Source organism: Ylistrum balloti, unplaced genomic scaffold (genome assembly GCF_031769215.1).
Source record: "Ylistrum balloti isolate Yb309-2 unplaced genomic scaffold, AGI_CSIRO_Ybal_v1 Utg370092, whole genome shotgun sequence".
In the NCBI taxonomy this organism is placed as follows: Eukaryota; Metazoa; Mollusca; class Bivalvia; order Pectinida; family Pectinidae; genus Ylistrum; species Ylistrum balloti.
The window spans coordinates 447,452-591,630 of record NW_026782123.1 but is presented as its reverse complement, the minus strand read 5'-3'; the positions used below and the strand labels follow the sequence as shown (position 1 = coordinate 591,630).

The 144,179-nt window shown below is 36.9% G+C and overlaps 5 protein-coding genes across 5 annotated transcripts; 3 read left to right on the top strand and 2 right to left on the bottom strand.

The window, feature by feature from the left end:
- The first annotated feature begins 8,065 nt into the window (after positions 1-8,065).
- On the top strand, positions 8,066-8,941 carry LOC132549943 (putative uncharacterized protein DDB_G0271606). Its single transcript, XM_060213928.1, has one exon. It carries the CDS (start codon positions 8,066-8,068, stop codon positions 8,939-8,941), a length of 876 nt encoding a protein of 291 aa, XP_060069911.1.
- A 38,591-nt stretch (positions 8,942-47,532) lies between these two features.
- LOC132549942 (vitamin K-dependent gamma-carboxylase-like) lies at positions 47,533-58,003 on the bottom strand. Its single transcript, XM_060213927.1, has 7 exons — positions 57,920-58,003; positions 52,641-52,804; positions 51,306-51,472; positions 49,957-50,084; positions 49,516-49,645; positions 48,987-49,158; positions 47,533-47,632 (listed from the first exon to the last, which is right to left on the bottom strand). Exons 1-7 carry the CDS (start codon positions 58,001-58,003, stop codon positions 47,533-47,535), a joined length of 945 nt encoding a protein of 314 aa, XP_060069910.1.
- Positions 58,004-60,715: 2,712 nt separating this feature from the next.
- Positions 60,716-113,928, bottom strand: LOC132549941 (putative ferric-chelate reductase 1 homolog). The gene is made up of 14 exons (XM_060213926.1): positions 113,871-113,928; positions 106,654-106,738; positions 106,220-106,399; positions 104,852-104,953; positions 104,328-104,478; positions 103,740-103,856; positions 102,510-102,625; positions 102,114-102,200; positions 100,337-100,411; positions 99,899-99,998; positions 98,785-98,931; positions 86,046-86,116; positions 63,285-63,391; positions 60,716-60,863 (listed from the first exon to the last, which is right to left on the bottom strand). The coding sequence occupies exons 2-14, from the start codon at positions 106,711-106,713 to the stop codon at positions 60,716-60,718; spliced, it is 1,461 nt and encodes a 486-aa protein (XP_060069909.1). The 5' UTR covers positions 106,714-106,738; positions 113,871-113,928.
- Positions 113,929-113,980: 52 nt separating this feature from the next.
- LOC132549940 (mucin-3A-like) lies at positions 113,981-118,219 on the top strand. Its single transcript, XM_060213924.1, has 2 exons — positions 113,981-113,996; positions 115,326-118,219. The coding sequence occupies exons 1-2, from the start codon at positions 113,981-113,983 to the stop codon at positions 118,217-118,219; spliced, it is 2,910 nt and encodes a 969-aa protein (XP_060069907.1).
- Positions 118,220-140,036: 21,817 nt separating this feature from the next.
- On the top strand, positions 140,037-141,577 carry LOC132549939 (neurocalcin-like). The gene is made up of 2 exons (XM_060213923.1): positions 140,037-140,396; positions 141,404-141,577. The coding sequence occupies exons 1-2, from the start codon at positions 140,037-140,039 to the stop codon at positions 141,575-141,577; spliced, it is 534 nt and encodes a 177-aa protein (XP_060069906.1).
- The last annotated feature ends 2,602 nt before the right edge of the window (positions 141,578-144,179 follow it).

The window sequence follows — 144,179 nt, the reverse complement described above, 5'->3', positions numbered from 1 at the left end:
TAACAAAGTTTATTTCAATGAAAATCACAAACGGTCTGCGTTTGTTCTTATAGAAATTATATGCATCGATAGATATAGCTAGATCGCTTTACAAACATTAACTCGACCTTGATTGGGACACCACGAGTGTCACTAGCCGGTATCTTAAGATCGTCGAGAAATAAGTAATATTTCGATACCAGAAAGAAATTGTCAGTGAACCGTGTCCAGACCTGTGTATTTACCCACTACCCTGATATCTCAATCTGCTATAGTCATACGGTCTATGATATCATAATGCCACGGGGTATCTCCATCCATTTTGCCTGCCTAAACTGCCCCTGGGTAATAATTTTCATGTTGTTAATAGTTTGAAAAGTCGTAAGGAAAAGTTCTAAAATGGTACCAAAAAATTGCCAACTTGCAGAATATCCCATAAAAGCCATGTATCTTCATCTCTATAGTGTTTATAACAAGTGTTGATTTGTTATATAAACAAGCATTACTTGGAGTAGGATTTATACACACCTGGATAGTCAATATGAATTAAAGCTGCATCTCCTAACTCGCTAATTGATCGTCGACGAACCCCTCCGTTAGATAATTAGATACCGTATTTGAGTAATCTCCCTTGGACTGCTTTATGAAAATGTTTGTGTCCCAAAGTGTGTGTGAAGTCATTCAATTTCACCGCTTTGTAATATCTTATCGATATCTTGACATTAGTAAGGAACCTTACCGTTAGTGCTCGAATTAGCGCACACACGTAGCGAAAAATCAAACAATATATACAGCGTTTATAGCATGACTTACTCCCTCTGAAACCCCACTCCAATCTCCCCCTGCCCTCTGGCGTTTCCTTACCACCTGTGGGAATCCTTATCCCCCCTCCCCCCAACCCCCATACACATATCTCACCCCGAACACTTATCAGTACTTAAAAGTCACATGACGTCAACTATTTGAGCGCTACGCAGCACTCTTGCCGCACATGAAACATGTATATTGATATGTAACCCAGTGTTTACATAACAGTCTGACCGTGGGTGTACAGACTGGGCAGTCATTGCCTAGCAACTTAAAGGGAAGTGGTCAATGATCGCGTCACCTGGCCTTCAACTCACTGACCAGTACAATAAACAACCGCCCAGTCCGGACAGTACAGAAAGTTGGTACAAGTGTACATCTAATACCTTAATTTACGACAGATAATTAAATTAACGATTTTGATTGTCGCCATGGTAGCCGTGACTAGCTTGTTTGACTTCTGGGTCGAAGTAATCCTTATATGACCCGGATTGTGTTTAGACTCGGTAAGATATTGATGCTTGACCCGCGTGTGCCCAGTGTTATCTTTCATATGAATATAGATAAAGATAAGAGTTAAATTGGAGAGTGACCTAAACGCCACATTCCGATCGACACAAACCTAAAGAACATCGGTGTACAAGTGAAATAACATCAGCCGAATATTAATATCAGCCAATAGTAAATTGAAATTCAATTATGTAAGTAGTATGAGCTGGTGGGGAGTAATGGCAGTCATTTTTCAAACTTTGTAAAATCTCTTGCCTTAAATATTAATACACGTAGTGTAACCTTAGAAACTTGTATTAATCACAAGATTTCCCTCCTCAGACCTTATACTTTGATACAAGTTTCAGATCGTAATTTTCAATTGTACCTTCTTGTTATATAATAATGCTATTTCAGTGTTTACTACGGTTTCTAATGGGTGTCTTTTAATGATATAGTCACCCTGTCATACAGCCATAGTTTGCGGCACTACTTATCATATCACTGGCACCTCGGTATACTTGGAGCCCCAATGTGCTACATATAACACCAAGGGGTTTTAAAGATATGCTAGGTCTAATTCAACATATGTATTAAAAAGTACTACATATAACACCAAGGGGTGTTATAGCTATGCTAGATCTAATTCAACATCTGTATTAAAAGGTGCTACATATAACACCAAGGGGTGCTACAACTATGCTTGATCTAATTTAACATCACAATTAAGAGCTCCAAACAAAAACACCAAGGGGTGCTACAACTATGCTTGATCTAATTTAACATCTGTATTAAAAGGTGCTACATATAACACCGAGGGGTGTTACAACTATGCTTGATCTAATTTAACATCTGTATTAAAAGGTGCTACATATAACACCAAGGGGTGCTACAACTATGCTTGATCTAATTCAACATCTGTATTAAATGGTGCTACATATAACACCGAGGCGTGCTACAACTATGCTTGATCTAATTCAACATCTGTATTAAAAGGTGCTACATATAACACCGAGGGGTGTTACAACTATGCTTGATCTAATTCAACATCTGTATCAAAAGGTGCTACATATAACACCGAGGGGTGTTACAACTATGGCTAATTTAACATCTGTATGGTGCTACATATAACACCAAGATGTTATATCACGGGTGCTACTATAAATATATCTAATTTAACATCTGTATTAAAAGGTGCTACATATAACACCAAGGGGTGCTACAACTATGCTTGATCTAATTTAACATCTGTATTAAAAGGTGCTACATATAACACCGAGGGGTGCTACAACTATGCTTGATCTAATTCAACATCTGATTAAATGGTGCTATCACTATGCTTGATCTAATTAACATCTGTATTAAAAGGTGCTATATAATTCAACATCTGTATTAAAAGGTGCTACATATAACACCGAGGGGTGTTACAACTATGCTTGATCTAATTCAACATCTGTATCAAAAGGTGGTTATATTTAATGTTAAGTTTGTATTAAAAGGTGCTAAAATGGCTTCAAGCTATGCTATAGCTACGGACGTAGTTGTAGTTACAGTTTTTCCGTCTCCGTAATTCCTCCCGTTGTCAGGTAACGTGTCACGACGAACGTCAGTATTCTGGCAACGTGAGGGGGCGACTGAGGGATACAGATCTCCTCTCACGTCGAACGTCAGTATTTTGGCGACGTGAGGGGGCGACTGAGGGATACAGATCCCCTCTCACGTCGCCAGAACACTGATGATCGTCGTGAGAAGACATCCGACACCGGAAGGAGTCACGGAGACGGAAAATCAATCCGATTAATCAATCGTGAGGGGGCGAACTGCACCCCCTCAGAGTAGTAGAACCGTCTGTAGCGGTGGGTGTTTGATTAGACTAGATTTAGAAGACGATTACAAGGCCTGCTAATATGTTATTCTAACTCCAGAAGTGGAAAAGAAGGGATTAGGGGCCCACATAGATTTGGTCTAGGTTAGGGTAGTTTGAAGTCCATCCAGTGCCTTAAGAATTGTACAGCCTAACACTATCCCTAAACTCCTGGTCTATCAAGCCTTCTCTTTTTTCCTAAAGCCACAGAGGTATCTGTAGCATACGAGAGTGGACAGTCCTCACACGGGTGATGTAAACTAGTATTAACATTAACACTGTTGGTTGAACACATGACATTAAATGAATTTACAGTCTTTCCGTGCGACCTTGAATACTAGTCATGGTCATTTCTATATGCATTTTCCCCCCGTTTTTTTTTTATCCTTGGTACATGTACATGCGAGTTAAAATGGTTGACGCCGCGCTAAGGCATATATTTATAAAGGACCCTCGGGCGAGAAAAGCCTGAAAAACGTATTGTATTAGCCATTCAAATGTACACAGCATTAAAATAGAACCAAACGTATTTCATGACTTGTCACAGAATATTAATGGATTCCCTTGAATACTATACAATGGTACTAGTGTTGGTGCTTTTTCTCCCGTGTGTATCACCAGGCCACATGTAATTACCGTGACATTTGGTCATTCCATCAAATGTCACGAGTTAATTGTCATGTTGTGATGATAGTCTCTCATATTCTTCTGGGACAAAATCATCCTAATCATTATATCAATTTTGAGGAAAATGCTGGTTTATAACTGAAATCGGGGAAGATCGAGCGTTCTGTAGACGATGCGATTGCGTGTGATATAGACTTATAATGGTGAGGGAATTTCAATCGTCAAGATGATTCTATTACAAACAGATGAACGTCTGTTCTAGCTAAAACATGTAATCACGAAAACCTATATATATATATCCTGTGGAATATGGAAACATCACGAACGAAACGGGTATTTACTGGGTATTGTAAACCAGTTTGTGTGATCGAAATTACAACAGTGTTACAGAAATCCGATTAGGCGAGTCTATACAACCCTTCACAAAGTCAGCCAGGCTAATACTTCAATACGACAAGGGAAAAATGACTGAATACAATAGTAAGTAATACTAAGTACAAAGAGATTATTGTCACGTACCGTATTACATGTTGTATATAATGAGAATGATCTCTCAATATGTTTCTTACTTTAATTTTCCAAACAATCTTTTGTTTGCTGCCTTCTGATTAAGACACAATTAAGGATTTGTCTGTTTGTTCCGTTGCTGTGTACCTTGTTCTCATTCAGGAACATGGTATTACTTACTAGGATTGACCAATATTTACATGGCGGATGTCGTCGATGAAGTAGGAGTTTCCGTCTTTGTTTTGATCACATTTTGCCCTAGTTTTATCAAATCTGAGTTTTGAGTTATGATTCTGTCATCACGTTGGGATTTTCCTTTTGTTTTTTCCCCACAATACTCTTCAGCTCTCTGCTATTCTCGATGTGCTTATCTATAAGCTGCTACCACCTTGCACGAAAAAGCGAATAAAATCTTGAATACCGAATCAAATACGCCGACACAAGCATTGGACGAGTAAACAAGTATGTAAGTATCTAGGATTAGAACATTCCAGACAGGGAAACCATCACGGTTATCACACCAGACACTAGATATTAGTGTCTAGACAGGGAAACCATCACGGTTATCACACGAGACATCAGATATTAGTGTCCAGACAGGGAAACCGTCACGGGTATCACACCAGACACTAGATATTAGTGTCCAGACAGGGAAACCATCACGGTTATCACACGAGACATCAGATATCAGTGTCTAGACAGGGAAGCCATCACGGGTATCACACGCGACATCAGATATTAGTGTCCAGACAGGGAAACCATCACGGTTATCACACGAGACATCAGATATCAGTGTCTAGACAGGGAAGCCATCACGGGTATCACACGCGACATCAGATATTAGTGTCCAGACAGGGAAACCATCACGGTTATCACACCAGACACTAGATATTAGTGTCTAGACAGGGAAACCATCACGGTTATCACACGAGACATCAGATATCAGTGTCTAGACAGGGAAACCGTCACGGGTATCACACAAGACATTAGATATTAGTGTCTAGACAGGGAAACCATCACGGTTATCACACCTGACATCATATATTAGTGTCTAGACAGGGAAACCATCACGGTTATCACACGAGACACTAGATATTAGTGTCTAGACAGGGAAACCATCACGGTTATCACACCAGACATCAGATATTAGTGTCCAGACAGGGAAACCATTACGGTTATCACACGCGACATCAGATATTAGTGTCTAGACAGGGAAGCCATCACGGTTATCACACGAGACATCAGATATGTGTTTCTAGACAGGGAAACCATCACGGTTATCACACGAGACAGTAGATATTTGTTTCTGTTGTTTATCAGTAAAATCAAAGAAAGTGACTTATGTAGAAAAGTCTCGTTGATAAATTTGGTTTATAAGGCGGAAGTGATCAACACATTCTTGCTTTCATCAATTTATATTTAAAACTAAATGAAGGTCGTTTTGGCTTTTATAGTTGAGTACAGCCGTGTATGAAAACAATCAAGTCTGCCAAGTGAAGAGAACATCTGTTCCCATGGATACGACAACGTGACCTATACGCCATTCATTCCGATATAAGACCTAAATCTGCCTATCCATGGATATATCTTCATTTCTTAAATTGGGTATCAGTTTTTCTTAATGTTCAATATATACACTAGACAATTTATTAAGACGGGAGGATGGAGTGAAAAAAAAAAGTTTTCCTTGAGATTTAAAACGTGCTTCGTTTGAGAGACCGCAAAGACATTGAATAACCAATAAAAAACACCAACAGTAAAACATAATATTACGTCATCAATGTGTCCTTTATCTTGGTAATACTATCATTTAAACAGTGAATTCATTGGCTATATTACTGTACATATCCTTGTACAACCTAGTACTGCCAGTACTACCAGAAACAGCCCGGTACTGTCTAGTACTACCAGACCAGTACTACCAGAAACAGCACGGTACTTTCCAGTACTACCAGAAACAGCCCGGTACTATCCAGTACTACCAGAAACAGCCCGGTACTTTCCACTACTACCAGAAACAGCCCGGTACTGTTCAGTACTACCAGAAACAGCCCAGTACTGTCCAGTACTACCATAAACAACCCAGTACTGTCCAGTACTACCAGAAACAGCCCGGTACTGTCAAGTACTACCAGAAACAGCCCGGTACTATCCAGTACTACCAGAAACAGCTCGGTACTGTCAAGTACTACCAGAAACAGCCCGATACTGGTCAGAACCCACGATTTCTAGATACGTTGCGCGGAATAATTGTTGAATTCACCGCCTCCGTGGTGGATGCGTTTCTACCACTTTTACGAACTCGTCATTTCTGCCTCGAAAATGAGCATAGTCAATGACAAGAGGGCCACGGCCATGAATGGTCATCTAACAATCGACGAACGGATGGACCAAAAAAATCGTTGATGGTGGTCTGACAAATATGATGAATTCAAATTTTGAACATTCCTGGAAAGTATTGGAAACTCATAAAATAAGAAAAAATCAAATTCGACATATTTTTCTCATTGGTGTGATTGAAACATGAGAAGACATTCAAACCATTTTTCTACCCATAGCCAAGGTTTCACATTTTCTTTTTGAAAGCTATCCTAAGGATCTAACAGCCTACCATACTTCTGCGCCATTTGGCTAGTCTATCAATGTTACACAAGCCTCGTGGCTATTCCTGATCCGCGTTTTAAGTCGCTTTCCTTCACACCTGCAGCATATTTACACGTATTTTGTTGATTGTGTGGATCTTAAACAGCTGTAGATAATGGTATATCTCCTTCACGATATAACAAGTTTTTATATACTGACACGTGTGTTTACACATATTTTCTCGGGAGAAAGTATTGTTCTTCATTAATCTTGTCCTCATACATTAGACTGAACTGTATTCTTGTGCCAATAGGAGAAGTAACATCACATTTGTTGTTTACATATTGATAATGCAGATAAATGGGTCAGGTTCAGGCTATACTAGATTGGTATTAGCTTACAGAGCAAGGGTTAATCTATTTTTGGCTCGGACCGGAAGCAGGAAGATACAAACTGTCTAAACACCATCTTCGCCAATAGCCCACCATCATGGTATTTCCAGACCCTCGCAAAATCATCTTTGTTGTCCGATACTATGATGAACAATTTATTTAATATCTAACGAATCATATTTTTAAAATATATAGACAGACAAATCTGAGAAAAAGATACAAGAACACTCCAACAAGATACGAGAAACACCATTAAGAACCGAGAAGCACCATTAAGAACCGAGAATCACCATTAAAAACCGAGAAAACACCATAAGAACCGAGAAACACCATTAAGAACCGAGAATCACCATTAAAAACCGAGAAACGCCATTAAGAACCGAGAATCACCATTAAAAACCGAGAAACACCATTAAGAACCGAGAAAACACCATTAAGACCCGAGAACCGAGAAACACCATTAAGAACCGAGAAACACCATTAAGAACCGAGAAACACCATTAAGAACCGAGAAAACACCATTAAGACCCGAGAACCGAGAAACACCATTAGGAACCGAGAAACACCACTGAGAACCGACAAACACCATTGAGAACCGAGAATCACCATTAAGAACCGAGAAACACCGAGAAATCAAGGAACACCATTAAGAACCGAGAATTACCATTAAGAACCGAGAAACACCGAGAAATCGAGGAACACCATTAAGAACCGAGAATCACCATTAAGAACCGAGAAACACCGAGAAATCGAGGAACACCATTAAGAACCGAGAATTATCATTGAGAACCGAGAATCACCAACAAGTTACCAGAAAATGTCAACAAGAACCAAGAAACTAACAACGTGGATCCAATATATACCAACAAGTACAGAGGAACAACAACATAGAGCGACAATCACCAACAAGTACAGAGGAATAACAACAAAGAGCGACAATCACCAACAAGTACAGAAGAACAACAACAAAGAGCGACAATCACCAACAAGTACAGAGGAACAACAACAAAGAGCGAAAATCACAAAAAAAGTACAGAGGAATAACAACAAAGAGCGACAATCACAAACAAGTACAGAGGAACAACATCAAAGAGCGAAAATCACAAAAAAAGTACAGAGGAATAACAACAAAGAGCGAAAATCACAAACAAGTACAGAGGAACAACAACATAGAGCGACAATCACCAACAAGTACAGAGGAACAACAACAAAGAGCAAAAATCACCAACAAGTACAGAGGAACAACAACAAAGAGCGAAAATCACCAACAAGTACAGAGGAACAACAACAAAGGGCGAAAATCACCAACAAGTACAGAGGAACAACAACAAAGGGCGAAAATCACCAACAAGTACAGAGGAATAACAACATAGAGCGACAATCACCAACAAGTACAGAGGAACAACAACAAAGGGCGAAAATCACCAACAAGTACAGAGGAACAACAACAAAGGGCGACAATCACCAACAAGTACAGTGGAACAACAACAAAGAGCGACAATCACAAACAAGTACAGAGGAACAACAACAAAGAGCAAAAATCACCATCAAGCACAGAGGAACAACAACAAAGGGCGAAAATCACCAACAAGTACAGAGGAACAACAACAAAGAGCAAAAATCACCAACAAGTACAGAGCAACAACAACAAAGGGCGACAATCACCAACAAGTACAGAGGAATAACAACATAGAGCGACAATCACCAACAAGTACAGAGGAACAACAACAAAGAGCGAAAATCACCAACAAGTACAGAGCAACAACAACAAAGAGCGACAATCACCAACAAGTACAGAGGAACTACAACAAAGAACAGAGGAACAACAACAAAGAGCGAAAATCACCAACAAGAACCCCAAATCATCTGTAGAGTTACATTCTAAACAACAGTACCTATCTATTTCGCCACGTCCTAAATATCTTTACAGATCTGTTTAGTTACACTGTGTTGTAACACCACAATTAGAGCAGGTCGTTACCATTAAGCAAACACAATTCTAACAAGGCTAAGATTACTTCCTTATGCAATCCTGGCTCTAGCAAACAACTATAAATGAAGGGCTGTAGGGCTTACCAAACTTCGGACCACGCTGATCACCCAGCTGAGTGCAGTATTGTGTAGAAGGATCAAAATTCAAAACAAGAAGAATTTTCACCTGGATTTGATAAATAATCTCTTCACCTGTTGAAATTGGACATTTGCCAGCGATAGTAGTAAATGACTGACGATATCAAACAGCCAGTCAACTGTGTGACTTTAAATACAGGTCACTGGCCTCTTTCACTCTCCGTCAAAATGTCGTTCGTTCGAAACACACAATAAATTGAGGACAAAATTTAGCTAACTTTACCAAAATCTGCGATTATGCCATGATGAGATGAGAGGAGCTTAACCACATTTCTTCGAAAGCATCATTGGGTGAGCGGAAGTCAATATTATATACGCTTTCGTAAATACCCGAGTGTCTGATCTTTTTGGTGTAGAACACGTGATGGCTTACATACATATATATTGGGAAAGGGAGACGGAGCCCTCTAGGATAAACAGAGGACCAAGAGACATTGACTTCATTACTATGTGATTGGTCCTTATTTTCTGTGATGAGAAAGAGCGCCACTTTGTTTAAATCACATTAAAAAACTACTAACTTTCATATTATTGTGTCTATATTTTCGTTTTATCGGCTACAGGTACTACATGGTAAATATTACGGTCTTATCGGTTACAGGTATAGAACCGGGTGTAATTGATATATATTACCTTAGGAATTATATTGTATTAATACGGAAACGTATTCCGGCCACGTTGTGTTTTATTCTATCTCGAAACTCGAAATTTCGAGTTAGCAATCCGAAATTTTGAGATATTAGCCCGAAATTTTGAGATAGCAACGCGAAATTTTGAGATAACAACTCGAAATTTCGTCCTACTGAAATTTCGACTTACTAACTCAAAATTTCGGATTACTCACTCAAAATTTCGGATTACTTACTCGAAATTTTGAGTTAAAATAAAACACAACGTAGCCGGAATGCTCTTCTACACAACTCGAAATTTCGAGATAGCAACGCGAAATTTTGAGATAAAAACTTTGAGTTAGTCAAAATTTGTTGTTATCTTGAAATTTCGGGTTCGACTCACTAACTCAAAATTTCGGATTACTAACTCGAAATTTCGAGTTGCTATCTCGAAATTTCGGGTTAATGCCTCAAAATTTCGGATTACTCACTCGAAATTTCGAGTTAGAATAAAACACAACGTGGCCGGAATATGCTTCCGTTTATTAACCATGCATGTTTAGAATAAAATCGATGAGTCATTTCACCTAGTACATAATCACATTTCTCGCGACATCTGCTGAGGTTAGGACACTCTCAGATCGGTCCATCTACATCTGTCGTGGTTAGGACTAAATCTGACCTTTACTATGACCTATTAATACGAATTCCGAAGTCTAGGTATAAGCCAATCAGATGTCATTACTCTTTACTTTTACACTTCACATAGTTCAGCGTGTGAATTTTAAAACGCCCACGCCAACACGGCTGAGATAACATGTATCTTGGTGTTTGTCTTTCATGATAATATTGACTTAAGTCTTATATTTCGTATGACTAGAAACATACAGAAATGTTGAGAGTTTAGACGCTCTACTTGTCACCAGACAAACACGATTATCTTGTTCATATCTGTTCACATTACACGACATATAGCGATACAAATTTAAGTCAGACATTGGTATGTGTTAGCCTTAATGACAAAGGTGACATTGGGATATTACCTTGGGATAATTGTCACGTGATTGTTTGATTTTACACACTGTAATCGATTGCAGAAACGGCACGCAGCATAAATCATACGGGCATTATGCTTAAGCAGAATTAAAAAATTAAAACAAAATAGAAAAATAGGAGGTGAAACTTACTTTAGAAATATTTTAATTACAGATAGTTGGTTTACAGTTTGAACTGTTTATAGATCGGATTAGTTATAGGTATAAGACATATGTAGACACCATGTACCATTCATATTCACACACAAGGAGAGAGAGGAAATGTGGAATCGGGTTTTAAACCTGTAAACCCCATGGTATTCATCTCCTTAATCAGCCTTTGGTAAAAATCAACGAATACGTTTAACTTACCCGATCTCTAACAGTGAACATCCTGGGATCTAATGGGTATCTGAACGGTAGGGTTCTGAAGAAAACCAGTAACGTCTTCATCATGAGAGGTAGACATAAAAACCTAGAAACACAGTATCGAGCCCACTGGTGGAAATGATAAAACCACCAAAAAATAACGAAAACATTCTACAAAATACGAAAACTGTCGCTGTAAGTACGTTCCTGTTTCCAGATTTCCCATCGGACACCAGCTTTTTCGGACATTTAATCAATAATTTTATTCCTTCTGTTTTTTGTGGCATAAAGCACCAAAGTCACACAGAATTTAATTATTCCCAATCTGTTTTCAAACTAATTTTCAATATCAGGCGTCGAAGTAAGTAATCATTCCCCATATCATCATACACGCGAGACGATACCGTTGTTATACGTTATCATTGAGACTTTTCAGTTAACATTCCCGATATCACCATAAACGCGAGACGATACCGTTGTTATACGTTATCATTGAGACTTTTCAGTTAACATTCCCGATATCACCATACACGCGAGACGAACTGAAAACGTTTATGAAATGAATCCTAAGGTTTATAAACGACTTTGTTAATTCTCATACAAACAAGCAGATACATGTAAAACGCTGACTAATAAACAATCCGTTATAATAATAATAATAATATCGTGTTTTGAACACACAAATAGAGAAAAGTCACCATTTATTATTGTATGTTGGCCCTAATGACCTTTTATGTGTTGACGGGCCGTTAAAAATGTAATAATAATGATTACGGGTTATTACATTGTAAAAAAGTTGATTACGGGTTATTACATTGTAATACATTGATTACAGGTTATTACATTGTAATACATTGATTACAGGTTATTACATTGTAATACTGTTGATTACGGGTTATTACATTGTAATACTGTTGATAACTGGTTATCACATTGTAATACTGTTGATTACTGGTTATTACATTGTAATACATTGATTACAGGTTATTACATTGTAATACTGTTTATTACTGGTTATTACATTGTAAAATAGTTGATTACGGGTTATTACATTGTAAAATAGTTGATAACTGGTTATCACATTGTAATACTGTTGATTACTGGTTATTACATTGTAATACTGTTGATTACAGGTAATTACATTGTAATACATTGATTACAGGTTATTACATTGTAATACTGTTGATTACAGGTTATTACATTGCAATACTGTTGATTATGGGCTACTGCATTGTAATACTGTTGATTACGGGTTATTACATTGTAATACTGTTGATTACAGGTTATTACATTGTAATACTGTTGATTACAGGTTATTACATTGTAATACATTGAGTACAGGTTATTACATTGTAATACAATGATGACAGGTAATTACATTGCAATACTGTTGATTATGGGCTACTGCATTGTAATACTGTTGATTACGGGTTATTACATTGTAATACTGTTGATTACAGGTTATTACATTGTAATACATTGAGTACAGGTTATTACATTGTAATACTGTTGATTACAGGTTATTACATTGTAATGTACATGTCGTTTACAATGTTATTACGTAGGCTTGGTTTAGGTTACGTCCCGGTTTACGCAGGCTTGATGATTTATGCATAACATGATAAAACATCTAAATATTTAAGCGATTACAAGAATAACACGTAATTATATGTCTAGTATCATCCACTTTCTCACACAATCATGATTGGATAGGAAGAAACCAGGTTAAATCTTGAGTTACCCTCTTTGTATTATCAGGTTAAATCTTGAGTTACCCTCTTTGTATTATCAGGTTAAATCTTGAGTTACCCTCTTTACATAACCAGGTTAAATCTTGAGTTACCCTCTTTGTATTATCAGGTTAAATCTTGAGTTACCCTCTTTGTATAACCAGGTTAAATCTTGAGTTACCCTCTTTGTATAACCAGGTTAAATCTTGAGTTACCCTCTTTGTATAACCAGGTTAAATCTTGAGTTACCCTCTTTGTATAACCAGGTTAAATCTTGAGTTACCCTCTTTGTATTATCAGGTTAAATCTTGAGTTACCCTCTTTGTATTATCAGGTTAAATCTTGAGTTACCCTCTTTGTATAACCAGGTTAAATCTTTGTTTACCACCCGTTCACAAAAAGAATACTTCCTCAGATTTTGTCTGCTCCTTCTTTTTAATAGTGGAAAACTGTGCCCTCTTGTTATCTTGTTATTGTTTTGTGTCAGGAAATCCTCCGCGACAGCCCTATCATATCCTCCATGTGTTAGTTTGTATACTTGAATCATATCTCCTCTCAATCTTCTGTGCCTCGGTGTCGGTGATTTAAGAATCCTTAGCCTGCTTTCATAGCTTAGGCTTTCATTCTCGGTATTTGTTTCCTATTTTTTAATGGAAATGGATTTCAGTTTACCTTAGTATGTCCATCTTAGGAAGGTGTCAGAGTGAGACTATCATTCGGAATATATCAAATGTAACTCATCTGACAACGTTACGTACGTAGTTTGCTGTCTTTTTTCATGTCTTTAGTACAATTGATGAAGCAGGAAAACAGTATTAACCAGTTTCTCACGCAGAGAGGGCATTTAAAACAATCTTTTTTTTTTGTTTTTCTTTTCTTTTTTTTACACTCAGAAAATAGCAAATCAGCAGGTCTCACATAGTTACATAGCGACTCAGTTTATGCTTTTTCATGTTTTGTTAATATCGCTGTACATATTTTCTAAAAAATTGTTTCTTCCTTCTCCTTGCTTCCCCCATCTCTCTCTCACCTCTCTCTCTCTCTCCCTCTCCCCCTCTCCCCCCCCCCCTCTCTCTCTCTCTCTCTCTCTCTCTCTCTCTCTCTCTGTCACTCTTAGTTCTGTCTTTCCCTCTCTCCCCTCCTTCTTTCTCACTCCCTCTTAATCTTTCCTTTCCTGTCTCGCGTCTTTTCTCCTTTCTCTTTCCTCTATCCCATTTCTCTCATCCCCCTCTCTCTTGTTCACTCTCCCTCTCTCACTCTCACTTCTCTCTATCTCCCCCCCCCTCCTTCTCTATCTCTCCCTCCCTCTCTCTCCACTTCTCTCTCCTCTCTCTCTCCCCCTCCCTGTCTTTCCTTTTCCCTCTCTCTCTATCTCTCAATCACCCTCTCTGTTTCTTTCTCTTAACTACACAAATCGAAGATCAAAGATAACACATTTGTTAACATAGTATGGACGTTATAAAAAAGAAATATATAAAAAAAGAAATGAATTATTTTGGTTCACTTTAAGATATATTTTAAATCACCAATTTATTGTTTTTGTGTAGATAACGATGTCGCTGTCACCATGCTTGCTGAAATTCTTTTGGCTTCATTTTCATCACAGTGTGTTCCTTTTTTTTAAATAGCATTGTAACTACGTAAACGATTATTCAAAGTGATTCGTCACGTTTGCTGTAATCATTTTTACAAGCATAATTTCAAGTAAGTCATCTTTTGGTAATACTTTAAACATAATTTTCTGTTCAATTCATACTTAAATAGTTTTACTATGTCCACGTACTTTGTCCTTGAATCACTTTGGTGATACCATTTATATATAACAAACCCAACCAGTGATAACAAACTATTAATCCAGTCATACGCAGAATAGGTTATTTTATATCCAATAACTATATATTTCAAACATTTTATATTTATGGTGTAGCCTATTCTACGAAGAGATTCTTTTACGTGATCCCAGAGTGGAGTTAAACAAATACACTCAATAAAATAGTGAATATAGTCATCTTTAACTTTACATACTTCGCAATTCTCGTGTGACTTAATATTCCATCTTTTTAATAAAACGCCATTGGGGATAATGTTACTGAATAATTTCCAACGAAAAACTTTTTCGTCGTTCTCCCTTACAACCTTAAATACAAATTCAAAAAAGTTGGTAAACACGCCTCTACTATTTTCCTTGTATTTAAGTTTTTCTTTCCAAACTTGGAAGCTATGTGTAGTATGGGATTTTTTACCCCTTAGAATATCATACATTTCATTGTTACACATATTTTGCAATGACATTTAAAACAATCTAACGCCTGTCACGTTTGCGCCCGATGTGAATCCCAGAAATACTAGATGGATTAATCAGTTTTGTTCCAAAAGCATAACAACGCAACTATTACTTTTAGTCAAGGAAACAAATCATTATGTTACACTGGGAAATACTAGCGGCTTCCTTTTAAGTTAACTCTGTAATTACAGAACTGATACTATAACGCGCGGTTTCGTAACTGAGATTCTTAAATCCGTGGTTGCAGAACTGATACTAAAATCCGTGATTACAGAACTGAGATCCTAAAATCTATGGTTACAGAACTGAGATACTAAAATCCGTGATTACAGAACTGATACTAAAATCCGTAATTACAGAACTGATACTAAAATCCGTGGTTACAGAACTGATATACTAAAATCCGTGATTACAGAACTGAGATACTAAAATCCGTGATTACAGAACTGAGATACTAAAATCCGTGGTTACAGAACTGAGATACTAAAATCCGTGATTACAGAACTGAGATACTAAAATCCGTGATTACAGAACTGAGATACTAAAATCCGTGATTACAGAACTGAGATACTAAAATCCGTGATTACAGAACTGAGTGATTACAGAACTGAAAAAATCCGTGATTACAGAACTGATACTAAAATCCGTGATTACAGAACTGAGATACTAAAAGCCGTGATTACAGAACTGAGATACTAAAATCCGTGGTTACAGAACTGATACTAAAATTCGTGGTTACAGAACTGAGATACTAAAATCCGTGATTACAGAACTGAGATACTAAAATCCGTGATTACAGAAAATCCGTGTGTGATTACAGAACTGAGATACTAAAATCCGTGATTACAGAACTGAGATACTAAAATCCGTGATTACAGAACTGAGATACTAAAATCCGTGATTACAGAACTGAGATACTAAAATCCGTGATTACAGAACTGAGAGACTAAAATCCGTGATTACAGAAATGAGATACTAAAATCCGTGATTACAGAACTGATACTAAAATCCGTGATTACAGAACTGAGACAGAACTACTAAAATCCGTGATTACAGAACTGAGATACTAAAATCCGTGATTACAGAACTGAAACTAAAATCCGTGATTACAGAACTGAGTGATACAGAACTAAAAATCCGTGATTACAGAACTGAGATACTAAAATCCGTGATTACAGAACTGAGATACTAAAGTCCGTGATTACAGAACTGAGATACTAAAATCCGTGATTACAGAACTGAGATACTAAAATCCGTGATTACAGAACTGAGATACTAAAATCCGTGATTACAGAACTACTAAAATCCGTGGTTACAGAACTGAGATACTAAAATCCGTGATTACAGAACTGAGATACTAAAATCCGTGATTACAGAACTGAGATACTAAAATCCGTGATTACAGAACTGAGATACTAAAATCCGTGATTACAGAACTGAGATACTAAAATCCGTGATTACAGAACTGAGATACTAAAATCCGTGATTACAGAACTGAGATACTAAAGTCCGTGGTTACAGAACTGATACTAAAATCCGTGATTACAGAACTGAGATACTAAAATCCGTGATTACAGAACTGAGAACTAAAATCCGTGATTACAGAACTGAGATAACTGATACTAAAACTGATACTAAAATCCGTGATTACAGAACTGAGATACTAAAATCCGTGGTTACAGAACTGAGATACTAAAATCCGTGATTACAGAACTGATACTAAAATCCGTGATTACAGAACTGAGATACTAAAATCCGTGATTACAGAACTGAGATTACAGAACTGAGATACTAAAATCCGTGATTACAGAACTGAGATACTAAAATCCGTGATTACAGAACTGAGATACTAAAATCCGTGATTACAGAACTGATACTAAAATCCGTGATTACAGAACTGAGATACTAAAATCCGTGATTACAGGAACTACAGAACTGAGATACTAAAATCCGTGATTACAGAACTGATACTAAAATCCGTGATTACAGAACTGAGATACTAAAATCCGTGATTACAGAACTGAGATACTAAAATCCGTGATTACAGAACTGAGATACTAAAATCCGTGATTACAGAACCGAGATACTAAAATCCGTGATTACAGAACTGAGATACTAAAATCCGTGATTACAGAACTGAGATACTAAAATCCGTGATTACAGAACTGATACTAAAATCCGTGATTACAGAACTGATACTAAAATCCGTGGTTACAGAACTGAGATACTAAAATCCGTGATTACAGAACTGAGATACTAAAATCCGTGATTACAGAACTGAGATACTAAAATCCGTGATTACAGAACTGAGATACTAAAATCCGTGATTACAGAACTGAGATACTAAAATCCGTGATTACAGAACTGAGATACTAAAATCCGTGATTACAGAACTGAGATACTAAAATCCGTGGTTACAGAACTGATACTAAAATCCGTGATTACAGAACTGAGATACTAAAATCCGTGATTACAGAACTGAGATACTAAAGTCCGTGGTTACAGAACTGATACTAAAATCCGTGATTACAGAACTGAGATACTAAAATCCGTGATTACAGAACTGAGATACTAAAATCCGTGATTACAGAACTGATACTAAAATCCGTGATTACAGAACTGATACTAAAATCCGTGATTACAGATTACTGAGATACTAAAGTCCGTGATTACAGAACTGAGATACTAAAATCCGTGATTACAGAACTGAGATACTAAAATCCGTGATTACAGAACTGAGATACTAAAATCCGTGATTACAGAACTGAGGTACTAAAATCCGTAATTACAGAACTGATACTAAAATCCGTGCTGACAGAACTGATACTAAAATCCGTGGTTACAGAACTGATACTAAAATTCGTGATTACAGAACTGATACTAAAATCCGTGGTTACAGAACTGAGATACTAAAATCCGTGATTACAGAACTGAGATACTAAAATCCGTGATTACAGAACTGATACTAAAATCCGTGATTACAGAACTGATACTAAAATCCGTGATTACAGAACTGAGATACTAAAATCCGTGACTACAGAACTGATACTAAAATCCGTGGTTACAGAACTGAGATACTAAAATCCGTGGTTACAGAACTGAGATACTAAAATCCGTGATTATAGAACTGATACTAAAATCCGTGATTACAGAACTGAGATACTAAAATCCGTGGTTACAGAACTGATACTAAAATCCGTGATTACAGAACTGATACTAAAATCCGTGATTACAGAACTGATTACAGAACTGAGTGATTACTAAAATCCGTGATTACAGAACTGATACTAAAGTCCGTGATTACAGAACTGAGATACTAAAATCCGTGATTACAGAACTTGAGATACTAAAATCCGTGATTACAGAACTGATACTAAAATCCGTGATTACAGAACTGAGATACTAAAATCCGTGATTACAGAACTGAGATACTAAAATCCGTGATTACAGAACTGAGATACTAAAATCCGTGATTACAGAACTGAGATACTAAAAGCCGTGATTACAGAACTGAGATACTAAAATCCGTGATTACAGAACTGATAATTACAGATACTAAAATCCGTGATTACAGAACTGAGATACTAAAATCCGTGATTACAGAACTGACTAAAATCCGTGATTACAGAACTGATACTAAAATCCGTGACTTACAGAACTGATACTAAAATCCGTGATTACAGAACTGAGATACTAAAATCCGTGATTACAGATCTGAGATACTAAAATCCGTGATTACAGAACTGAGATACTAAAATCCGTGATTACAGAACTGAGATACTAAAATCCGTGATTACAGAACTGAGATACTAAAATCCGTGATTACAGAACTGAGATACTAAAATCCGTGATTACAGAACTGAGATACTAAAATCCGTGATTACAGAACTGAGATACTAAAATCCGTGATTACAGAACTGAGATACTAAAATCCGTGATTACAGAACTGAGATACTAAAATCCGTGATTACAGAACTGAGATACTAAAATCCGTGATTACAGAACTGAGATACTAAAATCCGTGGTTACAGAACTGAGATACTAAAATCCGTGGTTACAGAACTGAGATTCTAAAATCCGTGATTACAGAAATGATACTAAAATCCGTGATTACAGAACTGAGATACTAAAATCATAATACCCGATTATTTTTTCGTGTGTTGTTATTGATGAAGCAGATATTTACTTTATCAAGTAAAAAACTTATCTACAAGACTTACAGGCATGTCAGAGTTCCAAATCAATCTAAACTCCTGTTCGTTAATCCTATGTTATTCTCAATACAATGTCAGGGTACTATACCTTCTATTCAACCCACGAAACTCCAGGTCCGATTTTTCATATCTATACTATACATGTAATCCTGACATCATGTTTACGTTTACTGTATGTCTCATATCGAAATACCGGAGTTGCATACATTTATTTATGATAAACCAAAATACATCAAACTTCTTGTTTTGAATTATTCCAGATTTGCAAGTTTTCGGTAAAAAAGAATGTTTCGTTAATGTCGTTGAACAGCTATTTTCATACCCAAAGAAAGGTGTCTTACACATTTAGGAATATTGTATGTAAAAAAGTCCTCAGATTGGTACCTGATGTCCTGTGTTATGGCTTTTTAGTTCGCAACACTGGTTTGTGTGTGAGGGTGTGTGTGCTTTTCCCCCTTAGAATAATCAATCAAATCAACAAAGCAAAGAGATATTCATACCCGAAAAGAGCTTTACAACAAATCGAGTAAATCAGCATTATCAATTTACCTATATATACAAGATATAACTAATGAAATGATGGGTACCCACAGAGTAAAGAAATCAATATGTCCCACATCGTTTCTGATGTGTATCAAGTTTTACTTCATATTGGATTAGAAGTATTCATAACAGTATTTCTATATAAGGGAAATCTACTAATAAAGCTAGCTGGTATTAATAAGGATGCAAATTGGTTGTAATCAGTTGGAGGTCGTTTTGGGTAGGACACTAAAATGAACTGATATGAATAAGTGCCGTCAAACTTGTAACCACTGTAGATGTAGCACCATCGATTTCACACGTTACTACAGAAAATCCAAAATTCCGTCCATAAAGGGAAACTTTGGCACCATTTGTCACTCTGTCTGAGAGACTCTCGTTACTGGAGTTTAACAGAAACAGATCTCACTATGTCTGAGGCGATAGAAACATGAGGATAACATACGTCACAAGACTCGAACTGCAGTGATATCCGTTTGAACACTAACAGCAGAATCACACACAGTGTACATGTATGTATGTACAACTAGCCACAGTCAGTTTACTTACCTCACGCTTTATAGTAGATCAACAGCGATTATTAGAGAAGATGTGTATTTCCTCCACAAACACAAATAGTATTATTCATATTTCCTAAATTATCCACCACGGTCACTGTTTCATTCAATCTCTCTACACTTAGTCCATAGTACATACGTACAACGTTTACCTAAACCACTTATCTATAGACCGCCTGTAGCGCATGCGTTTAGTACTTGTTTGCTGAGCTGACCATCCTTTATCGTGTAAATCCAGCACTGACCAGTACTGGGCGCTGAGGTATTACAGCTCGGGCGAGTTGTGCAATCCTCCGCCATTACACTACGCAGTATTACAGGTTGGAAGCGATACAGTATACCAAAGGGTCATTGAGGTGATCAAGGTCTAACAAGGCAGATGATTAACGCTCAACTGACCACTCAAACAGGTACACACGTTGGTCAGTACAAGACCAGTACATCGTAATAAGACGTGTTTACAATACTTATACACCTTTGGAATCGAACAAAGACATTGTTTAAATTCCAAAGCAATGTTCGTATTGACGTCACAGAAGAAACATTATTTCAACGAGATATCTCCTCTAACATTAAAGCACTGTGTTTTATCATCATTCAAATTAAAAATAGCATGCTAATGATGCTGCAGTTCTCGATCAAATTCAACCAAAAAACAAGAAGTAAACGTCATAGAAACCAGTGACAGGAAAAGGGGGAATACCATACCTGATGGCAAGGGATTAGGTATTGAATACTTCACGTGAAAAGGACGGTTCCACAGGAAGACAAGTCAGTGTTGTCATGGCAAACTGTATCAAACAAAGTACAACGAAGGAAAAATAATACTGATGTGATAATGCGGGAAGGGTGAAACCATGGGAAATAGGTATATATACTGATGTGATGGTATGGGAAGGGTGATACCATGAGAAATAGGTATATATACTGATGTGATAGCATGGGAAGGGTGATACCATGAGAAATAGGTATATATACTGATGTTATAGTGCGGGAAGGGTGAAACCATGGGAAATAGGTATAAATACTGATGTGATAGTGTGGGAAGGGTGAAACCATGAGAAATAGGTATATATACTGATGTGATAGTGTGGGAAGGGTGAAACCATGGGAAATAGGTATATATACTGATGTGATAGTATGGTAAGGGTGTTTCTATGAGTTATAGATATATATACTGATGTGATAGTATGGGAAGGGTGATACCATGAGAAATAGGTATACATACTGATGTGATAGTATGGGAAGGGTGATACCATGAGAAATAGGTATATATACTGATGTGATAGTTTGGGAAGGGTGATACCATGATAAATAGGTATATATACTGATGTGATAGTGTGGGAAAGGTGATACCATTGGAAATAGGTATATATACTGATGTGATAGTGTGGGAACGGTGATACCATGAGAAAAGGTACATATACTGATGTGATAGTATGGGAAGGGTGATACCATGAGAAATAGGTATACATACTGATGTGATAGTGCGGGAAGGGTGAAACCATGAGAAATAGGTATATATACTGATGTGATAGTGTGGGAAGGGTGAAACCATGAGAAATAGGTATATATACTGATGTAATAGTGTGGGACGGGCAATGCCTTGATATATAGATATGTAGAGAATATATAACATGTGTCTTAAAATACCAGATGTCTTTTGGAGACGGCGGAGAAAGACAGAAGTTTCTTTCTGACCCGAGCAAAATTCAGCTTATCTTTTAAGACACTGACCACGTATCCTGATTATCCTGCAACATTGATTGAAAATCAGACAATCAAAACTTAACAATTTTGTTGTTCTGTTTTTGTTTATTTGACGTTGACGTCACGCTGAATTTTGTCTGATAACGTACGCCAAAATAATTGCTCCGCGCAGAAATGTAGTTCTAAACATCAACGGATATAAACGCGATTTTATGAATTTTCGTAAAGAAACGTATTATTTATAGAATAACTGATTTCAACAGTTATTTACATCATTAAACGTAATTTCAAAGTAAATAATGTCGAATTACCTCACGTGCAAAAATAGAGATGAGCACTAGACCCATAATTCCATAAAAGGTAATTTAAGAACAACGCCAATTACATAATACTATTCTGAACCTCGCCACTATTCCAATGAATTAGAGTGTGGCATGCAGGTTGTGGCAAACCGCGGGGAATACTTGTCCATCAGCCTACCACGTCACAAATTGTAACCTGGAGGATATTTTGTAAGGGCCTTTTTCCAGTAATGTTAATTCTCCATATAATTTCTTATCTAGCTCAACTACTGTTTTTTTCTTTTCCGCAAAATAATTTTACACCTTTCCGACACCCAGATTTCATTATTTCAGTGAAAATGTATTTTTATAAAGTTGTCAATTTCAGCATCAAAGACATAAGTTCGTAAATAAAAGAAGGTTATCTCGAAATTGTAATTCGCAACATAGGATAAATTTCTTTGATAAATATTTCCAAAACATCGTGTTTATTCATAAAACATAAAAAAAAAAATATTCTCGGATGAAAATGCACTTGCAGAAACACAATTATGAAAAAAAGGCATAAATTTGCAATTTTCTCCCGTTATATAGTTTTGGATGCAAATTTCCATCAGAAAATCGGATAGAGCTTTACTTGTTTCATATGTGTACCAAAAATCAGCTAATTCCATGTGGTGGAACGTTCTCATATCGCCGCCTGAATGTGGTTGTAAATTGAAAGAAAAGGGGAAATGAGTAACAACCTTGTCTGAAACCCTATTATATAGCTTATTATATACAAACTTTTATATTGAATATCAGAGCGGATATTTTTATGATGTGTAAAAAAAAAAAAAAAAAATAGATAAAGTACTGTTTCCCCGTCTCGATCTTGATTACTTGAGAACCATTACGTGTGGAACGTATCAGATATCTCTGGCTCCTGGTTGCATCGCCGAACATTTAAGTGATGACGGCGACTATGAGGTGTGGCTTTACCAGCACTCCCCAGACCTTCTCCGATGTCAAATACATTCTCGACACAAAAGCCAAACGAAATATAACGTTTGGATACGGTTCACCGTTTCACCCGATGTTGAGGCCCCAATAAAGGACTACTACTGCCAGTGCCTAGTTGGAGAGAGAACGATGGGAATGTGTGCGCACATCTCCGTAACTTGTAACTATAATTTCTACCTGTTATTTTTAACTGTAGTTTTTACATGTAATTGTAACTTTCTAATGTAATTTATAACTGTAATTTATTAAATGTAATTTATAACTGTAATTTATTAAATGTAATTTATAACTGTAATTTATTAAATGTAATTTATAACTGTAATTTATTAAATGTAATTTATAACTAAATTCGTGTAATTTATAACTGTAATTAATACGTGTAATTTTTAACTGTAATATCTACGAGTAATTTTAACTAATTTCTGCGTGTAATTTATAACTGTAATTTTAACTGTAATTTATTAAATGTAATTTATAACTGTAACTTATTAAATGTAATTTATAACTGTAATTTATTAAATGTAATTTATAACTGTAAATTCTACGTGTAATTTATAACTGTAATTAATACGTGTAATTTTTAACTGTAATATCTACGAGTAATTTTAACTAATTTCTGCGTGTAATTTATAACTTTTTTAACTGTAATTTATTAAATGTAATTTATAACTGTAATTTTAAAATGTAATTTATAACTGTAATTTATTAAATGTAATTTATAACTGTAATTTATTAAATGTAATTTATAACTGTAATTTATTAAATGTAATTTATAACTGTAAATTCTACGTGTAATTTATAACTGTAATTAATACGTGTAATTTTTAACTGTAATATCTTACGAGTAATTTTAACTAATTTCTGCGTGTAATTTATAACTGTAATTTTAACTGTAATTTATTAAATGTAATTTATAACTGTAATTTATTAAATGTAATTTATAACTGTAATTTATTAAATGTAATATTTATAACTGTAATTTATTAAATGTAATTTATAACTGTAAATTCTACGTGTAATTTATAACTGTAATTTCCACGTGGAATTTTTAACTGTAATATCTACGAGTAATTTTAACTAATTTCTGCGTGTAATTTATAACTGTAATTTTAACTGTAATTCGTTCATCCATTTTGAATGTCAATGGATAACTTGATTACCTACAATTTGTTTCGATAATTATCCATCCTGAGGTTGTACGTTTTGACGAAGAACTAAATAACATTTGATGTTTTTTTTCTAAATTGTATTGTATTTGTTTGTTATTGATTAAATAGATTCATATTGTTGTCATCTTTTTATATTTTGTTTATCTTCTGATTGAAAGACCAGTGAGTAAATATCTTTAATATCAATAATTTATAAAGATATCTAATAGTATCTTCAGTAATTATAAATATATTTCACAAGTGTTTTTAATATCTTGATGTCTTTTACGTAGGCGCAGCACCGTTTCTTTAAAAAACATAAAAATATGTTAACACAAAAATAGAATTCAATGTAAATTTATTTTTATATCCACATTGGAAATATTGTTAATTCTTGTCACTAAGAGACAAAATTTGCTGTAAAACGTTTAAAGAGAGTTTAACTTGTGACAAGTGACTACGCGACAGAAAATAAGGCGGCATCCTACAGTTATCGCTGTTGATGAGGCGAGTCCCCATGTACTGTTTAACATGTTAACTCCACATTTTAAGACATTTGGCTGGGGATTAGATTTGATCCCTGATAAGGTAATTTGCTTTGCATGTTTTGCTGACTTTCATTAAAATGAACGTTTACCTTTGAATTGAAGGTCGTATAACAAATAAACAACCTCTTCAGCTGTCTGTTTTTGTGTTTTTTGTACCGGGCTTTATGATTGGTCAATTTTATGAGATGATTTTTGCTCTGTAATTGGCGTAAGTCTGCAAATGTGTTATTTCAAATAAGTCATGATAACATCCACTGTTCATTCCCCGAATCCTCGCTGCAATTCTATATCAACTTGGAATTCGAAGGCAAGAATGAAGAACTCCTATCGGGTTGGACAATATGAGGGGGATAGAGAATATCTCGCGTTCAATTGTTTTTAGATATTTCGGTTTATTGTATGAATGTTCCCCACAAGCTTCAGATTAGTAATACGCGTACATAAGCGGGACACTTTCCTCGATTTTAGGACCAGTTGGGCTTCATCAAAACAACCTGCCAGTCAAATTGTCAAGATTCCTGGCATAGGCTTAATCAGAACCCCTTGACCTTAAATATGGGTCAAGATAAGTTTTTTCTTTGTTGAACTTCATCCCAGCAACCTACAAGATGTGGTTCGAGACTTCCGGTTTCTCAGGAAACGCTGCTTGAAAATGTCAACAACGTGAACACCTGTGTAGGGCTTCATAACGGGAGCCATGACTATGTATTCTGATTCCCAAGAAGATGATATTTAGTATGGTAATGAAAATTAGCTATCAATCGACAAAAATTATCTCGTGAAAAAATCAATGTCTACTATATTTAATATAATTCTCTAATCCTTAGCTACAAGTTTCCATGTTATGTAAAGAGGTATTATGATTCCTTAGTGTCCGCTTCTCTGTTATACATAAGCATGAACTATTAAGATTTCAACGGAAACAATCCGTAAAAAATCATCACAGGCCATCACAGAGAGAGAGAGAGAGAGAGAGAGAGACAAAGAGACAGTGAGAGAGAGAGAGAGAGAGAGACAGACAGACAGACAGACAGACAGACAGACAGACAGACAGAGATGCCCCAACAGATCAAACCCTGTAGTGGTAACCGGTCACATCGTCCAGGTTGTTTACACTTCGTCTCTTCTGTATGAATTAGGCCTTCATTGGGAAATAACATCACCTTGCTCTGCCATTTGCACATCTGGACATATTTATAAGTTCTATGAACTGAATATACCTCTGGTCAATAAACATGTATTGTCGATTCACTATTTTAAATAGCCACCACCATCTTGTATTACGCATGACCTTGACCGCGAGATGGGTAGCAGACGACGTTTTTAAATTCCTGTGGATAATTTGCAATTGACCGAGAGGAAATATGTTCACAATCATAATGATATCTCCTCTACCACGGCAATCGTAAGCTCCATGCCATATACAGCAGTCTCAAAGATTTCAGGACTGAGGACACCAAGTTTCCTCTTGTATCATTTGATCAACTCATTATCAGCAATTAAACACTATTCAACATAAGTCAAACGCTTACTTTACGTTTGTTTAAGGGAGATAACTCCAGTCAATTTGGATTTGGATTTGAATAGCCCATATTTCAGTAAGTAAATTTTGTACATTATACAAGGGTAGTACCATCATCTAATGTTGTCGTCATGGTTACTTATATGTTATAGAATCACCATTGTTATACAAATACTTATCTAATTATTTTGATATTTGTGGATAATTTCCAATAACATGTGCCAGTGTTCAGCGAATCCAAAAAAAATAAGAATGCATCGATATGTCCCTTCCTGTTTTTGTTGCTTACTGTTGAACAATATTTCGATCACCGTCATATGATTTTCATTTCTCCCAACACTTTATAATGGCATAGACGTGTCACTTATGGATCACGTGATCGATTTCCACATACATTTCACAGACAATTGATGATGCGATGTATACAGTTTACGACAACATCCAATAATTGGTGATCGGATAGAGCGAGATTTTCAAGTCCGTTTTCTTTCGAACAGAAGTTCTGTTAACACGATCTTTCTTTTCCTGCGTCCGAATTGTCCTCTTCTTTTTTAAGCACGACCTTACTGTTTCATTTCCTCTGTCATTCCAGTGCTGACACATTTATATTGATTTCCTTTACAAGACAGTACCTACAAACTCGTGTGGCCAAGCATTATCATGTTGAAATGTCAATCGGCGTTTTGTGAGGGAAGGTACAGCCTGGGGCTCGGGATCTCATCTCGATATCGTACAGCCGTTAAATTTCTAATTCATAAAATTTCTATTGTCTATTTAATGAAAGAAACCCTATGAAAGTAAAATCACAAATCAGTCAATAATGCGTGTGTCCGCTTTGGTCATTGACACAGACTGTGCAACGTCGTCTCATGGAATTGCCGAGAGGCTTGAAGAATGCCCTGGGGTAAATTGTTCCATTCCTGGAGGAGTTCCAGCTGTGCCAACGTCAACAGAGCTCTACCAGCAGAGATTCTTCTCCTAGTTTCATTCCATACACGTTCTATCGGTGCCATATCCGGTGAAAGAGACGGCCAAGGAAGGACATTCACATTATTCTGTGCAAGGAAACCCAGAGATACTCGAGTAGTATGGGGACAGGTGTTGTCCTGCTGGTAAAACTGTAGTTGTGGCTGTGCTGCAAAAAGGGACAGCGTAAGGCCTGCTAATGTCATCCCTACACACCGCTCCTGTTACACGTCGACGGAAGACGTGAAGAGGTGTCTCCGGTGGTGGTAACTGAAGGCTCCCCATACCATCACGCTGCCGCCACCCCATCTGTTAGTCCGCAGGACACATCAATCGGCGTAATGTTCGTTACGTCGACGTCACACACGCAATCAGCCATCAGCATGGGAAAGATGGAATCGAGACTCGTCCGAGAAGCGAACTCGTCACCAGTCAACAAGACGCCATCGTTGATGATGCCTTGCCCTTTGAAGACATGGCTGTCGACGGCGTTGAGTGAGAATAGGCCCTACGTAATGACGTCGGCAGTTAATGCTATGTTCACGTAGGCGATGCCGGAATCATTCCTCTCTGTAATGGTGTTAATTGTGGCATTGTGTTTCATGAGCATTATTCGCGCTACCTTCACTTTGTGAATGTCTTTAGGACGGACCACTCTACAAAGGACACGTCTCGGTGAAAACTCACCTGTGTTGGCAACACCCGTGATTGCACGTGCAGAATTCACGATTTTACGCATTGCGCATGTGTCGGTGTGAACAAAAAGCACGTCATTTGCACTCATATTTTTTTTATATAAAACTTGATACTATTTATATTAACAGTAGTATACAAAATGTCACAACTAAAACATTCCAAGTAAAAATGTACTTGTGCTTTTTAAGGGGTTCAGTTTATCATTAATACAAATCACGTATTAAGACAGTTTCAGTTTTAACATAAGAGAGTGCATGTAGCATATACATGTAATCGTGTAATACAATAACTAATCATCCATTATATGGAGATTTACCGTCGTTTGCCAGTTTCTGGATGGTAGCAAAGTGTTGAGAAATATCATGCTTTCTGTTTTCTTTTTCTTTTTTCTTTTTAGTGATATGAAGTTGGACGATTCCATTAGTATGATAAGTGGTTCAGATTCAAATATACTGTCTGCCTTTTTCAACAGGACACACGTCGTATCACTTAGAAAAAAACCCTTAAAAGCCCGTTCCCTACAGCAAAATATCTGTATATCTTAACAAAATGCAAGATAGCATATGCTATACTACTGATATACCTTTCCTCAATTAATCATGCAACCACATTGACACAGACAGACAGACAGACAGACAGACAGACATATAGCAGACATACAGACATACAGACAGAACGTTTAATTTCTTGTACCAGCATTGGAATGTATTTACATAGGGATAACTACCTGTTTGGTGTATGTAAGCGCACCACGTTATGTAACATATATATTTACCATTAAAGAGTTCAATTGAATCGTCATTGTATACTGAAAGTAAAGAACTAGGCCTCATTGATAACGCGAACCACAACAAAAAGAGCTCCTAAAGAAAATGATTATATTGTTAATTCAATTTACTTTGTACAAATACATTATTTTATAATGAAACATGACATGTTAATGTTTTACATGTTCTTCCTATTTAACCCCCGATTATAAAACAATCTTTGGATTTCAGCATTTACAGTCGTAACATAAGCAATTAAAAATGGTATAATCTGGGGGAAGCTTGGCTACCTTAGACAAATACCTATAGATACAAACATTGTTGGTGAACCTCATCTAGAGACCATGACAAAATGTAGGTGTACATAGATATGAATTTCTGTATAAAAGAATTTAATACTTTCTAAAGAATTAAAACTTAATTTATCGGTTTTCGTATGAAAACAATATTATCATTAAAAGGAAGAGAAAGGAAAATTTCTCTTACTTAATCCACATAACTTCGACATACCCTAAAACTCCACGATCAGTGATATATGTCCTTCAACTAACGTCATCACCACTATAATACACTACAAAGTAAATCAAAGGATAAATAAAACTGCAACATCTATTTCCTTCTTCTAGGATTCGTCAATAACGCTAAGGGAGGACATAGATAATAGAACCGGGAAATGAAAATGAAATATCCAAACCCACATAGAAAGGTGCAATATTCCCATAATTATTTAAATTTTTCAACTCTCGTTTTACTGATAATTTCTCTAAGAAACGTCCAAAAGAATGTCACTATGCACGACTGAGAATTTGTGTAGGTGTTTGTACGTATGTTAGCTCTATAGATATATCCCAGTGCAATCGTCAGTAAACCACATTTAAAAAAAAGTACCATTAAAAGACAATTCACAATTTCATTTTTAAGATTTTGTTGGGATCGCGAAATATGTGTTTGCGCAAAATAGTCCAAAGTATGATCTAATACTATGCTAACATACATTTGTTTCTTATGAATATTTCTATCTCATCTGATCACAAATCGCTGTTCTACACTCACATCTTTGTTGGTCCTCATCATCATCGTTACACTGTTCACAAAAAAGATGGGAAATCCTATACCGAAAATTTATATTTTAGATCTTATTATAATCGGAAAGATTGTTAGCTATCTACTAACAATAAAATTGAACAAATATTCTAGGTCATTTAATGAATAATCTTGTTATAGTATATAGTATTCAGTCCTAGTAACATACATAATAGAAAAACGTACACAATTATAACCCCCGAAACTATAATACACTATAGAGTTTTAAATATTTCTTTTAACCTTCATGGCACTAGGAAGGTTAATTGATTACATCATGTATAGTGCCCACAAGCTCGTTGTGGGATCTTTGTAATCTTTATACTTGGCAGCATTAAATCATCATCTGAATACATCTCATACTCAATCATGACAATCTCTTAAATCGAGAACAGTATATATTGATGATTTGACACAAGACTGACCTCTTTCTGTGTCAGACATGAGAGATCAGTCTGTATTGATGATTTGACACAAGACTGACCTCTTTCTGTGTCAGACATGAGAGATCAGTCTGTATTGATGATTTGACACAAGACTGACCTCTTGCTGTGTCAGACATGAGAGATCAGTCTGTATTGATGATTTGACACAAGACTGACCTCTTGCTGTGTCAGACATGAGAGATCAGTCTGTATTGATGATTTGACACAAGACTGACCTCTTGCTGTGTCAGACATGAAAGATCAGTCTGTATTGATGATTTGACACAAGACTGACCTCTTTCTGTGCCAGACATGAGAGAACACAAGACTGACCTCTTGCTGTGTCAGACATGAGAGATCAGTCTGTATTGATGATTTGACACAAGACTGACCTCTTGCTGTGTCAGACATGAGAGATCAGTCTGTATTGATGATTTGACACAGGTCTGACCTCTTGCTGTGTCAGACATGAGAGATCTGACCTCTTGCTGTGTCAGACATGAGAGATCAGTCTGTATTGATGATTTGACACAGGTCTGACCTCTTGCTGTGTCAGACATGAGAGATCAGTCTGTATTGATGATTTGACACAAGACTGACCTCTTGCTGTGTCAGACATGAGAGATCAGTCTGTATTGATGATTTGACACAAGACTGACCTCTTGCTGTGTCAGACATGAGAGAACACAAGACTGACCTCTTGCTGTGTCAGACATGAGAGATCAGTCTGTATTGATGATTTGACACAAGACTGACCTCTTGCTGTGTCAGACATGAGAGAACACAAGACTGACCTCTTGCTGTGTCAGACATGAGAGATCAGTCTGTATTGATGATTTGACACAAGACTGACCTCTTGCTGTGTCAGACATGAGAGATCAGTCTGTATTGATGATTTGACACAAGACTGACCTCTTGCTGTGTCAGACATGAGAGATCAGTCTGTATTGATGATTTGACACAAGACTGACCTCATGTGAACACAAGACTCAGACATGAGAGATCAGTCTGTATTGATGATTTGACACAAGACTGACCTCTTGCTGTGTCAGACATGAGAGATCAGTCTGTATTGATGATTTGACACAAGACTGACCTCTTGCTGTGTCAGACATGAGAGATCAGTCTGTATTGATGATTTGACACAAGACTGACCTCTTGCTGTGTCAGACATGAGAGATCAGTCTGTATTGATGATTTGACACAAGACTGACCTCTTGCTGTGTCAGACAAGAGATCAGTCTGTATTGATGATTTGACACAAGACTGACCTCTTGCTGTGTCAGACATGAGAGATCAGTCTGTATTGATGATTTGACACAAGACTGACCTCTTGCTGTGTCAGACATGAGAGAACACAAGACTGACCTCTTGCTGTGTCAGACATGAGAGAACACAAGACTGACCTCTTGCTGTGTCAGACATGAGAGAACACAAGACTGACCTCTTGCTGTGTCAGACATGAGAGATCAGTCACAAGACTGACCTCTTGCTGTGTCAGACATGAGAGAGATTGATGATTTGACACAAGACTGACCTCTTGCTGTGTCAGACATGAGAGATCAGTCTGTATTGATGATTTGACACAAGACTGACCTCTTGCTGTGTCAGACATGAGAGATCAGTCTGTATTGATGATTTGACACAAGACTGACCTCTTGCTGTGTCAGACATGAGAGATCAGTCTGTATTGATGATTTGACACAAGACTGACCTCTTGCTGTGCGTCAGACATGAGAGATCAGTCTGTATTGATGATTTGACACAAGACTGACCTCTTGCTGTGTCAGACATGAGAGATCAGTCTGTATTGATGATTTGACACAAGACTGACCTCTTGCTGTGTCAGACATGAGAGATCAGTCTGTATTGATGATTTGACACAAGACTGACCTCTTGCTGTGTCAGACATGAGAGATCAGTCTGTATTGATGATTTGACACAAGACTGACCTCTTGCTGTGTCAGACATGAGAGAACACAAGACTGACCTCTTTCTGTGTCAGACATGAGAGATCAGTCTGTATTGATGATTTGACACAAGACTGACCTCTTGCTGTGTCAGACATGAGAGATCAGTCTGTATTGATGATTTGACACAAGACTGACCTCTTGCTGTGTCAGACATGAGAGATCAGTCTGTATTGATGACACAAGACTGACCTCTTGCTGTGTCAGACATGAGAGAGAATGATTTGACACAAGACTGACCTCTTGCTGTGTTTCAGACATGAGAGATCAGTCTGTATTGATGATTTGACACAAGACTGACCTCTTGCTGTGTCAGACATGAGAGATCAGTCTGTATTGATGATTTGACACAAGACTGACCTCTTGCTGTGTTTCAGACATGAGAGAACAGTCTGTATTGATGATTTGACACAAGACTGACCTCTTGCTGTGTCAGACATGAGATATCAGCCTGTATTGATGATTTGATACACGTCTAACCTCTTGCTGTGCGTCAGACATGAGAGATCAGTCTGTATTGATGATTTGACACAAGACTGACCTCTTGCTGTGTCAGACATGAGAGAACACAAGACTGACCTCTTTCTGTGTCAGACATGAGAGATCAGTCTGTATTGATGATTTGACACAAGACTGACCTCTTGCTGTGTCAGACATGAGAGATCAGACATGAGAGATCAGTCTGTATTGATGATTTGACACAAGACTGACCTCTTGCTGTGTCAGACATGAGAGATCAGTCTGTATTGATGATTTGACACAAGACTGACCTCTTGCTGTGTCAGACATGAGAGATCAGTCTGTATTGATGATTTGACACAAGAGAGATCTGACACAAGACTGACTCTTGCTGTGTCAGACATGAGAGATCAGTCTGTATTGATGATTTGACACAAGACTGACCTCTTGCTGTGTCAGACATGAGAGATCAGTCTGTATTGATGATTTGACACAAGACTGACCTCTTGCTGTGTCAGACATGAGAGATCAGTCTGTATTGATGATTTGACACAAGTCTGACCTCTTGCTGTGTCAAACATGAGAGAACAGCCTGTATTGATGATTTGACACAAGACTGACCTCTTGCTGTGTCAGACATGAGAGATCAGTCTGTATTGATGATTTGACACAAGTCTGACCTCTTGCTGTGCGTCAGAGAGATTAGGCAGTCGGCAGAAATTACAATATTAGAAGATCTTTATTCCATGAACACACAGCACATATTTGCATTATCTTTGTGTTTGAATTGACGAAGATTTACATGGCAGGTGTCATCGACGGAGCAGATGACGCTTACTCTTCCGGAACACCTCGTTTAATTCTCCTTGAACTTTTTTAGGAGTCCCAGTTTAAATCTTTCTTGTTCATACTTATCTTTAGTTTTATAGAATTTGACTTTGGATTATGATTATGTTGACATGTTGGTATTTTCTTTATATTGTTTTATTGGTACGAACCATAGGGTGCAAGTTACACTATAACACAAAGCAGTCGTGGTGTCTACGATCAGTGATGGAGTTCCCTTTTGTTCATCAAAAAAGGGACTCTAAATAACATTGTGCTGCCTTCAACACGAGCGATATCCACTTTGCTGAATTGGTTCACGGGACAGTATATGATCACTAAAACGCTCATTGTGCAGGGATGATAGAAGTTATTCATCTAACAATATGGTGTCATACAGTCACAATTTTTTTTATAATATACAATTTGACTCTAGGGATTTTCATTCCACAAGGTGTGTATGTTTTTACTGTACAACGGACAGAAAATAGTTTTGTTAACAGATCGCGATATGCCTGGGTATGAACTGTACGTTTAAGGAACTTTCACCATAATATTTGACAACGCTAGCAAAAAAATATCACGTTCTCAAAAGAGAACAAGGTTAAAAATAACGGAAGAAGGCTTACGGACGACAATTCAACTTACATCACACAATGACACAGAAGATTTCACCGTTAAAGTATTATAAAACCCATAGAACTTCACCCCTTTATCTCCCTCGATCTGCATTCAAAAAATGTGTCGGTCAACCGTCGACATCTTCCAAGGAAACTGCCAAATTGTATAAAAGACTGTATAACGATCCAACGCGGCATGTTAACATATGTTGGGTAAGCAGCTAGGCCTCATTCCAAGCACGGATGACAAATGAAATCTCCACGCTCACCAATTAGCTTGACGGTAAGCTATGTCGGCATCGTTAAAAGAAAAGAACGGAAATGTTGCAACAGATTATCCAGTGAAATCGGTTTTAGACAGTCCCCCTTTGTATAATGAACTGGTAGTAATCTTAAACTTTATGGCAACTAAGGTATTAAATATATATATTACTGTTAAACTCTGTGAATATAAAAAAAATCAATACAAGTTGACATCGTACCACGTTGTAACATAAGACACTAGCTTTAACAGAAAACCAACAAACTGTAACACGTAATAGTAAAACCTGCATCTATTCTTACAAAAGTTACTAATAACTATTTTTTGTGAACTGCTTTGAATTAGCTCCTGCTAGCTCACCTGTCCGCAAATTCGGTTGAATGAAAATGATATTGATAAAAGAACATAAAGGAAAATGCAGTGAGAGCAGCGACCGTATCTATGAATATATTAATAGACAATAAATCCTTCCGCCGGCGGACAAATGAAGTTCTTTTAGATACCAGTAGAGCACGTGCTAATCTGCATGCGTCCTGTGTTGAAGCTGTAAGGAATCACCTCTGATTAGAGTACGTCTTCTGCCGACGTTTAATGAAAATCTTGTCGATTACTGTGGAACATTTCTTATTTTGTCGAGATTTTGTAGACCTTTTAAAATTACAGCACTTTCCATTTAGTCGTATTTGAACCAATTTCTGACAACTTTTAAAGTGTTATCAAAATCTCTTTTCAACACAGTGCACCCTCCATCGGTGATCTATATAGTTCGTTCACAGAAAAGGGCGTCCTCTTTTTGACGTTCTCAAAACCAGCTCCTGTTACATTACGAATCCTTTCGGAACTCTTTGAAACCCGTTCCTTGTACACCACCTATTTTAGTACAGTAAACTACTTTAGGCAACCATTGTAACAGTGGATAGTGGCTCCACTGTTTATCAGATCAGAAAAAGTGCTTAAATCCAAAAGCCTTTGCAAAGATAATATACAAAGCTCGGGCAATTAATTACCCCGTAGTGAATACGCTTGATGCAGGTTCTTAAATAAATGCTAACGCTTGTATGCATTTGATAATCACTGATTGAAAAAGGTAATCGTCATGACAACTGATTTATTAGTCATATAATACTGGGAACAGTCGGTTGCGTCACACGATCGTTATTGACAACGAACAGCAACAAAATAGCTCCAAGAGCAAATAACAAATCTGATACAAAAGTAAGGGTTAGTAGCGATCCCACCGTGTACCCTTAAGGGATAGTAGCAATCCCATCGTGTACCCTTAAGGGATAGTAGCAATCCCATCGTGTACCCTTAAGGGATAGTAGAGATCCCATCGTGTACCCTTAAGGGATAGTAGCGATCCCATCGTGTACCCTTAAGGGATGGTAGCGATCCCATCGTGTACACTTAAGGGATGGTAGCGATCCCATCGTGTACCCTTTAGGGATGGTAGCGGTCCCATCGTGTACCCTTAAGGGATGGTAGCGATCCCATCGTGTACCCTTAAGGGATAGTAGCGATCCCATCGTGTACCCTTAAGGGATAGTAGAGATCCCATCGTGTACCTTTAAGGGATGGTAGCGATCCAATCGTGTACCCTTAAGGGATAGTAGCGATCCCATCGTGTACCCTTAAGGGATAGTAGCGATCACATCTTGTACCCTTAAGGGATAGTAGCAATCCCATCGTGTACCCTTAAGGGATGGTAGCGATCCCATCGTGTACCCTTAAGGGATGGTAGCGATCCCATCGTGTACCCTTAAGGGATGGTAGCGATCCCATCGTGTACCCTTAAGGGATGATAGCAATCCCATCGTGTACCCTTAAGGGATGGTAGCGATCCCATCGTGTACACTTAAGGGATAGTAGCAATCCCATCGTGTACACTTAAGGGATAGTAGCAATCCCATCATGTACCCTTAAGGAATGGTAGCGATCCCATCGTGTACCCTAAAGGGATGGTAGCGATCCCATCGTGTACCCTTAAGGGATAGTAGCGATCCCATCGTGTACCCTTAAGGGATAGTAGCGATCCCATCGTGTACCCTTAAGGGATAGTAGCGATCCCATCGTGTACCCTTAAGGGATGGTAGCGATCCCATCGTGTACCCTTAAGGGATGGTAGCGATCCCATCGTGTACCCTTTAGGGATGGTAGCGGTCCCATCGTGTACCCTTAAGGGATGGTAGCGGTCCCATCGTGTACCCTTAAGGGATGGTAGCGATCCCATCGTGTACCCTTAAGGGATGGTAGCGATCCCATCGTGTACCCTTAAGGAATGGTAGCGATCCCATCGTGTATCCTTAAGGGATGGTAGCGATCCCATCGTGTACCCTTAAGGGATGGTAGCGATCCCATCGTGTACCCTTAAGGGATAGTAGCGATCACATCATGTACCCTTAAGGGATAGTAGCAATCCCATCGTGTACCCTTAAGGGATAGTAGCAATCACATCTTGTCCTCTTAAGGAAACCTAATTGTTCTGCAATAAATACAATAAATAAAATTGATGCGATTGGTAAGCTTTCTTTATAGACGCAGATGTCAGTGTTCCTGCATGACCAACCTTTTGTTACAAACGTACCTTAAAATATGTGGACTTTGTCATCACGTTTTGGTTAGATAAAGATGCTTATGTGATCATAATGTATTTGGATACCGTTAGTTATTTCTTACTGCGAACAAGATATCAGTGCTAGGTGTGAGGCAACCTATGAGGTGACCGAGAAAATTAAAAATTAGACGAAATAGTTTTTTACCAATTAAGGTGGTCTGACAAAAATCATGGTTTTAGATAAAAACACATCCTAACATAAAAAAGTAATCTCTAAGGTTAATTTGGTATGGCAGAGTCATCATCAATAAGACTAAGAGATATCAGATAGTTGTATCTTATTAATGATTAGATTAGGAAGGAGCAAGTAATTGTGGAATCTTTTTCCAAAGCAAGGAAAAGCAGTCTCGATTTTGTTGTTCTTTTCAAGTAAGTCATATACACTGTCCTTTTTCCTATATTAGGCTGCCTACTTGCTACATTTCAAAGTATCTTTATTCAAAACATGAGTACATGTTAATCTGATAATTGTACAACTTACTGGTGAATAAATGAGTGAATCAATGTCTTCACAGTGTTGAATGAGAGCCCTCTTACATGAGGACATATTTGCACAGATGCTGAATCCAAGGTCCCAACCCTGGTAGTAGTCTTTATGTTTAAATATTCTGGGGCAATAAAATATTGACTAAAACATCTTATTTACTTTCATTGTAAGACACGCGTCAATTTAATTTCAACGTGATTAGCCTATTATTATTGTGTCACGACGTACAATGGACTTTTCCCGACACGTTTCCTTGGTCCGTTCTGATCTCTGCCAATAGAGCATGTGTGGGACGAGTTAGATCGACGCGTTCCAACGTGCTCAAATCCATCAGAGAGTACGACCAATGACAGATGCTAACAAAGACATTTTAGTTATTTAAATCTGAAAATTGCTTCCACCTCGTCATTTTGGACATTCCTTACTGATCGTTAATGATAATAGACAACTTTATCATCCAATATAACTGTCGCCTATCTTCAGTTAGCTTTATACATTGAAAGATAAATTGAAATGAAATAATGGAAATATTATCAAAATTGGAAGTTACGTTTCTGTTGCGTGTCAGATTATTCTTGGATATATGCTATCTCTGTATAACTTTATTTCTATTTTGATTGTTTGTCGATGTGAAGGTGATTGTTAGCGTGTTGGTTCAACAACATATATATCTAACGTTGATGTCGAATTTGGATCTATCACGCTTGTGTAGTACCCATTGTCTAGAGAGAAACATGAATTGACTCTTAGATAAACATCTAAACACGTGAGGTTATATAACCAGTTTAAAACGAACAAAGGTTGTAATTATGTTACAGAAAGTGAATCATCATTTTTATAATGATAAAACAACCGTGAATGTTACCGTATAGAAATAAAACCCACAACTATAAACTGTATATAACTGTAACAGGAAGGACATTCATTATTACATTCCTCTGTTAGTTTTGATAGTATTTATATAAATCCTGATAATTATGTGTTTAAGCGAGTCACTGAGGTGACCGTCTGGACTTTACCATATCTACATCCGATAATATCCAATCAGAGACACATCGACAATTCATCTGACCTTACTGTCGTCATTACTTCATTGATCATATATCTATTCCAGTAATACGTCTCCAACGAACACTTGTTTGTTAGGATCCAGTACCAATATTGGACCATACCGTCGATATTACTTACTAGATTCTATATATATATTCATATTTCATTTAAGAGCTAAAATAAAATGTTTTTTCCAGTTAATATAAAGACGGTTTTTTTTTTATTTTACTGTCAAAATCGCCCCTCGTCCCTCGTCTGTCTTAAAACAATTGTTGTTGTAGCAATTTCTTGAGCGTTACAGACGTAATATAAAAGATATTCCAATCACCGGTGAATTTTGAAATAAGGTATTCTGACTTTTACGTAATTGATATCTTATAATTAAGTGTTTCTCAATTTCTACTGTTACACTGACACTTCCATTTCTATAAACGTCAAACGGTTTTGTGTGGCAGAGCCCAATTTTTTATCATTAAAAAAGTAACATTGACAACAATACAAAATTTATTGAGTGAACGTCATTTTTTCACATCAAATTTGGATTTTAATACTGAATACAGACCCGGACTTAAATGCATTAAAAGTTGTGTATTTTGAACTTACCGAGGAAAAGGCTAGACGATTTTACCACCAGGACCAGACCAAATTTCTCTACAGAGACAACTAATAGTCCCATTTCGAAGTCTGCACATGCTGTAATGGCGTCTGTGTTGTTGTACATTCGGATGATGTCCTTGTAAATCTGTCCGGTTGTCGGGTCATTTGTCATGTACAGGTTTACGTGAGCTGCAACATTCAGGAACACTTTTCTTTTAATTCTTTTTCTTGTCAAAATCAAAAGTCATCATTTGATGAAAAGTGTTATTGACTTTCTGAATTCTTATTTCTACAATTTGTACTCAGACAACGGAAACACTTATCTTATATTGAATTTTTTTTTCAATTATTCTACCACGATTTGTTTCTATGGAAACAGTCCTATATCATTGGGATGTACTAACAAAATGTGTAATCACCAACTTTGGTTATTATTAAGCACTTACTCATATCGAACTAGTAGAGATTACTCTTGTTTGGTATCGGTTGTTTGCTGTCTCCTTACTTCGGTTTGACGTATTCATACAAGTTGTACAATTTGCACTGTTTGGAGGTGTTGCTGTAGAACCAGCGACAAATGACATTACGGTGAGCGACAAGTGACATCACGGTAGCGTCACGTGACATCACGGTGAGCGACAAATGACATCACGGTGAGCGTCACGTGACATCACAGTGAGCGACATTTGACATTACGGTGAGCAACAAGTGACATCACGGTGAGCGTCACGTGACATCACGGTGAGCAACATTTGACGTCACGGTGAGTGACATGTGACATCACGGTTAGCAACATTTGACATCACGGTGAGCGACACATTACATCACGGTGAGCGACACATGACATCATGGTGAGCGACAAATGACATCACGGTGAGCGACACATGACATCATGGTGAGCGACATGTGACATCACGGTGAGCACAAGACAAAGAAGACAAACCTTTAATGTATTACACTAATACCCTTTCATCTTTTTAATAATGGTAGATCATACAATAAAACGAGATTACAAAGGGATCTTAGTGTCCACATTTGTGTCGATTAATGTTCGTTGTTATTTAGTGTAAATTTCCCCCTGTATTCTTCTCTTTTCCCGTTTGGTTGACGATTTGGTTTGATCCGCCGGTCCCAAAAATGACCATGTAAAAGGAAGGAACAGTGGTAGCCTACATATAAATTGTATGACCAGTCAATCCAGCCTCAATTTGAATTGTAAAAATTCAGGAATTACACAATTTGGTCATTTTATGTTTCCGATCATAAAAATGAGATTAAGGGAAACCATCATTTGGGATTTGAGAAAAGCTCACACATTAATATCGGCCGTCTTGATTTTTTCTATTAAAGCCTGAAGAATGTCTACATGTGAAAAATGAGAAAAACAAACGTTTAACTGTCTATATGAAAGATCACCTCCAGAATCTAAACAATCTAATCATAAGTAAGGAGAACATACATATATATCTAAAATGATCTATTCAGTACTTTTCCACAAACACTGATAACAATTTTCAGTTGTCAAATGCTAACATGTCTTACATTCTCCAACTTATTGCTGTCTGATCAGCTTCAGAATTTAAAAGCACTACTAGTTACGAAGGGAAATATACATATTGTTTTGAGAAAGATCCATCCAGTGCTCAGCCAGAAATAGCGATAGCATACTTCAATTGTGAAAATCCAATATTGTCTCTTTTAAAGATTTTCTGGGAGTCTCAACATGTAAAGGTCATGTCTAGGGACAAGCGACAAGTAACGACGACATGGTGTTTTGGTGGCAGCCACCATCATCATGGTGTTCTAAAAATAACAGGAAAATATCAAGTTGGATTTGGTATTGCAAAAAAGCAAGTAACATAGAAGTGTTAAATGATGACGAATTACATCATTCAGCTTTTTAGATTTCATAATTCCAGATATTTCTACATTTTCTAGAATGGTTTAGAACATGGTTTAGAATTGTTTCTATATAAAACCATTCAAAGCTACTTTTTAACAGAAGGAGACTATTAATAATGGTGTGGAAATGATTTAAACAGGTTTGCATTCAAATGTAATTTCAATCATTGATTGACTTGGTAGAGTATTTGATAGATACACTGGGGTAAGCTGCCTATGCAGTAAATAAACGTCAGCTGTGTAACCACCCCCTACCCCCCCTCCCCCACTCCCCCCCCTACACCCCCTCCCCCCCCACCCCCCCACCCCCACGCCCCGTTCTATCCAATACTATCCAATACTGAAAAAGCATGCAAATACCACTATTTAGAATGCATCACATCCTTCCAAACTCCTCTGTTTTATCATACGTATGTAACACAAATGTCACAACAACAATGGCAGACAGACTGCACTTCCCGAAACCTCATAAGTATCATTGAACAAATGATGGGAAGTCTTGCGCAAGATATTTTGGCTTACTGGTATTGGATAACTGTTAAAATGCATCTATTTGGACAATAACAACACGAAGAGGGGAGACACACAAGGGAGGTAACAAAGAACCTGGAACTTATTAGTTTTACATAATCTATATATATATATCAAATCTGTGTATCATTATCATCAAATCAGGAGAAAAGATGTCAGGATCGTGGTGTAAATAAAGTCTTAAGTTACATACATTTCCCTTCTTAGATTAAGGAATTGAAGACTAAGACCAGAATTACAGGCCAGGGGTTACAAAGACGAGTGGGAGAACAACATCTACTCAATATTGGCCTACAAAGAATACAATACGCCTGAGGACACCATGAAAGTCAGTGCTAGTTAGTTTTGCTTGTTTGTGTTTTTCATTTATCTATTTTTAATTTGAGACCATTAAGTCACCGGAAAACACATGTATGTTTTCCCAATAGTGTGTTGGTAGTGATAAATCGGGCAAAATGATTACAGAAATGGTAAAAAAATTGTGGTATAGAGAAGTGAAAGTTAAACCGTTCTCCTAAGAGTACTTTTGTTAACACTCTTATACAAAAACGCGTTTCGGCAAACGACGTTTCAAAGTTGAATGGCTGGAAAAACCAATTTATTCTGTTACATTATGCAGACCCCTCTTTTTAGCAACATAAATCTGTTTTTGCTGTCCTTGGTGCACATACGTCTTCATTCTTAATGAAAGGAATTAACCTACATTTAACATTTACGACATCGGACTGTCATTACCACAGTGCAAAAGTGTCGCTTATTATCATAATGTGCAAAGTACCATTTTACTTTTTACGCGGAGCTAACGTCTTAAGAGGGACCGATAACTTCAACATCGTGACCAATACAAGAAAGCACGGAACCGAGGAAGAGAGTTATGGCGGATATTAAAGTATTGCTGGCCATTATTTGATAGACATTTATACTTGTTTAAACAAAATGTTTTTTATTTTGTCAAATCAAGATTCTGTGAAGTGACAAGGATATCATTGTCCTACATTATCTGTATCGGTCTAGTCATAGCTCCATGGTCTAGAGTATTTGTCCACGGAAAATACAACAATCATTGGACAGTCAGCTAGCCCAATACGGTAATTATTTATTATTTGTCATTCTGAACCTGTCAATTGTCGGATCCAAGGTCTGAATTAGTGAATGCTTAATGTAGTGCTTGTGATCATCATAACTATGGAAGTTACCTCCCTTCCACCATATAAAATACGGTCTTTAAATCGAGTTTTTTATTGTGTAACAAAGTTCACTGTATCTCTGTAGAGAACGCCTGCTTTCCAGTCCCTTTGTTGAAACAATATATTTTTTTGAAATGAAATTATTTGCAGTATAACAAATTATGATCGAAGCATTTTATTCTGATCTTCATGTTAAGATTTGAGTATGTCTGCGGTTTGCTGGATAGTTATGAATTCGTTTAGGAAGGTGTGCAACTTTTCACATTTTTCAAACAATGTAGAATATCCGTGAAGACCAGGTCGCTGTCACTTTGTGGAACATTTTAGATGGTTTTGGTCGGAAGACACCAGGGAAAGTCTTCTTTAAAACTTTTGTTTGTATAAAAACAAATAAAGTCATAACATTAGATCGTGCAGATTTTCCTAAAAAGCAGTCTGCAAATCAAAATCTTCCAATTCGGATTACTTTAGTGTGCTTTCAACAATTTAAAAAAAATCCTTTAGGGATATGTGAGAACAACATACATTTAACTTCGATTTCATTTTTGAAAGAGGTGAACCATCTGATTGTCTCGGTCTTTTGTTTGGGACATTTACATACCCGAGAAATTGCATTCGTACGAGACAAAGTGTCTACATTTTCAGTTAGTTATTAATATTTCCATTGGATTTAATGGCTGCTGTGGAATATGGTTGTATTGCTGTCTTCATCTGTATAGTGATTGCTTCATAACGAATATTAGCGGCTATAATGTCAACATTACGTCAAACAAAAAACAAACCCTTAAAGACTATAAAGGAGTACTTGTATTTGTCACCACATACATGTACAATGCTACGTTATTTAGGCAAATCTAGCAAAGATGTCAGCGGAAACATCATTCGTGGTCATGACTCTACAAAGGAGCGAGAACATAGCAGATTAACATAAGGTTACATTTGATAGACTTAGGAAAAGTCACTTTGGAATGTTTAATAAGTTAACACCATAACAAAACTATTATTACAGTAACCGTCTGTAAAGGTTTGTGACTCGTTACGAGAATGAAGTATTCAAGTATTTGTCTGATCATTATTGAAAATTTAAGTAACCCTGTTGATGTAGGATTGCATTTTATGTTCGAAGAACTTTCGGCGTATCTAGGGTATCTAACAGTGTGGTGTGTAATAATATCCACGATTGTCGTTGTTGTGATACGATTTTAAACTAATTTACATGTACAGTCGAATCTCGTTATCTCGAACTCGTATAAATCGAACAATCATTTTAATTCGAAGTATTTCGTCAGTCCCTACTTAACTTTACACAAAACATCCGAACTCATTTAAATCGAATATTCAGTTATGTCGAAATTTTGCCATGGTCCCGCTAAGTTCGAGTCGATTATCCTACATGTTGATGTCTCAGTTGTTTTGTTGTATGTTGTCATTGTATGTATTGTTGTGTTGTTGTATGCTGTCATTGTATGTATTGTTGTGTTGTTGTACGTTGTCATTGTATGTATTGTTGTGTTGTATGTTGTCATTGTGTGTATTGTTGTGTTGTTGTAAGCTGTCATTGTATGTATTGTTGTGTTGTATGTTATCATTGTATGTATTGTTGTGTTGTATGTTGTCATTGTATGTATTGTTGTGTTGTTGTAAGCTGTCATTGTATGTATTGTTGTGTTGTTGTAAGCTGTCATCGTATGTATTGTTGTGTTGTCATTGTATCATTGTATGTATTGTTGTGTTGTATGTTGTCATTGTATGTATTGTTGTGTTGTTGTAAGCTGTCATTGTATGTATTGTTGTGTTGTACGTTGTCATTGTATGTATTGTTGTGTTGTATGTTGTCATTGTATGTATTGTTGTGTTGTATGTTGTCATTGTATGTATTGTTGTGTTGTATGTTGTCATTGTATGTATTGTTGTGTTGTATGCTGTCATTGTGTGTATTGTTGTGTTGTTGTAAGCTGTCATTGTATGTATTGTTGTGTTGTTGTACGTTGTCATTGTATGTATTGTTGTGTTGTATGCTGTCATTGTGTGTATTGTTGTGTTGTATGTTGTCATTGTATGTATTGTTGTTTTGTATGTTGTCATTGTGTGTATTGTTGTGTTGTATGTTGTCATTGTATGTATTGTTGTGTTGTAAGTTGTCATTGTATGTATTGTTGTGTTGTAAGTTGTCATTGTATGTATTGTTGTGTTGTATGTTGTCATTGTATGTATTGTTGTGTTGTTGTAAGCTGTCATTGTATGTATTGTTGTGTTGTTGTAAGCTGTCATTGGATGTATTGTTGTGTTGTATGTTGTCATTGTATCATTGTATGTATTGTTGTGTTGTAAGTTGTCATTGTATGTATTGTTGTGTTGTATGTTGTCATTGTATGTATTGTTGTGTTGTTGTAAGCTGTCATTGTATGTATTGTTGTGTTGTTGTAAGCTGTCAATGTATGTATTGTTGTGTTGTATGTTATCATTGTATGTATTGTTGTGATGTATGTTGTCATTGTATGTATTGTTGTGTTGTTGTAAGCTGTCATTGTATGTATTGTTGTGTTGTTGTAAGCTGTCATTGGATGTATTGTTGTGTTGTATGTTGTCATTGTATGTATTGTTGTGTTGTATGTTGTCATTGTATGTATTGTTGTGTTGTTGTAAGCTGTCATTGTATGTATTGTTGTGTTGTTGTAAGCTGTCATTGTATGTATTGTTGTGTTGTATGTTGTCATTGTATGTATTGTTGTTTTGTATGTTGTCATTGTATGTATTGTTGTGTTGTAAGTTGTCATTGTATGTATTGTTGTGTTGTATGTTGTCATTGTATGTATTGTTGTGTTGTTGTAAGCTGTCATTGTATGTATTGTTGTGTTGTTGTAAGCTGTCATTGTATGTATTGTTGTGTTGTTGTAAGCTGTCAATGTATGTATTGTTGTGTTGTATGTTATCATTGTATGTATTGTTGTGTTATATGTTGTCATTGTATGTATTGTTGTGTTGTTGTAAGCTGTCATTGGATGTATTGTTGTGTTGTATGTTGTCATTGTATGTATTGTTGTGTTGTAAGTTGTCATTGTATGTATTGTTGTGTTGTATGTTGTCATTGTATGTATTGTTGTGTTGTTGTAAGCTGTCATTGTATGTATTGTTGTGTTGTATGTTGTCATTGTATGTATTGTTGTGTTGTATGTTGTCATTGTATGTATTGTTGTGTTGTTGTAAGCTGTCATTGTATGTATTGTTGTGTTGTTGTACGTTGTCATTGTATGTATTGTTGTGTTGTATGTTGTCATTGTATGTATTGTTGTGTTGTTGTAAGCTGTCATTGTATGTATTGTTGTGTTGTACGTTGTCATTGTATGTATTGTTGTGTTGTAAGCTGTCATTGTATGTATTGTTGTGTTGTTGTAAGCTGTCATTGTATGTATTGTTGTGTTGTATGTTATCATTGTATGTATTGTTGTGTTGTATGTTGTCATTGTATGTATTGTTGTGTTGTATGTTGTCATTGTATGTATTGTTGTGTTGTAAGTTGTCATTGTATGTATTGTTGTGTTGTATGTTGTCATTGTATGTATTGTTGTGTTGTAAGTTGTCATTGTATGTATTGTTGTGTTGTATGTTGTCATTGTATGTATTGTTGTGTTGTATGTTGTCATTGTATGTATTGTTGTGTTGTATGTTGTCATTGTATGTATTGTTGTGTTGTAAGTTGTCATTGTATGTATTGTTGTGTTGTATGTTGTCATTGTATGTATTGTTGTGTTGTAAGTTGTCATTGTATGTATTGTTGTGTTGTATGTTGTCATTGTATGTATTGTTGTGTTGTAAGTTGTCATTGTATGTATTGTTGTGTTGTATGTTGTCATCGTATCATTGTATGTATTGTTGTGTTGTAAGCTGTCATTGTATGTATTGTTGTGTTGTAAGTTGTCATTATATGTTTTATTGTGCTGTTGTAAGCTGTCATTATATGTGTTGTTGTGTTTGTTAAATAGATAGTAGAAGTTGCATTTATGAAAGATAGATGTTTAAAAGGCAAACTCGAACTTTCATCTGTAGGCATAAACGATTAAAGGGTCGGTATTTCACACATATATAGAAAGGGTAGTAAAAATCACACATCCATAATGAATACTTTATTTGCTGTTTAATTCGACATACATTTATGATGATTAAACCACAGAATCAAAATATGTTTTAGAAGCCTTTGCATATTCCTCAAAAGGTTTCCCTCCGAGTATACTGCGGATAGCAGCTGTCGCATAGAATAATCTGTAACGAAAAGTGGACACATATATATCACACAAGCATGTAGAGGAAAATATCCTATATCCAAATTGTACAGTATTTTTTGAATGCATTCTTTAAATTCATGATTACTACTTATACTTATGTAGCAGTAACTAATTGTTAACTTATTATATACTTTGTTAAGAGGACCAACTCCAATATAGATCTTACCTATCAACATGGTAAATGCAGAATTGTTGATAATTTATTATGCATATCCTTGGGTGGATGGTCGAGGTGTTTATACACATGGACTTTATGACCTGAATCCCTGGATTCTTGCATGGTAAATTATCAGTAAACCTGTATTATTTCAACTTATTTATAATCCTATGAAAAATAATCTGACATAATGAACTACTTCACGGTCCACAATAAATTGGAGTTACCTCCCTTTACCTGTTATATCCTAATTTGATATATACGATATTTTACTCACTGGATTTTCTTGCAGATAAATGTAATGTATTTATGTATTAATTCTGGAAAGGAGTGATATAGGCTCAGCCTGTTGTCCAATCCGTTTAACAATTGGAATGTTAATTTTGTTGAAATTGAATCCAAATTGTACCACTAAACGCATTGTGAACATAGACCAAATCGAATGAACTAAGCACATGAAGGACATGCCGAATGAACTCGCCCTAAAATAGATAAACTGAACTAAAATGTTTCAAAAGTGAAAATACTTCATTAATAAATGCCAATATCTGAGATATCTATGTGAGAAAAAGACTTTGTGTTTTAATAAGTATACTCTTTTCAGTGCCTTATTGGTAATCAATTTATTTCCAATCTTATAATATTCACGTCTGTAAGTGTAAATGTACTTACAGTATCTATTTTTGGACAATTTAGAGTAACAGTGAGCTTATTCATTCACGATAAGTATAATATCATCATGTTATGTTATATTTACCGTCCCAATAGAGTATCGTCAGATACAGTTTTGAATGGTATCATGTTACAATAAGGTTTCTTTATGTGAAATAAGTAAAAGTATGAAAGACACATTTTACGTCCTGTCATATTGAAATAGACATTATACCAGATTTGTTAGCATCAAAAATTTGCGAAATGTAGTGTTAAGTCGGCCCACACCGATTCGCCCTCCTTTCAAAAAGTTTTATCCATACATCCAAAAATGAATGCTGTTCAGATAATTACATATGAAAAAGAAGTGACCGCCCAAGTGATTGTCTCCCTTTAATTGTATGCCTTGTCTATGTCTACGTTTCAGTGGAATAATCTTTATTCTAAGACGACTTCTGTAGTACAATAATATTACAACTGATCAATCTGTCCACGAATCAATAGCAAATAAAAAATATTTTACCCATGTTTAATCAAAAAGAAGCGTTTTTTGATGGAAGTGACAAAACCGTCCCATGTCCATCCTGGTCCTATGGGAGTCTCCTTTTCCTGTTTGATTTCAGCTATCCATTGGTCAAATACATATATGTCTTTATCATCTTTGCGAAACTCCTTCATAAGTTTTCCTTCTGGATCTACAAAGTCATTTTCGAAACAATCAAGTGAGTGTGTAAAATATCCAGGCAATATTACCTAGACATTTCTTACTTAGTGTAGTATACAGTAAACCCGATATTGCTATGAACGTTGATGATTGGTGGTTATTTATAGACTCATTAACAACATATCAATACTTTTAAAAAAAAAGGCTGACAGCAATATTTTCAAAACATCACCTCCTTGAAATTGTCATTTAATCAATTAGGAATATTTTAACAAATATGTTTACCGTAGTATCTTCTCAGTCCGATATGTTCATTGTTAATTCAGACGAACCCCGTGTTTGTGAAACTGTTGTTTATAATATAACATGATTGATAATCAAAACAAACCTTCGCCCTTTTCTTTGGCTTCTAAAGCTTTCTGATACCTGTCAAACTTCATATCCTTTGGCTGGCTGATGCTTATGTACGACGGTTCGTCAGAAACTGTGTGTATTTTAAATGTTTCTCTTGGTGGGAACTAAGGAGAATATCATATGATATATCAATCAATGAAGACAGATAAAGGTTATCAAAATACGACGATATACATCTAAACAAGATTCAACAAAGCTAAATATAGCCAAAAATTATCAAATCGAAAGAAATTCAACAAGATGAAAACATTTTTTTTTAAATCGTTAATATTACGTACGTGTACATTTATAAGGAATCAAAACTAACATAGTTTGAAACTTGATCAACAGGTGATATCTATAAAGTTTGACCGGGTGTTTGTTTTCGAGTTGAGTAGAATAAGTTTGTGTGATATCTTATTATTTCCATTATTACCAGTAATGACTCTCCCTTGTCCAGGGTAACATTTTCAGATGTGAGGGGATCTTCTAGGATCACTTTTCCTTTCATTACGCCGATTGTTAAGTCCGATTTATTGCTTACTGGCATCACATCTGTATACCCTTAAAACAATAAATTGTATATACACACATGCTGCAAATACATCAAAAACTGCTTGATAAAATGTCAATCATAAAACATGGAATAGCGAATATGAAATAAGGAATGTTTTCATTTGTTTACAGTGGTATAGATGAGATATAAGGTTGTACCAAGCTGTATGATAAACGTGACGACTTCAATTTCTCTATTGTGAATTTCATATTTCTTGATGGCAACACTACCGCATCCCCAAGCAAGGGCTTTTACATGTCACAGTTGATCCAATATTCTGGGGCCTGTTCCCACCGTCACGATTTTTGTGTAAGAATTCGTCAACTGACTGATAAACTCGTAACACAGGGTTTCAAAAGATGTGGGTAGATGAAAGTTATGGAGAAGTTTTTTACGGTCGTCATAGTAATGTCATTGAGAAATATATTTCTTTGCTGGGCGTGTTTGTAGCTAGTTAGTTTGCCGGTTGGTAATGTTGTCGTATACCTTGTCCTCATTTAAGAATGTGACATTACTTACTTGGATTGACAAAAGTTTACATGACAGATGCCGTTGATGCCCTTATTCTCGGTGTATTTTTTCAGGAGTCTCAGTGTAATTTTTTTGTCCTTATTTGCCTTAGTTTCATTGAATTTGAGTTTGGATTATGATTATGGTGACTTGTTGGTAGTTTCTTGTTGTTTGTTGACAAGAGCATGAAAAAGTTTCTATGAAACTTTCTAGTGGAATCTCATGTACACATAAAAAACAATAATAATAATGGTTTTCGCTTCGATATATCTCTGACACCGCACATTCATGTTTTTCATTGTTTCAGCAATAAACTGCTTTGAAAACTACACCCATAATAGAGCTTATCAAGTTCCCTCTCCTTTTTGATTTGCAATAATAATGTAGACCCCTAGATAATACTTATTTAAAATTGTCTATTTTCGTCATTACCCTGTGTGTCTAACCAAAAATCTTTTTGAAGTAGCAGTCGAAAACATATTGTGTTTAAACATCTGATATCTGTATCATTCTTTTTATCATCTAAAATCATTTCGTGAAGATATGACTGCTGATCAACACAACTTCAAAAAATCTGAAAATGTGACAAAAAGCTGTGTGTTGACGTGAGTACTTTTACATAGGTACTAAAACGATATCCGATAATTCCACTCTGCAATTCAGCAACATCTCTTTCAATGGCGATAAATGACAAATACGGTACAAAAAGCAGTTCTTACCTGGCAGATCCGATTGGAATCTGAAGGCAGTTTCGTTGAATTTCCTTATCATTTCCATCTTCTTGTTCCGCATTTCCCAGTAGTCTGGTAACGGTGGTAAAACCCATTCCGTTTTAGAGAAGAAGTCCCATCTTGCTGTTAACATGTCCATGTCTGGGTCGTACAGTCTGGTTAAACACATAACAGGACGTATCATATAAGATGTTGCATAGACGACCAATTTCGTAGTAGATTTTATAAGTAGAGGATGGTGGGGCGATGTATTGGTATCACAATCGCCTTTACCGAGAGGTTCGAGGTTTGATTCTGTGGACGGACGTGAAAAGAAATAGTGTTATTTGCCCGATCTCGTGGGTTTTCCCCGCGTACTCCAGTTTCATCCTAAAGTAAAACTCCCTCACGCTTCCATCTGGGCTAACAAGACTGATTGATATACTTCAAATTGTATTCATATCGACTGTATACTACCACTTGGTAACGGTTCAATGCCTATATTTAAATTTATATGAAGTTTTTTATTACTGTAGCTAATGACGCGTTAACATTTGCCTCTAACCTTGTCACTGACGTCATCAACTCCAAGTACCGGAACAGCCGAAATTTTACAGAAGGAATGATATAGTCCTTCATGTCGTCATAGATAACATTGATTGAATTTGACTTCAGATAAAACGTGTGTTAATCCGTCAAATTACATTAAATGCTTCAATATCTTGTAATTCATACGAAATTTGCGCATTGCTATAAATTTAATAGAAGTTACGCGGCTCCTAAGAAACGCTGATATGACCACTTGGATGGCAAGTGCAGAAAAAAATGACATTTTCCTCGCCGTTATCTATTTTGAAAAAATGATCATACATCCATGAAATGTTGCATTGGCAAAGAATCCCGTGATCATTGAGATGTTGTGTGGCGGGAAGCAGTGAAGTGGGTACTTTTTTGTCTACACCGGCTGATTTACATCTTTTGGAAAGAAAATTTGAGAATTTTCGTTTCGAAAAAGAGGTTTTCTTGTATGCCATGTTTCATGAGAATGAGGTGAATCAACACGAGCAGTGGCCCGTCAGCAGTGTTTGTTTACACTGGAGACACTAACAGCTGTAGTCGCAAACTGACCGAATCACTGTAACTTGTAGTATACAATCTCACAATTTGGTGTAATAACGACATATAGGCAAATTAATCACAATATACTCGTTTTGCTACCATGTCTACTTCCTAATGACTATACTGGCGGGAGCAAGCACTTGTCATTTATATGAAAACTCCACAGAACGAGTAACACGAAAATTGGTTATTGATTTAAAAAAGAATTTATCTAGTTTAACAAACCTCCGTCTGAATCTGTTGTTGACCTTGACCCATACGTCGTATGTTATGGCGAACGTTCCGGCCAAGGATCCGTCATCGTCTACTTTTCGGGCAAGACATCTGGTGAACTGGAGCAACATGGACGGATTGTATGCCCATCGATTGTGAATGCTTTTACCAGACACCTGGTGATTTCAAGTATACATCATACAACAACACGTAAACAAAATAGGAATATAAACAATACATTGAAATAGTGAGAGATTGGTCAATCTACATTGAAATGTTGGAGATTGATCAGTCTATATTGAAATAGTGAGATTGATCAGTCTATACTGAAATAGTGAGATTGATCAGTCTACGTTGAAATTGTGAGATTGATCACTAATTGAAATAGTGAGATTGATCAGTCTACGTTGAAATAATGGTGATTGATCAGTCTACATTGAAATAGTCAGAGATTCATCAGTCTACATTGAAATAGTGAGATTTTTCAGTCTACATTGAAATAGTGAGTGATTTTTCAGTCTACATTGAAATAGTGAGATTGATCAGCCTACATTGAAATATTGTAAATTTATCAGTCTACATTGATATAGTGAAAATAGTTCTATGGAATAAGCAGATCTAAGACCACTGAGGTTGGTTATAAGAGTATTCATGGAAATATGACTAGAATAAATCGAAAATAAACAAGAGAAAGTTAAAATTCACAGTGTCTCCGATATTAATATGTACAATTAGGTTAATCAAAGTGCAGATTTCATTTAAGCTTTCATATATAATAGTAAGGAGAGTGTTTTCATTGGCCATGCCTGTCGCCCAACTCCTTTTCTCCGTAATAGCATGACAATAAAATATTCTGAAATAAAAAAGCTGCAATTTTTCTTGTATGAACGTTGAAGACAGAATATCATGATATACAGAAAACAATCAACTCTGTTTCCCATACATTTCCTACTACCTCATCCTTCTCTGTAATGGGTTTTCGTCCTTTGATTCCCCGTACATTTCCTACTACCTCGGCCTTCTCTGTAATGGGTTTTCGTCCTTTGATTTCCCGCACATTTCCTACTACCTCGGCCTTCTCTGTAATGGGTTTTCGTCCTTTGATTTCCCGTACATTATTACCTCGGCCTTCTCTGTAATGGGTTTTCGTCCTTTGATTTCCCGTACATTTCCTACTACCTCGGCCTTCTCTGTAATGGGTTTTCGTCCTTTGATTTCCCGTACATTTCCTACTACCTCGGCCTTCTCTGTAATGGGTTTTCGTCCTTTGATTTCCCGTACATTATTACCTCGGCCTTCTCTGTAATGGGTTTTCGTCCTTTGATTTCCCGTACATTTCCTACTACCTCGGCCTTCTCTGTAATGGGTTTTCGTCCTTTGATTTCCCGTACATTATTACCTCGGCCTTCTCTGTAATGGGTTTTCGTCCTTTGATTTCCCGTACATTATTACCTCGGCCTTCTCTGTAATGGGTTTTCGTCCTGTGATTTCCCGTACATCGTCCTTTGATTTCCCGTCCTTTGATTTCCCGTACATTATTACCTCGGCCTTCTCTGTAATGGGTTTTCGTCCTTTGATTTCCCGTACATTTCCTACTACCTCGGCCTTCTCTGTAATGGGTTTTCGTCCTTTGATTTCCCGTACATTATTACCTAAGCCTTCTCTGTAATGGGTTTTCGTCCTTTGATTTCCCGTACATTATTACCTCGGCCTTCTCTGTAATGGGTTTTCGTCCTTTGATTTCCCGTACATTATTACCTCGGCCTCGGCCTTCTCTGTAATGGGTTTTCGTCCTTTGATTTCCCGTACATTATTACCTCGGCCTTCTAATGGGTTTTCGTCCTTTGATTTCCCGTACATTATTACCTCGGCCTTCTCTGTAATGGGTTTTCGTCCTTTGATTTCCCGTACATTATAACCTCGGCCTTCTCTGTAATGGGTTTTCGTCCATTGATTTCCCGTACATTATTACCTCGGCCTTCTCTGTAATGGGTTTTCGTCCTTTGATTTCCCGTACATTTCCTTACCTCTCTGGCCTTCTCTTTCCCGTACATTTCCTACTACCTCGTTCTCTGTAATGGGTTTTCGTCCTTTGATTTCCCGTACATTTCCTACTACCTCGGCCTTCTCTGTAATGGGTTTTCGTCCTTTGATTTCCCGTACATTATTACCTCGGCCTTCTCTGTAATGGGTTTTCGTCCTTTGATTTCAATTTCCTACTACCTCGGCCTTCTCTGTATTATTTCTCTGTAATGGGTTTTCGTCCTTTGATTTCCCGTACATTTCCTACTACCTCGGCCTTCTCTGTAATGGGTTTTCGTCCTTTGATTTCCCGTACATTATTACCTCGGCCTTCTCTGTAATGGGTTTTCGTCCTTTGATTTCCCGTACATTATTACCTCGGCCTTCTCTGTAATGGGTTTTCGTCCTTTGATTTCCCGTACATTATTACCTCGGCCTTCTCTGTAATGGGTTTTCGTCCTTTGATTTCCCGTAATGGGTTTTCGTCCTTTGATTTCCCGTACATTATTACCTCGGCCTTCTCTGTAATGGGTTTTCGTCCTTTGATTTCCCGTACATTTCCTACTACCTCGGCCTTCTCTGTAATGGGTTTTCGTCCTTTGATTTCCCGTACATTATTACCTCGGCCTTCTCTGTAATGGGTTTTCGTCCTTTGATTTCCCGTACATTATTACCTCGGCCTTCTCTGTAATGGGTTTTCGTCCTTTGATTTCCCGTACATTTCCTACTACCTCGGCCTTCTCTGTAATGGGTTTTCGTCCTTTGATTTCCCGTACATTATTACCTCGGCCTTCTCTGTAATGGGTCCTTCTCTGTAATGGGTTTTCGTCCTTTGATTTCCCGTACATTATTACCTCGGCCTTCTCTGTAATGGGTTTTCGTCCTTTGATTTCCCGTACATTATTACCTCGGCCTTCTCTGTAATGGGTTTTCGTCCTTTGATTTCCCGTACATTATTACCTCGGCCTTCTCTGTAATGGGTTTTCGTCCTTTGATTTCCCGTACATTATTACCTCGAATGGGTTTTCGTCCTTTGATTTATTACCTCGGCCTTCTCTGTAATGGGTTTTCGTCCTTTGATTTCCCGTACATTTCCTACTACCTCGGCCTTCTCTGTAATGGGTTTTCGTCCTTTGATTTCCCGTACATTTCCTACTACCTCGGCCTTCTCTGTAATGGGTTTTCGTCCTTTGATTTCCCGTACATTATTACCTCGGCCTTCTCTGTAATGGGTTTTCGTCCTTTGATTTCCCGTACATTATTACCTCGGCCTTCTCTGTAATGGGTTTTCGTCCTTTGATTTCCCGTACATTATTACCTCGGCCTTCTCTGTAATGGGTTTTCGTCCTTTGATTTCCCGTACATTATTACCTAATGGGTTTTCGTCCTTTGATTTCCCGTACATTATACCTCGGCCTTCTCTGTAATGGGTTTTCGTCCTTTGATTTCCCGTCCTCGGCCTTCTCTGTAATGGGTTTTCGTCCTTTGATTTCCCGTACATTATTACCTCGGCCTTCTCTGTAATGGGTTTTCGTCCTTTGATTTCCCGTACATTATTACCTCGGCCTTCTCTGTAATGGGTTTTCGTCCTTTGATTTCCCGTACATTTCCTACTACCTCGGCCTTCTCTGTAATGGGTTTTCGTCCTTTGATTTCCCGTACATTATTACCTCGGCCTTCTCTGTAATGGGTTTTCGTCCTTTGATTTCCCGTACATTATTACCTCGGCCTTCTCTGTAATGGGTTTTCGTCCTTTGATTTCCCGTACATTATTACCTAAGCCTTCTCTGTAATGGGTTTTCGTCCTTTGATTTCCCGTACATTATTACCTCGGCCTTCTCTGTAATGGGTTTTCGTCCTTTGATTTCCCGTACATTTCAAACTACCTCGGCCTTCTCTGTAATGGGTTTTCGTCCTTTTATTTCCCGTACATTATTTCCTCGGCCTTCTCTGTAATGGGTTTTCGTCCTTTGATTTCCCGTACATTATTACCTCGGCCTTCTCTGTAATGGGTTTTCGTCCTTTGATTTCCCGAACATTTCCTGCTACCTCGGCCTTCTCTGTAATGGGTTTTCGTCCTTTGATTTCCCGTACATTATTACCTCGGCCTTCTCTGTACCTTTGATTTCCCGGCCTTTCTCTGTAATGGGTTTTCGTCCTTCTCTGATTTCCCGTACATTTCCCGTACATTACCTCGGCCTTCTCTGTAATGGGTTTTCGTCCTTTGATTTCCCGTACATTATTACCTCGGCCTTCTCTGTAATGGGTTTTCGTCCTTTGATTTCCCGTACATTATTACCTCGGCCTTCTCTGTAATGGGTTTTCGTCCTTTGATTTCCCGTACATTTCCTACTACCTCGGCCTTCTCTGTAATGGGTTTTCGTCCTTTGATTTCCCGTACATTATTACCTCGGCCTTCTCTGTAATGGGTTTTCGTCCTTTGATTTCCCGTACATTATTACCTCGGCCTTCTCTGTAATGGGTTTTCGCCTTTGATTTCCCGTACATTTCCTTACCTCGGCCTTCTCTGTAATGGGTTTTCGTCCTTTGATTTCCCGTACATTACATTACCTCGGCCTTCTCTGTAATGGGTTTTCGTCCTTTGATTTCCCGTTCTCTGTACATTTCCTACATTATTACCTCGGCCTTCTCTGTAATGGGTTTTCGTCCTTTGATTTCCCGTACATTATTACCTCGGCCTTCTCTGTAATGGGTTTTCGTCCTTTGATTTCCCGTACATTATTACCTCGGCCTTCTCTGTAATGGGTTTTCGTCCTTTGATTTCCCGTACATTTCCTACTACCTCGGCCTTCTCTGTAATGGGTTTTCGTCCTTTGATTTCCCGTACATTTCCTACTACCTCGGCCTTCTCTGTAATGGGTTTTCGTCCTTTGATTTCCCGTACATTATTACCTCGGCCTTCTCTGTAATGGGTTTTCGTCCTTTGATTTCCCGTACATTATTACCTCGGCCTTCTCTGTAATGGGTTTTCGTCCTTTGATTTCCCGTACATTATTACCTCGGCCTTCTCTGTAATGGGTTTTCGTCCTTTGATTTCCCGTACATTTCCTACTACCTCGGCCTTCTCTGTAATGGGTTTTCGTCCTTTCATTTCCCGCACATTTCCTACTACCTCGGCCTTCTCTGTAATGGTTTTTCGTCCTTCTTTGAGTTTCTGACAAATCTGCCTATATATATATATATATATTTAAATAGTTTTCCTGTGTACTGCTTACATTGGTACATTAGGTTAAGATGCATCTACTTACTAATTTTGAAATATCTGTTTTTTCTCCTGTTTCGAGATCTTTGATGTATATTTTGATGTATGGGTCGTGTTTATAAATCATCATGTTCCAACTGTAACCATAAAGACCACCAAAGGAATTGTCGAGGCCCTGTAACAGAAAAGTTCTAACTGTAACCATACAGACCCCCAAAGGAATTGTCGAGGCCCTGTAACAGAAAAGTTCTTAGTATAACCATACAGACCCCCAAAGGAATTGTCGAGGCCCTGTAACAGAAAAGTTCTTACTCTAACCATACAGACCCCCAAAGGAATTGTCGAGGCCCTGTAACAGAAAAGTTTTAACTGTAACCATTCAGACCTCCAAAGGAATTGTCGAGGCCCTGTAACAGAAAAGTTCTAATTGTAACCAAACAGACCAATAAAAGAATTGTCGAGGCCCTTTAACAGAAAAGTTTTAACTGTAACCATACAGACCCCCAAAGGAATTGTCGAGGCCCTGTAACAGAAAAGTTTTAACTGTAACCATTCAGACCTCCAAAGGAATTGTCGAGGCCCTGTAACAGAAAAGTTCTAATTGTAACCATACAGACCAATAAAAGAATTGTCGAGGCCCTGTAACAGAAAAGTTTTAACTGTAACCATACAGACCTTCAAAGGAATTGTCGAGGCCCTGTAACAGAAAAGTTTTAACTGTAACCATTCAGACCTCCAAAGGAATTGTCGAGGCCCTGCAACAGAAAAGTTCTTAGTATAACCATACAGACCCCCAAAGGAATTGTCGAGGCCCTGTAACAGAAAAGTTCTTAGTATAACCATACAGACCCCCAAAGGAATTGTCGAGGCCCTGTAACAGAAAAGTTCTTAGTATAACCATACAGACCCCCAAAGGAATTGTCGAGGCCCTGTAACAGAAAAGTTCTTAGTATAACCATACAGACCCCCAAAGGAATTGTCGAGGCCCTGTAACAGAAAAGTTCTTAGTATAACCATACAGACCCCCAAAGGAATTGTCGAGGCCCTGTAACAGAAAAGTTCTTAGTATAACCATACAGACCCCCAAAGGAATTGTCGAGGCCCTGTAACAGAAAAGTTCTTAGTATAACCATACAGACCCCCAAAGGAATTGTCGAGGCCCTGTAACAGAAAAGTTCTTAGTATAACCATACAGACCCCCAAAGGAATTGTCGAGGCCCTGTAACAGAAAAGTTCTTAGTATAACCATACAGACCCCCAAAGGAATTGTCGAGGCCCTGTAACAGAAAAGTTCTTAGTATAACCATACAGACCCCCAAAGGAATTGTCGAGGCCCTGTAACAGAAAAGTTCTAACTGTGGCCATACAGACCCGCAAAGGAACTGTATTGTATTCATAGGCTCACAGATATGATGCAAATGTTTCGAAATTGAAGAAACAATAATAATAATAAGTTGTTTATCATTGTGTAAAAATCAAGAAAAACTCCCAATTTAGGGTATGTATTAAATTACCTTGAATAATCCGAATGAAAAAGGCAGAAATAACTGTTCGGCGATGTAGACTATAGTAAAAAGGACGCCCAGGGTGTGATATATTCCTGGTCGTGTCGGCATGCTTCTTGCGTTATCTTTTCGTTGCTCGATCTGTGTTAAATGAAATTATTGATTCAAAATCTGATATATGATTTGATTTTAGCCACTGTATTAAAACGATATCCAAACAGGGGACCTGTACATTAGATAATGTCCATTACACAATCGGCCTAGAAATTCGCCTTTAACGTCACTAGCGATTTTGTTCTCACTTAGACTTTAAGACCTGTCAAATTGTAACTTTTTTGATATGTGGTAAATAATCGTTTCGAAGGTTCGATTTTGTGCGAAAAGGTAATAATTTCTAGGACATGAAATAAAATCTCATTTAAGATCCTATATATGATCAATGAAGTTATAACGACACTACGGACAAGCGAAATTTCAAGGCAGTTTGTCCCTTCATCAACACACAAATATTACATAAATCACATCATTTATATAGAACACAAAACAAATACAAAGTTATAAATCTGAATCGAGAAAAGTGGTGTACATTTAGGTGTCTCAATAATCCCTTCGGCCGAAAGCTCTTTATAAGTATCTTTCAAGTAAGATGGTAGGTCTTCTACATGAGGTCTTAGGTGGAAGTCAATGAGATTTTTTCTGTGAGGTGGCAAATCGAATTACAGATAGGACTACCAGGGTTACCGGCCTTGTGGATGTCTGGGAGGAGGTAGATATACATATATGTTATTAACTATTCTGTTTTATGTGTTTATAGATAATGCAGCATCATAAAAAAGGAATGAAATGTTTACAAAATTTGGTTTATTTAACGTACGTTATCACTACTACCAGTTCACGTATAGGGAAAGCTACAGAGCAAAAAAGTAGAAAAAGATAAAAACACTCTTTTGTTTTTGACAATTCTGTAGGTAATCACATTCATCACACAACAGTATATTATCATCACACTTTTATCTCTGATACATTTGTGATACAAGTAGTTTTTTTGCGGTTTTTTTTTCGCCAACCAAGGTCTCCCACGTCTATTGGTTTAAACTTCTGTTTATGCCACAAACAGCATTTGACTGCTCACTAATATTATGTTGGTAAATGTTTTATATTGCTGCTGGTCTGATCACCCTTCTTGTTTTGGTTCCAAAATATGTGATAAAAAGACTATGACTTATTTGATTTCTCGAAACCGACACTTGTCTGTGTATCATGCTGACGAATGGTGACGTATCACGATCTTAAAATTTCATCTTAATCGCAGTACCTGTTTGATTTTTGTTTCCGGTTTAACGTCGCTTTTTGTGTAGATACAGTGGCAGCTTCTCTGAAGAGAAATGGATTTCCGCCAGAATAATGCTTTGTCGACGATCCTTCGGGGCCAGTTTGGATAACAAAATATAGTCATGGTTGCCATGCCAATGAATGGAAACATACCTAAAAAGACAAGTAAGCGTTAGTTTATATACTAACTTACTTAACACGAAAATGTGCTACCTGATTGCTATCTCACGAAACACTTTGTGAACGTGGCATTACTTAGATTAATCTTCCTTGACTTATTGGACCTCGTCGATCTTGGCCTACTTCTTCTCGTAATGCAGTGATGCTTTCCTTTTGTCAAGTTAAGCATTTTGAGTTTGAATTATGATTTTGTTGAAATGTCGGTGTTTTCTTTTTCTTTTTTTGATGTCTTAGTACGAAGCTGCCACAAGACACTAAAGTAATGATTCTCAAGTTCAGCGAAGTGACTCCTAAACAATACATCTATGAGTCCAGATATTTTACTTAAATCAATAGCACAAACAACAGACTAACTGGACAAGATTTCCAACATGAAGAGACGGGACCAAATATTAGCAAGATGAAAGCAGGGCTTCTGAGAAATGACTTCTCAAGTCATCCGAGTTCAAATCAACACAAACAAAAACAAAACAAAAAACAAAACAAAAATCATTATAAGAACATAGTGGGGACCAAGAGGTCCGTTCGATAAATCGGTATTGGACATTGGTACACAACTGACGAAGGGAGACAATTATTGGCTCTATTGACGCTATCCAGGCTTTAACTCACGATCTACGGCACGAAATTGACCAGCCAAAAATCTTACAACTACCTAACCATTACACCGCCACGATATCCTCGATGTTTAGAAGTTATAGTGAAGCTGACAGCTGGAAATTCTCGACATGACCATAGCGGCAAATTACTACTGACATGAACTGATCGCAATATATACATACGTGGAATACGTATTGAAAAATAACACTAATCATGATCGAGAACAATTACGACAGGATATTCGAACCTGAAACCTTCGGATCAACATACCTTAGTTTATATGTTGTATTATGTGAACGTATCTATCATGGTAACACAACTAACGAAGGGAGACAGTTATATATATAAATACAAGGAAGGTGTAAGTAGTGTGACACTAAAACATAAACCACTAGACTGAGTTGTTTTTCCTCCATCTTTTACACACAAAAAATCTAAGACGAAGGGCTGTATGGCAAACTACATGATATGTGTGATGAATGTAAATTCTTTTTTGTCAATTTTTCATTGTTAGAGACTGGCATTCCTGCTTCCCAACCAGTTGAGCTTACATATCACAACAACATGCATTGGTTTGTTCCCATTAACACTATCACTATCATTATTATTGTTGTTTACCTTGTAATCATATGGAACGTGGCGTTTTCACTTGGAATGACCAGAATATACCTGAATCAGGAGACGCTTACCCTTCCTGAACACACGGTCTTATTCTCTTTGTACTCGATAAGACAATTTTTCATTTTCGTTGTTCCCTGCTTTCATTGATTTTAAGTTTGAAAATTTCATTGACGACAAGTAAATCTTCGTCCAACATTTTATCCACCTGTCATACTAATAATCTAGAGTATCTATTTTTACTAATACAAACAAACGTGACTTATCTTTATTGATGCGTTTAAGATTATAAACAATTTGTTGGAAAGTTGACTACTTATCTATTTCCTCACTATACACTACTAAAATCACGTATATTTCGCGTCGGACTTATTTTCGCGTTAATATGCTGGGAGAGTCAATCCGTCGGAATTACTGGTATGAAAATAACTGGATGGCATCCATTTTGCCTATATCGGAGTCCATATCTCTACCAGCTCATTATTCGGGAATTTAAAGTCATTTCTAAAACAGTATTGGCGTATTTGTGAATATGTCTGAAAGGTAAGTCCGCGAAATAAAGTATTCACGAATTCTAAGTAATTTACAGTAATTCAGGAAGCCTACCTATACTGTATATCTGGGAATTCATGGCATGAAATAAGAGACCAAATATCAGGCCATAAAGACGGGTTTTGTCAAAGAAAAGTAGGAATCCTAGGGTGAGATCGAGAAGACAGCCAACCCAATGGACGATAATTAAGTCGATGTAGCGATTGGTCAGGAACGGTCTGTAAAGAGGAAAAATAATATACATTTAGATGTCGCTGTCTATCTCCTCTACCTACAAAACGTATATAAAATCTAAAATCAAATATACTTTGTAGAATTACATATTTCTACGGATTTATAACAACAGTATTAAACGTCTGAGTATAGGATAGAACGTTCTTCATAGATTCAACATAGTAAATAGACCTTATTAACATCCTTATTGTGGTGTTAATATTAACAAAACATTTCAATATTACAGGTATGTATTGTGTCAGACATGACTTAGTACACCATAACATTTCATTTTTATCTTCTACCTTTTAACCGCTTTCCATACGAAAGATACCTACAAATCTTATATTTCGGAAACAAAATGCAATATACACTTTGAAGTAAGTAAATTAAATTAATTAACATATTTACCTAAAAATATCAAATACCCAACTTGCAGATATAAGTCTCTGAGACCATCCGTACAGCCATTCCGGATCAAGTTTCTTTATTCCGGCAATGAAATACACTACGAATACCTTGGATAGAAAAAAGAGATGTTTTAATGGTTTCTTATATGTTTTAGAGAAAAAAAGCACCTGCACAGGCGTACTCGCATGTCACAATGGTGACCTTAATATAAAATATCTCAAGCATGGGGATTTAATTATATATATATATATAAAAAAAAACACACAACAAAATTGATATACAACATTATGATATACATGTACTTGTTCGTGTTGAAAACAGCCAATAAAATTCTGATTTATTTGTAATACCATAGTGCCTGCTATTTCCGCCGTTGTTTTCATGTTTTCAAATGCTCAGTCGATACTACGATTTCATTGTTAATTTTTTTTCTACCAAGAAACCTGAAATCGGAGGACTGTATAATTCCACAAGGGGACCTAATCATTGACCCACCTACCTGAAATCGGAGGACTGTATAATTCCACAAGGGGACCTAATCATTGACCCACCTACCTGAAATCGGAGGACTGTATAATTCCACAAGGGGACCTAATCATTGACCCACCTACCTGAAATCGGAGGACTGTATAATTCCACAAGGGGACCTAATCATTGACCCACCTACCTGAAATCGGAGGACCTAATCATTGACCCACCTACCTGAAATCGGAGGACTGTATAATTCCACAAGGGGACCTAATCATTGACCCACCTACCTGAAATCGGAGGACTGAAATCAAGGGGACCTAATCATTGACCCACCTACCTGAAATCGGAGGACTGTATAATTCCACAAGGGGACCTAATCATTGACCCACCTACCTGAAATCGGAGGACTGTATAATTCCACAAGGGGACCTAATCATTGACCCACCTACCTGAAATCGGAGGACTGTATAATTCCACAAGGGGACCTAATCATTGACCCACCTACCTGAAATCGGAGGACTGTATAATTCCACAAGGGGACCTAATCATTGACCCACCTACCTGAAATCGGAGGACTGTATAAAGGGGACCTTCCACAAAATCGGGGACCTAATCATTGTTCCACCTACCTGAAATCGGAGGACTGTATAATTCCACAAGGGGACCTAATCATTGACCCACCTACCTGAAATCGGAGGACTGTATAATTCCACAAGGGGACCTAATCATTGACCCACCTACCTGAAATCGGAGGACTGAAATTCCACAAGGGGACCTAATCATTGACCCACCTACCTGAAATCGGAGGACTGTATAATTCCACAAGGGGACCTAATCATTGACCCACCTACCTGAAATCGGAGGACTGTATAATTCCACAAGGGGACCTAATCATTGACCCACCTACCTGAAATCGGAGGACTGTATAATTCCACAAGGGGACCTAATCATTGACCCACCTACCTGAAATCGGAGGACTGTATAATTCCATAAGGGAACTTCCTGATTTCGAAGTTTCGGCCAAATCAAGCTGTCTATTGACCTTCAAGAGAATTGTGATGAATCAAGGGGTAGTTACATATTATTACTAAACAATATCTCTAAGAAATAAATGTTCCTCAACATATTGGTATCATTATCTGGCTTTCTATAAATAGTATTGGTGATCATGGGACCCTTACAAAGTAGAAACCATCAGACATGCTTGTATCATAATTTGTTTTATCTAAATTCATTCAGACGTACAATTGCGTTAGTCTTGTCGTTTAACATATTAACTATTTTCAACAAAAATATCTTAATTTTGGAAGCTGGGAAAGTAATCCATGGGGACCAAGTTTAAGTAATATGAGTGTCACGTAAGCATGTATATTTTGTACACACTTGGGGTAAGTCACCTTAATGGTAGGGTACCGCTAGGCGGAATTGCGTCACGGGTAGGTGTGCACGGGGTGAGATTCGCATGACAGGTATTGTGTTATTGTTACCGTGCACCCGATATGGATTTATCGGCATTTAGCGTCATGTGAGACAGGCACAGGGGACTCACTGTGGTAAGTAATCTTTATCTCTTTTTCTTTTCTATATTAGTTGGTATTGTTGTTTTGTACCAGTCCATATATCGGGTCAAACAATCTAAGTATCTGTGCGCTCCAGTCAGCCGTGACCATTGTTTATTGTTTGTATGTTGATAACTTTCATTTTTGTTGTTTTCGTACTATAATTGAATATATTATGTTTGTTTTCCTAAATATGCACATGATATAAACATATTGGAGTGTTGTACATGAAACTGCATAGTCTATGTCATGTTTCGGGTCGATTTTAAAATCTATGGAAGCCCTGATCAATTTATTAGTGCCGAGCGTAGTGCGTACGCGAACGAGTGGGAAAAGTATGGAAGCCTTGAGGTGTCAGTTGGTGTATTTCGTAATTTTGTTTTATTTTGTTCGTAATTTGGAGCCGCACATTATTTCGACGCTAATATGAACGTATTTCAGTATTTTCTAATTATGGTTCATTCTAAAGTTGAATAATTATGGTAAATAATAAGTATTTTGTACCATGTGTTTTGTTAGTATAGTATGGAAGTGTGAGTGGAAATTATAACTATTTGTGTTAATCATTATAGCTTCACATGACGGGTTGGAACATTTATTGAGTCAGGACCAGGCAGGCCTCTCCTTTACATTGCGACCCAAGCGTCAGGACCGACCAGAAGTAACGACTTTCATTCAGGGTCAAGGTCAGCGAGGGAGCATACTTAGTAGTTACACTGCCAGGGTCGGCGACTTGAATTCAGCACTTAATCAGCTGTCATGTCATTGACATAAGTGCGTTGCCTATTATGGTGATACAAGCGTGGAACTGCTTGAGGACGGTGACTCTGGATTGAGTCACGGTGATTCAGAGTATGGAACTCTATTGGGTTTGACAGGAACACTGTTCTGTTTCGTGAGCTAGAAGCTACAGGGACACTTATCATTATTTGGTTTATGAGTGTGTGAGTTAGTGAGTGTGACATCTTTAAATATATAGTTTATTTGTTTCATTGTAAATAAACATCATTGTTATACTGTGATCGGTTCTTCCAGCTTTCTTTTCCCGGATCACCAACCGTCGCTCGTCCCACGTTAACAATGAGTGATGTCAATAAAGTATACAAAACTTTTTTTTTTTTTTTAAATAGGGTAACGCCGACTTTGAACTTAGGATTACTTTCAATACAATTCAATGTATCTGATGCCTAAGTATGTAATTTAATCAATATCTCTTTATAAACAATCTAATGGATTGATGTTGTGTTATTATTTTAAAAAGTTCTATGTTACTCACATATATCTGTTTCCATCAGTGACCAGGAGAAGGAAGGCGATTAATCCAAACAGGTAGGAATGATTATTCCATACCGATCTGTCCAGTAGGAGAATGTACCAGTATATACAGGTAAACACGCTGAGACAGAACCGGTACATCAGGCCAAACATAATACCAACAGTAGCTGTAATAGTGGGAATCAGACCAAACATAATACCAACAGTAGCTGTAATAGTGGGAATCAGGACAGACATAATACCAACAGTAGCTGTAATAGTGGCAATCAGACCAAACATAATACCAACAGTAGCTGTAATAGTGGGAATAAGGACAGACATAGTACCAAAAGTATCTGTAATAGTGGGAATCAGACCAAACATAATACCAACAGTAGCTGTAATAGTAGGAATAAGGACAGACATAATACCAACAGTAGCTGTAATAGTGGGAATGAGGCAAAACAAAATACCAACAGTAGCTGTAATATTGGGAATCAGGACAGACATAATACCAACAGTAGCTGTAATAGTAGGAATAAGGACAGACATAATACCAATAGTAGCTGTAATAGTAGGAATAAGGACAGACATAATACCAACAGTAGCTGTAATAGTGGCAATCAGACCAAACATAATACCAACAGTAGCTGTAATAGTGGGAATAAGGACAGACATAGTACCAACAGTATCTGTAATAGTGGGAATCAGACCAAACATAATACCAATAGTAGCTGTAATAGTGGGAATCAGGACAGACATAATACCAACAGTAGCTGTAATAGTAGGAATAAGGACAGACATAATACCAATAGTAGCTGTAATAGTAGGAATAAGGACAGACATAATACCAACAGTAGCTGTAATAGTGGCAATCAGGATAAACATAATACCAACAGTAGATGTAATAGTGGGAATCAGACCAAACATAATACCAACAGTAGCTGTAATAGTGGGAATCAGACCAAACATAATACCAACAGTAGCTGTATTAGTAGGAATAAGGACAGACATAATACCAACAGTAGCTGTAATAGTGGGAATCAGACCAAACATAATACCAACAGTAGCTGTATTAGTAGGAATAAGGACAGACATAATACCAACAGTAGCTGTAATAGTGGGAATGAGGCAAAACAAAATACAAACAGTAGCTGTAATATTGGGAATCAGGACAGGCATAATACCAACAGTAGCTGTAATAGTGGGAATCAGACCAAACATAATACCAACATTAGCTGTAATAGTGGGAATCACGATAAACATAGTACCAACAGTAGCTGTAATAGTGGGAATCAGACCAAACATAATACCAACAGTAGCTGTAATAGTGGGAATCAGGATAAACATAATACCAATAGTAGCTGTAATAGTGGGAATCAGACCAAACATAATACCAATAGTAGCTGTAATAGTGGGAATCAGACCGAACATAATACCAACAGTAGCTGTAATAGTGGAAATCAGGACAGACATAATACCAACAGTAGCTGTAATAGTGGGAATCAGGACAGACATAATACCAACAGTAGCTGTAATAGTGGCAATCAGGATAAACATAATACCAACAGTAGCTGTAATAGTGGGAATCAGACCAAACATAATACCAACAGTAGCTGTAATAGTAGGAATCAGACCAAACATAATACCAACAGTAGCTGCAATAGTGGGAATCAAGATAAACATAGTACCAACAGTAGCTGTAATAGTGGGAATCAGACCAAACATAATACCAACATTAGCTGTAATAGTGGGAATTAGACCAAACATAATACCAACATTAGCTGTAATAGTGGGATTTAGACCAAATATAATACCAACAGTAGCTGTAATAGTGGCAATCAGGACAGACATAATACCAACAATAGCTGTAATAATGGGAAACAGACCAAACATAATACCAACAGTAGCTGTAATAGTGGGAATCAGACCAAACATAATACCAACAGTAGCTGTAATAGTGGGAATCAGACCAAACATAATACCAACAGTAGCTGTAATAGTGGGAATCAGACCAAACATAATACCAACAGTAGCTGTAATACTGGGAATCAGGATAAACATAATACCAACAGTAGCTGTAATAGTGGCAATCAGGATAGACATAATACCAACAGTAGCTGTAATAGTGGGAATCAGGATAAACATAATACCAACAGTAGCTGTAATAGTGGGAATCAGGATAGACATAATACCAACAGTAGCTGTAATAGTGGGAATCAGGATAAACATAATACCAACAGTATCTGTAATAGTGGGAATCAGGACAGACATAATACCAACAGTAGCTGTAATAGTGGGAATCAGACAAAACATAATACGAACAGTAGCTGTAATAGTGGGAATCAGACCAAGCATAATACCAACAGTAGATGTAATAGTGGCAATCAGACCAAACATAATACCAACAGTAGCTGTAATAGTGGGAATCAGGATAAACATAATACCAACAGAAGCTGTAATAGTGGGAATAAGGACAGACATAATACCAACAGTAGCTGTAATAGTGGGAATCAGGATAAACATAATACCAACAGTATCTGTAATAGTGGGAATCAGGACAGACATAATACCAACAGTAGCTGTAATAGTGGGAATCAGACAAAACATAATACGAACAGTAGCTGTAATAGTGGGAATCAGACCAAGCATAATACCAACAGTAGCTGTAATAGTGGGAATCAGGATAAACATAATACCAACAGAAGCTGTAATAGTGGGAATAAGGACAGACATAATACCAACAGTAGCTGTAATAGTGGGAATCAGGATAAACATAATACCAACAGTATCTGTAATAGTGGGAATCAGGACAGACATAATACCAACAGTAGCTGTAATAGTGGGAATCAGACAAAACATAATACGAACAGTAGCTGTAATAGTGGGAATCAGACCAAGCATAATACCAACAGTAGCTGTAATAGTGGGAATCAGGATAAACATAATACCAACAGAAGCTGTAATAGTGGGAATAAGGACAGACATAATACCAACAGTAGCTGTAATAGTGGGAATCAGGATAAACATAATACCAACAGTATCTGTAATAGTGGGAATCAGGACAGACATAATACCAACAGTAGCTGTAATAGTGGGAATCAGACAAAACATAATACGAACAGTAGCTGTAATAGTGGGAATCAGACCAAGCATAATACCAACAGTAGCTGTAATAGTGGCAATCAGACCAAACATAATACCAACAATAGCTGTAATAGTGGGAATCAGGATAAACATAATACCAACAGAAGCTGTAATAGTGGGAATAAGGACAGACATAATACCAACAGTAGTTGTAATAGTGGGAATCAGGATAAACATAATGCCAACAGTAGCTGTAATAGTGGGAATCAGGATAAACATAATACCAACAATAGCTGTAATAGTGGGAATCAGACAAAACATAATACCAACAGTAGCTGTAATAGTGGGAATCAGACCAAACATAATACCAACAGTAGCTGTAATAGTGGGAATCAGGATAAACATAATACCAACGGTAGCTGTGATAGTGGGAATCAGACCAAACATAATACCAACATTAGCTGTAATAGTGGGATTTAGACCAAATATAATACCAACAGTAGCTGTAATAGTGGCAATCAGGACAGACATAATACCAACAATAGCTGTAATAATGGGAAACAGACCAAACATAATACCAACAGTAGCTGTAATAGTGGGAATCAGACCAAACATAATACCAACAGTAGCTGTAATAGTGGGAATCAGACCAAACATAATACCAACAGTAGCTGTAATAGTGGGAATCAGACCAAACATAATACCAACAGTAGCTGTAATAGTGGGAATCAGGATAAACATAATACCAACAGTAGCTGTAATAGTGGGAATCAGGATAGACATAATACCAACAGTAGCTGTAATAGTGGGAATCAGGATAAACATAATACCAACAGTATCTGTAATAGTGGGAATCAGGACAGACATAATACCAACAGTAGCTGTAAAAGTGGGAATCAGACAAAACATAATACGAACAGTAGCTGTAATAGTGGGAATCAGACCAAGCATAATACCAACAGTAGCTGTAATAGTGGCAATCAGACCAAACATAATACCAACAGTAGCTGTAATAGTGGGAATTAGACCAAATATAATACCAACAGTAGCTGTAATAGTGGCAATCAGGACAGACATAATACCAACAGAAGCTGTAATAGTGGGAATAAGGACAGACATAATACCAACAGTAGCTGTAATAGTGGGAATCAGGATAAACATAATACCAACAGTATCTGTAATAGTGGGAATCAGGACAGACATAATACCAACAGTAGCTGTAATAGTGGGAATCAGACAAAACATAATACGAACAGTAGCTGTAATAGTGGCAATCAGACCAAACATAATACCAACAGTAGCTGTAATAGTGGGAATCAGGATAAACATAATACCAACAGAAGCTGTAATAGTGGGAATAAGGACAGACATAATACCAACAGTAATTGTAATAGTGGGAATCAGGATAAACATAATGCCAACAGTAGCTGTAATAGTGGGAATCAGGATAAACATAATACCAACAATAGCTGTAATAGTGGGAATCAGACAAAACATAATACCAACAGTAGCTGTAATAGTGGGAATCTAGACAGACATAATACCAACAGTAGCTATAATAGTGGGAATCAGACCAAACATAATACCAACAGTAGCTGTAATAGTGGGAATCAGGATAAACATAATACCAACGGTAACTGTGATAGTGGGAATCAGACCAAACATAATACCAACATTAGCTGTAATAGTGGGAATTAGACCAAATATAATACCAACAGTAGCTGTAATAGTGACAATCAGGACAGACATAATACCAACAATAGCTGTAATAATGGGAATCAGACCAAACATAATACCAACAGTAGCTGTAATAGTGGAAATCAAGATAAACATAGTACCAACAGTAGCTGTAATAGTGGGAATCAGGATAAACATAATATCAACAGTAGCTGTAATAGTGGGAATAAGACCAAACATAATACCAACAGTAGCTGTAATAATGGGAAACAGAACAAACATAATACCAACAGTAGCTGTAATAGTGGGAATCAGACCAAACATAATACCAACAGTAGCTGTAATAGTGGGAATCAGACAAAACATAATACGAACAGTAGCTGTAATAGTGGGAATCAGACCAAACATAATACCAACAGTAGCTGTAATAGTGGCAATCAGGATAGACGTAATACCAACAGAAGCTGTAATAGTGGGAATTAGACCAAATATAATACCAACAGTAGCTGTAATAGTGGGAATCCGGATAAACATAATACCAACAGAAGCTGTAATAGTGGGAATAAGGACAGACATAATATCAACAGTAGCTGTAATAGTGGGAATAAGACCAAACATAATACCAACAGTAGCTGTAATAGTGGGAATCAGACCAAGCATAATACCAACAGTAGCTGTAATAGTGGGAATCAGGATAAACATGATACCAACAGTAGCTGTAATAGTGGGAATCAGACCAAACATAATACCAACAGTAGCTGAAATAGTGGGAATCAGGATAAACATAATACCAACAGTAGCTGTAATAGTGGGAATCAGACCAAACATAATACCAACAGTAGCTGTAATAGTGGGAATCAGGACAGACATAATACCAACAGTAGCTGTAATAGTGGCAATCAGACCAAACATAATACCAACAGTAGCTGTAATAGTGGGAATTAGACCAAATATAATACCAACAGTAGCTGTAATAGTGGGAATTAGACCAAATATAATACCAACAGTAGCTGTAATAGTGGGAATAAAGATAAACATAATACCAACAGTAGCTGTAATAGTGGGAATTAGACCAAATATAATACCAACAGTAGCTGTAATAGTGGGAATCAGGATAAACATAATACCAACAGTAGCTGTAATAGTGGGAATCTGGATAAACATAATACCAACAGTAGCTGTAATAGTGGCAATCAGACCAAACATAATACCAACAGTAGCTGTAATAGTGGGAATCAGGACAGACATAATACCAACAGTAGCTGTAATAGTGGGAATCAGGATAAACATAATACCAACAGTAGCTGTAATAGTGGGAATCAGGATAAACATAATACCAACAGTAGCTGTAATAGTGGGAATCTGGATAAACATAATACCAACAGAAGCTGTAATAGTGGGAATCAGACCAAACATAATACCAACAGTAGCTGTAATAGTGGGAATCAGACCAAACATAATACCAACAGTAGCGGTAATAGTGGTAATCAGGACAGACATAATACCAACAGTAGCTGTAATAGTGGGAATCAGGACAGACATAATACCAACAGTAGCTGTAATAGTGGGAATCAGGACAGACATAATACCAACAGTAGCTGTATTAGTGGGAATCAGGACAGACATAATACCAACAGTATCTGTAATAGTGGCAATCGGACCAAACATAATACCAACAGTAGCTGTAATAGTGGGAATCAGGATAAACATAATACCAACAGTAGCTGTAATAATGGGAATCAGACCAAGCATAATACCAACAGTAGCTGTAATAGTGGGAATCAGGATAAACATGATACCAACAGTAGCTGTAATAGTGGGAATCAGACCAAACATAATACCAACAGTAGCTGAAATAGTGGGAATCAGGATAAACATAATACCAACAGTAGCTGTAATAGTGGGAATCAGGACAGACATAATACCAACAGTAGCTGTAATAGTGGGAATCAGGACAGACATAATACCAACAGTAGCTGTAATAGTGGGAATCAGACCAAACATAATACCAACAGAAGCTGTAATAGTAGGAACACAGATAGATATACCACACAGTCCATTTTTAAAGGTTATAGAAGGAAGGTTATAATAGGTGGATACATATACGATAGCTGTCATAAAATTATCCGGAAGGAAAGATGATCTCAGATAGATAATGAAAAATATTCGCTAGATTGTTCCTCCGATGATAACTTGAAATATTCATTCCAGCCCGAACTTCATCAACACATGCTGTTTTTTTTTTTTACTTCTTTTTAATAATTCAAGCTTAAAGCAAAGCGCCTGATGAAATGTATTTGCATATTGTCAAAGAAGGAATATATTTTGATTGGGAAAATAGATATTACATGACGCTATTACTATAAAATACAGGTAGTTATATGGAGGGCCAACCTAATTCTGTATACATGTTATATTATTAAACACATACTGTATATAACGTGTATGATGTCTGTGTTGTAAATGAATTTACCTAAAAGCATTATGAAGTATAGTAAGTACATCCATGCTACCGAAAGAGGTACGACAAAGTCAAATAACGGAGCGAAGCATTTGTCTGGTGACCAACGTCTGTAAGCCTGCCGGCCCATCCCTCTCTCTTCTAGTGTGTCGATCAACAGTAAGAAACCTATGGTAAAAACAAGGTGAATGTCCTCAAATTCTAGTTCAGATACAAAGTGGTCATTTCACAGAATAAAACTAGTTCATAGTGGAATCAAACATCATACGAAAGGGGGAGAGAATGTCATAATAATTCAGACTTATATCTAAAACGTGATCAGTATACATAATGTACATACAAGGGTTTTGTAGGATCTTTGAACAGTTAGGAAATGTTCAACAAACAATCATAGTGTTTACTTATTGCGTGCGTATCATTGGATCAAATCTAGTCTCTAACACCAACTCGATCATAATCTTCATTCAGAACATTGTGCTAGAAAAAGTATAGAATATATATATATAAGTATTTTCCCAACATGGAGTTGTCGCGTTAAAGCTAGAACCTAGACAGCATCCATGGCAGTTTTCTTTTGTCTTTATAGAGATAGTTATGCCTCTGATGAAGAAACAAACGGACGGACAGACGGACAGACATTTTTATTCTTTTACACGTCCATCGAAATGCGACGGACGTAAATAAATGGTTCACAAATTAGCCAAATATATTACCGTAGAAGAAACGGAGCATTCCGAGAGCCGCTGGGTCCGTCGGTCGGCAAAGCAATCCTGTGAGAGATCTCCATGATTTTAAATCCCGAAAATCAAAACCGAATGTCTGTTTCATTCGAGTTTCAGTCCGTGGTATACGTAATACTGCGGTGACTTCATTGTCTGTCGTTCTCCTTCTATAAGTGGACGCCATCATACATTTACGATGTTAACTGTGTTTTGAGGTAAACGTGGTCTGGTGTACGAAGGCTTGGTAACGTGGGACAGCCATCCATCAACTTTCACTAGACTGGTACAGGATTATCCTCGGGCAAAATTAGAAACATTTGGATATCATTTTGTAGAGAACAGTTTAAGAATGGTTTTTAGGGATTGGAATATACGTCAATGTTTTGAGAATCATCAAGATCTTTTACGCTAAATTAAAGGAAAGGATAACGAAAAACATTGGGAACTGGTTTGATTCTATATTTGTATGTAATACCTGTGTTACTACTCTATTTATCAATAATCATCACCCGATGGCCCTGAGGTCGTCCAGCATCAACTGTTGCTACATTAAGCTAATGACATTCTAACATAAGGCTACCGACATTCTACCATAAGACTAATGACATTCTAACATAAGGCTACCGACATAGTGATTCTAACATAAGACTAGTGACATTCTAACATAAATCTACTGACATTCTAACATAAGACTAATGACATTCTAACATAAATCTACTGACATTCTAACATAAGACTACTGACATTCTAACATAAGACTACTGACATTCTAACATAAAGTTACTGACATTCTAACATAAGACTACTGACATTCTAACATAAGACTACCGACATTCTAACATAAGACTACTGACATTCTAACATAAGACTACTGACATTCTAACATAAGACTACTGACATTCTAACATAAGACTACTGACATTCTAACATAAGACTACCGACATTCTAACATAAGACTACTGACATTCTAACATAAGACTACCGACATTCTAACATAAGGCTACCGGCATTCTAACATAAATCTACCGACATTCTAACATAAGACTACTGACATTCTAACATAAGGCTACCGACATTCTAACATAAGACTACTGACATTCTAACATAAGACTACCGACATTCTAACATAAGACTACTGACATTCTAACATAAGACTACCGACATTCTAACATAAGACTACTGACATTCTAACATAAGGCTACCGACATTCTAACATAAGGCTACCGACATTCTAACATAAAACTACTGACATTCTAACATAAGACTACTGACATTCTAACATAAGACTACAGAAGGCTACCGACATTCTACATTCTAACATAAGACATAACATAGACATTCTAACATAAGACTACCGACATTCTAACATAAGACTACTGACATTCTAACATAAGGTTACTGACATTCTAACATAAGGCTACCGACATTCTAACATAAGGCTACCGACATTCTAACATAAGACTACTGACATTCTAACATAAGGTTACTGACATTCTAACATAAGGCTACCGACATTCTAACATAAGGTTACTGACATTCTAACATAAGACTACCGGCATTCTAACATAAATCTACCGACATTCTAACATAAGGCTACCGACATTCTAACATAAGACTACCGACATTCTAACATAAGACTACTGACATTCTAACATAAGGCTACTACAGACATTCTAACATAAGACTACCGACATTCTAACATAAGACTACTGACATTCTAACATAAGACTACTGACATTCTAACATAAGGTTACTGACATTCTAACATAAGGCTACCGACATTCTAACATAAGGCTACCGACATTCTAACATAAGGCTACCGACATTCTAACATAAGACTACTGACATTCTAACATAAGGTTACTGACATTCTAACATAAGGCTACCGACATTCTAACATAAGACTACTGACATTCTAACATAAGGCTACCGACATTCTAACATAAGGCTACCGACATTCTAACATAAGACTACCGACATTCTAACATAAGACTACTGACATTCTAACATAAGACTACTGACATTCTAACATAAGGTTACCAACATTCTAACATAAGACTACCGACATTCTAACATAAGACTACCGACATTCTAACATAAGGTTACTGATATTCTAACATAAGGTTACCAATATTCTAACACAAGACTACTGACATTCTAACATAAGGTTACTGATATTCTAACATAAGGTTACCGACATTCTAACATAAAACTGCCCCTCTAGAGCCCCCTCCCTTGCTCCAATTGGGACCAGAACGTTGAATTATGCAATCCTGAACCACTTTGATGATGTTTGTGGCCAAATCTGGTTGAAATTAGCCTACGAACTTCAAAGATGTCAGATATATACATTTCAAATATAAACCTAAGTAAATACATTCCTTGCGGGACATCAGGTGAATAACTATTCCTGAATTTCACAAGTTTCGCAGAGTTCACAATGCTTTCCATTCCTGACATTTTTAGGTCATGTAAAAAACATCTTTCAGATTTTGCGTTTTTGTGCTTTTAGGGTTACTAGACATCACGTGACGTGTTGGGGCCCCTTAATTCTAAGGATCCTTGCGGCCAGTAATAATTAACATTAACAACCAGTTTTACAGAAGATGCGACCCAAGAGACGGACCCCAGTATTGTGATCGTGTACGTAGGTATATTAATTCGCGAACAATGACATACATATAAGGTGCATTGTTTTATTGTCGTCCGCAGCAAGAAGTAGTATCGCTTGATAATGTATATAAAACAATACGCCATTCCACTGTAGGATTACCACATCTATATCAAAGCAGCTGAAAATGAAACTACACTGTAAAGGGTTTCTACACACTAATTAGAGACCGGTAGTTACTGCAAAATTAAAGTGGGGAAAATCAGTGGTATAATTCTGTAAAATATCCTTCTTCATATATAAAATTCTGCTCAATTGCATAAATTTCCATCCGTACATATCAAGTATAGACCAAGAGAAACGTTGTAAGGCTTTTAGCCCAGGGACATACCGGCCACTATCCATGATCACACAAGTGACTTAGCCCAGGGACATACCGGCCACTATCCATGATCACACAAGTGATCTTAACACAGGGACATACCAGCCAGTTTCCATGACCACACAACAAGTTATCTTAGCCCAGGGATATACCGGCCAGTTTCCATGACCACACAACAAGCGATCTTTTTGTAAGGCTTTTAGCCCAGGGACATACCGGCCACTATCCATGATCACACAAGTGATCTTAACACAGGGACATACCAGCCAGTTTCCATGACCACACAACAAGTTATCTTAGCCCAGGGATATACCGGCCAGTTTCCATGACCACACAACAAGCGATCTTTTTGTAAGGCTTTAGCCCAGGGACATACCGGCCAGTTTCCATGACCACACAACAAGTTATCTTAGCCCGGGGACATACCGGCCAGTTTCCATGACCACACAACAAGTGACCTTAGCCCAGGGACATACCGGCCAGTTTCCATGACCACACAACAAGTTATCTTAGCCCGGGGACATACCGGCCAGTTTCCATGACCACACAACAAGTGACCTTAGCCCAGGGACAAACCGGCCAGTTTCCATGATCACACAACATGTGATCTTTTTTAAATCGCCTAAGAAAATGTTGACGGACACCAGATAGATCGACAGACGCAGCACCATGACATAAACTCAGAGCTGTAACTATTCAAAGAGGGAAAGCAGTCATGACGAAAAATTATTGTTTTGTTTGAGATCTCTCTGGTCAAGTTTACCACGTTTGGGCGGATAACGCCATCTTTGATTACATCTTGTCAAATGGTTTTATACATAGTGACGTATAGATGTAAACGTGGTCACGGCTGAATGTACACCAACATATTGACGTATAGATGTAAACGTGGTCACGGCTGAATGTAAACCAACATATTGACGCATAAATGTAAACCTGGTCCCGGCTGAATGTACACCAACATATTGACGTATAGATGTAAACCTGGTCATGGCTGAATGTACACCAACATATTGACGTATAGATGTAAACGTGGTCGCGGCTGAATGTACACCAACATATTGACGTATAGATGTAAACGTGGTCGCGGCTGAATGTACACCAACATATTGACGTATAGATGTAAACGTGGTCACGGCTGAATGTACACCAACATATTGACGTATAGATGTAAACCTGGTCATGGCTGAATGTACACCAACATATTGACGTATAGATGTAAACGTGGTCGCGGCTGAATGTACACCAACATATTGACGTATAGATGTAAACGTGGTCGCGGCTGAATGTACACCAACATATTGACGTATAGATGTAATCGTGGTCACGGTTGAATGTACACCAACATATTGACGTATAGATGTAAACGTGGTCACGGCTGAATGTACACCAACATATTGACGTATAGATGTAAACGTGATCGCGGCTGAATGTACACCAACATATTGACGTATAGATGTAATCGTGGTCGCGGCTGAATGTACACCAACATATTGACGTATAGATGTAAACGTGGTCGCGGCTGAATGTAAACCAACATATTGACGCATAAATGTAAACCTAGTCCCGGCTGAATGTACACCAACATATTGACGTATAGATGTAAACCTGGTCGCGGCTGAATGTACACCAACATATTGACGTATAGATGTAATCGTGGTCACGGTTGAATGTACACCAACATATTGACGTATAGATGTAAACGTGGTCACGGCTGAATGTACACCAACATATTGACGTATAGATGTAAACGTGGTCGCGGCTGAATGTACACCAACATATTGACGTATAGATGTAAACGTGGTCACGGCTGAATGTACACCAACATATTGACGTATAGATGTAAACGTGGTCACGGCTGAATGTACACCAACATATTGACGTATAGATGTAAACGTGGTCGCGGCTGAATGTACACCAACATATTGACGTATAGATGTAAACGTGGTCGCGGCTGAATGTACACCAACATATTGACGTATAGATGTAAACGTGGTCACGGCTGAATGTACACCAACATATTGACGTATAGATGTAAACGTGGTCACGGCTGGTCACCAACATATTGGCTGAATGTACACCAACATATTGACGTATAGATGTAAACGTGGTCCCGGCTGAATGTACACCAACATATTGACGTATAGATGTAAACCTGGTCATGGCTGAATGTACACCAACATATTGACGTATAGATGTAAACGTGATCGCGGCTGAATGTACACCAACATATTGACGTATAGATGTAAACGTGATCGCGGCTGAATGTACACCAACATATTGACGTATAGATGTAAAATCAGTATTATGTTGAATTACACAACACACAAATACAGTAAAATAACCACTTTTATAAAGATTTTATTTTTAAAGATTCACACGATACGTAAATTCTATGACTATATAAAATTGGAATTTTCTACAAAATCTACTTGTAAATGTAGTTATGTTTCTACCCATGTTTTCCAGGCCACTCTTTTTTTCATTTCAGAGTATTTCATTATCATGATTTTACTGACAAAAGGAGTTGGGCGACAGGCCAGACCACTATCACTACAGTGAACAGATAATGTGACAGCTTCTCCCACATTATAGGGGTAGAGAGACCAACTGTTTGTAAAATCCTGTCAACTTTGTATGGTTTAGGTGTATTTATGTAGAAGATATAACACAGAACATGTTTAATATAGAAAACAGGTATGTAGATACCAAAGAAGTAGGTAAGCTTAACTAGACAAGGCATCTTTAAATGTACTGTGACAAATTAGACTAACAATAAAACATGTTAAATTCTCCGAGAGAAGAAAGAAATCAAGGAATTATTGTAAAAAGACATTATATATCTGACAAATACAAAATAATATCAAAGTTTAAACAAGAGTGTTTTTTTAGTGTATAAAAAAATTTCATAACATTTAAGGATATAACATAAACAGTTATAGACACCCTGACAAATAACATCTACAGTTGATAAAAATATTCCATCTACAACTTAACACAGCTACTACAGAATCATAGGAGAATTTATCTAATATTTATGCCTGGTAGATTTAAGTGTGACCATTATCTGACCTTCTGATTTCTATCTCACTTGGTAGATGTACGTGTGGTGGTGATATTCTATGATTTTCTATAATTTCATTATCAATCTTTCAAATTCTAAGATTCACAGAAAAAGGAAATAACATTTACATATTATGTAGACTGACATCAAACAGATGTTATGTGTGAAGACTAACCAGTAACACAACACGTGTTTAATCAACATGTGTGAAGACAAATCATTAACACAACACATGTTTAATCAACATGTGTGTAGACTATTCAGTAACACAACACGTGTTTAATCAACATGTGTGTAGAATAATCAGTGACACAACAGGTGTTTAATCAACGTGTTTAGACTAATCAGTTGTTTAATCAACATGTGTGTAACCATTAACACAACACGAATCAACGTGTTTAGACTAATCAGTGACACAACACGTGTTTAATCAACATGTGTGTAGACTAATCAGTAACACAACACGTGTTTAATCAACGTGTTTAGACTAATCAGTGACACAACACGTGTTTAATCAACATGTGTGTAGACTAATCAGTGACACAACAGGTGTTTAATCAACGTGTTTAGACTAATCAGTGACACAACACGTGTTTAATCAACATGTGTGTAGACTAATCAGTGACACAACAGGTGTTTAATCAACGTCAGTGACACAACACGTGTTTACACAACAACACGTGTTTAATCACACACATGCGTGTTTAGACTAATCAGTGACACAGCACGTGTTTAATCAACGTGTTTAGACTAATCAGTGACACAACACGTGTTTAATCAACATGTGTGTAGACTAACCATTAACACAACACATGTTTAATCAACATGTGTGTAGACTAATCAGTGACACAACAGGTGTTTAATCAACGTGTTTAGACTAATCAGTGACACAACACGTGTTTAATCAACATGTGTGTAGACTAATCAGTGACACAACAGGTGTTTAATCAACGTGTTTAGACTAATCAGTGACACAACACGTGTTTAATCAACATGTGTGTAGACTAATCAGTGACACAACACGTGTTTGTTTAGACTAATCAGTGACACAACACATCAACGTGTGTAGACTAATCAGTGACACAACAGGTGTTTAATCAACATGTGTGTAGACTAATCAGTGACACAACACGTGTTTAATCAACATGTGTGTAGCCTTACCAGTGGCACAACAGGTGTTTAATCAACAAACACTTTAACACTGTTAAGTTATATTTAAACACAAACAATCAATAACTTATTTAAATTCTACGATGTCACATTGCAGTAGTTCATTAAAGTCAGTAACATATGATAAATTACACTGCCATGGTCCCATGTTTGTTCCTGATGGTTTACATAAGTTGTTTACATGTTAGTTCTGGCAGTAATCAATAAGTACTTTAATGTAGAAATTATCTTTTAGATTTTTCACAGATTTACAATCTATTCTCAGTCATTATCTGGAACATATGGAACCAAAGTATATTTGTGAAAAATTGACATATAATTAAAAAAACAACAAAGATATAAAGATGTGCACCTCTGTTTAAAGTGTTAAAATACCTCAGAGATCATAATATCCAGATAGTTCAGAAAGGATGATATATATCATAACACTTGGCTATTTACACACTACACAAATATCAATATTCAGTTAGATATTCCTCAATAAAAAAATACATTGTGTAAACTGATAAATAGATAGGAAGAAATATCTCAGATCATATACAAAGACATGAAAACTACATCAAACAGTTAGACTATCATTTTCCTCATACATTCTGAAAAGATAAACACGTTTTGAATTCAAAATAAACGTAGAAGCTATTTCACATGTCATATATTACACAGTATAAACATTTAAAATAATGATGAAATAATTTGTTACAAAATATAAATTTCTTACCAAAAACATTAAATAAAATGTATATCATAAATCTATTTTTCTATTTTAGTAACACACATACAAGGAATGTTTACTTCACTGTAGAACACACATACAAGGAATGTTTAGATACTGTAGACACATACAAGGAATGTTTAGAGATCACTGTATGGACACACATACAAGGAGTTTACACTGTACACACATTACTGGGGTCAATGTTTAAGTTTTCTGTAAAACACACATCACAAAAGAATGTTTAAGGATAAAACACACAATATCTAAAGATTGTTTACTTCACTGTAAAACACACATACAAGGAATGTTTACTTCACTGTAAAACACACATACAAGGAATGTTTACTTCACTGTAAAACACACATACAAGGAATGTTTACTTCACTGTAAAACACACATACAAGGAATGTTTACTTCACTGTAAAACACACATACAAGGAATGTTTACTTCACTGTAAAACACACATACAAGGAATGTTTACTTCACTGTATAACACACATACAAGGAATGTTTAAGTCACTGTATAACACACATACAAGGAATGTTTAAGTCACTGTAAAACACACATACAAGGAATGTTTACTTCACTGTATAACACACATACAAGGAATGTTTACTTCACTGTATAACACACATACAAGGAATGTTTACTTCACTGTATAACACACATACAAGGAATGTTTACTTCACTGTATAACACACATACAAGGAATGTTTATGTCACTGTATAACACACATACAAGGAATGTTCACTGTACACACATACAAGGGATGTTTACTTCACTGTATGACACACATACAAGGAATGTTTACTTCACTGTATAACACACATACAAGGAATGTTTACTTCACTGTAAAACACACATACAAGGAATGTTTACTTCACTGTATAACACACATACAAGGAATGTTTACTTCACTATAAAACACACATACAAGGAATGTTTACTTCACTGTATAACACACATACAAGGAATGTTTACTTCACTGTATAACACACATACAAGGAATGTTTACTACACTGTATAACACACATACAAGTATAACACACATACAAGGAATGTTTACTTCACTATAAAATACACATACAAGGAATGTTTACTTCACTGTATAACACACAAACAAGGAATGTTTACTTCACTATAAAATACACATACAAGGAATGTTTACTTCACTGTATAACACACATACAAGGGATGTTTACTTCACTGTATAACACACATACAAGGGATGTTTACTTCACTGTAAAACACACATACAAGGAATGTTTAAGTCACCGTATAACACACATACAAGGAATGTTTAAGTCACTGTATAACACACACATTTACTTCACACACATACAAGGAATGTTTACTTATAACACACATACACTGTATAACACACATACAAGGAATGTTTACTTCACTGTATAACACACATACAAGGAATGTTTACTTCACTGTATAACACACATACAAGGAATGTTTAAGTCACTGTATAACACACATACAAGGAATGTTTACTTCACTGTAAAACACACATACAAGGAATGTTTACTTCACTGTAAAACACACATACAAGGAATGTTTACTTCACTGTATAACACACATACAAGGAATATAACACACATACAAGGAATGTTTACTTCACTGTAATGTTTACTTCACTGTATAACACACATACAAGGAATGTTTAATTCACTGTATAACACACATACAAGGAATGTTTACTTCACTGTATAACACACATACAAGGAATGTTTACTTCACTGTAAAACACACATACAAGGAATGTTTACTTCACTGTATAACACACATACAAGGAATGTTTACTTCACTGTAAAACACACATACAAGGAATGTTTACTTCACTGTATAACACACATACAAGGAATGTTTACTTCACTGTATAACACACATACAAGGAATGTTTACTTCAACACACATACAAGGAATGTTTACTTCACTGTATAACACACATACAAGGAATGTTTACTTCACTGTATAACACACATACAAGGAATGTTTATAAACACACATACAAGGAATGTTTACTACTGTAGGAATGTTTACTTCACACATGTAAAACACACATACAAGGAATGTTTACTTCACTGTATAACACACATACAAGGAATGTTTACTTCACTGTATAACACACATACAAGGAATGTTTACTTCACTGTATAACACACATACAAGGAATGTTTAAGTCACTGTATAACACACATACAAGTGTTTACTTCACTGTACACACATACAAGGAATGTTTACTTCACTGTACACACATACAAGGAATGTTTACTTCACTGTATAACACACATACAAGGAATGTTTACTTCACACACATACAAGGAATGTTTACTTCACTGTATAACACACATACAAGGAATGTTTACTTCACTGTATAACACACATACACACTAACACATACAAGGAATGTTTACACTGTATAACACACATACAAGGAATGTTTACTTCACTGTATAACACACATACAAGGAATGTTTACTTCACTGTATAACACACATACAAGGAATGTTTACTTCACTGTATAACACACATACAAGGAATGTTTACTTCACTGTAAAACACACATACAAGGAATGTTTACTTCAAACACACATACAAGGAATGTTTACTTCACTGTATAACACACATACAAGGAATGTTTACTTCACTGTATAACACACATACAAGGAATGTTTACTTCACTGTATAACACACATACAAGGAATGTTTACTTCACTGTATAACACACATACAAGGAATGTTTACTTCACTGTATAACACACATACAAGGAATGTTTACTTCACTGTATAACACACATACAAGGAATGTTTACTTCACTGTATAACACACATACAAGGAATGTTTACTTCACTGTATAACACACATACAAGGAATGTTTACTTCACTGTATAACACACATACAAGGAATGTTTAAGTCACTGTATAACACACATACAAGGAATGTTTACTTCACTGTATAACACACATACAAGGAATGTTTACTTCACTGTATAACACACATACAAGGAATGTTTACTTCACTATAAAACACACATACAAGGAATGTTTACTTCACTGTATAACACACATACAAGGAATGTTTACTTCACTGTATAACACACATACAAGGAATGTTTACTTCACTGTAAAACACACATACAAGGAATGTTTACTTCACTGTAAAACACACATACAAGGAATGTTTACTTCACTGTAAAACACACATACAAGGAATGTTTACTTCACTGTAAAACACACATACAAGGAATGTTTACTTCACTATAAAATACACATACAAGGAATGTTTACTTCACTGTAAAACACACATACAAGGAATGTTTACTTCACTGTAAAACACACATACAAGGAATGTTTACTTCACTGTAAAACACACATACAAGGAATGTTTACTTCACTGTAAAACACACATACAAGGAATGTTTACTTCACTATAAAATACACATACCACAAATGTTTTTTCCTTCACCATCAGAATTTGTTTTGTTAAAGCTGATCAATTTGAGTTAATCACACATTAGGAAGTATTTCTTAAATCTTATTTTTGAATTACTGTTATATCTATATATACTTACGTTTGTGGTATTGTTCTGTTGGGGTCGATTAAACGAAGACTTTTCATGCATTTCATACGTTTCAGATTTTTCTGAAATGAATATAGAAAATTTCCATTAATATGTCTCTATTATTGTTCACCTTTTCTCAATTCCCTGATCAGTTGTGAAAATTCTTCACCCAAGGATGCTTCTACACACCAATTAAAGTCCTGTCATTACAATATAGATAGACTATGAAAGTTCTTAATTCCCCGAGTCTTTGACTTCACCCCTCCGACTCCAACCCTCAGACTGACAGAGGAAAGATTTCTGCATAAATTTCAGAGCAATGCACAACACTTGATTCCACAGATATTTTTTAAATTCTGTCAAGATATTTCACAGAGTTCTAAATTTAAACCTCCAACCACCTCTTAAAATGAAGAATGTATTTATTTGAACTTTGACCTTGAGATAATTAATCAAGACAAATTATACTACCACAAAATGATAGTATTTGCGAAGTGGTGTGTCTTCCCCTCTGATTATAAATACCGGGTAAATTCCCCATCAAGAAAATATACTGAAAACACGGTGAAATTTCTGCAAAGTAGAAAATTTTTCCCCAAATCAGAACTAATTAAGATATTTTACTTATTGTCATTATTTGTCATGAAAAGAAATACTTAAATCTCAACACTGTAGATTTATTCTGATGAAAAGAGCTGTCTGAAATTTTCCTAAAAACAGGCAAAAAGTCACCTTTCTCCACAACAGGTAACACCTCAAATTCTAGTTTAACCTATAGAGATGAATGTCACCTTTATCTTATTGCAGTACACAAATAGACCACTGTTGGTGACACATTTATGTTTCAAATGTTATAAAGAGTTCTTTCATCGTTCAAAAGTCATGATGGGGACAAATGAACTTGAATTTCACATATATTTTACCTTTGACCTTAGGAAAAAAGGTCAGTGACCTTACTCCATTACCATATAAAATTGTATCAAAATAACAATATTGAAAACAAAAATGATTTAAACAATCTGTTTCTCTTCACTTAGTGGTAATACATAGTGGTCTGTGGGCCATGAGGATCACATCAACAGTTAGAACAAATCTATTGTGTGATACATACAATGTACATTATACAGAAATGTATTTCAAAAGAACAAACCTGTGTCAACCTCAAGCAGGAAGGTATATTTTAAACACTAAAAGATAACACACCAAACGCTTGGGTTGTGAATTTATGTTTCCAGTTTCATCAACATTTCATTAAGTTCAAAATGTTATGACAAGTACATTACCAGAAATTAAGCCCTTAATTTACCATTGCATTAGACATAACGGTCTCTGTGATCTAATTTCAATGTACTTTGGGTGATACAATCTTATTTCAGATTTCTTCCTTACGGACTTAAGGTTTGGACCCAAACAAGAATGATTTAGAGGTTTGACTTCACAACAAACAAGAATGATTTAGAGGTCTGACTTCACAACAAACAAGAATGAATTAGAGGTTTGACTTCACAACAACAAGAATGATTTAGAGGTTTGACTTCACAACAAACAAGAATGAATTAGAGGTCTGACTTCACAACAAACAAGAATGATTTAGAGGTTTGACTTCACAACAACAAGAATGATTTAGAGGTTTGACTTCACAACAAACAAGAATGAATTAGAGGTCTGACTTCACAACAAACAAGAATGAATTAGAGGTCTGACTTCACAACAAACAAGAATGATTTGAGGTTTGACTTCACAACAAACAAGAATGATTTAGAGGTCTGACTTCACAACAAACAAGAATGAGTTAGAGGTTTGACTTCACAACAAACAAGAATGATTTGAGGTTTGACTTCACAACAAACAAGAATGATTTAGAGGTCTGACTTCACAACAAACAAGAATGAATTAGAGGTTTGACTTCACAACAAACAAGAATGAATTAGAGGTTTGACTTCACAACAAACAAGAATGAATTAGAGGTCTGACTTCACAACAAACAAGAATGAATTAGAGGTCTGACTTCACAACAAACAAGAATGAATTAGAGGTCTGACTTCACAACAAACAAGAATGAATTAGAGGTCTGACTTCACAACAAACAAGAATGTATTAGAGGTCTGACTTCACAACAAACAAGAATGATTTAGAGGTCTGACTTCACAACAAACAAGAATGAATTAGAGGTCTGACTTCACAACAAACAAGAATGATTTAGAGGTCTGACTTCACAACAAACAAGAATGAATTAGAGGTCTGACTTCACAACAAACAAGAATGAATTAGAGGTCTGACTTCACAACAAACAAGAATGAATTAGAGGTGAATTGACTTCACAACAAACAAGAATGAATTAGAGGTCTGACTTCACAACAAACAAGAATGAATTAGAGGTCTGACTTCACAACAAACAAGAATGAATTAGAGGTCTGACTTCACAACAAACAAGAATGAATTAGAGGTCTGACTTCACAACAAACAAGAATGAATTAGAGGTCTGACTTCACAACAAACAAGAATGAATTAGAGGTCTGACTTCACAACAAACAAGAATGATTTAGAGGTCTGACTTCACAACAAACAAGAATGATTTAGAGGTCTGACTTCACAACAAACAAGAATGATTTAGAGGTCTGACTTCACAACAAACAAGAATGAATTAGAGGTCTGACTTCACAACAAACAAGAATGAATTAGAGGTCTGACTTCACAACAAACAAGAATGAATTAGAGGTTTAACTTCACAACAAACAAGAATGAATTAGAGGTTTGACTTCACAACAAACAAGAATGAATTAGAGGTCTGACTTCACAACAACAAAACCAATCTTTACATTGCATGCCAAAGGAATTTTAGGAAATGCAGATCAAATGTTAACATTTCATTATAATAATTTCAGTATATAATATAATTCCATTACATGATAAAAATTTGAAAGTATGATTTATCCTTCTGTATCAAACACCAAGAACCTCTGTATAAGCACCATATCTGTAATCACAACATGCAGTTTCAACTACACAACATGCCAGAGTTTTATTTTTCATTTAACAAATCCTCGTGCTTCACAATCAAAAACATGACAAAAACAGGGATCTTAATCTTACTATAAAGCACAGGTATGTATGGGACTCAATGTACAGACATAAAGGGTACTTCAGGGTCTCTGCGAGTTTTTGACGCTGGTGAGCATCTTTCGATGCTGTTCAATGGTTACGCTAATGTTGAGAGAACAATTTCTTGACAAAACCAAACAAACAAAATAATCTGTCTTTTACTACTAAATGAATTCAGTTTACTCTACCACAAGCTGAACTGCCCCTAAATTAGAAAAATTACTTTAAGTCTTGTAACCGCCCCTAACTAAGTTTTGTAACTGCCCCTAACTAAGTTTTGTAACTGCCTCAAACTAAGTTTTGTAACTGCCCCTAACTAAGTTTTGTAACCGCCCCTAACTAAGTTTTGTAACTGCCCCTAACTAAGTTTTGTAACCGCCCCTAAATAAGTTTTGTAACTGCCCCTAACTAAGTTTTGTAACTGCCTCAAACTAAGTTTTGTAACTGCCCCTAACTAAGTTTTGTAACCACCCCTAACTAAGTTTTGTAACCGCCCCTAACTAAGTTTTGTAACCGCCCCTAACTATGTTTTGTAACTGCCCCTAACTAAGTTTTGTAACTACCCCTAACTAAGTTTGTAACTGTCTTTAACTAAGTTTTGTAACTGCCCCTAACTAAGTTTTGTGACTGTCTCAAACTAAGTTTTGTAACTGCCCCTAACTAAGTTTTGTAACCGCCCCTAACTAAGTTTTGTGACTGCCTCAAACTAAGTTTTGTAACCGCCCCTAACTAAGTTTTGTAACCGCCCCTAACTAAGTTTTGTAACTGCCCCTAACTAAGTTTTGCAACTGCCCCTAACTAGGTTTTGTAACTGCCTTTAACTAAGTCTTGTTACCGCCCCTAACTAAGTTTTGTAACCGCCCCTAACTAAGTTTTGCAACTGCCCCTAACTAAGTTTTGCAACTGCCCCTAACTAAGTTTTGCAACTGCCCCTAACTAAGTTTTGCAACTGCCCCTAACTAAGTTTTGTAACTGCCCCTAACTAAGTTTTGCAACTGCCCCTAACTAAGTTTTGTAACTGCCCCTTACTAAGTTTTGTAACTGCCCCTAACTGTGTTTTGTAACTCCTAACTAAGTTTTGTAACTGCCCCTAACTACTAAGTTTTGCAACTGCCCCTAACTAAGTTTTGTAACTGCCCCTTACTAAGTTTTGTAACTGCCCCTAACTGTGTTTTGTAACTGCCCCTAACTAAGTTTTGTAACTGCCCCTAACTGTGTTTTGTAACTGCCCCTAACTAAGTTTTGTAACTGCCCCTAACTAAGTTTTGTAACTGCCCCTAACTAAGTTTTGTAACTGCCCCTAACTAAGTTTTGCAACTGCCCCTAACTAAGTTTTGTAACTGCCCCTAACTAAGTTTTGTAACTGCCCCTAACTAAGTTTTGTAACTGCCCCTAACTAAGTTTTGTAACTGCCCCTAACTAAGTTTTGTAACTGCCCCTAACTAAGTTTTGTAACTGCCCCTAACTGTGTTTTGTAACTGCCCCTAACTAAGTTTTGTAACTGCCCCTAACTAAGTTTTGTAACCGCCCCTACCTAAGTTTTGTAACTGCCCCTAACTAAGTTTTGTAACTGCCCCTAACTAAGTTTTGTAACCGCCCCTAACTAAGTTTTGTAACCGCCCCTAACTAAGTTTTGTAACCGCCCCTAACTAAGTTTTGTAACCGCCCCTAACTAAGTTTTGTAACCGCCCCTAACTAAGTTTTGCAACTGCCCCTAACTAAGTTTTGCAACTGCCCCTAACTAAGTTTTGTAACTGCCCCTTACTAAGTTTTGTAACTGCCCCTAACTGTGTTTTGTAACTGCCCCTAACTAAGTTTTGTAACTGCCCCTAACTAAGTTTTGTAACTGCCCCTAACTAAGTTTTGCAACTGCCCCTAACTAAGTGTCTTATCCTCAACAATGTAACTTTTACTTCTGACAGTCTATTGGAAATGTCTTATACCTCAACAATGTAACTTTTACTTCTGACAACCACTTGGAAATGTCTTATCCTCAACAATGTAACTTTTACTTCTGACAGTCCCTACTTGGAAATGTCTTATTTTGTAACCTAAATAACAATGTAACTTTTACTTCTGACAAGTCAAATGTCTTATCCTGGTAACTTTTAAAAATGTCTTATCCTCAACAATGTAACTTTTAAATTCTGACAAGTTTTTACTTGTTTATGCCTCAACAATGTAACTTTTACTTCTGACCACTTGGAAATGTCTTATCCTCACACTAAGTTTTGCACAATGTAACTTTTACTTCTGACATCCACTTGGAAATGTCTTATCCTCAACAATGTAACTTTTACTTCTGACTTTTACTTCTGACAGTCACTTGTGTCTTATAACAACAATGTAACTTTTACTTCTGACAGAAATGTCTTATCCTCAACAATGTAACTTTTACTTCTGACAGTCGATCGGAAATGTCTTATACTCAACAATGTAACTTTTACTTCTGACAGTCACTTGGAAATGTCTTATCCTCAACAATGTAACTTTTACTTCTGACAGTCACTTGGAAATGTCTTATCCTCAACAATGTAACTTTTACTTCTGACAGTCACTTGGAAATGTCTTATCCTCAACAATGTAACTTTTACTTGGAAATGTCTTGGAAATGTCTTATCCTCAACAATGTAACTTTTACTTCTGACAACCACTTGGAAATGTCTTATCCTCAACAATGTAACTTTTAAATGTCTTATCTGAACAATGTAACTTTTACTTCTGACAGTTTGGAAATGTCTTATCCTCAACAATGTAACTTTTACTTCTGACAGTCGATTGGAAATGTCTTATCCTCAACAATGTAACTTTTACTTCTGACAACCACTTGGAAATGTCTTATCCTCAACAATGTAACTTTTACTTCTGACAGTCAAAATGTCTTATCCTCAACAATGTAACTTTTACTTCTGACAACCACTTGGAAATGTCTTATCCTCAACAATGTAACTTTTACTTCTGACAGTCACTTGGAAATGTCTTATCCTCAACAATGTAACTTTTACTTCTGACAACCACTTGGAAATGTCTTATCCTCAACAATGTAACTTTTACTTATGACAACCACTTGGAAATGTCTTATCCTGTAACTTTTAACAATGTAACTTTTACTTCTGACAACCACTTGGAAATGTCTTATCCTCAACAATGTAACTTATACTTCTGACAACCACTTGGAAATGTCTTATCCTCAACAATGTAACTTTTACTTCTGAAGTCGATTGGAAATGTCTTATCCCGATTGGAAATGTCTTATCCTCAACAATGTAACTTTTACTTCTGACAGTCGATTGGAAATGTCTTATCCTCAACAATGTAACTTTTACTTCTGACAGTCGATTGGAAATGTCTTATCCTCAACAATGTAACTTTTACTTCTGACAGTCGATTGGAAATGTCTTATCCTCAACAATGTAACTTTTACTTCTGACAACCACTTGGAAATGTCTTATCCTCAACAATGTAACTTTTACTTCTGACAGTCGATTGGAAATGTCTTATCCTCAACAATGTAACTTTTACTTCTGACAGTCGATTGGAAATGTCTTATACTCAACAATGTAACTTTTACTTCTGACAGTCGATTGGAAATGTCTTATCCTCAACAATGTAACTTTTACTTCTGACAGTCACTTGGAAATGTCTTATACTCAACAATGTAACTTTTACTTCTGACAACCACTTGGAAATGTCTTATCCTCAACAATGTAACTTTTACTTCTGACAGTCGATTGGAAATGTCTTATCCTCAACAATGTAACTTTTACTTCTGACAACCACTTGGAAATGTCTTATCCCCAACAATGTAACTTTTACTTCTGACAGTCACTTGGAAATGTCTTATCCTCAACAATGTAACTTTTACTTCTGACAGTCACTTGGAAATGTCTTATCCTCAACAATGTAACTTTTACTTCTGACAGTCGATCGGAAATGTCTTATACTCAACAATGTAACTTTTACTTCTGACAGTCGATCGGAAATGTCTTATCCTCAACAATGTAACTTTTACTTCTGACAGTCGATTGGAAATGTCTTATCCTCAACAATGTAACTTTTACTTCTGACAACCACTTGGAAATGTCTTATCCTCAACAATGTAACTTTTACTTCTGACAGTCACTTGGAAATGTCTTATCCTCAACAATGTAACTTTTACTTCTGACAGTCACTTGGAAATGTCTTATCCTCAACAATGTAACTTTTACTTCTGACAGTCACTTGGAAATGTCTTATCCTCAACAATGTAACTTTTACTTCTGACAACCACTTGGAAATGTCTTATCCTCAACAATGTAACTTTTACTTCTGACAACCACTTGGAAATGTCTTATCCTCAACAATGTAACTTTTACTTCTGACAACCACTTGGAAATGTCTTATCCTCAACAATGTAACTTTTACTTCTGACAGTCACTTGGAAATGTCTTATCCTCAACAATGTAACTTTTACTTCTGACAGTCGATTGGAAATGTCTTATCCTCAACAATGTAACTTTTACTTCTGACAACCACTTGGAAATGTCTTATCCTCAACAATGTAACTTTTACTTCTGACAACCACTTGGAAATGTCTTATCCTCAACAATGTAACTTTTACTTCTGACAGTCGATTGGAAATGTCTTATACTCAACAATGTAACTTTTACTTCTGACAGTCGATTGGAAATGTCTTATCCTCAACAATGTAACTTTTACTTCTGACAACCACTTGGAAATGTCTTATCCTCAACAATGTAACTTTTACTTCTGACAACCACTTGGAAATGTCTTATCCTCAACAATGTAACTTTTACTTCTGACAACCACTTGGATATGTCTTATACTCAACAATGTAACTTTTACTTCTGACAACCACTTGGAAATGTCTTATCCTCAACAATGTAACTTTTACTTCTGACAGTCACTTGGAAATGTCTTATCCTCAACAATGTAACTTTTACTTCTGACAGTCACTTGGAAATGTCTTATACTCAACAATGTAACTTTTACTTCTGACAACCACTTGGAAATGTCTTATCCTCAACAATGTAACTTTTACTTCTGACAGTCGATCGGAAATGTCTTATACTCAACAATGTAACTTTTACTTCTGACAGTCACTTGGAAATGTCTTATCCTCAACAATGTAACTTTTACTTCTGACAGTCACTTGGAAATGTCTTATCCTCAACAATGTAACTTTTACTTCTGACAACCACTTGGAAATGTCTTATCCTCAACAATGTAACTTTTACTTCTGACAACCACTTGGAAATGTCTTATCCTCAACAATGTAACTTTTACTTCTGACAACCACTTGGAAATGTCTTATCCTCAACAATGTAACTTTTACTTCTGACAACCACTTGGAAATGTCTTATCCTCAACAATGTAACTTTTACTTCTGACAACCACTTGGAAATGTCTTATCCTCAACAATGTAACTTTTACTTCTGACAACCACTTGGAAATGTCTTATCCTCAACAATGTAACTTTTACTTCTGACAGTCGATTGGAAATGTCTTATCCTCAACAATGTAACTTTTACTTCTGACAGTCACTTGGAAATGTCTTATCCTCAACAATGTAACTTTTACTTCTGACAGTCACTTGTAACTTTTACTTCTGACAGTCACTTGGAAATGTCTTATCCTCAACAATGTAACTTTTACTTCTGACAGTCACTTGGAAATGTCTTATCCTCAACAATGTAACTTTTACTTCTGACAGTCACTTGGAAATGTCTTATCCTCAACAATGTAACTTTTACTTCTGACAGTCGATCGGAAATGTCTTATACTCAACAATGTAACTTTTACTTCTGACAGTCACTTGGAAATGTCTTATCCTCAACAATGTAACTTTTACTTCTGACAGTCGATCGGAAATGTCTTATACTCAACAATGTAACTTTTACTTCTGACAGTCACTTGGAAATGTCTTATCCTCAACAATGTAACTTTTACTTCTGACAGTCGATCGGAAATGTCTTATCCTCAACAATGTAACTTTTACTTCTGACAGTCACTTGGAAATGTCTTATCCTCAACAATGTAACTTTTACTTCTGACAACCACTTGGAAATGTCTTATCCTCAACAATGTAACTTTTACTTCTGACAGTCACTTGGAAATGTCTTATCCTCAACAATGTAACTTTTACTTCTGACAGTCACTTGGAAATGTCTTATCCTCAACAATGTAACTTTTACTTCTGACAGTCACTTGGAAATGTCTTATCCTCAACAATGTAACTTTTACTTCTGACAGTCACTTGGAAATGTCTTATCCTCAACAATGTAACTTTTACTTCTGACAACCACTTGGAAATGTCTTATCCTCAACAATGTAACTTTTACTTCTGACAACCACTTGGAAATGTCTTATCCTCAACAATGTAACTTTTACTTCTGACAGTCACTTGGAAATGTCTTATCCTCAACAATGTAACTTTTACTTCTGACAGTCACTTGGAAATGTCTTATCCTCAACAATGTAACTTTTACTTCTGACAACCACTTGGAAATGTCTTATCCTCAACAATGTAACTTTTACTTCTGACAACCACTTGGAAATGTCTTATCCTCAACAATGTAACTTTTACTTCTGACAGTCACTTGGAAATGTCTTATCCTCAACAATGTAACTTTTACTTCTGACAACCACTTGGAAATGTCTTATCCTCAACAATGTAACTTTTACTTCTGACAACCACTTGGAAATGTCTTATACTCAACAATGTAACTTTTACTTCTGACAACCACTTGGAAATGTCTTATCCTCAACAATGTAACTTTTACTTCTGACAGTCGTACCACAATGTAACTTTTACTTCTGACAACCACTTGTCTTATCCTCAACAATGTAACTTTTACTTCTGACAGTCGATCGGAAATGTCTTATACTCAACAATGTAACTTTTACTTCTGACAGTCACTTGGAAATGTCTTATCCTCAACAATGTAACTTTTACTTCTGACAACCACTTGGAAATGTCTTATCCTCAACAATGTAACTTTTACTTCTGACAACCACTTGGAAATGTCTTATCCTCAACAATGTAACTTTTACTTCTGACAGTCACTTGGAAATGTCTTATCCTCAACAATGTAACTTTTACTTCTGACAACCACTTGGAAATGTCTTATCCTCAACAATGTAACTTTTACTTCTGACAACCACTTGGAAATGTCTTATCCTCAACAATGTAACTTTTACTTCTGACAACCACTTGGAAATGTCTTATCCTCAACAATGTAACTTTTACTTCTGACAACCACTTGGAAATGTCTTATCCTCAACAATGTAACTTTTACTTCTGACAACCACTTGGAAATGTCTTATCCTCAACAATGTAACTTTTACTTCTGACAGTCACTTGGAAATGTCTTATCCTCAACAATGTAACTTTTACTTCTGACAGTCGATCGGAAATGTCTTATCCTCAACAATGTAACTTTTACTTCTGACAACCACTTGGAAATGTCTTATCCTCAACAATGTAACTTTTACTTCTGACAACCACTTGGAAATGTCTTATCCTCAACAATGTAACTTTTACTTCTGACAGTCACTTGGAAATGTCTTATCCTCAACAATGTAACTTTTACTTCTGACAGTCACTTGGAAATGTCTTATCCTCAACAATGTAACTTTTACTTCTGACAGTCACTTGGAAATGTCTTATCCTCAACAATGTAACTTTTACTTCTGACAGTCACTTGGAAATGTCTTACAACAATGTATATTTTACTCACTACAATGTAACTTTTACTTCTGACAACCACTTGGAAATGTCTTATACTCAACAATGTAACTTTTACTTCTGACAACCACTTGGATATGTCTTATACTCAACAATGTAACTTTTACTTCTGACAACCACTTGGATATGTCTTATACTCAACAATGTAACTTTTACTTCTGACAACCACTTGGAAATGTCTGAATTGATTAAAGTCAACAATGTAACTTTTACTTCTGACAGTTGTCTTATCCTCAACAATGTAACTTTTACAGTCGATTGGAAATGTCTTATCTACCTCAACAATGTAACTTTTACTTCTGACAGTCACTTGGAAATGTCACTTGTAACTTTTACTTCTGACAATGTCTTATCCTCAACAATGTAACTTTTACTTCTGACAACCACTTGGAAATGTCTTATTATCTGTCACCATGGCAACAATCACTGTAACTTTTACTTCTGACAGTCGATTGGAAATGTCTTATACTCAACAATGTAACTTTTACTTCTGACAAGAATTGTTGAATTAAGTGCAACATGTGGGCGGAGATAGGATATGTGTACATTTCCATAGAAATGGTCGGAAATGTGCAAGATTGTTCAAGCAGACAGACACATAAACAATGGAAATCAGGACCACACCTTTATCTGGTCAGTCACAAAATTAAAATGGTTTTTTCCCAATACTGGTTCAGATTAATTCCTGTCTCATTGTTCTGTATAAGTGATCTGTAATCAATTTCAGGTGACCTTCACGGAGAATCAACGTCACTCGACAAATCTGATTTTTATATATCTGATACACACAGCAGGTGAAACCAAATGTTGAGACAATCAAAAACTATCTGTTGGACCTATATTCTTGGATGAGGTAAGAAACGTAGAGTTTCAGAATGAAGGTCGCTTTTGGAAAACCAAATAATGTTAGGCCTCAAGGAAATAAGAAAACAACGATGTGATGACCTGAGTATGAAGTAGATCTATATATGTAACAGATGCTGACAGAAGTCATTTCTTCCTCATGATGGAAATGTTTATGATATGTTAAGCTGATTAAGTCTCAACATTTTCAATACCAGATAACTTGCACTGTTTCTGATGATTTTCCCTGCATTGTGTTTAAAGCATGGATTTTGTATTATTGTGTTATGGCCTAAAAATCTATACAAAGTAACATCTCAGCAGGGAGAAGGGTTCTTTTTTCTACTTTGAATGAAATTATATTTAGAAGCTGTTTTCCATGATACAGATGGTGGTTTTGGTGAGGAGTAGGTAACTGTAACAAGCGTTACCTATTTTTTGACATTAAATTTGGAGCTCAATGCAACTGGTGAAACTTAAGAAGAAGTTTGAAATAAATGTTACACAGGAAAACCATGATTGTGCAATCAGCCTCCCTGGCTGCTGTATCAAAGTTTTGACAAGTTCGGAAAATAACAACACTTTGTTGGCTACCTTTCCTTAAAATTCCCTCCAATTTTTAGTTAAATGGAGCCAGTGGTACAAGAAAAGAAATTAAGAATATGTTTTTCAAGACGGCAACCATGGCACCCATCTTTGACTTAAGACATACCCCAAAAAAAACAACAATTCGTTCAGGAAAATCTCAGGATCATTTCATGCAAGTTTGAGCTCAATCCGAAAATGCCAAAAGTTTACGCATGGCAGATAACGGATGGGGCACAGCTCATGGTGGACGATGACAGACAAAGCTTGATGGCTATAGGTCATCATGACCCTTTGGGTCAGATGACCGGAAAAATAACAGTGTTGAAAAGTAACAATAAAACTCTTTCAATATTTTGGGAAAAAAAACCAAAAAAAATTCCATTAGCTAAGAGCATAGCTAGCTAGAACACAAGGGTTTAGCATAAATGAATAAATAAACGATAAATAAGGATAAAAAGTATAACTTACTCTTTGTTTCTCCAATGCAACAGTTATCGTAAATTTCGAGGAAGACCTCGAACAGAATCTGATAACCTACGTACACAGCCAGTACTATAATCAGCCAAGATGGTGCCTTTGTCGCTGGTAGCTCCACTCCAATGAAAACATTGAAAACTGAAACACAAAAGTTCTCAACAACTGACCATGAAAAATACAACTACATTCTAATATAAACAAAATTCAAGCATTTCACAAAATCATCCATATCTGAAAGAAGGACAAAATTGTGTTAATTAAAAAGACATAAATTTGACAAGTCACTATTGATATAAGTGTTTTTAAACACCACAAGAACACCCAACACTTCTAACTATTTATATGATAAGTTGCTACAAGGACTTGCTATTGTGTGATCTAGCCTTCAATACCTTCTGTAACAGATTTATTTTGAGAACAAACTATACACAACAAAAACAGAAATGCACAATTAAATCACGCAATCAAGAACCTACCATATTTTGGGAAATTTGTACAAAATTTTATATCAAATTTGAAGTTTACTTATTACAATACTGTAGAAGAAAAGTCTGTGTGACGTCACTCGTCTCATCAGTAGTTACTCAAAGTGGGATACCTGCTAAAAATGGCACTTCAGTACCTGGTATGGGCACCACTTGCACAAATCACTGCATGGATTCTCCTATGCATTGAATTCATGAGAACATTAATTCGCCTTAAGGGAATGTTGTTCCATTCTGCGATCAACTGGGCACTGTTAGTTAGGTTTTTTTTGATGTTTCCTAATACACCTGTCTACCTCATCACACAAATGCTCAATGGGCAACATGATGGGGCTATATGGGGGTCATTCCAGAGGCTGAACGTTGTTTGCCGTGAGAAAATTACAACAGACTCTGGCAACATCTGTTTGAGCAATGTCTTGCTGGAAAACTAGATCATTGTAGATGTAATACCTGACCAAATATTCCATTATTTACTGACAGCTAAGGTGTACTACAGGGTAGAACTTTGTGCCTTCATTTTTTGTTGAGTATATCATAGAATTAAAAAAAACATTTCTTGTTTCTGGAGACAGAAAAATATCTGGTCTTTTGAAGGCACAAGGACGTCTCCAACTTACCAGCCAGAAAGTGTCCAATAGTTCCAACAGCCCAATGGGCCCAGTTAAATATATAACGATAGTCATCACCTGGATGTGGTCTGAACACGGCCATAAGGGGCTGAAACATGATAAACAGAGGCCATAAGGGGCTGAAACATGATAAACAGAGGCCATAAGGGGCTGAAACGTGATAAACAGAGGCCATAAGGGACTGAAATGTGATAAACAGAGGTCATAAGGGACTGAAATATGACAAACAGAGGTCATAAGGGACTGAAATATGATAAACAGAGGTCAAAGGCACTGAAATATGATAAACAGAGGTCAAAGGCACTGAAATATGATAAACAGAGGTCAAAAGCTTGTGATATCTTGCGACTTTCTGTGATAAAATTAGAAAGTAACTACTACTGAATGATAATCAGCACTTATGAGGTAGGAGTATGAAATACTCACATTAATGATCACCACGGCTCCTACAACAATACCAATATAAGGATGAGCTCTCTTCCATTCCTCCTGACCAATAAGCTACAAGCAAATCATGGTTAAATATTTCAGGAAAACAAATAAAAAGTCATTCCAATAACATTAGTACTTAAACTACACACCACAAAAGTTCTATAGGGCCTGTATCGACAACATAGTTTAAATAGAATCACAAGAACAATAAGAAAATACCAACATGTGGAAAGAATCATAATCCAGACTTAAATTCAAAGCAAGAGGCGTCAGAGACATGTTCAAATTTAAGTATGGAAAATAACAAAATGTAATATGAGAGTTATGATTCTTGTGCACAGCCCTAATTCTTGTTGAGATCTACCTACCTATTAAGTTTCATGTTGATACCTCTAATAATTTTAGTGTAAGGCTTCAAACAAAATTGAAGAATGAAAAATAACAAAGGTCAATAACTCCAAACTTTTGCAAAAAAGAGTCATGGCTCTGGTACATTACACTTCTCCTTGTTGAGATCTATCTACTTATGAAGTTTTATGTTAATACATCTGTCTATCTATGAAGTTTTATGTTAATACATCTCTATGAAGTTTTATGTTAATACATCTGTCTATCTATGAAGTTTTATGATAATACATCTGTCTATCTATGAAGTTTTATGTTAATACATCTGTCTATCTATGAAGTTTTATGTTACTACATCTGTCTATCTATGAAGTTTTATGTTAATACATCTGTCTATCTATGAAGTTTTATGTTAATACATCTGTTAATACATCTGTCTATCTATGAAGTTTTATGTTAATACATCTGTCTATCTATGAAGTTTTATGTTAATACATCTGTCTATCTATGAAGTTTTATGTTAATACATCTGTCTATCTATGAAGTTTTATGTTAATACATCTGTCTATCTATGAAGTTTTATGTTAATACATCTGTCTACTTATGAAGTTTTATGTTAATACATCTGTCTATCTATGAAGTTTTATGTTAATACATCTGTCTATCTATGAAGTTTTATGTTAATACATCTGTCTATCTATGAAGTTTTATGTTAATACATCTGTCTATCATCTGTCTATGAAGTTTTATGTTAATACATCTGTCTATCTATGAAGTTTTATGTTAATACATCTGTCTATCTATGAAGTTTTATGTTAATACATCTGTCTATTATGAAGTTTTATGTTAATAAATCTGTGAAGTCTTTATGAAGTTTTATGTTATACATCTGTCTATCTATGAAGTTTTATGAAGTTTTATGTTAATACATCTGTCTATCTATGAAGTATCTGTCTATCTATGAAGTTTTATGTTAATACATCTGTCTATCTATGAAGTTTTATGTTAATACATCTGTCTATCTATGAAGTTTTAAGTTGATACGTCTCTCTATCTATGAAGCTTATGTGTTATGCTCCAGACAAAAATGATGCCAGGCAGCCTGATATACAGGCTTTGGACAAACACAGGGATATGATATTCCTCCCCTAAGGACGTGTCATAATAACTAAGGTCCTACCAGTGAAACAGTGTATAAAGCATAATCCTACATTGATATCTAAAAATAACCAGCATATTGAAGAAATTGACAGATGAACAGATGAAAGAGCAGGTAAACAACAGATTCCACATCAAGGTTTTAGTCCCAGAGTTGTTTGGACAGGTTGAGCTTATAAAATAAATAATGTTTTAAGAAGTTGGGGTTGAGGGCAATCACAACATGCAACTTTCTACATGAACAATGTAAAAAATTTATTTTACATACCTGACTCCACTTGCCGACGTCTACAAATATGACCACTATTCCAGCGATGACAGCTAACGTTGCCAGGACCATCAAAGATCTGTGTAACTGTAAAACATCACAGAAACTACAACCTACTTCACCGCCAAAATATTGCAATATTATTTATCAATAAATGAATAGTAAATATTATACAGCAATGAAAAATATGTTTAATCTCCTGTAGCATTGCCTGTGACATAAGTAGGACATTGAGACAACATGCTGTAAACAGATCAAGCCATTGTCACATCCAGTTACAAATACACTACATTTATCACATCTGTCAGATGTTACAAGCAGGAATCTTCTTGCAAATCTTATTTATCAACCCAAAGTGGTTTAAACTTTATAACTAGAAACACTTGTTTTACAAACCTGGAACCAGTAAGCTTCTCCAAGCATCTTCTTATCAGTCCAGACAGGTTTATAGAATCTGGCCAGGACGATTCCAATACTCGCCAAAAATATCCACGCAAATATCATCAAACATCCTGCAAATCAACAAGGCAAGTATCATCAACCCACCTGTAAATATTAGACTACGTCGTAAAAGTTTACAAATGTCCCCCAATCTATCCTCACAGTCACAAAAAGATGATTTAAGATGTACAGTAGTGCTTTTGTTCACAGTGTCCTGATACTTTTTTAAGTTACAAGGTTATCATCCAAAAACAGTTAATTCAAAGAGATATTAAAGAGATATTAATGAGATATTAATGAGATATTAATGAGAACACAACTCCATGTTATGGTGATTTATCCGACAAAGTGTGAAAAAGATCAGATGTAAGGACTTGTGCAACTCAGTCAGCCAAGGAGCAACAAGGATTCTGTTACATCCATCCATAGAGCTTAATATTGATTTCATAAAAGTTTGTGTCCTTGATAGGTTCAAATTTATAATTGGTGAAAGAAATATGCAGATATTTGTTTTCTTGAAAACGTATATTTTTAACACATTTCAATATTTATCTGTGACAGCCTGAAATACCAGTTAACCTATTTTGTCATTTGTAGCCTCCTTACCTTTGTCACTACAGTTACCATTGTCACTATGGTTACCATTGTCACTACAAATACCAGGGTAACTACAGTTACCGTTGTTGTTGTCACTACGGTAACCGTTATCACTATGGTAACCGTTATCACTACAGTTACTGTCGTTACTAGATAATAGTTTACAGCAGACCAAACAGATGGACAATGCTATAAAACACAACTCATCATACCCTTAATTCACATTCTGTATAATTTATATCATTTTGTTTCTCATATTAAGTCTTCCAACTTCTGAATTCTGAACCATCTATTTGAGAACTATATGATAACATTTATCATTTCACTGGTCAAAAAGTTTTTGAAATGATGAGAAATTTAGGGCAATAGCTAGGCTAACATTTATTTGTAGGTCAAGTCCTGTATGACCCAGGACACCAAAGGCTAGCCAAGATGAGCTAATGGAAGTTGGATGTAAGGTAAGACTAAAATACACAGAACTGTAACCATGGAGTTTGATTAATATACACACAAATTTTACCTTTGAATTTGACTAACATAAACATGAATGTTACCATTAAGTTTGACTAACATAGATATGAATGTTACCATGGAGTTTAAGCAGGATGTTTACAGCGCTTCCTGTCAGATCAGTGGTTGACTGGAAATCTGCCATCTGTGCGGACACCAGTGGCAGGTTGGTGAGATCATGTCGGCCAAAAGCAGCTAAGAAAAAGAAACTCAATGAAACAAGACCAAAGAGCCACATGAGTGATGTCATGTTTAGAATTCTAACTAAAAGTGTTTTCCTATCTAAACCAGACTCTAACATGAACCTAACATCAGGGCAAGCAGATCAGGACATATCTCCTCATATACATATATAATGGACTACAGTAAATCTATTCTGTCAGCTAATTCAACATATATCTCTATAGTCTGTAATGTTACCTTCAAGGTTCCCCAGTGTATCTTGTTTACATAAGCCTTGTGAATCTATAGGATACACAATATGTACATGATCTTTGAAAAGAAATGACTTCATATAATTCATACCAAAGAACCATGCATGTATTGCCAAAACACTTCATGGTCTGATGTTTCAAACATCCAACTTTAATCATTTGGGAACCATGGTGTCTATAGCTATAACTTGGTAACCAATTCAGTATCGTGGTAGAGTAGATAAATCCTTACTGCCTGCTGCTGGACCCTTGGCCAGTAATATATAATAATCATTATTTAGGTTGTAGATCTGACTGTCTGTTGACACAGTCTTGCGTGTAAAACTGCAGGTGAATACTCCACTGGCCACTGATCCTGACTCGGCACTCAATCCAAGTTTGTTCTAAAAATAAACAAAACAACTGTTACATGACAAAAAAAGCCACAGTATTTATGTGAGCCGTTTATATATAAAGTCTTGTACACATGATCACAAGGGGGACACAGGAGACACACTAACGTAGGAGACACACTGACCCAGGAGACCCACTGACCCAGGAGACACACTGACCCAGGAGACACACTGACTCAAGAGACACACTGACCCAGGAGACACACTAACCCAGGAGACACACTGATCCAGGAGACACACTGACCAAGGAGACACACTGACCCAGGAGTCACTCTGACCCAGGAGACATCAATTAAATCAGATACATTCAAACTTGACAAAATTCTGCATTATCCATCAGTACAGTAATAATGACTTGACTTACGTTTGTGATGGGCTGGTTGAATTTTGCACCTGCCGCATTGAAAGCGTTGTAGACTTGTACCGTTCCACCACTGTTGATGCATCCGACAACACTGTCACCGCCCTACAGAGAGGTAACATTATATATTTGGCCACAAGAGACCAGGAGACCTTAAAAGAGGTAATTAAAGGGCAAAACAATTACATAATTTAAAGCCAAATAGAAACAAGGCTTATGAATCAAATCCCCTTGCTCCCATTTATAATGAAGTTGTGTTGCATCTGAAATTTTCTATAAATAGTAATGGTGACCTTAACGTTGACCCTGGCATGTTGAAACACAAACTCGTTCAAAGTATCATGATAGTTGACAAATATGTGAAGTTAAAATCGGGGGAGAAAGTAAGATGACAAAAAGTGAACATATTTACGAATAGTACGTTACATCCCCTCCGTGGCCGCCACGGATAATAAATTATCAGACCAAAGTTAATCAATATGAATATCAAAATGAAACAAAACTTTCCTTTTCATGTGATTATGATTAAGCCTGCAACATTTCAAAGAAATTTGTTGAATTCTAAAGAAATCAAAGAGCAGTAAGTCTTCTGAAGCTGATCAATGCAGCTGATAATAGTAATATCTGTTGTTATCTTGAAGCATACCAAAATTAAATAGATCATCGGAAGAAATTTCTGGACAAGATTAAAAACTTGAAAATAATAAACGTCAATAACATAGTGTTGTTTAACACCGTATTACAGTTATAAAGTCCTTAAAGTTTCCAAGAAAAACTGAGAGAGAAAATCTGTGGGCAAGATTAAGATGCTTTTAAATAAAAATCAAAATGTTTTCAAGAAAACACAATTCCAAGTCACGGTGAGAAAATACCTAACAAATTACAAAAAGATTGTTTGGAAGCCCTGATATTTTAAGACAAATAAGTTTATACAGATATCAGATAGATGTACAAGATAGCAACCTTACGAAAACTCTGAAGTTTATACAGATATCAGATAGATGTACAAGATGGCAACCTTACGAAAACTCTGAAGTTTATACAGATATCAGATAGATGTACAAGATGGCAACCTTACGAAAACTCTGAAGTTTATACAGATATCAGATAGATGTACAAGATAGCAACCTTACGAAAACACTACAAGCCATGTATTCCAACAGTATATACCCAACTGATCCAAGGCCTGGTAAATAAGACATTTGTGGCTTAGAGAGATATTCCCAGAAACATCCTCTCAAAGCCAGTTTACAAATATCAATTATTTACCATATTGAATGAAATTACATGCTTCTTAAATAATTTAATGCAAATTTTTTCAGTTTTTTCCCCAAAAACTACTGAATTTGATACAACAGATGTAGGACAGACCATCTTTTCATCATCGGAGAATCCAATGGCAACATATGTTTCTGTGGTGACCTCTGCTTTCAGGGTGAACTCCATAGAGTCTCCAACCTCCTTCCAAGAAACTTCATAACAGCCTCCAATACAACCACTAAAGCATCCTTTGGTGCTGCCACACTCAGGGTCTTTAGGAATTTCAGCAACCTACAGCATTAAACACAAAGTGAGATCCAAGAAATAGTAAATAAGTTCAAACAATGGCCATGAAAACAATGGACAACTTAAGTATGAAGATCAGGTACATATTTACCATGGCATCTTGTCATATCAAGCACACTTTACTTATAGAACTTTATAGTGTACATGATGTGCATTCTAATGCCCCCTCCCCATAAACTCACATAGCAAGAAAACCTCTAGTTGACCCATTATCAAGTCATAAGTGATAAACAACTTACACTAGGGCTGAAAATCAGTGTCTGACTGACAAAAAGTAACAGGAGACTTCCCAACATCATTTTCCCACGTCCTATATCAGTCAATCTGAAACAAAAAATAAATATTACAGGTAAATACAGACTGAAACAACACTCAGACAGATATCAGGTACCCAGTGATGGTCTGAAACCAACATTCAAAAATATTACAGCTATACCCACAGTCTGAAATATTCCTGCACATGTACAGTATACAGGATTCCTAACAGACCGACAGAATGTCAAATAAGTTAATAACATTATATATATATATATATTTCATCAGAGATTTGCCAACAGACTAGCTATAGTGCTTCAGGACTCCAGCTGTTTCACCTGTTATATTAGTTCTTAAAAAAACCCATCTAATTATTTAAATGTTTTATTATCATAATATTGAAAAATGCAATATGTTTAAAAAGAGGCCTGCGGGTCTTAACAGTCATGTGACTATAAAGATATATTGCTTGTTGAAAAAGCAAGCTACAGGCCCAATATCAAGACCCTTGGCCTTTTGGTTACTGAAAAGATGTTGCTTAGGCAGTTTAACACATTTGACCCTTGTGACCTTGAATATTGGCCCAATATCAGCACCTTTGTCCTTTCGGTTATTGAGAAGAAGTCATTTAAACATTTTAACACATTTGAAACCCCTGACCTTTAAAGAAGGTCAATGTCATTCATATTAACAAAGCTGGTAGCCCTACACCCTAGCATACTACAAGACTAAATCATCATCCTGGGCCTTTCGGTTATTGAGAGGAAGTTGCTTAAGCATTACAACACATTTGATCCCTGTGACCTTTCAAGCAGATCAAGGTCATTCCTATAAACAAGGGGTCGATCAACTTTCTGAATTTTTGAAATGATTCCCTACTGTCAAAGATGTTTCAAACAAAATTTGGTTGAAATCCATTCAAGCATTTAGAAAGACTAGCATTTTGAAGCAAAATATTGCCAAACTTCCCCTTTTGGGGCCCCACCCCAAAGTCCCTAGGAATCTAATAAACTTTCTGAATTTTGAAAATAATTTTCCACTGTTAATGATGTTTCAGACCAACTTTGACTGAAATCCATTCAAGCATTAAAGAAAAGTATTGTTTTGAAGCAAAATATTGACTAATTCCCCCTTTTGGGGCCCTGCTTACAAGTTCCTTGGGATTGAATCAAATTTCTGAATTCAAGAAATGATACTCCATTCTTAATGATGTTTCAGACCAAATTTGGTTGAAATCCATTCAAGCATTAAAATAAATCCATTCAAGCATTAAGAAAGAGAAGCATTTTGAAGCAAAATATTGCCCAACTTCACCTTTTGGTGACCCCTAGGGGTCAAATAAATTTTCTGTTACCTGTTACCTTTTACTTTTACATAGACACCACTTGTTAGCTTATCTCAGCTAATTGAGGTGCATTTTGTAGTCAACTCGTTGTCCAGTTGTGCCACATAAACACTAGGATAAAACTTGAACGGTACTTGTTGCCAGTGTTTGTTCTCTTAAAAGTGTTTAGGGTAGGGGCTTCTATTACGGTGTTAGGGAGAGTATTCCAAAGATCCACTACCCGTCGACTAAAAGTCCCTTTAATGACATTTGTCCTGCTATGCTTCTTGAAAAGTTTTTTACTATTACCTCTAGTAGAGACTGTGGACATAGTAAATAGTTTGTCTTTGTCAATGTTGTTTAGGATTTTATATACCTCAACCATATCGTTTCTTTTACGTCTATAATCTAAAGTTGGAAGACCTGGCTTTTTTAACCTGGCATGATATGGTAAGTTTTCTATGGAGTGAACTGTCTTAGTGACCCTGCGCTGAATATTCTCTATTGCAATCTGATCTTTTACTCAGACAGGTGACCATACCTGAGTAGCATATTCTAGATTGGGGCATATTAAACTTTTGTACAAGTTTAAAAACATAGCAATGTCCATGAAGACAAAAGTTCTAAAGATTAATCCAGCAATTCTGAAATGTTCCACTATTAATGATGTTTCAGACCAAATTTGGTTGAAATCCATTCAAGCATAAAAAAATAGTGTTTTCAAGCAAAATATTTGTCTTATTCCTAATTTTGGGCCCCGCCCCCAAAGTCTATAGGGGTCAAACAAACTTTCTGAACTCAAAAAATGATTTTAATTTTCCACTATCAATGATGTTTCAGATCAAATTTGATTGAAATCCATTCAAGCATTAAAGAGGAATAATGTTTTGAAGCAAAATATTGTCTTATTTTCCCTTTTTGGACCCAGCCCGAAAGTGCCTTGGGGTCAAATCAAATTTCTGAATTTATAAAATAATTAACTACCCTAACGGATGAATCAGGCCAAAGCTTGTTGAAATCCACTCTGGCAGAAAGGAGGAGTATGGTTTTAAATCTAACTTCAGCACCCTGTCCCTCAACCCTTAGGGGTCAAATCAGAATTCTGAATTCAAAAAAGGATTTTCCTCACCCAATGATGCATCAGACCAAATTTGGTTGAAATTATCCAGGAATGAAAGAGGAGTGGTTTTAAAGAAAAAGTTTACACACGACACACAAGGCACGACACATGACGACGGACGAAGCACAATGACTATAGGTCATCTTGACCCTTCAGGTCAGAGGACCTAAAAATGAAGTTGCTGCAGTGATGTGAAAGGGTGAACAGACATACCAAGAGAACATTTATATCTTCAAGTCATTGAAAGGATAAAAACAGAAAATGAAAATTTTGTTAAATTTCTAGATACAAATTTATCATTTAATAAATTATTATGAAATCCTGTCCCGTAGTTCAGTCACAAGACATGTTTGTTTTAATGTTTGATGACCATCTAGATAAACATGTAGGATTAGTGACCTGAACCTTGACTAGGAACTGACAAAATAAACTTAGATTATTCTCAGCATAAAATCTACACAAGTCTCATCAGAATTTCTGAAGAAAATAAAACACTGATTAGTCAACTTTTTTTACTGATAAGTAATGCTAACCTTCACTTTTATGTTAAGTCAGCTCAATTTATATACTCTAAAGAAAAAATGTCACTACAGCGATGACACTGATTTGTGACAGGCCACTATGCATGCTGACAATTTATCACTGAAGGAAAAACTGAGTAGGATAATTATCAATTACCATAACGACAATGCTTTCTGATCAGTTATAAACTTGTATGGTCTTCTACTCAAAGATCTGACTTTATTATGACGATATTTAAATCAAACTTTCTTTACAACAATTATGAAGTAATCATAAAGTTATGAATAAGTCCAACTTAATCACTCTTATTGACCCAAATTGAAGTGTATAATTAATTACTGCAGGAGGAAACAGGAGTTCATTGAAAAAAATCCATAACTCTTCATGTCCCTTTGTAAAATTGAGCTAACATCTTGGTACGAGTGAGTTAACATTTCATTACACCACTTAGAACACAAGTTCTTTAAATACAATAAAAAAATCATTAAAATTTCCCATTAGAATGCTGTTAATATTGCTATTTTAACTGTGTATATCATGTATGATCATTATAATGTAACAGGTTTCATAAAAGTACAGGTGATAAAAATGTATCAATTAAAAATCAATACAGAGAGGCCTACAATATGTAGTAAACCAAATATACTGGTACTGTACTGGTTTATACTGATAGGTAAAATGTTTACATAAAGGATTGCACTTCAGATCTAATGTATTCATCTACAATTTTTTAGATCTAATGTATTCATCTACAATTTTTTAGATCTAATGTATTCATCTACAATTTTTTAGATCTAATGTATTCATCTACAATTTTTTAGATCTAATGTATTCATCTACAATTTTTTAGATCTAATGTATTCATCTACAATGAAGTTTTTCAGCCTTTCACTTCATACAACACCACACTGATAGATCGTTCATAGCTACAATATAGGTTAATTATCAATCAGAGCAGAGAGGTCAGATATTGTCATCTAAACTCTCCTAACACTGGGTATTAATAACTATTAAATAATTGCATAATCTATAACAAAAAACGTAATTCTGGATATGAAATGTAGCAATATACATCAGAAGGCAGTAGCCAATCCTAACATACAGTCATATAAAACCAGTAGGTACTTCTAACCAGGAATCAGGTGTACCAGCATTAGTAAACGAAATTATCAATTTAGAATATGACACTCACCCACTGTATGATCCTCTATATAACAGTATAAGGACTACAGTATGGACCTACACATTACAGGTAAACACGGTCGTCACGTCTGAATCACACCCAGATATCATTGAAGGTATTCATCAAACCAATTTAAAAATCCCGATTTTCCATGTCAATCATGAAGGGATTTGAATCGCAAGTAAATTATAACAGGAGAAGGCAAAATGTTCTCAGTCTGATACTTAAGTTATAGCATGTAATGGAGATTGTGATAAAAAAAAAACTTTTATCTAAGATCACTTTAATTTTACATATATATAGAACATCCACTAGTCACGATTATTCTCTCAACCATCATTTTCTCATTTGGCAAAAATTCAAATTTCATTTCTGCATGACTATTTATGAGGTCTGCATCTTTCACAGCTTGTATTTGAGGATGAAGAAATCAGGACATCATACCTTTATCATACATTATGGAAATATTTTGTATGAAAAATTATCTGCCCATTTAAACATATCACGATGGTTATAAACATTGATGAAAAATCCAGCAATATAGACATATATTATAACATTATAACAAAGACATATGATTATTTGTCCTTGCTGTATCCTACAAATTTTTACAATTTACATATTTAACCTGGTATCAGCTTCAGTAATGAAATTACATTCATGCCTGATTGATTCAGATTTGCAAGAGTGACTTTTTTATCACTGATAAGTATAAACTTGAAGTATAATATCAGAGTTTAAAGTTTCCAGATGACTGAGACTGTGTACCATGTCCATAATAATTTATCTTATTTCATACTTCTAAGTGAAACTGATCAGGGAAAAAATATCACTCTATGAAATAAACATGTTAACTCGCCAGATTCATTAAACCCCAGCAAATGTACACAAACTTTTACACATATATATTTAGCTTAAGTCTTATATTGACCCGAACAATTTGTGTGTGACCTTAAATTTCATTTGTACCATCAGAGCCACATTCTACTATAAACAGTTAAGTCAATCTATCTATGTTACAGCTGAGTTGTAAGTGATACCAAGATGCCAAGCCTTGTATTCTACGGGTCTATAGTTTCTAGTTTTTATTTTTATAGTGACAGGAAGATTCCAAATGTATATCAAAGTGTAGCTACTTTTAGTTATTGACATGAACCACTGGAATAAGTTGTTAAAAATGACTATTTAATGATATTTCTGTCACCATGGATCAAAATGTGAAGCTTAGTAAATACATGAGACTCAACAGCATAATGTCTTATTGAAGTCAGTGAAATTGAAACTTGATGAAGTTTAACAACAATAATTAAAGCTCCTCGTTAGAATTAGATTTCTAATCAAAGGTAATGAATGGAGCTCTAGGCCTATAAAAGTTGTTCACAATAACAGGCCTTACTAATGACATAAATATTCTACAAAAATCAATTATTACAAAGTTAACAACAAATCATAATTTAGGTGTAAATGATAAAAAATAATACTGCATAAATAATAAATAAATGATAATAAATAAATAAAGTTTGAAAAGCAATGGGTTTACCTGTACAGGTCAGGGTGTAACCAGTTATCACTGTAAGCTAACGTTGATATGATCTATTAAGGCAATAGTAATGTTCTAAATTTTAACCGAGAAAACAGGATCCAGACTTTCTGTATTGTATGCCTTGTGAAGCATTGTGCCCAGTGAACCATGACAGGAATATATTTATAGCTGTCAAACATCATACAATGTACAGCCTACAGTACACGGTTAACATGAACGTGAAGATTTTGGTCGTGAAGATTTTGGTCGTGAAGATTTTGGTTGTTACATTACAATGACCATAACTGACCTATTGAAGTTTGCAGCTGATTCTTCTAACTGAAATCTGTTACAACATTTATTGGTGAACTCCAAGCTCTGCCTGATATGAATTATCAGCTCTGATCTACAACACAACATTCTCTTTTCTTGTCCAGTATATCTGATTTGATCACTTTTTTAGTGTATATAATCTACTTGCTTTATGTTTTACTTATCTACTACAAACAAGATATCATCTACCTCCACCACAAAATTATTTCTTATCATCTACTCCAAACAGTGTGTCATCTCCCTCATCTACCTCCACCACAAAATTATTTCTCATCATCTACTCCAAACAGTGTGTCATCTCCCTCATCTACGTCCACCACAAAATTATTTCTCATCATCTACTCGAAGCAGCGTGTCATCTCCCTCATCTACCAACACCACATAATTATTTCTCATCATCTACTCGAAGCAGCGTGTCATCTCCCTCATCTACCACCACCACAAAATTATTTCTTGTCATCTACTCAAAACAATGTGTCATCTCCCTCATCTACCAACACCACAAAATTATTTCTTGTCATCTACTCATAACAGAATGTCATCTCCCTCATCTACCAACACCACAAAAAATTTCTTGTTATTTACTCCAAACAATGTGTCATCTCCCTCATCTACCACCACCACAAAATTATTCATCATCACTTATTCCGAACAAGATATCATCTCCCTCTTTACCACCACCACAAAATTATTTCTTGTCATCTACTCAAAACAGAGTGTCATCTCCCTCATCTACCAACACCACAAAATTATTTCCAGTCATCTACTCCTAACAGCGTGTCATCTCCCTCATCAACCACCACCACAAAATTGTTTCTCATCACTTATTCCGAACAAGATACCATCTCCCTCATCTAATATAAAATTATCTATCATCTACTCCAAACAAGATATTTTCCCTATTCTATCACCATTACTAATATAATGTTTTATATGATTCCTGCTACTTTAGCAGTGTAATATCTATATTTCATCAATAGAGCGTCCGATTCCTTGTTCTAATCTACAAACAAGCTTTAAGATATCTAGATCTGCAACAGGTACAGTTGTATATGTTAAGAAGCTAGACAATCTTAACTAGGTATGGGCAAATTTATTATCACGAGCTAAATATTGACAAATAAAATGTCTTGAAATCGCATCTTACGTATGTGGGGAATTAAAAAGAGGGCGTGTCCGCTTAGAATCTCCACCTACCTTATGTACCTCGTCTCCACGCGGTGACGTACACAACGTTTAGGCGGTAGGTATGTCACCCGTTTTACCTGGTCACTCCGTGATGTAGGTGCTGTTGTTTACTTCTAGAGATGTTATCCAAGGGCAGTAACTCCTGCACATTCTGCTCTCGAGTCGATTTCCAAGCTTTTTAACAGGACACCTATTGTTTAATGTACCTCAGTTTATCGATCACATACATTGTATTATAGTATCGCTATGTATACTTGATGTCCTATACACTAATGTTCACGGAATATTAATTATGGTGTACATCTGTTAGTTGATAGGAGTATGAGATAAACAACAACAAAATCTGATATTTCTCACACCAGTATTTATTCTAGAATATACAACCGTTAAATATTAATACGAGTTCATATAGTTTCTCAAACAAATCCTGATGGTCTATATTATTTTGCATATATGCTGTACTACACCAATGTTAAAACAAAGTTTAATTGTGATCGAATCGTATCCATTATGTATAAGGAATGTTATGACCCCTATTTGTTATGTATCTGAGTAAAACTGATGACAATCTATTGTATCCCTGTAGGAGTTATCACACATAAAATTCATAAATTTGCAATCATAACGAACACTTACCTACTAACCTGTCTTAAAAAATGATTTTTTTCCTATACAATGCTACATCATATTGATGTTAATTCTATAACCCAGGTCCTGATTCTGGAGAAACTCTGATATTTTCTATACAATGCTACACCATATTGATGTTAATTCTCCTGATTCTGGAGAAACTCTGATATTTTCTATACAATGCTACATCATATTGATGTTAATTCTAACCCAGGTCCTGATTCTGGAGAAACTCTGATATTTTCTATACAATGCTACATCATATTGATGTTAATTCTAACCCAGGTCCTGATTCTGGAGAAACTCTGATATTTTCTATACAATGCTACACCATATTGATGTTAATTCTAACCCAGGTCCTGATTCTGGAGAAACTGATTTTTTTATCTGAATATCAGAAGTGTCAGAAATGAATTAGAGTTCACAGAAAATATCGCTAGTGAATGTCAAACATCTTACAGAAAAAAAAATTTGGGATGCTGAGGTTTCTATCGGTGATTTACAGATGGAAGGTTTCCACTTTCCATTATACAGACGTGATAGAAATGTGATGGAGATGGTATTCTGGTACATGGAATTCAATCTAGAATTTCCCAATAATTAGGTGTAATGGATGAAAAATTGTATTACCGATAACAAAAAACACATAGCATCACAACTCATCAAATTTGATTTGATCCCCGATTTCTCTAAACAATGATCGAAAAATGTTAGCTTGTTAGAAGATTGAAATGTTGATTTCATATCCTCGCCCTATCACGTGTTAAAGTGATACTAGATCTAGAGTATTAGATCCTGACCTCACTAATATTATATCTGATCCTACATGTGTAGGTGATACTAGATCAAGTTTATTAGATCCTGACCTCACTAATGTTAAATCTGATCCTACAGTCCTCACTAATGTTATATCTGATCCTACAGTCCTCACTAATGTTATATCTGATCCTACAGTCCTCACTAATGTTAAATCTGATCCTACAGTCCTCACTAATGTTATATCTGATCCTACAGTCCTCACTAATGTTAAATCTGATCCTACAGTCCTCACTAATGTTATATCTGATCCTACAGTCTTCACTAATGTTAAATCTGATCCTACAGTCCTCACTAATGTTAAATCTGATCCTACATTCCTCACTAATGTTATATCTGATCCTACAGTCCTCATTAATGTTAAATCTGATCCTACAGTCCTCACTAATGTTAAATCTGATCCTACAGTCCTCACTAATGTTATATCTGATCCTACAGTCCTCACTAATGTTATATCTGATCCTACAGTCCTCACTAATGTTAAATCTGATCCTACAGTCCTCACTAATGTTACATCTGATCCTACAGTCCTCACTAATGTTATATCTAATCCTACAGTCCTCACTAATATTATATCTGACCCTACATGTGTAGGTGATACTAGATCAAGTTTATTAGATACTGACCTCACTAATGTTATATCTGACCCTACACGTGTAGGTGATACTAGATCAAGTTTATTAGATACTGACCTCACTAATGTTATATCTAATCCTACAGTCCTCACTAATGTTATATTTGATCCTACACGTGTAGGTGATATAAGATCAAGTTTATTAGATCCTGACCTCACCAATATTATATCTGATCCTACAGTCCTCACTAATGTTATATCTGATCCTACACGTGTAGGTGATACTAGATCAAGTTTATTAGATCCTGACCTCACTAATGTTATATCTGACCCTACACATGTAGGTGATACTAGATCAAGTTTATTAGATACTGACCTCACTAATGTTATATCTAATCCTACAGTCCTCACTAATGTTAAATCTGATCCTACAGTCCTCACTAATGTTATATCTGATCCTACAGTCCTCACTAATGTTATATCTGATCCTACAGTCCTCACTAATGTTATATCTAATCCTACAGTCCTCACTAATGTTATATTTGATCCTACACGTGTAGGTGATATAAGATCAAGTTTATTAGATACAGTCCTCACTAATGTTATATCTGATCCTACAGTCCTCACTAATGTTAAATCTGATCCTACAGTCCTCACTAATGTTAAATCTGATCCTACAGTCTTCACTAATGTTAAATCTGATCCTACAGTCCTCACTAATGTTAAATCTGATCCTACAGTCCTCACTAATGTTAAATCTGATCCTACAGTCCTCACTAATGTTAAATCTGATCCTACAGTCCTCACTAATGTTAAATCTGATCCTACAGTCCTCACTAATGTTAAATCTGATCCTACAGTCCTCACTAATGTTATATCTGATCCTACACGTGTAGGTGATACTAGATCAAGTTTATTAGATCCTGACCTCACCAATATTATATCTGATCCTACATGTGTAGGTGATACTAGATCAAGTTTATTAGATACTGACCTCACTAATGTTAAATCTGATCCTACAGTCCTCACTAATGTTATATCTAATCCTACAGTCCTCACTAATGTTATATCTGATCCTACACGTGTAGGTGATACTAGATCAAGTTTATTAGATACTGACCTCACTAATGTTATATCTAATCCTACAGTCCTCACTAATGTTATATTTGATCCTACACGTGTAGGTGATATAAGATCAAGTTTATTAGATACTGACCTCACTAATGTTATATTTGATCCTACACGTGTAGGTGATACTAGATCAAGTTTATTAGATCCTGACCTCACCAATATTATATCTGATCCTACATGTGTAGGTGATACTAGATCAAGTTTATTAGATCCTGACCTCACTAATGTTATATCTGATCCTACACGTGTAGGTGATACTAGATCAAGTTTATTAGATACTGACCTCACTAATGTTATATCTAATCCTACAGTCCTCACTAATGTTATATCTAATCCTACAGTCCTCACTAATGTTAAATCTGATCCTACAGTCCTCACTAATGTTATATCTGATCCTACAGTCCTCACTAATGTTAAATCTGATCCTACAGTCCTCACTAATGTTATATCTGATCCTACAGTCCTCACTAATGTTAAATCTGATCCTACAGTCCTCACTAATGTTATATCTGATCCTACAGTCCTCACTAATGTTAAATCCGATCCTACAGTCCTCACTAATGTTATATCTGATGCTACTGTTGTATCTATCCTACTGACCAGGAAAACTGCTGTGCTACTGACCAGTACCACTGTTGGCCTACCGACCTATACCACTGCTGGCCTACTGACCAGGACCACTGCTGTCCTACTGACCAGTACCACTGCTGTCCTACTGACCAGTACCACAGCTGGCCTACTGACCAGGACCACTGCTGTCCTACTGACCAGTACCACTGTTGGCCTACTGACCAGTACCCCTACTGACCAGGACCACTGCTGTCCTACTGACCAGTACCACAGCTGGCCTACTGACCAGGACCACTGCTGTCCTACTGACCAGTACCACTGCTGGCCTACTGACCAGTACCACTGCTGGCCTACTGACCAGTACCACTGCTGGCCTACTGACCAGGACCACTGCTGTCCTACTGACCAGTACCACAGCTGGCCTACTGACCTATACCAGTGCTGGCCTACTGACCAGGACCACAAGTGTCCTACTGACCAGTACCACAGCTGTCCTACTGACCAGTACCACTGTTGGCCTACTGACCTATACCACTGCTGGCCTACTGACCAGGACCACAACTGGCCTACTGACCAGTACCACTGCTGTCCTACTGACCAGTACCACTGTTGGCCTACTGACCAGTACCACAACTGACCTACTGACCAGGACCACTGCTGTCCTACCGACCTATACCAGTGCTGGCCTACTGACCAGTACCACTGCTGTCCTACTGACCTATACCACTGCTGGCCTACTGACCAGGACCACAGCTGTCCTACTGACCAGTACCACTGCTGTCCTACTGACCTATACCACTGTTGGCCTACTGACCAGTACCACAACTGACCTACTGACCAGTACCACAACTGACCTACTGACCAGTACCACTGCTGTCCTACTGACCAGTACCACTGCTGGCCTACTGACCAGTACCACTGCTGTCCTACTGACCTATACCACTGCTGGCCTACTGACCAGTACCACAACTGACCTACTGACCAGTACCACAACTGACCTACTAACTAATACTGAAAGAGCTAGAGACCAATCGTCTTGTGTTGAACTTGTTTTATTCTAACATCTATTTGAAAGGAATATCTCATATTCTGTTTATCTGTATAAAAATCTATACTTTGATAAATGATGAATGTTCCGACTTCTATGACACCCGATCCCGTAGCCAAGAAATACCTTACTCTAATTTACATATCCCACAACAGGACAGACTGAAGAAGTACATCGCCCGCCCACTGATAACATATTTCATGTCAGAACAGATGCAAAGAAATGCGTCTATCTCAAAGGATATAGAAATACGACAGTACCATATATCATTGCAAACTTACATATTATGTCTATTTCAATTAACCCCTGGTCTCCATGCATATCAAACATAATAATAATAATAATAAAAATAAATTTATTCAGGATAAAGATGTACAGATTTGTATACAAAACATATGAATATATGGCACATATAGCATGTTCTACGTAATCATGAATAAGTTGTTTGCTACATCTTTAATGTATCGGCTAGTGATATTTATAAATAAAGACAAAAGTACATATATCCTAGGATTTCCCAAAAAAGCTTAAAACGTTTATTTCCATTTGTGTCCTTGAAATGGATTTACAAATGTATTTCCATCAATAACATACATAATATCTATCATGTTTCTCTTGCATTTTGTTTTGAAAGTGACGTTTCACTTGGATTTAGAATTTATGCTTGTTTGGTATACTTTTAATATAATCTGGAAGAGAATTCCATTCTTTTGCGCCTGTAAAGTAGAATGTTGTAGATTCTTTACCTTGTACTGATGGGAGACTGAAATTATATGCTGAGGATCGAGTATTTTGTAGGCATGGATTCTGTTAAAGGAAATATACATATAGTTTGGAGCCTTTTCATGGAAAACTTAAAAAATATGATTCATTCTGATTTGACTAACCCTATAATTAATGTCTAACATGTTTGTACGCAAAAAATCACTGCATCTTATACTCTGCCTATTTTGAACATTCAAAATAAATCTTATTACTTTGTTTTGTGCTAACTGTAATTTATATTTTAGTTTTTTTGACAACCCTTTATACCAACCAGCACTGACATAGTCGAAATGACAAAGAATCAATGCCGAGCAAAGAGTTTTTCTCGACCTATACGATAGACATTGCTCGTTTCTGTTGAGAAATTTTAGTCGTTGATTTACTTTTTTAACAATGGAATCTTCAATTTCTTCACCTGATAGCAAATCGTTAACGTCTATACCAAGATATTTTATACACTTCATAACTTCAATGTCATAATATTGCAAAATATTTTAAAATTCATATTAGTTGCTTTATCCAATTTCCTTTTAGGGCCAAAAATGATACTTTCTGTTTTACCTAAATGTAGAGAAAGCTTGTTATCCACTAACCATTCTTGACAGGACTCTAACACCAAAGACATTTTTTGCGATAACATACAGTTCAATGACAATGAGAGAACCGATAAACAAACAGGTGTGTGTCAGTAATAGCAGCTGGAAGGGCATGGACATTCGTATTGTAAAGTAATTATTTAATTAATATTAGTAATAACTGGTTTAGTCAATGACATCAATTCATGTTGTGAATTGAATAACTTTCATATAAATATCTAGACATCATGTTTTGTCTATTAGTGGGATAAGGGACATAACTCGTGTGTAACCGAGACAGGAAGTATTGATCGTTGGATTAACCTCAACTAAGAATCAAAACTTTAAGATATCGACTTCTAACCTCACAGAAGAATCGTCCCAATTTCTCACGAAATCCTTCCGTTTCTAGTGTATACATGTCCATCTGTATGTTTTAAGTTTCAATATGCCATTCATATTTAGTTTCTGATGAACTTTACCAACTTAATTTTGATGATAAACAGATGAAGTCATTGTGCTATCATCAGACATTTACCTGAATTAATTGGATTACTTTACATGGTGTTCTGTCCCGAAATTTTTGTTTGATCTTATATAACACAATAGAATATTAACCATAAATTACACCGTAGTATATCGAGATAGAAAATCAAACATGAATCACACCGTAGTATATCGAGATAGAAAATTAAACACGGATCACACCGCAGTATATCGAGATAGAAAATTAACCCTGGATTACACAGTAGTATATCGAGATAGAAAATTAAACACGGATCACACCGCAGTATATCGAGATAGAAAATTAACCCTGGATTACACAGTAGTATATCGAGATAGAAAATTAAACACGGATTACACAGTGGTATATCGAGATAGAAAATTAAACTTGGATTACACAGTAGTATATCGAGATAGAAAATTAAACATGAATCACACCGTAGTATATCGAGATAGAAAATTAAACATGGATCACACCGTAGTATATCGAGATAGAAAATTAAACATGAATCACACTGTAGTATATCGAGATAGAAAATTAACCTTGGATTACACAGATGTATATCGAGATAGAAAATTAACCTTGGATAACACAGATGTATATCGAGATAGAAAATTAACCTTGGATAACACAGATGTATATCGAGATAGAAAATTAACCTTGAATAACACAGATGTATATCGAGATAGAAAATTAACCTTGAATAACACAGATGTATATCGAGATAGAAAATTAACCTTGGATCACACAGCAGTATATCGAGATAGAAAATTAAACACGGATCACACAGTATATATCGAGATAGAAAATTAAACATGAATCACACAGTATATATCGAGATAGAAAATTAAACACGGATCACATCGTAGTATATCGAGATAGAAAATTAACCTTGGATTACACAGATGTATATCGAGATAGAAAATTAACCTTGGATTACACAGCAGTATATCGAGATAGAAAATTAACCTTGGATTACACAGCAGTATATCGAGATAGAAAATTAACCTTGGATACCACAGATGTATATCGAGATAGAAAATTAACCTTGGATAACACAGATGTATATCGAGATAGAAAATTAACCTTGGATTACACAGATGTATATCGAGATAGAAAATTAACCTTGGATTACACAGCAGTATATCGAGATAGAAAATTAACCTTGGATAACACAGATGTATATCGAGATAGAAAATTAAACATGAATCACACCGTAGTATATCGAGATAGAAAAATGGCCTTGGATTACACAGTAGTATATCGAGATAGAAAATTAACCTTGGATTACACAGCAGTATATCGAGATAGAAAATTAACCTTGGATACCACAGATGTATATCGAGATAGAAAATTAACCTTGGATAACACAGATGTATATCGAGATAGAAAATTAACCTTGGATTACACAGATGTATATCGAGATAGAAAATTAACCTTGGATTACACAGCAGTATATCGAGATAGAAAATTAAACACGGATCACACTGTAGTATATCGAGATAGAAAATTAAACATGAATCACACCGTAGTATATCGAGATAGAAAATTAACCTTGGATAACACAGTAGTATATCGAGATAGAAAATTAACCTTGGATAACACAGATGTATATCGAGATAGAAAATTAACCTTGAATAACACAGTAGTATATCGAGATAGAAAATTAACCTTGGATTACACAGCAGTATATCGAGATAGAAAATTAAACACGGATCACACCGTAGTATATCGAGATAGAAAATTAAACATGAATCACACCGTAGTATATCGAGATAGTAAATTAACCTTGGATAACACAGTAGTATATCGAGATAGAAAATTAACCTTGGATAACACAGATGTATATCGAGATAGAAAATTAAACATGAATCACACCGTAGTATATCGAGATAGAAAATTAACCTTGGATAACACAGATGTATATCGAGATAGAAAATTAACCTTGGATAACACAGCAGTATATCGAGATAGAAAATTAAACATGAATCACACCGTAGTATATCGAGATAGAAAATTAAACATGAATCACACCGTAGTATATGGAGATAGAAAATTAACCTTGGATAACACAGATGTATATCGAGATAGAAAATTAACCTTGGATTACACAGTAGTATATCGAGATAGAAAATTAACCTTGGATTACACAGTATATATCGAGATAGAAAATTAAACATGAATCACACCGTAGTATATCGAGATAGAAAATTAACCTTGGATTACACAGTAGTATATCGAGATAGAAAATCGAGATAGAAAATTAACCTTGGATTACACAGATGTATATCGAGATAGAAAATTAACCTTGGATTACACAGTAGTATATCGAGATAGAAAATTATGCATGATTCATAATACATTGTTCTGTTTTCAAAGGTGTAGCGGATGACAGCATTCACGAAATTTCGGGTAAATGTGGAAATATCTAGAAGTGGTCGTTTTAACATGAAGGCTATATAATAGTGGACACTTTCCAGGTTCTATATATATCATAGAGTTTGTCGAGAAATATTATCAATTTGTTGATAGTGACTTTAAGTTAAGAAAACGTGTTTAAGTCTTCATTGAAGCCTTATTAACAATAAATGTTAAACATGATTGAGCTGATGATAATCTTTTTCATTGTTTCAATTTGGCGTAGGCATAGTTTTATTACTGGTAAGTACAGTTAAAAATCTTTAATACGTGTATGCTACGACTTTACTGCTGGCGTGCTCAGACAAGACTTTCCATCACTGGGTGTTCAGTTAATTGTCTTGGAGGGCTCGTCTGTCCTGTGATCCGTATATTGGTAGGCAGAGAGGCGATCCAGCTCCTTTTCTTCATCTAAACCCAACATGATGGGTTATGCATTTAAAACTCTAAAATTATCGGAAAATAAAAAAAAATATATGAAATTAATAGAATTACGGGGTTAAAGTTTGGCATTTCCATCGATCGCTTAAAATTTCTCATTCGTCTCCTAGCCTTCAAAATTTAGGCCCTTAGCATCAATGACCAGTTGTATTGAAAGTTGCTATATTCTCCTGTGTGTCTTTTGTGTAATTTTCGTCACAACGATCGGGCTTGCTTTATATCCATTTTTCTGTATGATAGAACCATACCAGTTGCCCCTTGTTTTTACTTTCCTTAATAATTGTCTTTCTTCCACCCACTGCCCTCTGCATCCCTTATCAAATTTTCAGGTGCACGTTGATTACAGTACGCAATATGTTTTGCTGAGGTACTCCCGGATCTGTGACCAGATAAATCAGACATATAACTGGTGGTCTCATCTCTTTCTTGACTTACTTGTCCCTATGTGGCTATGACGTAATATTCTCTCAGCCTCCTTCTCTGTTTGCAGGTCAATTTCTGCCCTTTATTCCTGCTAAAGTCTCTTTCTCGTCTTCTGGATGTTTCAGCTCTATAGTTAGACTCGTTAACGGTAAGTATATTTGTCTTGGCTGTGCTACTGAAGAGTTCAATTGAACAGTCAAGTTCTACTGGTTGTATAACTTTCCCGAAATATTTCCTAATGCAATATTCTTAACTGTTATTTCATCCTATAAATAGACATATGATCTGAAATTATGTTTTTCACGTCTCTTCACATTTAAAATCAAGCAAATATAATACTAATGGACGTAAACATTGTGCATTAACAAAACAAGTGACAAGTCACCACGAGTAAATATGGACAGATTCAAACATGGCGTTTTATTAACTCTGTCTGAAGTACGGAACACAAGAGTGTAACTATTCTACCATTTCAACACTACATGTTACGCCAATCAGTACAATGATACTATTCAGTGATGTGTTTACCTACTTAGATTCTCGTCAATTCGCTAAGTGTTTTAATCAAGTACTTCTCACAACGGTAAGTTTTTGTTCCGGTTTTGTAAAAAGAATGGTATGGGGAGAGCTAAGTGCAATATAACATTTATTTTATAATCTATGCTTCTTTCAAAGTTTGTCATCAATGTATCTGTACGTACAATATCTACAGTACAAATGTTTTACAGGTACGTACAATATGTATGGGACAAATGTTTTACAGGTACGTACAGGATAAATGTTTCACAGGTACGTACAGGACAAATGTTTTACAGGTACATACAATATCTACAGGACAAATGTTTTACAGGTTCGTACAGGACAAATGTTTTACAGGTACGTACAGGACAAATGCTTTACAGGTACGTAAAATATCTACAGGACAAATGTTTTACAGGTTCGTACAGGACAAATGTTTTACAGGTACATACAATATCTACAGGACAAATGTTTTACAGGTACGTACAGGACAAATGTTTTACAGGTACGTACAGGACAAATGTTTTACAGGTTCGTACAGGACAAATGTTTTACAGGTACGTACAGGACAAATGTTTTACAGGTACGTACAGGACAAATGTTTTACAGGTACGTACAGGACAAATGCTTTACAGGTACGTAAAATATCTACAGGACAAATGTTTTACAGGTTCGTACAGGACAAATGTTTTACAGGTACGTACAGGACAAATGTTTTACAGGTACGTACAGGACAAATGCTTTACAGGTACGTAAAATATCTACAGGACAAATGTTTTACAGGTTCGTACAGGACAAATGTTTTACAGGTACGTACAATATCTACAGGACAAATGTGTTACAGGTACGTACAGGACAAATGTTTTAGAGGTACGTACAATATCTACAGGACAAATGTTTTACATGTACGTACAGGACAAATGTTTTACAGGTACGTACAGGACAAATGTTTTACAAGTACGTACAATATCTACAGGACAAAGGTTTTACAGGTACATACAGGTCAAATGTTTTACAAGTACGTACAATATCTACTGGACAAATGTTTTACCGGTACGTACAGGACAAATGTTTTAGAGATACGTACAGGACAAATGTTAAACAGGTACGTACAATATTTACAGGACAAATGTTTTACAGGTACGTACAGGACAAATGTTTTACAGGTACGTACAATATCTACAGGACAAATGTTTTACAGGTACGTACAGGACAAATGTTTTACAGGTTCGTACAGGACAAATGTTTTACAGGTACGTACAGGACAAATGCTTTACAGGTACGTAAAATATCTACAGGACAAATGTTTTACATGTACGTACAGGACAAATGTTTTACAGGTACGTACAGGACAAATGTTTTACAAGTACGTACAATATCTACAGGACAAAGGTTTTACAGGTACATACAGGTCAAATGTTTTACAAGTACGTACAATATCTACTGGACAAATGTTTTACCGGTACGTACAGGACAAATGTTTTAGAGGTACGTACAGGACAAATGTTAAACAGGTACGTACAATATTTACAGGACAAATGTTTTACAGGTACGTACAGGACAAATGTTTTACAGGTACGTACAATATCTACAGGACAAAGGTTTTACAGGTACATACAGGTCAAATGTTTTACAAGTACGTACAATATCTACTGGACAAATGTTTTACCGGTACGTACAGGACAAATGTTTTAGAGGTACGTACAGGACAAATGTTAAACAGGTACGTACAATATTTACAGGACAAATGTTTTACAGGTACGTACAGGACAAATGTTTTACAGGTACGTACAATATCTACAGGACAAATGTTTTACAGGTACGTACAGGACAAATGTTTTACAGGTTCGTACAGGACAAATGTTTTACAGGTACGTACAGGACAAATGCTTTACAGGTACGTAAAATATCTACAGGACAAATGTTTTACATGTACGTACAGGACAAATGTTTTACAGGTACGTACAGGACAAATGTTTTACAAGTACGTACAATATCTACAGGACAAAGGTTTTACAGGTACATACAGGTCAAATGTTTTACAAGTACGTACAATATCTACTGGACAAATGTTTTACCGGTACGTACAGGACAAATGTTTTAGAGGTACGTACAGGACAAATGTTAAACAGGTACGTACAATATTTACAGGACAAATGTTTTACAGGTACGTACAGGACAAATGTTTTACAGGTACGTACAATATCTACAGGACAAATGTTTTACAGGTACGTACAGGACAAATGTTTTACAGGTACGTATAATATCTACAGGACAAATGTAACAGGTACGTACAGGACAAATGTTTTACAGGTACATACAATATCTACAGGACAAATGTTTTACAGGTACGTACAATATCTACAGGACAAATGTTTTACAGATACGTACAATATCTACAGTAAAAATATTTTACAGACACGTACAATATCTAGAGGACAAATGTTTTACAGGAACGTACAATATCTACAGGACAAATGTTTTACAGGAACGTATAGGACAAATGTCTTACAGGTACGTACAATATCTACAGTACAAATGTTTTACAGGTACGTACAATATCTAGAGGACAAATGTTTTACAGGAACGTACAATATCTACAGGACAAATGTTTTACAGGAACGTATAGGACAAATGTCTTACAGGTACGTACAATATCTACAGGTCAAATGTTTTACAAGTACCTACAGGACAAATGTTTTACAGGTACATACAATATCTACAGGTCAAATGTTTTACAAGTACCTACAGGACAAATGTTTTACAGGTACATACAATATCTACAGGACAAATGTCTTACAGGTACGTACAATATCTATAGGTCAAATGTTTTACAAGTACCTACAGGACAAATGTTTTACAGGTACATACAATATCTACAGGTCAAATGTTTTACAAGTACCTACAGGACAAATGTTTTACAGGTACATACAATATCTACAGGTCAAATGTTTTACAAGTACCTACAGGACAAATGTCTTACAGGTACGTACAATATCTACAGGTCAAATGTTTTACAAGTACCTACAGGACAAATGTTTTACAGGTACATACAATATCTACAGGACAAATGTCTTACAGGTACGTACAATATATATAGGACAAATGTTTTACAGGTACATACAGGACAAATGTTTTACAGGTACGTACAATATCTATAGGACAAATGTTTTACAGGTACGTACAATATCTACAGTACAAATGTTTTACAGGTTGTACAATATGTATTGGACAAATGTTTTACAGGTACGTACAGGACAAATGTTTTACAGGTACGTACAGGACAAATGTTTTACAGGTACGTACAATATCTACAGTACAAATGTTTTACAGGTACGTACAATATCTATAGGACAAATGTTTTACAGGAACGTACAATATCTACAGAACAAATGTTTTACAGGTACGTACAATATCTATAGGACAAATGTTTTACAGGTACGTACAGGACAAATGTTTTACAGGTACGTACAATATCTACAGTACAAATGTTTTACAGGTACGTACAATATCTATAGGACAAATGTTTTACAGGTACGTACAATATCTACAGAACAAATGTTTTACAGGTACGTGCAGGACAAATGCTTTACAGGTACGTACAGGACAAATGTGTTACAGGTACGTACAATATGTATAGGACAAATGTTTTACAGGTGCGTACAATATCTACAGAACAAATGTTTTACAGGTACGTGCAGGACAAATGCTTTACAGGTACGTACAGGACAAAGGTGTTACAGGTACGTACAATATCTACAGGACAAATGTTTTACAGGTACGTACAATATCTACAGGACAAAAGTAATCTATGAACCGGTGCAAGCTTCAGGTGTAAAGGAAGTCATGTTTGTATAACCCCAACCCCGTTTATTGATAAATTGAAAACGTATAGCATTCTTCTCCTAAAAAAAAAAACCAAGTGTGTTTTTTATCTCATGAGTAGTGCTATTTGATATAACTACTAGAATTATACAATCCGTTTCGAAATAATGGCATTGTCTTTCATTTTGTTATTGTGCCACAGTCAGGTTGTTGACAACTTGACGAACTTGACGAAACCGGAGTGAATACTTGTGTATAGTTATCCTTTAAAGTCTACCGACCATATAACACAAAAGAACTATTATTTCACTTGACTTACACACGAGAAAGATATAGCATTCTGTCGTTGATAACAGGATACAGTCAAATGAAATTCCTCAACCACTTTTTTCAATAATTAGGCACCGAGTGGTGAAGGCGTCTGGTCGTCTTAATCACCAGCCCTCCACCTCCTGGCCGCGGTGACTGAGTGGTTAATGCGTCCGGCCGTCTTTATCACCAGCCCTCCACCTCTAGACTGCGGTGACTGAGTGGTTAAGGCGTCCGGTCGTCTTTATCACCAGCCCTCCACCTCAAGACCGCGGTGACTGAGTGGTTAAGGCGTCCGGTCGTCTTTATCACCAGCCCCCCACCTCTAGACCGCGGCGACTGAGTGGTTAAGGCGTCCGGTCGTCTTTATCACCAGCCCCCACCTCTAGACCGCGGTGACCGAGTGGTTAAGGCGTCCGGTCGTCTTTATCACCAGCCCTCCACCTCTAGACCGCGGTGACTGAGTGGTTAAGGCGTCCGGTCGTCTTCATCACCAGCCCTCCACCTCTAGACCGCGGTGACTGAGTGGTTAAGGCGTCCGGTCGTCTTTATCACCAGCCCTCCACCTCTAGACCGCGGTGACTGAGTGGTTAAGGCGTCCGGTCGTCTTTATCACCAGCCCTCCACCTCTAGACTGCGGTGACTGAGTGGTTAAGGCGTCCGGTCGTCTTTATAACTAGCACTCCACCTCTAGACCGCGGTGACCGAGTGGTTAAGGCGTCCGGTCGTCTTTATCACCAGCCCTCCACCTCAAGACCGCGGTGACTGAGTGGTTAAGGCGTCCGGTCGTCTTATCACCAGCCCCCCAACCTCTAGACTGCGGTGACTGAGTGCTTAAGGCGTCCGGTCGTCTTATCACCAGCCCCCACCTCCTGGCCGCAGTGACCGGGTGGTTAAGGCGTCCGGTCGTCTTTATCACCAGCCCTCAACCTCTAGACCACGGTGACTGAGTGGTTAAGGCGTCCGGTCGTCTTTATCACCAGCCCCCCACCTCTAGACTGCGGTGACTGAGTGGTTAAGGCGTCCGGTCGTCTTTATCACCAGCCCTCCACCTCCTGGCCGCGGTGACTGAGTGGTTAATGCGTCCGGTCGTCCCTATCAACAGCCCCCTCACCTCTAGACCGCGGTGACTGAGTGGTTAAGGCGTCCGGTCGTCTTTATCACCAGCCCTCCACCTCCTGGCCGCGGTGACTGAGTGGTTAATGCGTCCGGTCGTCTCTATCAACAGCCCCCCACCTCTAGACCGCGGTGACTGAGTGGTTAAGGCGTCCGGTCGTCTTTATCACCAGCCCTCCACCTCCTGGCCGCGGTGACTGAGTGGTTAAGGCGTCCGGTCGTCTTTATCACCAGCCCCCCACCTCCTGGCCGCGGTGACTGAGTGGTTAAGGCGTCCGGTCGTCTTTATCACCAGCCCCCCACCTCTAGACCGCGGTGACTGAGTGGTTAAGGCGTCCGGTCGTCTCTATCACCAGCCCCCCACCTCTAGACCGCGGCGACTGAGTTGTTAAGGCGTCCGGTCGTCTTTATCACCAGCCCTCCACCTCTAGACCGCGGTGACTGAGTGGTTAAGGCGTCCGGTCGTCTTTATCACCAGCCCTCCACCTCTAGACCGCGGTGACTGAGTGGTTAAGGCGTCCGGTCGTCTTTATAACTAGCACTCCACCTCTAGACCGCGGTGACCGAGTGGTTAAGGCGTCCGGTCGTCTTTATCACCAGCCCTCCACCTCAAGACCGCGGTGACTGAGTGGTTAAGGCGTCCGGTCGTCTTATCACCAGCCCCCCAACCTCTAGACTGCGGTGACTGAGTGTTTAAGGCGTCCGGTCGTCTTATCACCAGCCCCCACCTCCTGGCCGCAGTGACCGAGTGGTTAAGGCGTCCGGTCGTCTTTATCACCAGCCCTCAACCTCTAGACCACGGTGACTGAGTGGTTAAGGCGTCCGGTCGTCTTTATCACCAGCCCTCCACCTCTAGACCGCGGTGACTGAGTGGTTAAGGCGTCCGGTCGTCTTTTTAACTAGCACTCCACCTCTAGACCGCGGTGACCGAGTGGTTAAGGCGTCCGGTCGTCTTTATCACCAGCCCCAAACTTCTAGACCGCGGTGACCGAGTGCTTAAGGCGTTCGATCGTCTTTATCACCAGCCCCCCACCTCTAGACCGCGGCGACTGAGTGGTTAAGGCGTCCGGTCGTCTTTATCACCAGCCCCCCACCTCTAGACTGCGGTGACTGAGTGGTTAAGGCGTCCGGTCGTCTTTATCACCAGCCCTCCACCTCCTGGCCGCGGTGACTGAGTGGTTAAGGCGTCCGGTCGTCCCTATCAACAGCCCCCTCACCTCTAGACCGCGGTGACTGAGTGGTTAAGGCGTCCGGTCGTCTTTATCACCAGCCCTCCACCTCCTGGCCGCGGTGACTGAGTGGTTAATGCGTCCGGTCGTCTCTATCAACAGCCCCCCACCTCTAGACCGCGGTGACTGAGTGGTTAAGGCGTCCGGTCGTCTTTATCACCAGCCCTCCACCTCCTGGCCGCGGTGACTGAGTGGTTAAGGCGTCCGGTCGTCTTTATCACCAGCCCCCCCACCTCCTGGCCGTGGTGACTGAGTGGTTAAGGCGTCCGGTCGTCTTATCACCAGCCCCCCACCTCTAGACCGCGGTGACTGAGTGGTTAAGGCGTCCGGTCGTCTCTATCACCAGCCCCCCACCTCTAGACTGCGGTGACTGAGTGGTTAAGGTGTCCGGTCGTCTCTATCACCAGCCCTCCACCTCCTGGCCGCGGTGACTGAGTGGTTAAGGCGTCCGGTCGTCTCTATCACCAGCCCCCACCTCTAGGCTGCAGTTTTCAGGAGATATTCGGTAGAAGATAAAGAATGACCAAATCCTGCAGATGATTAACAATTTAGTCACTGTGGTGTCGATACCTAGACTAGGAATGAGCATGAGGCGATACTGGTTTATACTGTTATTAAATGTATATATTCCTCGCCTCATGTTTTCCTCTAGTAACTCAAAGTAGATTCGGTACTAGTGATTATTTCCAGGTATTCCAGTAACGTCTCCTGACATACTTCACCTATTTATATCACTATTCAGTACACGGTTACAAACAGCCATTCTCCTGTCTCATTATGCCACTGTTTATAAATAGTGTTACATAAATTGCTGTCCGGAACAAAGAGATCAGATCGGCAATATCGGCAGTCAAAATTCCAACAAATTTTTTCTGCTTTATCTATATTTATTTTCACAAATGTTTTTTTTTTCTGCTTCATCACGTGTATATGTAAAATGTTTTCTTGTGTCGGGCCACTGTTTCGATACAAACAGTTAAAGATTACACACGCGTGTTATTTTATTGTCTCACTATTTGTGTCTATCTCCTGGTGTCCTTTAAAATACCTTGCTACATGCACCAATGAGCTCGGCTTGATTGCACCCGATAATTTTACAGTGCTATACCTGGCATATAATTTGTAAGTAATCGGTTAGACACCGTTGTCGTCGTTCGCCTTAGATCACGTGACACCAACCGTTAATCACAAGGACCCATGAAGTTAGCTTGTTGATATTGAAGTGGAATTCGTTCATAATAGATTTATTGCATAACCGGAACAACACGGCGAAGACAGAAAACAACAGTTTTACACACTAGCTTCAGACACTACATAACAACAAGGTAAGATTATGCTTGGTGAAATGATGCAGACCTTGGCATAATTATGTTCTTGATTCAGGAAGTAAATTGAATAACAAAATATTTTATGATAGATTGTTCATAAGCACTCAAGCAGAATATATGGTTATAACTGATATAGATGCCTACACATCCAATGTCCTCGGATCTCATTCAATTTTCGGCTCGTTATTTTCAATTTTCACTTCAATATTACTTCCTCTTAAAATGTTAACAAAATACATATTTCCAATTAGTACACAATTCATCCTATATACGGCATATCATAGACCTGCAAATTGTATACGATAACCCTGTTACAGTATACCATACCCCTGTAAACAGTATATCATACCCATGTAAACCATACCCCTGTATACCATACCCCTGTATACCATACCCCTGTATACCATATCCCTGTAAACAGTATATCATACTCCGGTATACCATACCCCTGTATACCATACCCCTGTATACCATATCCCTGTAAACAGTATATCATACTCCTGTATACCATACCCCTGTATACCATACCCCTGTATACCATATCCCTGTAAACAGTATACCATACCCCTGTATACAGTATACCATACCCCTGTATACAGTAAACAATACCCCAGTATACAATATACCATACCCCGGTATGACATACTCCTGTATACAGTATACCATACCCCGGTATACCATGCCCCTGTATACAGTATACCATACCCCGGTATACAGTATACTATACCCCTGTATGCTGTATATCATAACCCTGTATACAGTATACCATACCCCTGTATACCATACTCTGTAAACAGTATATCATACCCCTGTATACCATACCCTGTAAACAGTATATCATACCCCTGTATACCATACCCCTGTAAAAAGTATATCATACCCCTGTATAACATACCCCTGTATACAGTATACTATACCCCTGTATAACATACCCCTGTATACAGTATACTATACCACTGTATACAGTATACCATACCCCTGTATACCATACCGCTGTATACAGTATACCATACCCCTGTATACAGTATACCATACCCCTTTATACCATACCGCTGTATACAGTATACCATACCCCTGTATACAGTATACCATACCCCTGTATACCATACCGCTGTATACAGTACATCATACCCCTGTATACAGTATACCATTCTCCTGTATACAGTATACCATACCCTGTATACAGTAAACCATTCCCCTGTATACAATATACCATACCCCTGTATAACATACCCCTGTATACAGTATACCATACCCCTGTATAACATACCCCTGTACACAGTTTACCATACCCCTGTATACAGTATACCATTCCCCTGTATACCATGCCCCTGACACGGAGGGTGACGGACGATGTTCCACAGTGCTCCGCAATATTGATGTCCGAATGAAGTCTACAGAGTGTCTAAGACAACGTAAGTTCGTAGGTGTCATATTTATGGTGCATTGATGACTGATGAAGTTTATTGGACCCTGAAATTGTGTGTTTGTAGATATGGATGTTTCACGTCTATCGGTGTAAACAATCACTCTCGCTGTGGTCAATCTGTTCACCTGTTGACTTATGTATGATGTTCTCGTGAACGTATGTACCGAAATATTGACATTTAAACACACGTATTGTGTGTTTCCTAAAGGATTTTACTAAATATTGACTTTATTGCATTATTTCGACAACCATTGATATGAGTTATATGTGTAAACAAACTGTGCGCTTATAGTGACTACATTTGCGGGTCCGTGCGTAACGAACAATAGTGTCCACGGCCAGTTTGGAAGACTCTGATGAAAATGCGGACGGTATATACAGTACTCAAGTCCCAAGTAGAGTGGACAGTAATATATTGGACGAAATAAAGGAACTGTTTGGTGGCCATGACAGGTCAACGTTTGAAAGTAAAATTGTCGCATATTTTAAAAACGATGAAAATACGCTTGTAAGCATTAGACAAAGCTTATATGACTATGCTAAGCATGGAAATGAAGCGTTTACCGAATGCGCTCTCTCCAAACGTGTGTGTAGATCTGAAAATCAGTCCGTCTGCCAGAAGTACACAAGTGATATTTACAATTTATATGAGTATATTCAGGGAAACATCAGTGAAATGGCCCTACAGAAAAGTGTTATGAGTAGACATGGCCTACGGAGTGCTTCCACCAATGTCAGGGGAGGATTGGACACCTCTATCATGAACGTTTCCAGTCCAATGCCTAGTAATATACAAAGTCGGAGCAAAGATCAGGCTAACGACAAGGATTCTAGTCAAGCGGCAATTAATTCAAATGAAAATATATCTAGCAGGCTTAGAGACGGAACCCGACATAGCGCTGACGATCCAAACCGTATATTGATAACAAATGTGCTAGAATTAAAACAGATATTGCAAGAAAACAATGACAGTATTATAAACAGGTTAGATAACATAGAAAAAAGCGTGAATTCGGATCTGCAAAATATGAAACGGATCCTTGAGGAGTAAAATATTGAAATTGGTCTTTTAAAAAGTCAACTGGAACAAATGAAGGAAAAGAAAAATAGTAATGATAATCCTACAATGACTAGAAACATTTGTGATGACATAATGAAACACTTCTGATAGATATGTTTCTATGGATAAAAACCAGAACGGCAGCTCGGTAGAATGTGATGGTGAAACTTCACCTAAGGTCACCAACAAGGATAATCGACTGAACGGAGGCCATGAAACCCCGCAACCGATCACAGTTGTATCAGGAATTTGCTGCAATACCGAAACAGATCAATTCGAGGTTCCGAATGAAGAATTCAGCATGCTCAAGGAACGTTGTGTAAGTGGCGATTTACACAGTAACGACACTAGGAATCCTGCCTCTGAAAGTCAGAATTGGAACGATGTACAACATAACACAACAGAAAATACGCTGATGGATGAATGGTCTACAGTCGTCAAGCGCAAACATAACCGCTTCGAAAGAGGCAACATGTTTCCTGCCAAAGGAACTGAGCATAGGAGTAATCAGAACCAAAACCCTCTTGATTTCAGTAACGGACGACACACGGGCTCTCCAGGCTATAGTGGTCATGACTACAATCAACACAGACTTGTTCCGAAGACTAGCTCGTTTACAGGTATAATGCGACGCCGTGTTACACGTTTAGTTCTTGCCAATATAACAGCAGATAGACCGTTCGAGTTAGGTGAACAAGGAATTCGAGAACACTGTCGCGAGAATGGTGTAGTGGTAATATTTGTAAAGCTATTAAAAATGAAGGAGGAAACCAAATTCCGCATACCATCGTATACCGTTAAAGTGAATACTACTGCGAGAGATACGTCGACGGTATTAGATCCAAACTTCTGGCCAGAAGGGGTTACTTGCCGCGAATGGATTTCCCGTGTAGCGAATGAAAACAGAGGTTTCTCATAATGATTCTAACTATTAAATACACTTCCTTATATGTTGTTATATTTGCACTATTTCCAGTCATGATAAATTTGTGTACATGGAATTCTAGAGGTGTGATGTATGGGACATCATTTTTAACGGAACATTTAAAGAACACCGACATATTTGTAGTATGTGAGCACTGGCTTAACGATACAACCTCGGGTTTTTAGAACATTTCGACTTTAAAAGTCACTGGAACTATAAAACAGGATACTGTGTCGTTACGTGGGTCTGGAGGTGTGGCGATTCTATCAAGAATGTCAAAATTTAAGATAATTCGTAGAATTGTCACCGAAAACTCGGACAACATAACAGCGGTTTGTTAGAGAAGTCAAAAATCGGAACGGCTATTTGTGCTCTTGCCTTCCATTAACAAAACGGACAAACAGTATTGTGACAGTATAAACGAGTTATTTGCGTTATATGATCAATGTTATGATGGTACAACAATCGTGTGTGGAGATCTTAATGCGGACGCGTCATCCAACAATTACAGATCCAGAATATTACTTCAACACTCGACTGACAGAAACATGATTAATGCTGTGAATCTGACTATCCGAACGGGTCCGGCATACACATGGACAAATAAGCACCACACATCAAAAACACTGATAGATTATATAGCTATTCCAGCATACTTGGAGACCTTCATTAGATCGTGTAACGTTGACAGTACATGCTCGTATAAAATTTCTGACCATCTTCCAATACTCGTCTCGCTTTCAACTTAGTATGTATTCAACCCAAGTGGAAGAGTCGCTCACCATTCTTCAACTGGATTTGTCTTCAATCAAATGTATGTCCTTAGAAAAATGTCTTGAAAATACAATAAACATTTTTAAGTCGGCATCTGAAGTGAACATTCCTGTCGGGAAATTTAAGATGTGTTTAAAACCGTACTGGTAAAAGTATCAACTTAACTATCACCATTATAATATGAGGGCAGCGAGACGCTTATGGATAGCGGACGGAAAACCAAGGGCGGAATCAAATGTGATGTACCAAATATATAAAGACAGGAAACGAGAATTTAGAAAACAAGAACGCTATGCGACAAAGAAATGGAACAAGGAAAAACAAGATGAACTGTTGAATTCGGCTGAAATAGATATTCAGGAGTTTTATAAAACTGTAAGAAAACAACGTGGCAAGACGCCTATTGATAAACCTCTCATCTACAAAGACACGGTGGCCACAGATGATCGGACAAAGTGTAGTTTATGGGCTCAGTATTACGGTGATTTATTGTCAGCGGATACAGAGGAGTTAATTGACACGCACTTTAAAGCCGAGGTTAATAACAAAATTCAAGAGCTTTTATGTTCAAAATCTTTTACCATTGTAGATAGTGTGCTTGAAGGGGAAATATCAGAAGATGAACTGCAATTTCAAATAAGAAAACTGAAAACTGGTAAGTCCCCAGGGCTTGATGGAATCTGCAATGAACATATAAAATATGGCGGAAGAACCCTTGTCAAATCACTGTGCATTATTTTCAATATTATAATGTCAAGTGAATATGTTCCACAAAGGTTTAAGGAAGGAATAGTGATACCAGTTTTCAAAGGTGGGAATAAAAATCCTAAAAATCTAGAAAGGATAGAGAAATGGATTATACAGAACAAGGTTGATTTTCCACATTCTCTACAGTTTGGATTTAGAAAAAATATGGGAGCGATCCCAGCTATCTTCATGTTAAAAGAAATAGTGTCCTTCTATACCGAATTGAAATCTTCGCTTTACATCGCTTTTTTAGATAACGAGAAGGCGTTTGATAGGGTATGGCTGAATGGTCTCTTTTATAAAATGTATGAACTTGGTATACGCGGCCGGATGTGGAAAATTATCTTCAACTCTTACATGCACACAAAAGTATGTATTCGACTAAAGGGAGAGCTAAGCAACTTCGTACACGTGACGCGCGGTGTCGGTCAGGTAAAAGTTCTCAGCGCTTTTATGTTTAAACTGTATATTGACGGATTGATGAAGGCTATATATGAAACAAAATGTGGCATAAACATTGTGGATAGACATATACCTGGTATTTTACTTGCTGATGACACCTGTCTGATATCTTCTAGTAAAAACGGTTTACAAAACTTAATTGAAACATCAAGAATGTTTGCCTTCAAATGGTAATTGAAATATGACGCGTCCAAGAGTGTTATAATCGTGTTTAACAACAGAAACCAATCTGCAAAATATGACTTCTCAATGGGAGAAAATAGAATAGAAACAAAGGAAAGTGTGATATACGCAGGAACTGTCATATCCAACATTAATCCTGTAAATAAATGCCTGGACAGGGCTTGCCAAAAAAACTACAAAGATCATTTCATTCTCTTCGATTTGGAGAAATTACTCCGATAGCGTCTTCTCTTATCTGGAAACGTGTCATTTTACCCGCCAGCATGTATGTATGTGAGACGTGGGGAGTAGCGCGCCAGAGAAGTTTGGATAAACTTAAGGTAACCCAACAGAAGTGCTGTCGAATCCTTCAAGGATTTGACAAAAATTCCCCGTCAGAGAGTACCATTGAAACTCTTGGAATTTGTAGGCTGACACACTACATAGATAAGTACCGATTACTGTTTTTTGGAAGACTGTGTTTGACAGATATCATCAAAATACACAAACAGTTGTTTAATTTCAACTTAGGAATGTTTCTCATTTTTGGATCATTCGAATGCACGGACATCTTTCGAACACTGATTACTACGGTTTATAAATATGGTCTTGAAGAATATCTGAATAGTTTTATTAAATACGTCTGCTTTCCTGCTAAAATCGCTAGGAAATATATTGTAAACAATGCAGTATCAGAGACGTCTGAACTTGAATGGAAACAGCGTATACTAAGGCGTCCAGATCTTACTCGTTTCCAAACCATACATCCAAGAATCGCTCCGCACAAACTGTGGTTACTGTGTTTGGACTTACAGAACATGTGCAGAGAATTTGGATTTCTTGTGAAACTTGGAGCAGTACCTAGAACAAAGTTTATCTGTGACTCGTGTAAGCAAAATGCGGATGATATTGTGAAACATTTAGTAATTGACTGTCGTATATATTTTGACGAAAGAGACAGACTACAAACAACTATTGTGAATCTACTTCCGGTTGTACAGAGTGTCAGTATTTTGAATGATGATGACAGGCTTATAAACTTCCTTCTTGGAGGGGATGATGATGATATGTTGGAAGTTAGTCCCGAACACTGGAAGATGCTAATGGTGGAATCCGCAAGGACATTCTATAAAATGAAACCAGTGCTGGTGCATTGGCTGCACCGCCTGTAGTGTAATTCAGCCATATTTAACACATATTGTAAAATTTATGAACTCTAAGAATGAACAGTTAATTGAAAAAAAGATAATGACATCTAAAACAATGTCAATGCATATTTAAATTCTTTCTTTACATTATCTGTTGAATTAATCTTCATGCATTGGAGGAAATAAATATATTCAATTCATATCAATGTATACAGTATACCATTTCTTTCTATACAGTATACCATTCCCCTGTACGCAGTATACCATACGCCTGTACATAGTATAAAATTCCCCTGTATACAGTATACCATACCCCTGTATACAGTTTACCATACCCCTGTATACAGTATACCATACCAAGGTATAGAGTATACCATACCCAGGTAAACAGTATACCATTCCCCTGTATACAGTATACCATACCCCTGTATACAGTTTACCATACCCCTGTATACAGTATACCATACCCCTGTATACAATATACCATACCCCTGTATACCGTATACCATTCCTTTCTATACAGTATACCATTCCCCTGTATACAGTATACCATACCGCTGTATACAGTATAACATACCCCTGTACACAGTATATCATTCCCCTGTATACAGTATACCATACCCCTGTATACAGTATGTCATACCCCTGTATACCATGCCCCTGTATACAGTATACCATACCCCTGTATACAGTATACCATACTCCGGTATACCATGCCCCTGTATACAGTATACCATACTCCGGTATACCATGCCCCTGTATACAGTATACCATACCCCGGTATACCATGCCCCTGTCTACAGTATATTATACCCCTATACACTGTATACCATACCCCGGTATACCATGCCCTTGTCTACAGTATATTATACCCCTATACACTGTATACCATACCCCGGTATACCATGCCCTTGTCTACAGTATATCATACCCCTATACACTGTATACCATACTCCGGTATACCATGTCCCTGTCTACAGTATATTATACCCCTATACACTGTATACCATACTCCGGTATACCATGTCCCTGTCTACAGTATATTATACCCCTATACACTGTATACCATACTCCGGTATACCATGCCCTTGTCTACAGTATATCATACCCCTATACACTGTATACCAATGTCATTTACCTTGAACTTAGTACACCTGTATATATTGTTATTACAACACTGATATTCCAAACCTAAGATATCTAAGTTGATAATGAGCTCTTATTTCAGACTTGTACACACAGTAACATGGGTAATAACGTGAATGTTGCGGGCCTAGCAAACGAATTCCAAGTTTCTGAATCAGAAATTTTAGAACTGAAGAGGATTTACAAAGAGAATTGTGGGAAAAGCCGGTTTCTGTCTCGAGAGAAATTCCGAAAAGTGTACAATAAAGTGTTTCCAGGAGACGCCTCCGCGTTTGCTGACATCATGTTTAATAAGTTTGATACAGACAATAACGGCAGAGTCGATATGAGGGAGTTCATTGTCGGACTTTTAATGAGTGACGCAAAAAACCTAGACCAAAAAATAAAATTTGCCTTCGAAATGTATGATATCGATAAATCTGGGACAATCTCTCGGGATGAAGTTATACAGATTTCAGAGGTAAGCATTGTAAAGTAAACAATGACAACAGTGTCTCCATAGAAATATTACAGGTAAGTATGGTGAATTTATTGTAGATATAAAGGTAAGTATTGTGGATTTATTTTAGATATCAAAGGTAAGTATGGTGAATTTACTTTAGATATCAAAGGTAAGTATTGTGAATTTACTTTAGATATCAAAGGTTAGTATGGTGAATTTACTTTAGATATCAAAGGTTAGTATGGTGAATTTACTTTAGATATCAAAGGTTAGTATGGTGAATTTACTTTAGATATCAAAGGTTAGTATGGTGAATTTACTTTAGATATCAAAGGTTAGTATGGTGAATTTACTTTAGATATCAAAGGTAAGTATTGTGAATTTACTTTAGATATCAAAGGTTAGTATGGTAAATTTACTTTAGATATCAAAGGTTAGTATGGTGAATTTATTTTAGATATCAAAGGTTAGTATGGTAAATTTATTTTAGATATCAAAGGTTAGTATGGTGAATTTATTTTAGATATCAAAGGTTAGTATGGTAAATTTATTGTAGATATCAAGGTAAGTATGGTAAATTTATTGTGGATATCAAGGTAAGTATTGTGAATTTACTTTAGATATCAAAGGTTAGTATGGTGAATTTATTTTAGATATCAAAGGTTAGTATGGTAAATTTATTTTAGATATCAAAGGTAAGTATGGTAAATTTATTTTAGATAGCAAAGGTTAGTATGGTAAATTTATTTTAGATATCAAAGGTTAGTATGGTGAATTTATTTTAGATATCAAAGGTAAGTATTGTGAATTTATTGTAGATATCAAAGGTTAGTATGGTAAATTTATTGTAGATATTGTAGTTAAGTATCGTAGATTCGTTGATATTTTAGAGGTAAAGATCTCAAAATTAATTTAAAGTTTGTTTACTGATATTATTGTTTTTATTTGTATTAAATATTCAAATATGCCATTAATTACAAAAAAATGTTGTCGCCCAATCAGTGCCTGATTTGTTTCCTCCTCAGGCCTACTCGCGGATGTATAACACAGAGGAAGGTACTACCGTCGCTGACAGATTGTTTAGATATATGGACAAGAACAATGACGATGAGATATCTTTCGAGGAATTCGACGAAGCAGCGCGGTCCAATACAGAAATCCTCAACCTTCTCTTCCCCAAACCCCCTGAACAAGTGTAATGATGGTTCGTCTTATCAACCTTCTCTTCCCCAAACCCCCTGAACAAGTGTAATGATGGTTCGTCTTATCAACCTTCCCTTCCCCAAACCCCCTGAACAAGTGTAATGATGGTTCGTCTTATCAACCTTCCCTTCCCCAAACCCCCTGAACAAGTGTAATGATGGTTCGTCTTATCAACCTTCCCTTCCCCAAACCCCCTGAACAAGTGTAATGATGGTTCCCAAACCCCCTGAACAAGTGTAATGATGGTTCGTCTTATCAACCTTCTCTTCCCCAAACCCCCTGAACAAGTGTAATGATGGTTCGTCTTATCAACCTTCTCTTCCCCAAACCCCCTGAACAAGTGTAATTCCCAAAACCTCCTGAACAAGTGTAATGATGGTTCGTCTTATCAACCTTCCCTTCCCCAAACCCCCTGAACAAGTGTAATTCCCCAAACCCCCTGAACAAGTGTAATTCCCCAAACTCCCTGAACAAGTGTAATTCCCCAAACCCCCTGAACAAGTGTAATTCCCCAAACCCCCTGAACAAGTGTAATGATGGTTCGTCTTATCAACCTTCTCTTCCCCAAACCCCCTGAACAAGTGTAATGATGGTTCGTCTCATCAACCTTCCCTTCCCCAAACCCCCTGAACAAGTGTAATGATGGTTCGTCTTATCAACCTTCTCTTCCCCAAACCCCCTGAACAAGTGTAATGATGGTTCGTCTTATCAACCTTCTCTTCCCCAAACCCCCTGAACAAGTGTAATTCCCCAAACCCCCTGAACAAGTGTAATGATGGTTCGTCTTATCAACCTTCTCTTCCCCAAACCCCCTGAACAAGTGTAATTCCCCAAACCCCCTGAACAAGTGTAATGATGGTTAGTCTTATCAACCTTCTCTTCCCCAAACCCCCTGAACAAGTGTAATGATGGTTCGTCTTATCAACCTTCTCTTCCCCAAACCCCCTGAACAAGTGTAATTCCCCAAACCCCCTGAACAAGTGTAATTCCCCAAACCCCCTGAACAAGTGTAATGATGGTTAGTCTTATCAACCTTCTCTTCCCCAAACCCCCTGAACAAGTGTAATGATGGTTCGTCTTATCAACCTTCTCTTCCCCAAACCCCTTGAACAAGTGTAATTCCCCAAACCCCCTGAACAAGTGTAATGATGGTTCGTCTTATCAACCTTCTCTTCCCCAAACCCCCTGAACAAGTGTAATTCCCCAAACCCCCTGAACAAGTGTAATGATGGTTCGTCTTATCAACCTTCTCTTCCCCAAACCCCCTGAACAAGTGTAATTCCCCAAACCCCCTGAACAAGTGTAATGATGGTTCGTCTTATCAACCTTCTCTTCCCCAAACCCCCTGAACAAGTGTAATTCCCCAAACCCCCTGAACAAGTGTAATGATGGTTCGTCTTATCACCCTTCTCTTCCCCAAACCCCCTGAACAAGTGTAATGATGGTTCGTCTTATCAACCTTCTTTTCCCCAAACCCCCTGAACAAGTGTAATTCCCCAAACCCCCTGAACAAGTGTAATGATGGTTCGTCTTATCAACCTTCTCTTCCCCAAACCCCCTGAACAAGTGTAATTCCCCAAACCCCCTGAACAAGTGTAATGATGTTTCGTCTTATCAACCTTCTCTTCCCCAAGCCCCCTGAACAAGTGTAATTCCCCAAACCCCCTGAACAAGTGTAATGATGGTTCGTCTTATCAACCTTCTCTTCCCCAAACCCCCTGAACAAGTGTAATGATGGTTCGTCTTATCAACCTTCCCTTCCCCAAACCCCCTGAACAAGTGTAATGATGGTTCGTCTTATCAACCTTCTCTTCCCCAAACCCCCTGAACAAGAGTAATGATGGTTCGTCTTATCAACCTTCTCTTCCCCAAACCCCCTGAACAAGTGTAATGATGGTTCGTCTTATCAACCTTCCCTTCCCCAAACCCCCTGAACAAGTGTAATGATGGTTCGTCTTATCAACCTTCTCTTCCCCAAACCCCCTGAACAAGTGTAATGATGGTTCGTCTTATCAACCTTCTCTTCCCCAAACCCCCTGAACAAGTGTAATGATGGTTCGTCTTATCAACCTTCCCTTCCCCAAACCCCCTGAACAAGTGTAATGATGGTTCGTCTTATCAACCTTCTCTTCCCCAAACCCCCTGAACAAGTGTAATGATGGTTCGTCTTATCAACCTTCTCTTCCCCAAACCCCCTGAACAAGTGTAATTCCCAAAACCTCCTGAACAAGTGTAATGATGGTGCGTCTTATCACCCTTCTCATCCCCAAACCCCCTGAACAAGTGTAATGATGGTTCGTCTTATCAACCTTCTCTTCCCCAAACCCCCTGAACAAGTGTAATTCCCCAAACCCCCTGAACAAGTGTAATGATGGTTAGTCTTATCAACCTTCTCTTCCCCAAACCCCCTGAACAAGTGTAATGATGGTTCGTCTTATCAACCTTCTCTTCCCCAAACCCCCTGAACAAGTGTAATTCCCCAAACCCCCTGAACAAGTGTAATGATGGTTCGTCTTATCAACCTTCTCTTCCCCAAACCCCCTGAACAACTGTAATTCCCCAAACCCCCTGAACAAGTGTAATGATGGTTCGTCTTAT

What these genes read in the sequence shown, in the direction of transcription:
- LOC132549943 (XM_060213928.1), top strand. Translation starts at nt 8,066, where the DNA reads ATGTCAACAAGAACCAAGAAACTAACAACGTGGATCCAATATATACCA.
- LOC132549942 (XM_060213927.1), bottom strand. Translation starts at nt 58,003, where the DNA reads ATGATGATTTATAAACACGACCCATACATCAAAATATACATCAAAGAT. An exon ending in AAACAGATATTTCAAAATTA is followed by an intron (nt 52,805 to 57,919) that starts GTAAGTAGATGC and finishes TGAAATCACCAG; the next exon opens with GTGTCTGGTAAAAGCATTCA. An exon ending in ACAAGGGAGAGTCATTACTG is followed by an intron (nt 49,646 to 49,956) that starts GTAATAATGGAA and finishes TATTCTCCTTAG; the next exon opens with TTCCCACCAAGAGAAACATT.
- LOC132549941 (XM_060213926.1), bottom strand. Translation starts at nt 106,713, where the DNA reads ATGATGTTGGGAAGTCTCCTGTTACTTTTTGTCAGTCAGACACTGATT. An exon ending in TATTGGACACTTTCTGGCTG is followed by an intron (nt 98,932 to 99,898) that starts GTAAGTTGGAGA and finishes TTTGTGTTTCAG; the next exon opens with TTTTCAATGTTTTCATTGGA. An exon ending in AACAGAACAATACCACAAAC is followed by an intron (nt 63,392 to 86,045) that starts GTAAGTATATAT and finishes TTTCTATCCAAG; the next exon opens with GTATTCGTAGTGTATTTCAT.
- LOC132549939 (XM_060213923.1), top strand. Translation starts at nt 140,037, where the DNA reads ATGGGTAATAACGTGAATGTTGCGGGCCTAGCAAACGAATTCCAAGTT. An exon ending in AAGTTATACAGATTTCAGAG is followed by an intron (nt 140,397 to 141,403) that starts GTAAGCATTGTA and finishes TTTCCTCCTCAG; the next exon opens with GCCTACTCGCGGATGTATAA.